General features: G+C 49.2%; 5 protein-coding genes across 11 annotated transcripts; 1 reads left to right on the top strand and 4 right to left on the bottom strand.

Annotated features, from left to right (window-relative positions):
* Window positions 1–1337: 1337 nt before the first annotated feature.
* On the top strand, window positions 1338–26976 carry LOC309829774 (uncharacterized protein; the record flags this gene model as incomplete). The annotated part of the gene is given in 9 exon segments (XM_082665946.1): window positions 1338–1414; window positions 1694–1746; window positions 3264–3314; window positions 4671–5117; window positions 5120–5218; window positions 5221–5387; window positions 5389–5433; window positions 5435–5872; window positions 26218–26976. Coding segments are annotated over 9 exon segments (2136 nt in total).
* A 6267-nt stretch (window positions 26977–33243) lies between these two features.
* Window positions 33244–40593, bottom strand: RABIF (RAB interacting factor; the record flags this gene model as incomplete). The annotated part of the gene is made up of 2 exons (XM_082677455.1): window positions 33244–35760; window positions 40468–40593. 2 exons carry the CDS (start codon window positions 40591–40593, stop codon window positions 35515–35517), a joined length of 372 nt encoding a protein of 123 aa, XP_082533581.1. The 3' UTR covers window positions 33244–35514.
* Window positions 40594–44124: 3531 nt separating this feature from the next.
* Window positions 44125–72225, bottom strand: KLHL12 (kelch like family member 12). 3 transcript variants are annotated; one of them, XM_082669583.1, is made up of 12 exons: window positions 71266–72225; window positions 68904–69143; window positions 62687–62840; window positions 61222–61439; window positions 56843–56992; window positions 54569–54683; window positions 47366–47472; window positions 46376–46571; window positions 45783–45941; window positions 45373–45471; window positions 44488–44674; window positions 44125–44346 (listed from the first exon to the last, which is right to left on the bottom strand). In XM_082669583.1, the coding sequence occupies exons 1-12, from the start codon at window positions 71566–71568 to the stop codon at window positions 44220–44222; spliced, it is 2055 nt and encodes a 684-aa protein (XP_082525709.1). In that variant the 5' UTR covers window positions 71569–72225; the 3' UTR covers window positions 44125–44219. The 3 variants fall into 3 exon arrangements, with proteins under 3 accessions (XP_082525709.1, XP_082525707.1, XP_082525708.1); XM_082669581.1 differs by lacking the exon at window positions 71266–72225 and adding an exon at window positions 70877–70972 and having other exon boundaries at window positions 44488–44704; window positions 68904–69137; XM_082669582.1 differs by lacking the exon at window positions 71266–72225 and adding an exon at window positions 70877–70972 and having other exon boundaries at window positions 68904–69137.
* Window positions 72226–76315: 4090 nt separating this feature from the next.
* Window positions 76316–89549, bottom strand: ADIPOR1 (adiponectin receptor 1). Its single transcript, XM_082664393.1, has 8 exons — window positions 89432–89549; window positions 83592–83826; window positions 81820–81936; window positions 80625–80796; window positions 79992–80178; window positions 78838–79025; window positions 77490–77683; window positions 76316–77143 (listed from the first exon to the last, which is right to left on the bottom strand). The coding sequence occupies exons 2-8, from the start codon at window positions 83730–83732 to the stop codon at window positions 77015–77017; spliced, it is 1128 nt and encodes a 375-aa protein (XP_082520519.1). The 5' UTR covers window positions 83733–83826; window positions 89432–89549; the 3' UTR covers window positions 76316–77014.
* A 2637-nt stretch (window positions 89550–92186) lies between these two features.
* Window positions 92187–98197, bottom strand: CYB5R1 (cytochrome b5 reductase 1). 5 transcript variants are annotated; one of them, XM_082648688.1, is made up of 9 exons: window positions 97242–98187; window positions 96786–96935; window positions 96599–96671; window positions 95973–96079; window positions 95602–95731; window positions 94804–94942; window positions 93844–93895; window positions 93323–93422; window positions 92187–92994 (listed from the first exon to the last, which is right to left on the bottom strand). In XM_082648688.1, exons 1-9 carry the CDS (start codon window positions 97254–97256, stop codon window positions 92822–92824), a joined length of 939 nt encoding a protein of 312 aa, XP_082504814.1. In that variant the 5' UTR covers window positions 97257–98187; the 3' UTR covers window positions 92187–92821. The 5 variants fall into 5 exon arrangements, 4 of the variants coding, with proteins under 4 accessions (XP_082504814.1, XP_082504815.1, XP_082504812.1 ...); XM_082648689.1 differs by lacking the exon at window positions 93844–93895 and adding an exon at window positions 93896–93981 and having other exon boundaries at window positions 94859–94942; window positions 97242–98183; XM_082648686.1 differs by having other exon boundaries at window positions 97179–97321.
* Between the last annotated feature and the right edge of the window lie 15493 nt (window positions 98198–113690).

Raw genomic sequence — 113690 nt, 5'->3', positions numbered from 1 at the left:
AGAGACAGACAGCGACACACACAAGGAGGATAGCTTCTGGTAGCAAGAAATGCTAAGAAAACAGAACGCGTGGTAGCGCAACGGGAGGACGGGAGAGGTGGCGGGAGGCGACTTTAGCCATGATGACTGGAGGCCGGAGAAAGAACGTCTGAGCTCCGATGTGGGTATTGGGAGGGGTCGGCTCTCGGAAAGTCTCCGGAGGAAAGTTCTAAGAAGACCAAATGCAAAGGCCTGAGTTGAGAAACACCTTGGTTTGTCCGAGGGATGCCCCCTCCCCCAAGGGGGAGGAGGGGCGGGGAGTGGGGGAGGACGGGAGATGGAGTCAAAGAGACAGATGGCCAGTCACGCAGGACCCAGGAGGCTGTGGTCTGGAGTTCGCGAAGGGATATCACTCGGTCTACAATGTAAAAGACCTCTTTGCCGTGTGGAGGGAAGGTTGCAGGAGAACACGGGTGGAGAGGAGGGACCAGTTGGGTGGTGGCAGTGGTCCAGGCAGCAGATGATGGTGGTGTGGACTCGGGTTGTAGCAGCAGAGATGGAGAGAAAGGGTCGTATTCCGGATGCATTTTGGAGGAAAAGATAACAGGACTGAGTAGATTGAACGTGGAGTGTTAAGGAGAGAGAGGCATTGAGGATTTTTCCCATGAGCAGCTGGAAAAATGGTGGTGCTATTTACTGAGATGGGGAAAACTTGGGGAGGAAAAGATTTGGGAAATAGGAAGAGTCTATAATTCTATTTGGCTCTGTTAAAATTGAGATACCTGTAACCCAAAAGGAGGTGGTGAAGAGTCAGGTAATTTGGAGCTCAGGACAGAGGCCAAAGCTGGAGGTAAGATCAGCCCTAGGAGTTCTCAGTGTGTGCATGTGTGTGTGTGTGTCTGTGTGTGTGCGCGTGCACGTATATATGAAACGTACATATATATGAAAGGATATATGTAGATATGCACACACCTTATATGTGTATGTATGTACACACGTGTATGCACACGCCTGTAATGTACACAGCACTTAAAGCCACGGGACTGGGTCAGAACCCTGGGACGCTCGACAGCCACTGGCTGGGAAGAGGAAAAGCCAGGGAAAGAACCAGGGAAGGAAGGCCAGGCTGGCGAGCGCTGCGCGGGAAGGGTGTCTCAGGGAGGAAGGGGCTGAGTGAGATGCAGGAGGAAATGGCGGCGAAGACTGATGATGACGACACAGCTTTCCAGGGGTGTTGCTCTTGAGGGCTGCAGAGGGACGGGGCAGGATTTGGAGAGAACATGAATTCAGGGAGGGATTTGCTTTTTGCTTTTTTTACCCACCGGAAGATAGCAGACGTCCTTTTTACAGTGACGGGAATGGTCCAGGAGACCGGGAGAAGTGGCAACGTCGCAGAAGTGAAAAAGGGTAACTGCAGGGGTGACAAAGTCAGAAGGTGAGAGGGAATGAGAGTCGGCAGCCAGCCAACCACCGAGGGCGGGAGGGACGGGGTAGAGGGAGGGCATGCTGGGGGGCAGTTCCGTGCTTCTCAAGTAAGCACCGCCCACAGGTAAGTCCTGGCCGGGTGTAGCCCTGATGATGGGACCGGTGGCAGGACACAGAGCAACGTCACAGAGGAGCTTAGCTCAAGGCTGGAGAGCTGGGGGGAGGGGCCCAGTCGCTGTGCGGGTCCTCAGCACCCCAACTCCTCTTTCTCTCTCTCCTGGTCTCCCAGGAGCCTGTCAAACTCAGGGCTCGGCGAGGGCAGCGCTCCCGCTGGTGTGACAGGTAAACCGCACAGGAGGGGTAGAGGGGACAGGGCTGTTCCCTTGAGGGTGAATTCCTCCGGCTATAGTTGTAGAGCCTTTTATTCAGTCAGTATTTGTATCCATGTATTTATGTTCTAGAAAAAAGAAGCGTATTTCTGTTACATGTAGTGGTTTGTATCTGAATGACCTATCTGACTTAAGGAAACCAGGTAAGGAAAGTTTAAGCCTTCCTACCATATATAAGTACTGTTTTTGTAACTCTTATCAAAAGGCTAAATGGTTAAGGGAGGGAAGCATGGTAACCTCTACCAAAATACTAAACTGGCAGGGAACCATGCAAATGGGGAAATTAGAGAATAGTATAGCCTTGGGGGCATAGAAATTACTACGATTTCTTTCCTTTTGTGTCCTGACTAGGCAGACAAATGACCAAGAGTGGGCGACAAGGTATATCAGAGCCTTTCCTCTGATCATTTAGAAACAATCAGAAAATCACATTCTCTCCGGAGAAAAGACACTAACAGGGAAAAAGCAGCCCACAAGTGCTTTTGAGTCTGAGCCAGCCTGAATTCCAGCAGCCCACCACTCACAAAAGGATTTTTTTTTTTACTCTGAGTTAACAGAATCATGTTCTTTTTTTGTTGCGGAGCATGGGCTCTAGGGCGTGGGCTCAGTAGTTGTGGTGCACAGGCTTAGTTGCTCCGCGGCATGTGGGATCTTCCCGGACCAGGGCTCGAACCTGTGTCCCCTGCATTGGCAGATGGATTCTTAACCACTGCGCCACCAGGGAAGTCCCAGAATCATGTTCTAATCAAGGTCTGTGAATGAGATTAAGGATTGGGATAAATTAAGGACGCCCTTTACAAGAAGTAAGAAAGGCACCAAATTGCTTAGCACTTAGCAACACTTCAAGTTCAGCTATTTTAATAAATTGTTTGACTTTTGTTTAAAAAAGTAGGGGGGGCTTCCCTGGTGGGGCAGTGGTTGAGAGTCCGCCTGCCGATGCAGGGGACGTGGGTTCGTGCCCCGGTCCGGGAGGATCCCACATGCCTCAGAGCGGCTAGGCCCGTGAGCCATGGCCGCTGAGCCTGCACTTCCGGAGCCTGTGCTCCGCAACGAGAGAGGCCACAACAGTGAGAGGCCTGCATACCGCAAAAAAACTAAAACTAAAAAATAAAAAAGTAGGGGTGGGTGGTGACCATCTTTCTAAGATAAAGGGCCCTCATCACTGAAGGCCCAGCAGACTGTTATCATTTGAGCAGGGAGAGCCCTGGGGAAGTGGAATCTCCAGACAAACCTACAAAGAGAAGGCAGCACACGTCCCAGGACAGGTGGCCTCCCCTCTTGAGGGCGGGAAGAAGGCTCAGGTTCCCAGGTCAGGCAGAAAGGCGGGCCTGGGAAGTGAGTTAACCATGGTGAGAGGAAGGCTGGAATAGGGCCGTCGGGAGGGCCAGGCTCCCAGGAGTCAGGGAGGTGGAGGCATGGACCAGGGAGCACCCCCTGCCATCCTGTTGCCCTCCTGCCCTCTTGCTGTAGGAACTGCCATGCAGGCTTCCGTCCGGCGCTGCTGCGTCACCTTGGTGGGCGGTGGGTTCCTGTGACTCTCGTTCACTCTGAAAGTCCCCAGGGAAATTGAAGACGACCAGAACAGGATGGCTATCGAAGCCCAAGTAGCAGCGTTGCTCTCACTGTGGGGATTACGGGTGTGTGGTGGGTGTGGACAGGTAGCGTCTCGGAAATGCCCTGTACCTCTCACCGGAGAGCAGGAGACTCCGAGGGGGTGGGTGTGCAACTGGCCGGACCCACTGGCCCACAGAGAAGCTGCGTTCCCCCCATATCTGTTAAGGCAAGGAAGACAGCAAATACTGCTTGAGCCCTGGGTACTCTGGCCGGTGGTCAGACATCCTGAGAATGTGCTGGGCTTGCCCTGGGGAGACTGACCTGCTATTTCCCTGGAAAGGCTCATGGGAAACCAGTAGAGGTTAAACCCTGTTCTTTTTATGAAAGGAGGACCAGGAGTTGCCTCTGCCCAGGCCGCAGGAGGGCCGTTATAGGAGAAGGAAGGGTCTGGAACCACTAGAAGACTGGCAGAATCTCACCTTCAAATATTTGGAAAAAATCCAGCAGAGAAAGAAGAGTGCGTTCCGAGGAGGGGAGTGGGCTCCCCAGGGGGGAAGAAGCATCAGGAGAAGAAGGGGCTCAGAGGGAAGAAGGGGGGAAGGTGGGGGGCATCGGGCCCGGCAGACAGTCCTCTCCCTGCCAAGGCCTTTGTGTGGAGGGGGAAGGAGGGAAGAGGTAACGCGGCCGCTCCAGGAGGGTGGGATCACGGCGTGAGAGAACCCTGGGGGGCGAGGGGGCCTTCAGGCCACGTGTCCAGTTCACCCAGTGTTAAGCTCAGGGGTACAGGGACCCGCTGGAGGCCACATAGTCAGTGGCTGAGCTGAGACAATAGTCTTGGACTCCTGACTCCCAGGAGAAGGGCTTTTTCTAGTAGATCTTCTTTAAAGGAGAGCTTTGGGAAGATGAGCTGGGTAAAACCAAAAGGAATGATAATGACTATAAAAATTGCTAATATTGGCAGTTCCCTGGCGGTCCAGTGGTTAGGACCCGGCGCGTTCACTGACGAGGGTACAGATTTGGTCCCTGGTGGGGGAACTAAGATTCCACAAGCGGAGTGGCACAGACAAAAATTAAAAAAAAAAAAAAGCTAATATTTATTGAGTACTTAAACCATGTGCCACAAAATTCCAGTTCAAAGAAGCCTCAGAGGCCCGTGAGGACGCAGCACCCCGGCTCAGGCACCTGGCGACCTCGTTAAAATGCAGACTCTGCTTCACTAGATCCTGCACGTCTAATAAGCCTCCAAACGGGGCGATGTTGCTGGACTAACGCCCACGCTTTGCGTAGCGAGGATCTGAACCTGCCCCCTGGGGTGGGAAATAGCCGAGCAGCGAGGGCGGGACGAGCATCTGCGGGAAGAGCATCTGCTGGTGTCGCAGAGCATCCAGCCGGCCTGCCTGCACGCTGACCGCGCAGCTGGCCGCCCCAGCGTGGCTGACGGTCGGCACCTGCTCGAGGCCCCGGTCGGACCGCAGCGGCCTCCCGTACACACTGCTGCCCACCTGGCGGGCGCTGGCCTGGCCTGGCCTGGCTCAGGGAGGCCGGCCTCCGCATTTCCAGCCTCTTCAGCCCACAGGTCTCGGCGGGGCAGCGCCGATTCCCGCCCCGCCAGAGGCCCATCCCTACGAGGGCGGCGTCGGGGCGGGGCCTCTCGCCAGGAGCCCTACTCCCAGCGGACCACGGACCACGCCTTCCTCATGAGCTGCGCCGCGAAGCTCTCGGAGTACTTCCTGCTGCTGGAGGACGGCACCTTGTGCGCCCCCAACTTCATCACCACGTTCAGTGGAAAGCGGACACCCTGGGGTCCCAGCCCTGGGCGCTCCTGGAGTTCTCCAACCTGGGCTTCCAGGGCAGGCTCTTCCGCAGCGGGGACCCCCGGTGCTGGCCCACTTCCTCCTCCTCTTCTACGGGGAGAAGCCCCTCGCCAGGCTCCTCCCTCACTTCCGCACCCTCCTGGCCCAGAAGGAGCCGATCCTCTGCAGACCGTTCCTGTTCTGCCACCGAGTCCCCTGCCATGCGCCGAACGACACAGCCAGAAGGCCTCGGGCACGCAGAAAAAGAGCCCCTAAGCCCCTGGCAACCCACCAGGAGCCGTGTTCACAGACGTGAAGGTTTTTGAGGTCCATTTCCCCTGGCAGGCCTACAGTCTGGACGAGTCCTTCTTTTGGGCCCACAGCGCAGGGAACCACCTGACTGTCATCCTGAACCACCCAGCGGACCTGAGGAGGGTGCAGGTACTGCCGGGCACCATCGTGGATGGCAAGCACGCCCTGGAGAAGGGGCAGGTGGAGCTGGGCTACGAGCCCGAGGGGACACCGCAGCGCTGCACCAGCCTCGCCTTGCTGGGCCACCTCCTGGAAGGGCAGCTGGATCAGGAGGTAGTTCCACAGAGCGTGGGGCACGAGGTGAGCTGCGTGAGGCTGGTGGCGAACGCTAACCAGGTGGGTGGGCTCAGCATCCAGCACATCGACCTCTGGGAGGAACATGCCAGGGACATGGGGGCAGCTCAGGAGGAAGATAACTCAGTAAGGCGAAGAAAACTTAAAGTCTTGCAGCTCTGTCATTCTAGCCTATCTGAGTGACCCGGGGGCGGGGTGGGGATGCCAGGGAATGAGGGGCAGAGAGGGAAGACGTGGTCGTTCTTCTGGTGCCGCCGAGATGTTAGACCTGTTCCTTCCTTTTCCTACCCAAACAAGCGACTCTCATAGGTTGTCCTTTTCTGGGCTAGATATAGCTTAGCCCAGTTTGGGACAAGGCCTTGGTCATTCCCAGAATCTATCCCTGGGGTGCTGAGATCAGCACAAATACAGGGTGTTGGTGTGTGTGTTCGCACATAGTTAGAGGCCAGGGGTGAGGGGTAGCAGGAGGGGAAATCATGGCCAGGCCCTGGAATTTCCATCATAAGAAGCCAAGGAAGGGCCTCTCATCAGAAGTCGAACTCTCTGAGGCTCTGGAATGCAGCAGATGGACGCGTACCAATAAAACTAAGCCCCTGACTCTGTCCTTTTAAGCTGTTCCGTGGCGCCAGTCTAGTTCCCTTCTTCCCTCACAAACGAACTCGGGCACAAACAGCTTGTAACCGAAGCTTCACTTTCTCCTCCGCATTCTGCATTCTGGCTTCTGCATCCCAGCGCTGCTGAAACTCCTATCTGTAAAGACAAAAATAGTCAAAACCTAGTGGCATTTTTGTTTTCAGATCTCATTCTCCTTCACTCGCTGCAGCAGGTACACAGTACAAATCAGTCTTCTTCCTTGACTTCTGGGCTTCATCCATTCATCAGAATGACTGAATCCCCACTGTGTGCCAGGGACAAAAAAGCTCCTCTTGGGGTTAAGAAGTACAGGGTCCTTGGGGGAGTACAGACCTGTGTTGAAACTTTATTGGGAGCTTAGGAAAGGCTTTTTGGAAGACGTGTAAGCCTAGACCTGCCAGATAATTGGGGAAGATAGCCAGGTGATGAGGAAAGAAGGTCAGGGAAATTTTCCAGTAAAAGAAACAGCATGTAGAGAAGTGGGCCAGAGGTGAGAAGAAACCTGGCTCGTTTGGGGAAAAAAATCATTTAGTGGGGCTGGCGATGGAGGGCAAGCTGGAGTAGTGGTGGGACAGAAGATGAGGCCACAGGACTAAGAAAAGACCTGCTTACAAAGGACCATGGACAGTTCAGTGGGGGAAAGAATAGTCTTTTCAACAAGTGGTGGTGGAACAGCTGAATACCCATGTGCAAAGGAAGGAAGTGTGACTCCTACCTCACATTGTATTAAAAGTGAACTCAGAATGGATCACAGACCTAGTTGTAAGAGCTAAAAGCTATAAAACGCTTAGAAGAAAACACAGGTGTAAATCGTTGTGACCTTGGATTAGGCAATAGATTATTAGGTATGACACCAAAAGCACAAGCCATCAAAGAATAGATAAATTGGACTTCATCAAAATTTAAAATTTTTGTGGTTCATAGGACACTATCAATAAAGTGAAAAGACAACCCACAGAATGGAAGAAATTATTTGTAAATCATATGTCTGATGAGAGACTGGTGTCCAGAATATATAAAGCAAGCTTACACACAATAATAAAAAGACAAATAACCCAATTAAAAATGGGCAAAGGATCTGAATAGACATGTCTCCAAAGAAGATACAAAAATGGCCAATAAGCAGGTGAAGAGACACTCATCATTAGTCATTAGGGAAATGCAAATCAAAACCACGGTGAAATAACACTTCACACTCACTAGGACAGCTATTTAAAAAACAGAAAATAAGGGCTTCTTGGGTGGCACAGTGATTAAGAATCCACCTGCCATCGCAGGGGACACGGGTTCAAGCCCTGGTCCAGGAAGATCCCACATGCTGCGGAGCAACTAAGCCCGTGCGCCACAACTACTGAGCCTGCGAGCCACAACTACTGAGACCACGTGCCACAACTATTGAAGCCCGTGCACCTAGAGCCCATGCTCTGCAACAAGAGAAGCCACTGCGATGAGAAACTCGTGCACCGCAGTGAAGAGTAGCCCCTGCTCGCCGCAACTAGAGAAAGCCCGCGCACAGCAACGAAGACCCAATGCAGCCAAAATAAATAAATAAAATAAATAAATAAGTAACAGAAAATAAGTGTTGGCGAGGTGTGGAGAAATTGGAGCCTCATACATGATGGTGGGGTTGTAAAATGGGGCAGCCACTTTGGAAAACCACTGAACAATCCTCAAAATGTTAGATAGAGTTACCATATGATCCAGCAATTCCACTCCTAGGTCTGTAGGAATGAAAATGAATGAAAAAATGAAAACATATATCCACACAAAGACTTACACATGAATGGTCATAGCAGCATTATAATAACCAACATGTGGAAACAATCCACATGTCCAGCAACTGATGGATGAATAAACAAAATGTGGTATATCAGATGATGAAAATGAAATACTACTCAGCTACAAAAAGGAATGGAATACTGATACACGCTACAACACGCACAAACCTTCAAAACACTGGGCTGCGTGAAAGAAATCAGTCACAAAAGGTCACATAGTATATGATTCCACTTGTATGAAATGTTCACAATAAGCAGGTCCAAAGGGACTCATATGGGGGTGATGAAAATGTGCTAAAATTGATTGTGGTAATGGCTGCACTCTGCGAATATACTACAAACTGTTGAATTGTATACTTCAAGAAGAGTGAATTTTAGGGCATGTGAATTATATCTCAATAAGGCAGCTGTTTGTTTAAAAGTTGTAGAAGCAAATGAAAGGGTTTAGAACACCCTGGTGGCAACAGAGAATCACGGAGCAGTTCTGAGCAGGAGAGCGGAGTGGCTGTTCGTGCTTTCGGGGGTCACCCCAGGCATCCCGGTGGGGCAGCCAGGGGGTCAGGATAGGCAGCCGATGAGAACTTGGCTCGGGACAGGCACTCCCTCCCCTTCCTCCTTCCAGCCCTCAGCTTTCTTCTCACCAATCAATCATAAACTAACCTGTTTTTCCACCTACCTCTCTGACTAGTCGTGGTCTCCATCTCCGCCATCCCTAAATGTGGGAAAATTCCGAGGTCTTTCACTCTGTCCGTATCTTCTTTCTTTGATGACTTTCAATCACGGTCAGAGCCTTACCTCAATGAACTTTGAGGCACCACCCACGTCGACATCACCCTCTGGGGTGTCCAATCTGAGCCTCCGAGTCCCGTGTCCAGCTGATGACGACACTCTCCACTTGGGTTTAACTGTCACCTCAGCCCAGCACGTCTGACACCAAATTCTTTAGCTTGTATGTGTTTCTGGCAATGGTTACCTTATATACATAAACTCAAAATCCTAAAACAGTGCTTTGAAAAAATGGTCTATGAACCACTTGCATCAGAATCCCCTGGAATTGCTTATTTAAAATGCTTTTACCCAAGCTTGCTCATTCTCCCATCAAAGTGCTTCAACTGCTGTAAGCTCCTACTTTCCCATCCACCCCAGTCTAGGCCTGCCGCTTAGCCTCATGTCCAAACTTTTCCTGACTGACCACTACATGTCAGGCCCCGGGCACAGGGACAGAGTAAAAGCCTGTGGACTCTGGCCTTGAAGAGCTTCTAGTCCAGAGAGAGAGACAAGTGAAATACTGCATTAAAGGGGCAGAGAAGGGACTTCCCTGGTGGTGCAGTGGTTAAGAATCTGCCTGCCAATGCAGGGGACACAGGTTCGAGCCCTAGTCCGGGAAGATCCCACATGGCGTGGAGCAACTAAGCCCGTGCGCCACAACTACTGAGCCTGCGCTCTAGAGCTTGTGAGCCACAACTACTGAGCCCGCGTGCCACAACTACGGACGTCCTTGCACCTAGAGCCCATGCTCTATAACAAGAGAAGCCAGGACAATGAGAAGCTCGCACACCACAACAAACAGTAGCCCCTGCTCGCCACAGCTAGAGAAAGCCCACGCACAGCAACGAAGACCCAATGCAGCCAAAAATAAATAAATAAATAAATTAATTAATTAATTAAAAGGGGCAGAGGAGAGGGATCAGGGGAGGCTTCCCAGAGGAGGTGACAGCCAACAGGTGCGGTGTCCTCAGACAGGGAAATGGAAGGAAGCATGCAAGCAAGCGGCCTGAGGTCCCACCAGGGCCTCCCCTCCCCGCCGTGTCTCTGGGGCCCAAGGGTCTGCCGCCTTGGCGAGCCCCGTGCAGGACACCACACCAGGGAGAGAGCTCTGTTACAGGGGCAGGGAGGTCGGGAAGGCTGGAGGCCTCTCGCTGGCTGAGCTCCTGCCAGACGGGAAGCTCCCTGGTGGTGCAGTGGTTAAGAATCCACCTGCCAATGCAGGGGACACAGGTTGGAGCCCTGGTCCGGGAAGATCCCACATGCCGTGGAGCAACGAAGCCCGTGCGCCACAGCCAGTGAGCCTGCGCTCTAGAGCCCACGAGCCACAACTACTGAGCCCGCGGGCTGCAACTACTGAAGCCCACATGCCTAGAGCCCGTGCTCCGCTCAGGCTCTCTTCTCCTGGGCTTTGCAATCCCCTGATGGCCTCCTGACTCTCTTTTCATTGAGGCTTCTGCTAATTTTCACAGCAAGCTCCCCGCTTCTTGGGGATCTTGGTCGTTAGGTGGGGCTTCGGTGCGGGTGGGGAGGAATCAAAGTTCCCACCAGCCCCCCACGCCCTCCGAGTGGTCCCTCAGCAGCCTGTCGGGCTCCCCTCAGGTCAGTCCCTGCTGACCTTTTCCCTCCCTCCACGCCTGCCACATCCTCTGCTTTGCGTCCTCATGGATTGCCTCTGTGTCTTGGGAGCTGGGCTCCTGCTCCCAAGTGCTGGCCTGGCAGGACAGGACCTGGCTTCCCGGTGAGACTGGGGAGGCCTGGACACCCATCACCAGGGAGCTGGGGAGAGCCCACTGCCTCCATTCCCCCACGCCGGCCCCAGTCCAGGACCCAGCGGCAACCCTTTGCTTCCAGCTTTTCATTCATCCAAACCTTTACTGAGTACCCAAGGGGTGCCAGGCACCTGTGCAAACTTTCCCTTCTCCTGAAGCCTTGGGCTCTATCCACGGGTTAACCAGCCTCAATGGAAAACCCGGACGGAGGCTTTGTTGTCACCAAACCTGGGTTTTAGCCCCAGCTCCGCTTCCGAGATGAGAGATCTTAAAACGTCGTTAACCCCTCGGAGCCGTCGCCCCACTCTAACCGAGGATTCCACCCGCCACACGGCGTTGGCACGAGGGGTAAAGGGAATCAAACCTGTGAGACAGGTGCCAGACCCCCAGGTGCATCAGCTTGTCTGCCCGTTCAGTCTGGGTGCCAAGACTCAGCATGTAGAGCCCCGAGCCCTCTCCCCACCCCGAGCTCCCCCCACCCCCACAGAGGAGGACCCCAGGCCTCCACTCACTCCCAGGCAGTGTCTGGGGGGCTCCCTGCTGGCGCATCCCGGGGCTCCTACTACAGGTCTGAGCTCCTTCCCTCCCTCCTGGGAGCCTCCGCAGGCCCGGGCAGGTAGGAGTTTCCACTGTGTTGCCTGCCTGACCCCAGGTGGGCGGGGAGGGGCAGACTTCCCACCAAAAGGCCTCAGGGCGCGCACCTCCTCTTTCTGGTTGGGCTGCTTTAGGATCTGGTTGGGTCCCTGGAAGCAGTACCGTCACCCAGAGGGCTGACAGACAGGGCAGCCAGGGCTCCCTGCTCCCCGGGCACTGGGGCAGCTCCCTTGCGGGGCAGGAGCATGGGGTGGGGTCTGGACCTCCGTGATCCCAAGTGGTCTCATCTGTAGGACGAAGACATTCAGGGCTGCGGAGGGAGAAAATGAAGGCGGCACGTGTGAAGGGTCAGTCTCAAGAGACACACCGCGTCAGGTCCCACTGCCAGGTTAGCCCCGTCGGCCAACCTCCAGGCTTTCCCTCCCCTCCCTGCCAACCTAGGAGCAGGGCCTGTCCTGGCTGGAAGTCAGTTTCCGCACCTGAGGAACAGGAATGCCACTTCCCCAAGGAGCTGAAACCTCGAGGGACGCAATCACTGCCTGCGTGTCAGGCCGTCCAGCACCTCGGCAGTGTGTCAGCACGATGGATCCGTTTCCCTTAGAGTCCATCGGCGTCCTCGGGGCTCCTTCCCACCCACACGCTGGCCCTGTCAGGCCAGGGTCGGTTCAGGTGACTCTGATCCTGGCCCACAAGGCGCTGACGCAGTGGGAAGGGCGCGGCCCGGTGCCCACATGGGGCCCCTGCGAGGCCGCGTCCGAGGCAGGGACCCTCTTCTTGGCTTCGAGGAGTGAGCGCCGCCCTCTCTTGGCCTGTAACTGTTGGTGGCTGGGACCGGAGGCAGGTCCAGAGTGTTGGGAGGAGGACACAGGGACTTGCAGGGCAGTCAGGTCTGTAACCTCGGGGAGTCAGGAACACTTGCCACGTGGCTTGCAGGATCTTAGTTCCCCCACCAGGGATCAAACCTGGGCCCTCGGCAGTGAGAGCACCGCGTCCTAACCACCAGACCACCAGGGAACTCCCGGCAACACTTTTCTCTTTGTTTTATTAAAGCTCTGTCTTGCTTGGGCTGTGTGTGTCACTGAGGAAAGTTTTTCTAAAAAGGTGTGCCCTGACCTGGTCCCGTTGCGCAGGCCCCTCGTGGTCTGGGGCCCCGGGAGCAGCGCTTGTCCCCCAGCTCAGCTCTCTCAACACCAGAGCCTGGACACCACGCCAGGCGAGCCCCAGTGACCCTGACGCCAGGCCCTCCAGGCCGCTCCCCGTGTGCTCCTGAGAGAACCTGGCAGAAGGGCAGAGCGTCAGGCCCCCACCTGCTGGGTCGGACAGTTGTTGGCGGTGGGACCAGCAGTCTGTGTGGACAAGCCCTCCAGGAGATTCTGATCCAGGCGAAAGAACCCTCAGGGAGGCACAAAGTTTTAAAGCTGGATAATGAAGAAGCACGTCTTCTCTAGGATGAGAAGGAGGGACGGCTTCCCCACGGCCGCCGGCAAGCCCTCGGGAGGCAGCAGGGGGTCTGCAAACATAGCCACCGCAGTGCCCCAGCCTGGACGCGGAGGGCACCCCTCCCATCAAGCGTGGCCGTCGTTCCCCTTCGGTATTAGCTTGCTGGGCTGTGGTCACGAAGCGCCACAAACCAGTGGCTTACACAACAGAAACTCATTGTCTGACAGTTCTGGGGGCCGGAATTCCAAGGTTGAGGGGTTGTCAGGCCCCCTTCCTAGGATCTGGTAACGGGGGGCGCATAACTCCAATCTTCACGGACCTTCTCCTTTGTACGTGTCTGTGTCCAAACTCCCCCTTACATATGGACACCAGTCAGGTCGGATTCGGGGTCCACCCTCCTCCAGTTACATCCGCAGAGACCCTACTTCCAGTGACGTTCAGGTCCTGAGGAACTGAGGGTTAGGACCTCAGCATGCGGTTTGGCCGCGGGGAGGGGGGATGGTGTTCGGCGTGTAACACGTCCCGCTGAACCTGGGCCTTGGGCCTGGGTCCTTCGAGTCCCCCTGGTTTCCGTGCACCCCCTGGAAGCGGCCGTCCGTGAACAAAGTGTCCCCCTGCTGGAGGGGGGGGGCCCTGGACCCAGAGGCTTGGCAGAGGGAGGGAGGCCCAGGCCACGCCACGGTCCAGCCACCTTAGTGGAGGTGGCCCCGCCCACCCTACCTGGGGGGCAGGGGGGCGGCGGCCACCTCCACAAGCCCTGCCCGCTCACACAGTCCTGAGCGAATACGCGGTGGTGGTTGCCCGGCACCAGATTTGGGGTGGCTTGTCACAAGGCGTGAGACGAGTGCCACGAGCCTCAGGCCCGCAGCCTGGTCACTAACGCGCATTCCTTCTGTCGGAGGCCCCTCTGCCAGGAACCAGCGCCGGCCCATCACTCCGATAAAGTACTCGGGTCTCACTGCTGGCGGAGTGGCTGGGAATGAGGACAGAGCTCTGCCTGTACCTAATGAATGGCCCCTCTGACCTACGTCCAAGCTGCTGGGAGCTCGGGGGCGGGCGGCGTGTCTGGCAGTGAGAGCGCGAGCGGGAGGGGCCGGGAGCCACTTCGTGCCATGAGCCCGGACGCTCGGGGCCAGTCGCGCAGCTCCGGACACTGAGCACGGCTGGCGAGAGGCCTCAGCTGCACAAATCGGGATAATTAACCAGACAGCAAGTGTCTTCAAAAGCGCTTAATTTGGGGGAAAGGAAGAGCTACAGGGCAGCACAAAGAAGGGAGTCCTTCGAATCAGAACAGAGTCTCATCGTGTGCAGAGCACCGATGGAAGGTGACCCCTCAGATCAGTCCCGGGGGTTGGGGGCGGGCTTCTGCTGACGGCCACGCTGACCACAGCCAACACCGGGGACCCTCGAGGTGCCCCAGGTGCTGTTCTAGACATTTAATCCTCCCCACAGCCCTCAGCCACGGGTCCTACTGTTTCGGTCTCAGTTTATAGATGGGAAACTGAGGCCCAGCGACTGGACAGGGGCCACACGCAGTTCTTGAGCAGCAAAGCTGGGACTCACATCTGGCCAGTCCGGCCTCAGAGTGTGTGCTCTCAAGCACGAGTAACACTGCTGGATTCCCACGTGGCCCCTCACACCTCTGCAGAGCCTTAAACGCAACAAGTAGATGTGACTTGTGCTCAGGGCTAATAAAATCCACACCGAGGGGCCCGGCCACCAGGGGTGGGGCCTCTTGCCCCCGAGCTGCTCTCTAGAAGAAGATGGCCAAACGGGCCAGGGTCTGCCGCCTCCCCACCAGCTGCTGCTGCATGAAATCCTGCGCGGGACTCGCCTGCTGCCCTTCCGATGGCAGGAAAGCCGCCCCTCCCGGGAGAGGCCGGCAGTGGCCTGGACTTGCTGGGAAGAACCGCAGACGAGCCCTCCTTCAACTTCTCCCCCGTTGCCTGGGTTCTGCATCCTCGTCCAGAGCGACACAGGGGTGTCCTCAGCTGGAGATCTAGTCCACACCCCTCAGTTTACAGAGAAGGAGAGACCCGAGGAAAGACTTCCTCCTCCCAGCAGCATGCTCACCGGGCTTTCTTCCCGAGGACGGGGGTGCAGAGGGGAGGAAACCCCAGGGGGGCCCACAACGCCCCTCGGCTGGGTCCTGCCGGGTCCTTCTGAGCAGGTTTTAGGTCACCAGCTGCATCTCCCCGGGTGATGAGCTGGCCTCACGGTGAGGTGGGGCTGAGGTGTCAGGGACACAGGGAGGACCAACCTTTATGACCGCCCCTTGAACCTTAACCCCTGCACTCCTGAGGTCTCAGGTGGGGTCACTGCCCTTCTCTGCCCACAGCCGAGCACCACAGCTCCCCCTCACCTTGCCCCGAGACCTTTCACCTGGCTCCGAGCTGGCCACGTGCCTCGTGGGATGCACCCACACAGGGACCCTGGTGGCGCAGTGGTTAAGAATCCGCCTGCCAATGCAGGGGACATGGGTTCGAGCCCTGGTCCGGAGAGATCCCACATGCCGCGGAGCAACTAAGCCCGTGCACCACAATTACTGAGCCTGCGCTCTAGAGCCCGCGAGCCACAGCTACTGAGCCCACAAGCCACAACTACTGAGCCCACGTGCCACAACTACTGAAGCCTGTGCTCCGCAACAAGAGAAGCCACCGCAATGAGAAGCCCGCGCACCGCAAAGAAGAGTAGCCCCCGCTCGCCGCAACTAGGCCCTGCCTCCGGGGCCCTCATTCCTCACCAGGGGGCTCCTGTCTGGGCAGAGGTCCCTCTCCCGTGAACCGCCTGCTCCGTAGTTTTCACCTTTTTTCACCACTCTGCCCTGCTCCTCCAGGGAAAGCTGGGTGTAGTTCTGAGATGTCAGGCTGTGCCTTCTGCCTCATTCCTTCCAATCGGCCTGGTCAACTCCTATGCAGCCTTGAAAACCCATTCAGTCAACCCCACAGGGACTGTCTGCCCAGGTTCACAGTCACATTGTACTGTGGCCTGTTCACAGAGCTTCCTCCCCTGACTTTGTTTCTTCCCTCCTAAGCTTAGACTCCAACGGCAGGTGTCGCAGCCCCTGTGCCAGGGACCCCTTGGTAGTGGCTGTGTTGAGGCCCCAGGGTTCGGGGGGTGGGGCCACGTGGACTGCTTGAGGAGCTGACGTCATGGGCCCTGAGGGTGCTGGGGGGGTCATCTCGCTGCGGGTGTTTCTTCCCCTCCCCCCAGAAGATCAAAAGTCTTGAAGACTGTCTGACTCGTGTCTTGCATTCATGTGGGTAAATAAAATGAATTCTTCTCCCAGCAAGTCCAACTTCCCACCTTCAGACGCACCTGTCCAAGCACCCAGCTGTCACCGCGTCTTTGAGCCTCGTACTCCGCACCAGAACACATCCTGTGCTCTAGCCGTCTGTGGCTCTCCTCTCGTGGCTGGGCGTCTCTCCCGCTATGGACAGCCACACCCCGACTGTCCCCTCTGTCCTTCCACACCCCCTGAAGCCCTGGCCCCAGCACCTCAGAATGGGACTGTTTGGAGACAGGACCTTTAAAGAGGTGATGAGGACAAACTGAGGTCATCGGGTGAGCCCTGTATGACTGGTGTCCTTACAGAAGAGAGAATTAGGACGTAGGCACAGAGGGAAGACGCAGGAGGAAGACGGCTGTCTGTGAAGCGAGGAGAAAGGCCTCAGAAGAATCCAACCCTGCTGACACCTTGATGGTGGACGTCCAGCCCCCAGAACGGTGAGAAAATTAACTTCTGTGGTTGAAGGCTCCCAGCCTGTGGGACTCTGTTATGGCAGCCTCAGGGGAGTCATACAACGTCCAGAGCTGAATCCATCTCCAAATCCAGATGGAACCACATGGCAGGGACAGCATCGCGTGAGGGCCGAGGCAGGAATCTAAAGTCAACCACGCTCCGCTCCACGTGACACGTCATCTGGCCACCAAGTGCCGTGACCCCAGCCCCGCCCTCCCCCACCTCACTGCTCCGAGTGAAGCCTATTCACCACCTTGGTCACTACAGCTGCCTCTGTCCCTTCACCGCCCGTGCGTGGAGACCTGCCCACCCCGAAAGCTCCCCTCCTGCAAACACCAAGCCATCCTTTGAGGCTAGGTCTTCCCAGCTCAGCACTAATGACACCTGGGGGAGGGGTCATTCTTGTGGTGGGGACCTGTCCTGTGCTTTGTAGGGTGTAGAACAGCGCCCCTGGTCTCTACCTACCATCTGCCCCAGTGTGACAACCTAAAACATCTCGCGGCTTCACCGCAGGCTGAGAACCACTGTCCTGAGGACAGGTTCTTCCCAAGTGCGGCACCTGAAGATTTCATACAGGAGGAAGTTAAACTCCTTTGTTCCCCACTGGTTCCCTATAGCGTCTAGAAAAATCCATGGCACGTAGAAATGCTCGATAAATATTTGAGAAAGAAATGCAAAGCCAAGGTCATCCAGCTCTGTAAGCTTTTCTCTAGCTGCCTCTTCCTCCACCTCGAGTTTCAGCTACAAACGACTCAGCATCACCTGAGCATAAGTGTGCCCACATTTCCCGCACCTTTTCCTACACCCGCCTCTGCCACCTTCAGCACCCGGCTCCTGGAAGCCTCCCCTGGGCTGGGCCAGGGCCCCCCGTGCCCTCCAGGCTCATCCACACAGTTCTCATGCAATTCACCGGAGCTCTAAGGATGGACAGAGCCAGCAGGTTCTCACATCGCAGCTGTCCCGGGGGAGGAGGCGGGGAAATGAGACTAGGCAGACTGTTAAAAGCTTCACAAAGGAACAGTTCCACCCGGGAGCCTGTCTTTCACCTTATACGTGCGGAAACCTGTTAACGTGTCCGACAGAAGACACTTACCCCTGAGAGGGGTCGGATCTAAAGGCTGTGGTCTCAGGCACCCGGGCACAGCTCAGGTGCGGAGCCAGCCTGAAACCGGGCACCACAGAGAGGAACCGCCTCCCGCCCCATCCATAGGGTCTCCCAGCGCAGGAATTTTCGCTTTTGCCTGGGCTACGGGCCAGGTGCTCTAGCCTTCCCGCAGGTATGGGGCTAATTCCCTGTCGTCTTCTGCCCTGCGCCATCAGCAGGAGAACCACCAGCTTCCCCCGGGGGCCGGGTCAGGGGAGGTGGTGGTGCCTGCAGGAAGCCTCCTGGGTTCGGACCTCTGCTGTGGCCAGGACCGCGGTCCTAGAGCTCCAACTGCAGCCCAGTAACAGCAGCTTTGAGAAAATCCCAGCCCCGCCGGGGAAGCGGTCACTTCACGCTCACGCGTTAGGCAGAGCACCTACTGGCTTCAGGTATCTCCAGTTCGGGCCACAACTCCGAAGGCAATGCTTTCTCCTTCCATCCTCACCCTGCCAAGGGCTCCCTACTTTGAAAGGAACCCGGGCAAGGCTCTCCCTGGGGACCGAGGGACTTGGCTCCAGCTGGGTCTTGGAGGTGGGGTCCAGTACAGATTTAACAAAGATCCTCCCTGCTTATTTAAAGACTTTGAAAAGGATGGGAGGTGGGAAAAGAGCATGACTCACATCTATTCCAGTTTAGGGCCACGAGAGGAGGAGACGGCAGCTGGGACTTTATCCAGGTGAGTCACGCGGCTTGCTCTGCCCACCAGTGACTGACTCACTATCTGGTACGGGACCGCGGCAGGGGCTGGTGGGGGGGGGGCTCGGTGCAGGGTGACGTGTCTGACCCTCCCTGGCCTTTCCTCCTTCCCGTTGCCTGGGCTCCTGTGTGATGAGGGGTGGTCGCTCTCCTTGGTGCTTTGAACAAACAGAAGGACTGCTAACATTGATGTGTATGAATTCATGTGCCCAGCAAGGGAAAAAGCAGAGAAAGGAAGAGAGGAAAGAGAATGTCGGCTGTTGGTGTCCAGGTAAGATTCCAGCAGAGCAGGCTGGATGGACCCACCCAACATAGACCCAGATCCTTGACGTGTCCCCAGGGAAGGTTTCTCTGACCACCCCCCTTTCCTCTTGTTCCTTAACTGCCCCTCCAATCCCAGCCCCCAGAGTCCTAGAGGAACCAGGAGGTTAAAAGGTTCTTAAGTAGAAAGTTAACAGCTCTAGGGGCTTCCCTGGTGCCACAGTGGTTAAGAATCCGCCTGCCAAGGCAGGGGACAAGGGTTCGAGCCCTGATCCGGGAAGATCCCACATGCTGAGGAGCAACTAAGCCCGTGCGCCACAACTACTGAGCCTGCGCTCTAGAGCCCGCGAGCCACAGCTACCGAGCCCACACGCCACAACTACTGAAGCCCACGCACCTAGAGCACGTGCTCCACAACAAGAGAAGCCACCACAATGAGAAGCCTCTGCACAGCAGAGAAGAGTAGCCCCCGCTCACCACAACAAGAGAAAGCCTGCGCGCAGCAACGAAGACCCATCGCAGCCAAAGATAAAAAAAAAAAAAAAAAAAAGTTAACACCTCTAGCAAGGGAGACTCTGTTCCCTAAAATGGAAGAAAGGGGTGCAGGTAAGGAAGACCCAGGCCAGGGCCAGAGCTGGGCTTTCTAAGATTAAGACAAACCAGTAGAATAGGCTGAGGGCCTGGTCAAGCGGGGACTGTCAGACCTCTGCCCCCAGACCTGTGGGGACAGAGGAAGCTGGGGGGCCAGACCCACAGCCTGGGACTGACAGCCCCCATGACACGCACGTGCGGGCCCCCTGGGGGTCACGGGGTGGGGCTGGGCACCATCCTCTCAGCAAACCCCTCCCAGGGGTCCATCAGGCAGGGCTCACAGACGCTGGGGTCAGTTCCTAGGTTAACGCTAGTATCTCGTCCCCTGAACCCAAGGCAAGGCCTCCAGTGACATTCCTAGGCAGCCCCAGGGCTCACTGGCGCAGACACACATCCTGAGCTATAGGCCAGAAGTGGGTGTCCAAAAATCAGAGCAAGGAGCCCCAGGCCGAGAGCACAGGACCCCGCGCCCCTTGCCGAAGGGGCCTCTCAGGCCGCCTGGACCCCGGGCTGCGCTGGCAGGGCGTCGCCCAGCCCTTGCCTCCTGCCGTGCCCTTGCACTGACAACACACTGATCTCTCGGACCACAGACCCTAGAAAAGTAGTTCCTTTCTCTTTGGGGACCTCGTTGAGAATAAAAGCTATAGACCTCCTCGCGTAAGAGGCTCATGGGCACTTTGTAAATTACTTCAGGGTCTCGTCTTTTGGAATCCTGGTTCTTGGACGCCGTGCCTTAACAAGGTGTCGGGTGGAGCCGTGGTAAGACGCTCGCGGACCGGCCTGCGAGTGCACAGGGGACACTGCCCCACGGGGGTAGTGGCCTCCACTGCCCTCGCGGGGACAATCTCCTGGGCCCAGGGACTGAGACGCTCTCCCTCGGCTCCCGGGCAGGCGCACCCGCAGCAGCTCCAGCCGGAGCCCCTAGGCGGCGCGGCTCACCTTTCCTTGAGGCCGGTCCTAACACCCGTGGGGCTCACCCGGGACCACGGGCGCCGCTGCGGGCGGAGGCCACCCTGCGCTACCTTGGAAGGAGGGCAAGGGCGTTGGAAGGTTGGAGACGGCCCACTGCCCGGCGGAATCCCGCATCACAGTTCCGCCCGCCCGGGGCGTGGGAACAGCGGACGGAGGATGCAGAAGTGCGGAGAGACGGCTTAACATCCGGGTCCTCACTCTCGTCCTCGCCATCCTCCCACCCTGTGCCCCTCTTCACGGTCTTCCAAGGCGGCCAGGTCCTCAGGGGACTCCTGTCCTCCCCCCTGGCACCCACACACTGGGCACCGGGGGGGGGCGTGACTGGGGCCTCAGCCGACCATGCAGACCCCGCCCCACTCCGCTGTCTCCCGGCGCCACCGCGGGGCTGGTGGCTGATGTCGAGCTAAGGAGAACCAGCAAGTAGCACTAGTGCCTGCGTCTGTGTTCCCTGGAAGTTGTCTGTACAAGGGTTCTTATAACTGGGAAGGGCGGTCACCTGCGGTTGGTCTGCCAGCCTGCAAGAAACGGAGGCACAGAGCAACGTGCTGCCCACCACCAGGGAACGGAACTCCAGAACGTGGGGCATTCAAGACGGCGAGACGAGTCCCTTCAAAATCACAGTCCAGAAAAAGGGTGGCTGCTTTATGGCAAAAAATTTAAGACACAAATAAATACAACACTTGGTCCTCGATTATATGCTGACTGAAAAATGACTCAAATTTTGTGGCAACTGGGAAAGTCTGAATACTGATTAGGTATTATTTGGGGAAGTATCATTAGTTTCGTTAGTCACAAAAAAGATTTGTGTGTTATGTAATAGCTATCAGTGAGTTTAAGTGGGTCAGCAGAGCAAAATAAACACAGTAGACTCATATTGAATCCAGGTAGTGGGTATATGGGCATTAATTACACTAGTCTCACCACTTTCCTGTAGTTTAGAAAATTAATAGTTTAAAAAATATAAAACCTTGTGACAATCTCCAATTGGATCTAAACTTAACCTACTTTAAACACTGTTCTGTTCAGAATATATAAATACATTTCTTATTCAGGAAATGTGTTTTAAAAAAGGGCAACTTCGGGCTTCCCTGGTGGCGCAGTGGTTGAGAGTCTGCCTGCCGATGCAGGGGACACGGGTTCGTGCCCCAGTCCGGGAAGATCCCACATGCCGCGGAGTGGCTGTGCCCGTGAGCCATGGCCGCTGAGCCTGCGCGTCCGGAGCCATTGCTCCGCAATGGGAGAGGCCACAACAGTGAGAGGCCCACGTACCGCAAAAAAAAAAAAAAAAAAAAAAAAAAGGGCAACTTCAGGTGGTACATACACACAAGGGAATACTACTCAGCCATAAAAAAGAATGAAATGATGCCATTTGCAGCAACGTGGATGGACCTAGAGATTATCATACTGAGTGAAGCAAGTCAGACAGAGAAAGACAAATACCATATGCTGTCACTTACATGTGAAATCTAAAATACGACACAAATGAACTTATCTGCGAAATGGAAACAGACTCACAGACATAGAAAACAAACTCATGGTTACAAAAGGGGAATGGTGGGGAAGGGATAAATTAGGAGTTTGGGATTAACAGATACACACTACTGTATATAAAACAGATAAACAACAAGGTCCTACTGTATAGCACAGGGAACTACAGTCAACACTCTGTAATGACCTATATGGGAAAAGAATCGGAAAAAGGATAGATATATGTATAATTGAATCATCTTGCTGTACAGCATAAATTAACACAACCTTGTGAATCAACTATACTTCAATAAAAAAAAATTTTTTTTAAAAAAAGGGCATCTTCCCCTCAAAGCCTCTGAGGACGGCAAGGGTGCTACTTCCTGAGGGCAGCTGCTCCGCCCCGAGAAGCCACAGCTTTCTGAACGTGCAGCCTCCCAGACACGCTGCCCTGCTGCCCTCGTGCTGAGCTACAGACACCTCTTCATTGTTACCTTTATGATCAGGAGCCCTGCCTGCCCTCCCTTCATATGCTCACGCGGGCAGCAGGGTAACAGGGTGGCAAAGCTGCCTGTTTCCTAAACGCCACAGCTGCTAGAGTCTCACCCTGGAAGAAAACCCATAAAACTTGCACCAGGTCTTAATGCCAGGTTCCCTCTGGGACTGTGAACTGATGAGAGGGTGGAGGGGAAACCAATTACTCAAAAGGAAGAGACGTGTTCTTAGACCTCTGACCCTGTGTTGTCCGTTATCTGAATGGAGGCCTTTCTGTTACCCCCACGGCCGCCTCACCCCGCCCCAGCCCCTGTGGGAGCCACAGTGAGCGGGTGTGTCCCCGGCATGTGACCGGTGAGGCCCTCGCCCCAGCCTGATTGGCAGGCCCGGGGGTGCCTCTCTGCCAGGCTAACAGGCACGAAACACTTTTCCTTTCACAAAGGCAAACTTTCAGATAGATTCGACCCTGTGGCACAGGCCAAAGACCTGGGTTCCAGACACGGTGGGATCTGTTAAGTGAAAGACAGCCTCTGAAGCTGAATTTGCAGGACTCTCCCATCCCTAGTGTGTTTGTTTTCATGCCTCCAGTTCTCCGGGACCTGCCCCGCTCAGGGGGTCCACAGGCCGCCGCCAATCCCTCCCTTCATTCCCACTTGCCTTGAAAGCCATGGGACACCAGCCCAGCCGGACAGGTGCCTGCCCTTGACCATAGCCACGGCAGCTCCCATCCTGGGCACCGGGTCTCCGCTGTGGATCTGCCATGGCGGGGGCCGCACTCGACCCTCTGGCTGGAGGGTTCAAAGCAGGCACTGGAGATCTCGGACACTGAGAGCTCCTCTGGTCGGCCTCTGCAGCCAAGACAACGGGTGAGTCAGTGACCAGAGGCACCTGGAGCTCCGTGAGGTCCAGGTCAGGCCATCCTCAAAGCAGGGAGGCAGAGATGAGCCAGTTGAGGCTGGTGTAGGTGGGGAACTCGGTGTCCAGGTCGGGGCCTCATGGATGATCTCATTGCCCACCATGAGGACAGAGTCTGGGTGCTCGGGATGGAGCTGGAAGGGTTCTACAACTGCTGTAGACACTTGGGGGCCGGTAAGTAGCAAACTTCAACTTGGACCTCCTGTCCTGTCAGCAGAAAGCCACTGCCACCAGCAGGGACTCGGGGCCTGAGCGCCCCCAGAGCTGTCAGGAAACAGGAAACCCTGAAGCCAGTGCCCCGGTCCATCCAAGGCGGGAGCAACACCGTAAGGATGCAGTCGGCACATCACCTGCCCAGCCCTCTTCTCCAGACAGGGCCCTTTTCTGTCTAGAAAACTGCTGTGACCTAATACAACTGCGTCCACTTCTGTATGTCAAAAACAAGACTTTGAAGCATACTTTACACTTAAGTGCATATGCTTTACTATATGTGCAGTGAGCGATAACGACAAATGTATGGACCTAGAGAACAAGCCAGAGAAGATATAGAAATCCCCATCCCTCTCTCTCACGCTATGCTGCTTCACCTGTTCAGAGGTGACAAGAGAATGCCCACAGGGGCTTGGAGTCCTGGGGAGACATATGACGTGGAAGGCCGTGCCGTGTGTGTGTGTGTGTGTGTGTGTGTGTGTGTGTGTGTGAGTGAGTGATGGGGGAGGTGAGGTAGGGGAAATGAGGGCTGGGGGACAGAGGGCATGTCGTCAGAGCTTGGCCACCCACCCTGCTGCGGTAGAGTGGGGGTGGGGTACCTTGTAGAGCATGCAGATTCCCAGGCCCCGCCTCAGATGGGAACCCAGGAACCTGCAGGTTTAACAAGCGCCCTTGGTGCCCCCTGGACTAGAAAAGCACCAATCTACAGCAGACACACAGTAGTGACAGTATAAAAATTCTCCATTTACTCGCAATACATACACGTACCAAGCAAGTCATTATGTTGTGCACCTGAAACTAATAGAATGTTGCCTATTGTATATCAGTAAAAATAAATTTTAAAAAAGAAAAGGAAAGAAAGAAAAAGCAGGTTTTATGCAAGTTGTTGACTAAAAAAAAGAAAATTCTCCTTTTAAGAAAGATCTAAGCCTAGGGGTGTGTTATGTCCTCAGGTCACCAAGCAGCAGACGGTATCTGGACAACGCCTCTAAAGGTCCGGTACCAACTGCTGGCTCCCAGCCGGCCCCACCCCTGGCTCTCCAGGCCTCAGGCAGGGGATGGGGTGACCTGGAGAATGGGCTAGAAGGTAAGCAGGAGCCCCTCTCACCTGGAAAGCCCTGCTCAGGAGTCTAAGAACAAGCAGAGCATCACGGCCAATTCCTCCCACCTGCTGGGCTAGACACGGACCAGAGTTCAAAGGAGGCTCGGATCAGACAGTCAGACGGCAAAGCCAGGAGCCAGCCGGCATGGCCTGTGTCCACAGTCTCAGGGCAGGGCTGGCAGCTCAGGCTTCTGTCCCTGATCCACACCCGGGACACACAGCAGCCCCAGGGGAAGCCGAGTGGACAGACAGGCCAGAGGAAGCATGTGGATGCCACTGGCACCGGCCACAGCCCACATCCTGTGGTTCCTCTGCTTCCACATGCATCCAGCCTCCTGGGCCAGAGAGGAGGCTCCAGACATGCTGATCTCCTGCAGGTGCCCAGGGCACATGGTCCACTCACCAATGTCCAGTTGGTCCAGCACTGGCTGGAGCATCTCCTTCCCTGTGTGCGGTGGCCTCGGGCAGAGTTGCTGGCTGCATCTTCCTCACAAGATGCCAGCGGCTCAGGGTGGGTGCCTGTAAATGCCAATTTTTACCCCATCCAGAGGCGAAGCGAGGTCCATCCCCCACAAGGACACGGGGCACGAGGACTGTGCGGCTAAGCCCCCAGGTGGAGCCCACCACAGGGCGTGAGGGACCCGAGGCCCACTTCTCAGCCAGTCCTGCCTCCTGCCTGGGCAGGGAGGGGGACTCAGAGGTCCCGTACCAGCCGTCCCTCAGATCACAGACACCTCATCCTGCTTGGTGAGGAATCGGGGTGTTTAGGGAGATCTCACTTGACTTTTTTTTTTTTTTTTACCGTATGCGGGCCTCTCACTGCTGTGGCCTCTCCCGTTGCGGAGCACAGGCTCCGGACGCGCAGGCTCAGCGGCCATGGCTCACGGGCCCAGCCGCTCCGCGGCATGTGGGATCTTCCCGGACCAGGGCACGAACCCGCGTCCCCTGCATCGGCAGGCGGACTCTCAACCACTGCGCCACCAGGGAAGCCCCTCACTTGACTTTTGATTGGGATAAGAACACAGGCTAATGTAGAAAGCCCAGGCCACAGCTTAACACCTACAACATGTCTTTAGAAAGACGGGGAGGGTTTTCCAGGAACAGGAAACTGAGGAGGATCCAGATGCAGAAGGGAGACGGCCAGGACCCCGGGAGCTGGCGGCACATCCTACCAGGGCCGCCTCAGTTCAGGCCGAGCAGGGGCCCCTGGGAATGTTCTCCTTCGGCCACGCTATGCTCAAGAGTCTGAGGGTAGGAGAGAGAGTTTCCAGGCTCCAGGTCCACAGAGGAGGCAGCTTTGTGCGGGGCTGGCCAGGGTGGTGAGGGGCCTCTTAGGTCCCCAGGCCGTGTGCCTGGGCATGGCGCCCTCGGGCTGGCACTGCCCGCCTGGCCCCGCCCCCGGGTGGAGGTAGGGGCGGCGGAATCCGAGCAGGGCGTGGGGAGAGGAGGGGGGCCTGAGATTCTCCAGGAGTCTGACGCCTCTTAGTGCGTTACCTAGTCTGAAACCCAGAGACTGGACTCCCTTTCCAGGCCCCCCTCCCTGCTTTAAGGCCCTCGTTTTCTCTTCATGCGCTCAGGGCTTGAGGTCTCCAGGGGCAGGAACTAAAGAAAACCGACACCAAGCAGCACCCCCTGGCCCCCCTCCCTGTCTGCTGGGTCGGAGCGGCTGGGGAGGCCCAGAGCCCTGCGTGCTTCTAGCCCCGGGTCCCTCGGAGAGGGGTCTCCACGCCGGCACCCTGTGACCCCTACACCCCGAGGGGCAGAGGGTTGAGTTCAGGGCCGTGGGCTAACAGAGGCAGAGGCTCTGGAGTGAAGCCGGTTTGAAAGCTCGCCCACACGGTCCTCTTTTGGGGGCTGTGCCCCTACTCTGGACACCTGTCGCGGTCCCCTGCAGTGCAGAAGAGCTAATCCAGATGAGGACTGCCCGGGGGTCACCGCGGAGGCAGAAGACTCACCCCCCATGTCAGCTCTCCTCACTCCAGCGAGTCCGGAGCCCGGCGGACTCCCGCTTCTGGTCCTGCGCGCAGCCCGCTGGAGCTGGTCGGATCGTCTACACCCGCAGCCGTTCAACCGTTTAGTTAGGAGCTCCCTCAGGACGGCCTCAGGGCCCTGGCAGGGGCTCGGCACGGGGTGGGATCACAGGTTCCCGAGAGGCGCCGGGACCCGGGGAGACACCCGGGCTCTTCGTTCCACGGAGGGACTTCGCGTCCTGGGCACCGACGGCGGAGAGAGGGCCGCCGGGAACACCCTGGTTAGCTGGGCCAAAGGTCGGGCGCCTCTGACCTCGGGCCGCAGTGCAGAAGAGCCGGCTCGGAACTGGACAGCCCGCGGGAGCCCCGCCCACCCGGGGGCGGAGAGGTCCCGCGAACTCCCGCCGCTGCGCTCGGGCTCCTCGGCGCGTGCGTCCCACGCCACACGCCTTTCCGCGCAGCGGGCAGTCGCTGCGGACGCCCGACGGTGCCCAGCCCCGCACCGCGGGCTCCGAGAACCTCAAAGCAGACGCGCTACCCCGAGCGGCGCCCCCAACCCAGGCACCGGCTGCCTAGAAGGGTCTACCTCCCCGCAGCGGCCGCCTTGCCGCCCCTACCCCGCGCTCTCGCGCTGCCCGCCCACACGAGGCCCCCTCGCGCCGCTATTGGGCGGCCGATTATGAAAGAGCCCCGCCCCGCCGGTCACTGGGCAGGTTGTAGCCCAAGGGAGGGAAAGCCGCGAGCGTCGAGTCCCTCTGGCCAGTTCGACCCACTTCCCCGGTGGCCTGTGTGCCGGGCTGAGAGCTTGAAGCGCTGGCCAGAGCCTTCGTTCCGTTTTTATCTTAGGGTAACACCGCAGACCTGTCGGAAAAGTGCGTAACCGGAGGGTGGTGCAGGCTTGAGGTGCGCAACCACCAGAGAGGGAGAGATGCTGTGATGAGAACCAGGTGCGGGGAGGTTCGAAGGCGGGACAGAATGTGGCTGGGGGAGGGGTGGCAGACAGCTGTGGGGAGAGCATCGCAGGTGCTGGTGACTGAAACTTACCTGCCCTTGGGGGCTTCCCTGGTGGCGCAGTGGTTAAGAATAGGCCTGCCAATGCAGGGGACATGAGTTCGAGCCCTGGTCCGGCATGATTCCCACATGCAGCGGAGCAACTAAGCCCGTGTGCCAGAACTACTGAGCCTGCGCTCTAGAGCCCGCGCACCACAACTACTGAGTCCGCGCGCCTAGAGCCCTTCTTGGCAACATGAGAAGCCCCTGCACAGCAACGAAGGGTAGCCCCCGCTCGCCACAGCTAGAGAAAGCCCCTGCGCAGCAACGAGGACCCAACGCAGCCAAAAATCAATTAATTAAAAAAAAAAAAAAAAACCTTACCTGCCCTTTGACTGGGGCCCCTGCTCCAGTTCAGGTGACTTCAGTCCCCCAAAGGGCGAGGGGTCCAGGCTGCCTGAGGCAGATGCAAGAGGACTCGTGGCTGGAGATGGAAAGGGCCTTGGATGCTAGTCGGGAGAGTATGCACATCATTGCACCGGCGATGGGGCGCCATTGAGGTTTTTGGGGTTTTTTTTCTGGCTGCGGCCACGCTGCATGTGGGATCACAGTGCCCTGACCAGGGATCGAACCCTCGCCCTCTGCATTAGAAGCGCGGTGTCTTAACCGCTGGATCGCCAGGGAAGTCCCCAGTGAGGGGTTTTGATCAGAGGAGTGATGTGATCAGAGAAGCATTTTAGACAGTACACAGATGTACTTTTTTTTCCCCCAGTAGTGGTTTCGTATTTTTCCATGATGAAGGGCATACACACGTTTTCCCTCTCCCCAAGCTGTCAACTGAGGGACCTCTGAGATGAAGTTTTACTTCTAAATACCTAAGTGAAACTCGCTGGTCCATCTTGTAGTGTGAGAGGCTGGCTGTCGTCTGTTTTTTTTTTTTTTTTTTTCTGTTTGTTTGTTTGTTTTGCGGTACGCGGGCCTCTCACTGCTGTGGCCTCTCCCGTTGCGGAGCACAGGCTCCGGACGCGCAGGCTCAGCGGCCATGGCTCACGGGCCCAGCCGCTCCGCGGCATGTGGGATCTTCCTGGACCGGGGCACGAACCCGTGTTCCCTGCATCGGCAGGCGGACTCTCAACCACTGCGCCACCAGGGAAGCCCTGTTGTCTGGTTTTAAAAGATGATTGGGGCCCCCGCAATGATACCCTCACCATTGTGCAGCGCCGTCCAAAGGACCTCACGCACCTGTCATCTCCTGTGGACAGGTGACTGCACCCAGTGTATGGGGGTCGGGCTTGGAGGCTTGGATTCTTGCCTTGGAAAACCTGCAGCGGTAATGACTTCCTGCTGGTAGAGCTCAGGAAGACAAAGTTAGGGTCACCCACCAGTGCCCCTGGATTCCTGCACCTGTTTACCCACAAGACACTAGCCATGTCATTTGAAAGTATCCTGAAATATTTTAAAACTAAATGCCCAGGGGGCTTCCCTGGTGGCGCAGTGGTTGAGAGTCCGCCTGCCGATGCAGGGAACACGGGTTCGTGCCCCGGTCCGGGAAGATCCCACACGCCGCGGAGTGGCTAGGCCCGTGAGCCATGGCCACTGAGCCTGCGCGTCCCGAGCCTGTGCTCTGCAACGGGAGAGGCCACAACAGTGAGAGGCCCACGTACCACAAAAAGAATAAAATAAAAATAAAAAAAATAAATGCCCAGGCTTCCCTGGTGATGCAGTGGTTAAGAATCCGCCTGCCAATGCAGGGGACATGGGTTTGAGCCCTGGCCTGGGAAGATCCCACGTGCCACGGAGCAACTAAGCCCGTGTGCCACAACTACTGAGCCTGAGCTCTAGAGCCCTCAAGCCACAACTACTGAGCCCACGTGCCACAACTACTGAAGCCTGCGCGCCCAGAGCCCGTGCTCTGCAACAAGAGAAGCCACCGCAATGAGAAGCCCGCGCACTGCAACGAAGAGTAGCCCCCACTCGCCACAACTAGAGAAAGCCCGCTTGTAGCAACGAAGACCCAATGCAGCCAAAAATAAATAAATTAATTAATTTAAAAAAACCCAAAAAACTAAATGCCCAGGTGTCTCAGGTGGCTTAAGTCCAGGGTGCCCAGCTGAACCTGGAACTCTGAAAAGTGTCATTTGGTCTCAACTGTGGGGTTTTCTGAGGCTGCCAACTCTAAAGTGGATGTTCCGGTCAAGGGATAAGGGGAGAATGTGTGGGTGGACATTCAAGTGAGTGCTTTGAAACCTCATGTGTACAAAGCTCAGATGTAACCTATTGCCTGTCACTGCCTTGAACAAAACAATTTTCACGGGGTGTCCTGCTGAAGGTGGGCACTTCAATGATCAGAGTGAAGCTGCCTGGCCATGAACTCAACACCATCGTCTCTGCCTTTGCCTCTTTGGCATTCATCCCACCCGCTGGCAGAGTCACCCAGTTACAGTCCTTCCATCCCCCAACTGGATAGAGCCCCTCCGACCCAGGGATTATAAATACATTTGAAACAGTGACATCCTCAGTGTTACTTGTGGAAATGACACCGCCTCCTTGACACCATGCTTCTTTACATCACACCAATTAAAATTAGTCCTTTTTACAAGGTATTTGGATTTATTTCTACTATCTAGACTATTTCCAAGTTTAGACTTTTATTTCTGACTTTTCCTCCTCCCTTTCTCTATATCTCCTGTTAACCTGAAAAATAAAAGAGGCAGTTATTTTACCAGCAAAATGGGTTTACTCAGGAATGGCAGAGAATTTAGACTTGGGACAGGCAAGCTGTGGTGAATCGCAGGTAAGCTGGGAGAGCGCGGAGGGACGTGCTTTCACCAGGTTTAGGAGGAGCTTGGGGACATGTGTTCTGAACAGGACACAGGGGAAGAACAGGGGTCCGAGGCTGTGAGGCTTCTCATTGGCTGCCAGGGGTGGTCAGAGTGGGACCACCACTGGGCAGGGAGGGACTTTCCTTCCCTTTTTTTTTAAGCAGGAGATAAACTGCCTATGTGAAAAATGCCCTCCCTTGTACCAGAGGGAAAAAAGCAACATCTTATCTTCCCTCTTCCTGCTGGTGATGCAAGCACAAGCGTGAAAGGCCCCCCTTCCGGCCTCCCCACTCCATGTAAGATGAGGTTCCTTGATTTCTTCTCACACACACCCCCACACACACATTCATCTCAGCTCCAGGAATTTAAAATACTCCCAAGGTTGGAGGGGAAGGCCCACGGTCAACTCTAGTTTTCAAGCCATCTGAAGAATCCTGACAAGTCTGCATCCTTTTCCTCTCGGCACCCCTGCCCCGTGCTCCCCCATCATGTAGCAACAAAATGACATGTAACTGAAATGACAAACACGGTGAGCCTGGGCAGGGGAGGGGCAAAGGAAGAGGGAGAGCCTTTGTGGGAACAAGATTATCCTCTTGGTGAACAATCAGGGTACCAGGGAGACACCAGGGCCATGCCCAGGCTCATCATTCTTGAGCCAGTGACAAGGCTGTGCAGGTGGTTCCTGCTTTCAAATGACTGAATTGCTTACAAAAGTGGGCTCTGTATAGGACCATTAGTTACTTTCTTTTAAAAATCTTTTTATTATGAAAATATAACGTGTTCAGAAAAGCGCACAAAAGATGTACAGCTTAATTTATGACATAACCACTATGCAGATATTTAAAAACTAGAACGTTACCAACCTTGCAGAAGCCCTCCTGACCCTGCCCTTCCAGATCACGACCCCCATCTTTGTTATAAATCAAGTATCCATATGCATGGTGCTGTTTCTGGGAGATTTTGTTTTACCCTTGTGACAAACTGTGGTGTCTCTTCAAAGGAGAAACTCTCCCATCTGGTTGTCTCTCCAAAGGAGAAACTCTCCCGTCTGGTTGTCTCCCCAAAGGAGAAACTCTCCCGTCTGGTTGTCTCTCCAAAGGAGAAACTCTCCCGTCTGGTTGTCTCTCCAAAGGAGAAACTCTCCCGTCTGGTTGTCTCTCCAAAGGAGAAACTCTCCCGTCTGGTTGTCTCTCCAAAGGAGAAACTCTCGCATCTGCTTTTTCTCCTTGACCGTCTTGGCTAGTCTTAGTCCTCTGCACTTACATATAACTTTTATTTTATTTTATTACTTTATTTAAAAAGATATTTATTTATTTGGCTGTGCCAGGTCTTAGTTGCAGCACTCGGGATCTCCATCGCTGAGTGCGGGATCTTTAGTTGTGGCATGCATGTGGGATCTATTTCCCTGACCCGGGATCAAACCTGGGTCCCCTGCATTGGGAGCTTGGGGTCTTAGTCACTGGATCATCAGGGAAGTCCCCTTACATATAACTTTTAGAATCAGTTTGTTGAATTTCACACACACAAAACCTGTTGGGTTTTTGATTGGGGTTTTATTAAATTTATATACATCAGTTTGGGGAAAAGTCAACATCTTTACAATTAGTCACGAGTTGGCAAAATTTTTCTTTAAGGACCAGATAAATATTTTAGGCTTTGTGGGCTAAGAGGCAAAACTGAGAATTTTATGTAGGCAAAAACCATCCTTAATTCACAGGCTCTCGAATCTCAATAAATCAGATGTCAGCTTGAATGGATCTGGGCTGTGGTTTTCTGGCCCTGTGAATTTGCTTGTTTTCCTTCAACTTCTCTGGGTAACGCCGTATGAGGTCTTGCGTTGCGGGCTTGCAAATCTACTGGCAGCTCCCAGTTGCCTAGTTCTCTCTCCAGCTGTGTCTAATCTTCTATTAAAACCTTCCGGTGAATTCTCACTTCTGGTTTTGGATTTTTTTAGATTCTAGAATTCACTTTTTTTTTTTCTCACATGTCTGGTATCTCCTTTGCAGAGTAAGCAGTTACTTTACCGTCTACCTCTGAAAGCTCCTGTTTCCCCAGCCTCAGTGGGCCTGTTCCCATGGCCTTTTGTTTTACTGGTTTTATCATCTTGTCTCATATGCTTGGTTACATTTTATTATATTCAGTATATTGTCTTAGCAAAATTGTTTGCAGAAAGAATTTGAAGTTTAGGATGGTGACATCTTCCTCTAGAGAGGGTTTTTGTTTGCTCATGCCAAAGGCCTGGGGCAACGACCACTTGGGATCACCTTAATCCAATTTCAAGGGCTGAGATTTTGAGGCTGAGCTGCAATCCATCTTAGAAACTTTCTACTCCCCACCCTGCCTTGCCCTGCTTCCGGGGGCAAAGGACCGAGGGCACCAACCCGAAGTGAGGGCAGGCCGCCTGGTCCACACCCTGTGACAGGCCCTGTCCCTGCCTTCTGCAAGGCCGTCAGGACCACCCATCACCCTCTGAACTGCCTCCTCTAAGCTGGGAAACACCCCCAGGAGGAGAGCGTCCATTACGCTAAGCCCACTGCCCGGGGCCTCCATCTTCTCCGTGGTCCAGATCCAGTAATTCTCCAAACTTGTGTTAGCGCCCTGATGCCTCCGGACTTTTAAAGTACGTATCCAGCCTTTCGAGCTGCCCTCACTGGGATGGTCAGTCCACCAGTACTGGGAGCAGAGGTCCTCATAGCCACATGGCGGAGTTCTGAGGAGCCTCATACAGTGCGCTAACAGCAGTAAAGTGTCAGTACACCGCTGTCCACCTTTAATTCTGTGTCGAAACAGGAAGGCCCTGGAAAAATCAACTGCTCCCCCACTGCAGCTGCAGCCTCGATACTCACAGCCTTGTGCCCCGGCGCACACAGCGACCTGACTCACAAGGCTTTCCCCAGAGCCCACCATGTGTGGGGGGCAGGGAGACGACCTTCATTCCACGACAGACACCGAAGGGCTGATTCCTCAGCCGACAGACCCCAGGGTAAATCCTAAGGCGCAGGTTTCAGCCCTCATCTCTGTTTCCAGTTATACATTCTTCCCAAGGACGTGCAAGAATCTAATTGTCACTGTTTAAATGCCTTTATTTCTTTCAAATCAACCTGAAAAGGCAGAATAACAACTTGATATTTTGGCTACTGGAGGAACAAAGTTTGGGAATTCTCAAGAAACGAAACACAAGTGACCAGTAAATATATAAAAATTTCATTAGAAATAAAATAAATGCAAATTAAAACAATGAGACGCTATTTTTCCTACTATTAAAGTATCAACATATTCATTTAAGACAATAAATACCCAGTGTTAGGAACTGCTGGGGAGGAGGGTAAAGCCGCACAGCCGTTCCGAGCTGTGCGCGTCAGTCAGCAGAGCCGTGAAGACGCACACACCCTGCAAGCCCGCTGCTGCTGACGCAGCCGGGGAAACAGTAGAAAAGCCTGGACAGATTCAGCCACAAGGTTGCACCTTATATCACATGGTTTAGGAGAGGCTGGAGACAATCTAACAGTGGACTGTAAAATAAATTACAGTACAGAAATACAACGGCGGAGATGGACGTCACCTACGTGGGAAGTCAGTATTTTGTTAAATGGAAAAAGCAAGTTATGAGAGTACCACATGATCTCATATTTGTTTTAAAAACCCTACGTTTATTTATACAGTACATACTGAAAAACACTGAGAAGAACATAACACCACACTACCGTCGGCAATCTCTGCATGGTGAAAATATGAATGATTAAAAACATTTTTATACCTACTTTTTTTTTTAACATCTTGGTTGGAGTATAATTGCTTTACAATGGTGTGTTAGTTTCTGCCCTACAACACAGTGAATCAGCTATACATATACACATATCCCCGTATATCTACTTTTGTATTTATCTGCTATTTCTGTGATTAAAAAAGGAAAGAAAAGTAAAAGTCTAATTTAAAAAACGCCTTGCCCAGGTTTTGGCTCATGATATGAGGGGCCACATGTCCCCAGAGGCATCTACGTGGTTTTGTTCCTTCTGACCTGAGTGGATATTCTCACAGTTTTTCTGCAAATGCCATAATCATGGACATCTGACCATCCGTCTAGAAAACAGTTCTCTCATTTTCTACCAGAGCTCGTGAGGCTACGGCCGGGGACGGAAGCCACCTTTCTAGGGGAGGAGGTTGGTGGCAAAACTGTGCCCAAGGCCCGCACTTTAGTTGGGGGTCCCTTAGACCAAGTTCTGGGGAGAAGGAGGGAGGAAGCAACTGGAAAACAGGTCCGAAGGAATGCCTGTAAGGTGTCCACTTAGCCCTCATTTGCATTCTAGGTCTCCGGAGCCTTAGAGGCACGGAAGATGGGAGGATGCCTGGAACCTGGTTTCACAGATTCTTTCTGAGATGGTGAGTCGTTTCAGAAGAGAAATGACAGAACTGAGAATTGTACTGAACATCAAACTGTCAGAGCAACCCCACAGCTACAAAGAGAGGCATCTGGATGGAAAGTCTGTATTCTGGGTTAGTCTAGAGATTCCAACTGAATCAGAAATCTGTGAGGACCACGCCCAGCGCATACAGTAATGAGGCCACCATCCACTTAAGAAGTCTGTCCTAGGAGCAGAGAGTTATATGAGTCCACGTAAGACAAACCAATGAAGTCATGTATGATGCGGCAAAGGCCCGCCCCCTATGTCCTGCCCTCTCCGCTGACTCCAGGAGATCTTGGGAACACAGCCAGGGCTCAGTTTTCCTCGGGGTAGCTGACAGATGGGGTTGGAAATCTGACTTTCAGCTTACAGGCTATATATAGCAGTGCGGAGCTAACACAAAGAAAAACTACATCAAGATTTGAAGGGAAGAGTGGCCACACCCACCTTGACAATAAAGTCGCTGTCAGCCTAGAGGAGAGGCCCCTAAACGTGGTCTTAGAGGCATGTCCAAAGGAATGTATTTCTGATTAGTGGTTTAAATACTGCAGTTGGGAAATGTTTTACTTTTAGAAAGAATAAATTACTGTAAATAAAGTTAGCCACACAACAGACGTCCGTGCACTTTCCTGAATGAGAAAAAGGCGGGTTTCAACCGTCAGCACCTCATGAGCACCATCCGTCACGTGTCATCACGGCTAAAAGTTTGCATAACTGCTCGGAGGGTGAGAGCCCCAGGGTACAGGACAGCAGGAGGCCGGGAGGGGAGCAGATCTGTGGAAGCGCCCCGTGTCCTAAACCCGGGGGGAAAGGGGGCTGAGCAAAGGCGGTAACGCCTGTGAACTAAGCAGGAGGCCGGCGCTGAGGCCGTGAGGAAGCACGTGGACGCGTGCTGGACGGGGCGGGCTGACGCCCGTGACTGACGTTAGTGCAGAGAAGGCGACGCGGCCGTCCTTGTGGGGAGTAGCTTTTATAGTGGGGGTGGAGCTGAGTCCCCTCCCCTCAGTCACTCATGGGAAACCCGTTCCAAGGCCACATAGAAACTGTTCTTGTCGTCCAGGCAGTGCCAGCCGATGGGGCCGATCTCGCAGTCTGCGCAGACCAGGAACTTGATGTTGCCCACGTCCTTGGTGAAGCCCACGTTCTCGAAAGTGAACATGTCCTCCACCAGCCAGTGGTCCTGCAGAAGGTCGCCCTCAGGGCTGCCGCCGTCGGCCAGCGCCGGCTTCTTCCTCATGGGCGGGAGGCAGAGCTGCGTGGACAGAACACAGCAGAGCCCTGCTCACTCCGCATGGCCGGCCCCCGAAGCTCCCCCAGCCCAGGCGCCCGGCAGTAAGCCCCAGGCTGCCCCGGTCCTCGCCCGCCTCTCAGGAGAAGGGGGAGAGGCGCTGCCTGGTTGCCGCGGTAACCGGGACGCCCTGGGTCCTCAGGACCAGCCTGTTCCTCCCCGCCCCTGCCCCCGGACCCTCCAGGGCCAGCTCCTCCCGGACACTCGGCTCCCACGTGGCCTCCTCAGGGTCTCCCCCAACCGGACAACCTGCACGAGCTTCCCATGCTGCCCACTGCATGTGTATTCGTTAAAGTGGCTCGGCTGAGGCATAACTGACGCACACTGCACAGATCCAAAGTGGACATCTGACACATTCTGGCACACGTATACCGCACACCAACAAAGCTTTACCACGATCAAGATAACGAGCATATTCGTCACCCCCAAATTTCCTCATGCTGCTCCATTTCCTACTCGTCGTTTCTGAAATCATCTTATCAGTTTACTGGCTCAGTTACTTACCAGGGGGCTCCCTCCACCAGCTCACTTTTCCTGTTCATTACCACATCCCCACTGCCGGGAACAGCAAGCGACACAGAGCAGAACGCAAATATCTGGGACAAGGGTGAACACAGGATGTCCGGCTTCACGCTATTCCACCACTGGTGTTACGAAGATACTGGGTTTATCTTATAAAAGGAACATTAAAAAGGAAAATCTAGTTCTAGAATTGGGAATATTATCTCTAGGACCCTTGCATCTCCCATTCACGAGGAGAAAGCATGCGCACACACACACGCACGCATGCAATCCCTTTGACTTCTTCCACATGGTTAGCGGACGCCTCAGCTGCCCCGCCCACTGCAGGACACGTCAGCCAAGCTCCTTCCCTGCTCCACCCTATGGCTGCCGCCAATGCGCGGAGTATTTCCCACCCCATGATTCACTTCCAACGCACCCCCAAACTCTAATAAAATAGGACGGCCTTTATGTGCTAGCCTGGCATTGGCAATGAGGACAAAAGCAAACAATTTAAAAAGTTTTTTAAAAATTCGACCGACATCAATGCTCTGGTGGGGATGAGAACGTCAGGAGGCCACAAGAGCCGCCAGTGTGTGAAACACCCTGGAGCCCGCACTTCTGAACTCCAGGCCTGCAGACGCTGGTAGGGTATCCCTGGCAGGGAGGAGGGAGCTCTGACCCAGGACATTCCCCCTCCCTGTCCTCCAAGCACTCGGCTTGTTAAAACACATCTGTGCATTTCCCTTTGCTGTGTCACCTGAGGCTTCATCTGAGGACATCATAAAATATGATAGTCCCTCTTCCTGTTATATTGTCATTCCAGCCACTCTTTTTGCCTCATCTGATGGTTAAATGAGTCCCTAATGCTTTGTTTTACCCTGAGTGAAAATGGGAACAGGCAGAGGCAAAGAGAGGTAGGAATCAAAATTCAGGAACCAGAAAACCTGAATTCCTGTCCTTTGAGTAATTTTCTGTGGGCCTAAACGTCCCTAGGTACATTTCCAGCCACCTCCTATACTGTCGGTGTGAAATCACATCTTAACTAAATGCAAGAGGAGTGAAATGTGAGGGGAGAAAATCAAAGACTATATAAGCGTTAGCCCTCAGGACATGTCTAGCAAAGGAGCACGAATCCCCCACACTGTCCCCGTTTGCAGTGCATAAGGCCACTTCTGCTGTCTCCCATTTGATTAGTGACTAAAGGGCAGGACTATTACTAGCCATTCATTCAAGGGGTCAGTCACACTGGGTCCTGTTCCCGCTCTTCCTCAACATGCCCATTTTTACTGAAATCCTGTTAAGTCAGACCCATGTATTTGCACTCGTCTGTGTATCTGTGCCTGGATCTCAACAAAGTAGAGGACAACGCTAGGGTCACGCTGTGGGATGTATCATGTGGGACACAATGAGGCTTTCTGGACAGACTACTGGGGTGGAAATCTAGAAATTAATACCTAATTTGAGGTGGCCAACTCGGCTGTCTGGGAGCCAAAGTCGCCAGACCCCTGACGAGGTGGGTTAGCTGTGCCCCAGGGCCCCGGCCAGCACCCCTGATCCCGGCCAGCTCTCTGAGACGCATCGAACACCACGACGCTGAGATTCTGCTGATGTCTCACTGAAACTTCTTTTGCTTTCTTCAAGAACTATTAACAGTACCCGTTAAAAAATAAAATATTTTCTTTCTCTTTGTAAAAATACATTCTCATTATAGAGAACTTGGCAAACATGCTGTACTATAGATGAGAATAAAAACTGTCACAGTACAAAGTAAACTTCTGTTAACCTTTTTTGTAATTTTTCCCCCTTCAGTGAGTACATGTGGTGGTTTTATTATTTTTTATTATTATTTTTTTAAAAATACTGACATGGGGAAAGAACCCATCTCATATATATATATATATATATATATATATATATATATATATATTTATTTATCACTGCATTGGGTCTTCGTTGCCGCGCGTGGTTTTCTCTAGTTGCAGTGAGTGGGGGCTACTCTTCGTTGGGGTGCGCGGGCTTCTCATTGCAGTGGCTTCTCTTGTTGTGGAGCACGGGCTCTACGCGCACGGGCTTTGGTAGTTGCAGTGTGCGGGCTCAGTACTTGTGGCTCACGGGCTTAGTTGCTCCGCGGCATGTGGGATCTTCCAGGACCAGGGCTCAAACCGTGTCTCCTGCACTGGCAGGCGGATTCTTAACCACTGCGCCACCAGGGAAGTCCTTTGTAGTGGTTTTAAAACCACACAAATGTCCACAAATTCTCTGACAACCTTTCCAAGATGTGGAGACTATGCCTCTCCGCTTGAGCCTGGGCAGGCCAAGGTGGGTGGGACAGGCTAGGTTAGGGAAGGCTGGGCCACTTTCGCAGGTTGCTCTTGGAACAGTTGCTCTGGGAGCCCTGGTGACCCTGGAAGAACCATGGCTACCCTGCGGCCTCCTGGCGGATACCGGGAGGAGCGGCCCATCACAGCCTGTCCCAGGTGCCTGAATCCTCTCAGTCCACAGGCAGACATGGGAGTGGGCAAGCTTCTGAGATGACCCCTCTAACTGCTGCCCCATGAAACACCATGAATGAGAGAACTGCCGAGCTGGGCCCTGCCAACCCCCAAATTTGTGAGCAAAATAAACGTTCATGTTTTAAGTCACTGTCTGGGGTGATTTTGTTATGCAGCAATAACTAGAACAACACTGCCCAACACACCTGAGGCATGTTCCATTTTAATTCCTGATTTTTCACTGTGATAAACTATACATAACATAAACTGTACCATCTAAATAATTTTTAAGTGGGCAGTTTGGTGCCATTAAGTACATTCACATTATTGTGCAACCATCGCAACCATCTCCACCATCCGTCTACCCTTTTATAACCACACTTGCCAACACCCCTGACCCGCCCCCGCTTCCTAAACCCTGGCAATCACTAATCTGTTGACCATTTCTAAAATTCAAAAATGTCATATAAATGGAATGACACAATAGTAATCTTTTGGGACCAGCTTTCTTCACTCAGCATAATTCCCGGGAGATTAATCCTCATCCAAGTTGTGGTGCCCGTGGTGTGGCATCATTCACCAGCAGAATGCCTGCTGGGCTGTTTCTGGTTTTCGGCTCTTAGGAATAAAGGTGCAGTGAACATTTGTGCACAGGTTTGGTGTGAACATGTTTTCATCCCGCCAGGGATAAAGGCCCAGAGAACACTTGCTGGGTCCTATGTTAGGTGCATGCTTAGTTTGAGAATAATGTCTCGGTTTGCTCTCATTCTCACCCAAACAGTGCTCTATCCTTTCTCTCCCACAATCTCATCTTCCACCCCCCTCTCCTGCCCCAACTGCCCTCTCCCTCAAAAGGTAAGAAAGCAACTATTCCCTTCTCTAACTCATCACCCTTTCCCTACATTATCAAGCTCTTTGGTGTTTCTTTCCTCTGTGACTGTAATTTTCTCCTCTGCCCCAGACTGCAGGTGAGATTTCACAAAGGACCGAGTCGGGGGTCTGAACATTTTATAAAGAAACCGTTCACAAGACTTAAAAAAAAAGGACACGTCGGGTGATCGATGGCGCCTGCGACACACGGATTCGCTCCGCCTGCTCTAACCCTTAGTCTCACGGACTGAGAACTTCACTCCCTCATTTACTTAATATTCCAAAGTCTGTGTCCTCCCTCCCGCGCGCGCAGTCTCGGGGCAGCGGGCGCGGGACACGGGGTCTGGGCAGCGGTGTGAACGACACTCCTAGTGATTCACGACGTCGACGGGGATCACAGACCCGGGAGCGAGCGAGCGCTCTGAGGGTTCGGGCCTCGCCCCCAGGACGGCCCCCGCGTCCCGTCCCTCCCCACCCCGTGCCCACCCGCCCAGTCCCTGCGAACCGCCCCCCAGTTTCCCCGCCCACTCCCCCCCCCGGGACTCCGCGCCCACTCCCGGGGCGGGGCGTGGCGGCGCAGTGGGAAGGAGGCTGCGGAACGTGACAGCTGGACGAAGGGCACCGACACCTGAGCCTGAGGAAGTAACACTCAGGCTCCCTAGAAGGTCGGTCTGCAGAGGCCCGGCGTCGGGACCCCGCGGTCGGCAGGCGCGGCCCCGGGGCGCCAGTGTCCGGTCGTGTGTCCGGGTCCAAGCCGAACTGGACCCGGTGTCGCCGCCCCTCCCCCCCCCCCGCGTCCCCTCACCTGCCGGCGGGAGAAGAGCGCCGTGCCCGGCTGCAGCACGCGGGAGCCACAGCGCTGGCACAGCACTGCCTTCCGGTTCCGGCCCTCCGCCGACACCAGGTCGCTCGGCGGCGCCGCGGGCTCCATGGCCTCTACCCGGGCCCTTGGCGGCGACGCGCACGCGCGGTCTCAGGGCGACTTCTTCGTACCGCGCAGGCGCGGTCGCGGCGGCGCTCCTTCAGCGCAGGCGCCGCTTCCCGGCCCTGGACGCCAGTGCGCAGGCGCGGCCGTTCGCCGCCGCCCAGGCGGCCGGCGTGGTTTCGTGACAGATGCCTCCTGGGATGTGAGAGCTTCTGCCCAGGCTCACCTGGGCGTTGGGCTTCCCTTACACTGAGTGAAACCTGAGCCAGTCCAGGTGTGCGTTTAGTCCCGTGAACGACGGGGACGTCCTGGGGTCAGACCCCCATCAGCAAATCTCAGCCGCAGTGGCTCACACGGGACGCGACCTACAGGGACACCTGCCTTGTGGGCGGAGGCAGGCGCCTGGAAGCTTCAGTTGCTGCTCTCTGTTCTCATCATACGGACCACTAACTACGTGGCAAGACGTGGTGTTGACGCGCTTCCAGAAACGTCTCGAGTCCCAGTTTCCCTATGGGTCGGTCGTAGCGCAGTGAAGCGGTAGAAGTCGGAAAGGCTGCCTTCCAGGGCCCACGGGTCCAGGCATGGCCCTAGAGCCACTGCTGGGTCGTTACGCTGTGTCTCACGCTCTCCGGTTCGTCTTCGGATGTCTAGCTTACTAGTTGTAGAGCGGCAGGCGTGGCCTTCCTGAGATGGCAGGGGAGGCAGATAGAAGGGGAGCCAAGCCACCTGAGAAACGTCTCATCTACCCAGCACCCCCTGTCGGCGGCACGTTTTTCTTCTTCCTCTTTGTCCTTCATCAATTCAACATTGGCTGAGCAATTACAGAACATGCTACACCCTGAGGATACTACGACGATAGGCACTTTGTACTGGAGAACACAGTTTAAACAGGAAGACAGACCCAAACCCAAGGACATGTGATAAAGACGATCCAGGGAACAAAGTAAATGGAAGCACAGATCAGGGGTAATTCCACATGGGGAGTCAGAAAAGGCTTTACCTAGGTGACACTTGCATTGGGCATTAAAAGGTGACTAGGATTTTGCCGGGACAGCAAGATTATTTCAGATAGAAGGAACGGTGTAATATATCCACGAGGGTGAGAACAGATTTAGGAATGGTTAAGACCACTGTGGATGAAGCACGTGATACCTGGGGGGAGTGAGGGTGGTAGAGGAGGCGAGTTCAGAAAGGTGCCGTGAGTCCAGATCACCATGGGTCTAATGTCATGCTAAGGAATTCAAACCTTATAACATGGACAACGGGAATCTATGGACTTTTAGGCCAGAAATATCTGTTTGGTATTTACTGAAAATGTGCTGTATGTTTCGTATTGTAATGGCCCTGTCCGTGCTTTAGCAAGATAACTGATGACAAAATGGAGGGGCTAGACTGGAAAGCAAGAGAAGAGTAGAGGTAAGGGTATCAGGAGACGGTGCTCCATGAGTCTGGGCAAAAGATAGGGGAAAAAAACACAGGAATGGATTTGGAAAAATTAAACTCATGTACAACCTAAAAACTAATCGGATGTCTGTATTGTGGGGGAGGTGACAGGTGACACAAGATGAAGGTAGCTTTAGCTTTCAGAGGTTGCATAACTTAGTGGCTGCCTGCCAGTTAACGGGAGCTAGAAAAACAGGAGGAACCACCAAATAAGGGGTAGCTGTGTGTAGGTCCATGAGCAGGGGAAAGCACAGAAGATTGGGGAAAGAGTGGAAAGGGATGGAGGGGGCTATTCAGCTGTGGCTGCCATCGAAGAACTATTTGGGAATTTGGTCTGAAACTCTGAAGTCAGCCGTGAAGACAGCCCAGAGCCCAGAGCCATGGGTTCTTCACCCCCTCCCCTCCTCTGCCTCCCCTGGTCTCTTCCTGAGAGAACAAGTCACATGTCTCACAGTTCGATTTAATCGGCAGGCACAATCCCTCTGCTAGAGAAAGGCCGGCCGGCCTCTTTGCTGAACCTCTCTGGCTCCCCCTTCCCTTTGCTCTGGGAGTATCAAGATTTTTGCATTTCTGCAAGCCTTCCGCATAGCTGTTTGCATGACAAACAGCTGTTTGTGGCACAAATCGAGGCAAACGGAAAAAGGACTGGGGCGACTAAAACCCTAAAATTCAAGTGGTTACAAAACGAGCCCAAGATTGCCTCTTCTTTATCCCCTGTGGTTTCTAAGTAAAGTCCAACTGTGAGAGTCCGTGAATATGCAATTCAGTTAACCTTGTATTGATGGGAGTCTCCAGAGATCTCTTACCTGTCTAACAGAGACACAGCAGAGCTAGTTGGCAAACACACAGGTGAACGGGCTGAAGAGACAGGACCTGCAGCTGATCCCTATACCTGGTCCCCCAAAATGTCTGCAAGACAGGCACTTGAGACCACTGATTTTCAATATTTTCTTAAAAAAAATACAAACAAATGAACTTGAGGTCAGTACAACTCAGGGAAAGAGGAAAAAAAGGAATTTCAGAGCAAAGGGAAAATGCATCCTTCCTTAGGTGATCACGTCCCCACACTCCCAATACCCACAGAGCAGGAATGTCACTGCACAGCACAGGGGAGCCTTGGAGGGACAGTGGGTACCGAAACTAACAAAAGGAGTTTAGTTGTTGTTGATTATTCTGTCCTGGGATGAATAAAATCCACTTTAAAGACAGGGAAGGGGGATTCTAATAGCAAAGAACTACATGTACAAAACACAGCAGTAAAAACCACACCTTAGCAGAAGTATGTCCTTAAAAGAATGAGGGAGTAATGAGGCAGCTGAACTTCTAGGCAGCTGCCCCCCCGCCCCTCCCCCACCCCCTCTAAACAGTATGGACGCATAACAGTGGAGTGAGTAGCATTTGCTTCAACAGAGGAAGACCTTCCCCGTATAGATGAGTCACGGCAGGGAGGACTACTGTGAAATCACAGGAACTTCTGGTTTATCCCTGGCCCACTGAAGGCCCATTCTCCTCCACCTCTGCTCACCCAACATGTGCTGGCTCTGTCACTCTCTCAGTCCCCAGGGCCCAGGGGACCACGGAAAGACCCTCAAATAACACTCCCTCCTCAGCCTTCCGGCTGTCGCAGGTTCACTCCCATCCCACCACGTCCAGCTCCCTTCCCACACTCTACACCCAGCTCTGACGCCAACCCTGTCCCCCTGTCCCCAGGCCCCCAAAGTTTTGACAGGGCTCTTTCCTCTGTTTCCCTCCAGATCGGAACTGTGTTGCCCCTGCTACCTGTAGACTAGGAAAGATATTTATTATTGTGAAACAAGACTTGGTACCCTTCCAATGATCGAGGCTGGATACCGCCCACACCCCGGCGCTGCGCTCATACCTTAATTCTCTGCAACACGCGAGGCACAACTTAAATGTATGTTCTCCCAAGCGCACGCTGAGTCAGAAACGAGGGAAGAGTGCCCCCGCGGCCGGGAGGAGAGGTGGTCTGGCCTCCCACACCCACTCAGTGTGCAGCCTCCTCCCCTGAGGGTCTGCAGCCCACCCTCCTCAGGGAAAACCACCAGTGCGAGGGGCGTCAAATAAGCACAATCATCGCGGCACTGGTGCCTGTAATCACCCTGTGCACACAGTGAGAAGCAGACATTCTGGAAAGGATCCTTGGTTCCCTGCCAACTGTGTCGGACCGGTCACTTCTCGCGGAGAACACAAACGCCAGCGTCGCAGCGCTGGGTTCCCATGGAGGTCACGACCTCCCAGCTGTCGATGATGGGGTCGTAGCACTCGATGCTGCTCAGCAGGGAGTTCCCGTCGTAGCTGAGGGGGAAGAGGCGGGACTGAGCTCTGCAGCCGCATGGCCCCCTCCCGCACAAGGCGTCTCCCTCCCGGACCAAACCCCATCTCCACCCCCGATGCGGCTCGGATCACACCACTCTAGATGCCTGGTTTAACCCTCACCCTGCAATTGCATAAAGTCTCCCCCGAAGCACCGTGGCCCCGACGTAGCATCGCGGGGTGGTCATGCTAGTGACCGTTGTCCAGGAATCGGTGCGAATGTTGTACGCTTCGACAGAAGAAAGGTGGGCTGTACCATCGAATCCCCCAACCACATAAATATGGTCATTCAGCAGGGCTACTCCCGCACCTGGGGAAGAAAAGGTACAGCAAATGAATACTGCTAAGCTCAGGATCTGAATTCTAGAAACAAAACACTGTCACTGACGGCTAGCTGAATTCCAGAATGGCCGAGGGATGGGGACGGGGCCAGACAGGCCTGGAAGAATCTAGTCCTGCACAGGTTACCCGCCTGTAAACCCTCTTGAACTGGCTGTCATCTTCACCTTCGTTAATTCACAGCCCAACCCTTATCAGCAGAAAAGAAGGAAGTGGAAAAAAGAAGGCAATAAAGGGAGGAAAGGAGTTGTGACTGGCTCTGGAGCACATCTTGCCCAGAGGAAGGGTGCTCTCCTTACCTTACCCCAGCCTGGGGGCTCAGGAAGCCCCTTCGCTGCACACGCACATTCCCTCAGGCAGTGTGCACCACATGCACAGAGCTGGACTGGCTGCTAGGATGCAGGGAGGGGCCCAGATGCAAAAAACGAGTAAGACAGGAAGCCTTCGCCCTCAAACTGTACCCTAGTCAAAGTTTAGGCTGCCTTTAGTCTCACTGTATTTAGAGACAACAGGCTGGAGGAGAATGGACCTGACTCATGTTCCCCTCTGTCTCCAGTGAAGACGGGGCTGCAGCCCTGGTCCGATGCCTGGCCTGTGGCTGCACCCTCACTGCACATACAAGGTTTGGACAGCTCCGTCTGTTGCCCCCCAAGATCTGACTGGTCTTACCAGAGCGCTTGGTGGCCATCGGTGTGACATTAGTCCAGTGTCCTGTATGGGGATCATATTTCTCAACTGAATTTAAGATATTCAAGCCATCATATCCTCCTGAAAGACAAAGCAGACCCCACTCCAGAAAGAATGGTAAGTCCTGATGCCCATTCCCATTCTGCCTTTCTCGAGTGTTTCAACTAAGTCTTTTAGTTCCAGTTCTCCCTCAAGGGTTCCAATAATCCAAAAAGAAATCTGGCAGTACCCTGTTTTCTGCTTCCATGAAAAGGAGAATCCCAGTTAATGAAAAATATACTGTGGCAGACCAGGGTTTTAGTGGAAGGAAGTCTACGAACTTCATTCTGGTAAAAAGGATCCCACCCCGAGGCTGCCGCCCATCAGTTCTCCCCGCGTCCCAGCCCGCACACCTAGGCAGTAGATGACCCCGCTGGCCACCACGAGGCCTGCGCCTTCCCGGGCCGTCTGCATGTCTCCCAGCATGCTCCACTGGTCGATGTTTGGGTCATACCGCTCCATACTGGTGTGACGCCTGCTTCCGTCAAAGCCCCCAGAGACATAGATCATATCTGCTCAGAATGAACAAGTCACAGCTATTAGAGAACGAGAGCCTTCTAGTAACTCTTTTCTCTACAAATCTCCCACAACTCTTTCCAATGTTTGGGGGCAAAAACAAGTGTTTTTTTAAGGGATAAGTCAATTAAGTCCTTTTTAAAGAGGACAGCACAATCGAGACATGTAATAAGAATGGGGTAAGATGGAATCTTCAGAAACATTCCAAGACTAGATGGGAATTTGCAAAAATACAACTAGTGCCAATTCCCCACTCAGCACAGTGGAACTTGATTTACCAACTCTGTTGTCAGCGTTGAAACACCCATGGGTATTTCTGAAAGCAGAAAGGCGTATCTGATCTTACCAGTAGCCTCCACATTTCATAGAGAGGTATGAACCCCGATCCAGCCACCCCAAAATGCAAACACTGCCCTGTGCACCAGCCTACCTCCTAAGGTGGTGGCTCCGGCCAGGCCTCGTCGGACATTCATAGGGGCCACAGAATACCAGACCCCATCTTCGTCTGCTGTGTAGTCTAGACACTCCACTGAGCTGAGGCGGGAACGGCCATCATAGCCGCCAATCACGTAGATCCGGTCGTGGAGGGACACTGAGGCTACGTAGCGTCTCTTCCGAGTGATGCTCTAGGATTCAGGAGGGAAGAGGTGCCTCTGTCATTTCAGTCATGCCAGTCTTAGGCCTCACCTTTTGTTGTCCTTCCTGTTTTTATCTGCGCACCTCTGCTTCTTCACCTGCCACTGTGAAGCCTTCTGAGCAGAGGTTCATCTGCTGTCTGGATGAAAACCTCTTGCTTGTTGTGATGCTCTTACAGATTAAAGCCTTCTGTACATTTGCCTCCTTCCAAGGCTTCCAAAGGACCTAATGTCCTTCTGTTATCCAGTATCCGATTCCTCTCTATTCCATAAGGCACTGGGCTAAAGACCGGTATCCTTCCATAAAGTAGAAAGCTATTACCACAGTGCTATCTAAGGGCCAGGACCTGAAGACCCGAAAAGTTACGAGAAATGATCAAAAGATTTCCAAGTTTTCTCAGAATTACTATTGTTCATTCAGCACTGAAACAGAGACACACCAAAGGAGAGAGATACAAACTTCCAAGTTCCACTGGATGCCAGTTCAGCTTAGCACAGTTTAACACAGTGTTCAGGTTAACAGGGCACGAGGGTAGCACCCTGCGAGTTGCACAGGCAGCTTGGGAAGGCGTGGGAATGGTGGCGGCCAGCTGAGTGTAACTTGGCACAGGGTCATTAATATTTCTTATGTCTAATTAGTCAATAACTAACTACTGAAACTAACTGCTGTAAGGAACACGATGCTGTTACCAGGCTTTTCTACTCTAAGGGCTGGATTCGTTATGATCTGGAGCCAGGGACTGCATTGAAGCTCTTTCCCCAGGCTTGGTTCCACCACTACTTACTGGCAAAAAGCTCCACTCCTGAGTCTTGGGGTCATACTTCTCTACCACGTCGATGGGAGACTGCTGGCTTCCGAAGCCCCCGACCACCAGCAGCACTTCGTTGGCTCCTGAGGACAAGGGAGAAGGAGAGAGGTCACTTCCCCATCGCTGCTGGGTAACTCCTCACAGGGAAGGAGAAGGAGAAACAGGGCTAGGATACCTTGTTCTCTGCAGCCCAGAGAAGCCATCTGAAATAGGAGATTCATCATAAGGCTGCCTAATAGGAAATTATTTCTTCCTGAGAACCTGAATCTCTGAAATTTAAATTTCTGGACAACATTAAAACTCCGGAAGGCAAGCGTGAACACACCCTGCACCATTTCAACCCATCTAGACAACTCTGGCTGATTTCACAACAGGCTCCAAGTGCAGGCTGGAGGCTGGAGGAGCTCTCTCTGCCCTTCTCACCCCGTAAAACTCAAAAGGGGAGATTTTTTGCCATGGCAAAGAATGCTCTCCTAACCTTGTCCCCAAAAAGTTGAGCGTTGTGGCTTAGGAACCAAATGATAGATTAAAAAAATCTTTTCCATGACTTTTATTTTTCCAAATTAGCCAACTATACGACCACATTCCCTCCTAATTCGTCAAAACTGCCAGGTAATCATAAGACTAGGCTTTTAAAGGGAGTCTTGTTCTCTACTATTTTCCCAAACAAGGCATTTTGATAGCTTTTGTATCGTCCCCTTTCCCCTAAGGACTTATTTGGATAATCTTATTCTGATAATATTTCTTTTGAGGAAATCCCCCGTGTATTGTGCTACTGGAGAGAACACTTATCTGGAGCATTTAGGGAAATTCAGTCCCCAGGAGGGCATTTTGTTGACCTGGACTTGAAAGAGCAAATGCAGTACCTTTAAACTGACAAGGAATACAGACCAGCCCCTAATGAAGTCACGGCTGTGACAGTCATCCACAGCGGCTATGACCGTCAGGGGAAAGCTCACATACCGCTTCAGAACACTCAGCAGGAAGCACGCCACCATCACTTATGAAGTATTCTCGCAGAAAAATTGAGGCTGAATCTTGAATCTTATCAAGCGTCTAGTCTAACCACCAGTTTACAGGAAATATAGGGGACAGAAGAATGTGTTAAATGAGACTACTTGGATGCAGTAACAAAATCTAGACTGTGGGAAATTCTACAGGTTTCTTTAACAGATAAATTGCAAAGGGAAACCAAAGCAGGAGGGAAAAAACTATGGATTAAAAGAGACTAAAGAGGACTTCCCTGGTGGCACAGAGGTTAAGAATCTGCCTACCAATGCAGGGGACACGGGTTCAAACCCTGGTCCAGGAAGATCCCACATGCCACGGAGCAACTAAGCCCGCGCGCCACAACTACTGAGCCTGCGCTCTAGAGACTGCGAGCCACAACTACTGAGCCCACGTGCCACAACTACTGAAGCCTGTGCGCCTAGAGCACGGGCTCCGCAACAAGAGAAGCCATCGCAATGAGAAGCCCACGCACCGCAACGAGAAGCCCACGCACCACAACGAAGACTAGCCCCAGCTCGCTGCAACCAGAGAAAGCTCACGTGCAGCAACGAAGACCCAACGCAGCCAAAAATAAATAAATAAAGCCCAACAAAAAATATGTGGAAAAAAATAGTTTCAAAATAAAATAAAAGAGACAAAAGAGTGCTATGAACTCAGTGCAACGTGTGGGCCTTGTCTGGATCCTGATTGGAGCAACTGAAGTATAAAAAACAAAGAAAAATCAATTACGGGAAAACTGAGGAAGTGTGTATGTGTACTTGATATCTGATGAAGATAAATACTTGGCTGTGTGTTTCTTATCTTTTAGAGATACACACAAAAGCATAATATATATGGATGGAAGTTTATCCTGTCTGGGATTTGCTTCAAAATACATAGGCTATGAGTTGATAATTGTTGAAACTGGACAATAGGTATGGGGGAAATCCTTATATTATTCTGTTTTTATACATGTTTGAAATTTTTCTTAAACCCACACATAAAGCACGGACTTTAACCTCCCCCTCTGAGAGGGCACCTGTCTGTGAACTTGCCAAATAAAGTATGTGGCCCCTTCTCCAACGTGAGCAGCCATCTTCTTTTAGAAAACAAAGCATTTGAACAAAGGGCCCTTTTGTATGATGCAGATTTTATTTCTGAAATCCCTCCAAGCTGGGGCAGGCCAGGGCCTGCGTTGGCAGCACTTCCCCGCCATCTGCCCCTTTCTCCCCCTCTGACTTGAGCAGAGGAGGTGAGACAGTGATGAGTCCCGAAAGCACCCACAACAACCGAGGGGATTTTCTATGCTTCGCACATTAAAAAAAATACCATTGATTTTCAGCTTTAATTTCAAACTCTGGAGGACCAATAGTGCTCCCGTGGCTCCAGGCTTCTCAGTAAACGTCTTGGTAACCTGCATCCACAGAGGAACGTGGGCAGGGTGTCAGCGTAAGTCGCTCAGCGACTTACGGCTCTGAACCCTGGGGCTCCTAGACCACTAGAAGCTGGGGTGTCCAAACCTCTCTGCAAGGAAGGCCTATTTTCATTACTTTCCCTGAAAGATCCTGTGTTTTGAAAGACTGCCTGCCACGTGAGTTTAACTTCCCCACTGCGGCCGGAGTTCATGTCAGTGCCGACAGAGCTTTTGATAAGGACAAGAGGGCCAGTGTTTTAACACTGAAAACGTGTCATTTTAGTCAGTTCTGATGTCTGTTTAGCCTGTGTAGCTTTTTCTAACACAAAAATGATTTTCTTTTAAAAAGTTTAAAAAATAACTCAAGGGCTAGTATGACTGTCATCCTCACTCACATGTTACCCACCCTTTGGTTCAAAAGATTTAAGAATATTATGTCTTGTGATTATAAAACATATAATATATAAAATACATTTTCACTGTTAAAAAGCTTAAAAAGAAAGTGTTATGAAAAAATTTAGCTATAATTCCACAATACAAAGACACAGCAAAACATAAGATTATTTCCTTCCAGCTTTGTTTCTAAATATTTATAAAACATAAATGGGACCATACTGTAGTGCGTCCTGTTTTTATTTCATTTTCTCAAAATATTAACAAAATCCTTTAATATATGATTTTAATATTCTTAGGTATTTCAGGAGTTCATGATTTGGGGTTATAAATAATCACATATAATCCTATGATAAACATCCTTGAATATGAAACTTTTCCCAGTCATTTTCTTAACACAGTAATGGGAGGGCTGCCTAGTGAAGAACATGAACCTTAAAGAAGTCTTTGGATGTATATTATAAGATACTGAGGTTGAAACAAATTCCATACCCACCAACACTCTAAAGGCGCCAATCCATTCTACTCTCTGTAGCACTGGTATTGTCTTTTTATTCTTTGATACTTTGGTAGGCAAAAAATTGTATTTATTGTTTTAACTCTTGCCTTAGCACTGCTAAGACTTTATAACTACTTCGGCTGAATCTCGCCCCTTTTATTTAGCAGGACTCCGCTTCTATGAGCCGCACACTCAAGTCTCTAGTGTTTCTTTCTTGTGTGCATTTTTATGAGCTGTTTGCATGCAAGTGACTTTAACCTTTTGCTGTGGCTGCAGCAGATTTATTTTCCTGATTTGTCTTACAATGTTGTACATGATTTTTATTTAGTCAGGTACACTGGCCTTTTCTTTTGCAACTTCTTCTATTGCTTTGTGCCTAGAAAGTCTTCCTCCCTCAGAGGAACTCCTAGGGTTTCACTGTCTTTGGACCCTCCGCTCGGACCACTACTCCAGCAGACTTACTAATGTGAGAAAGAGCCAGGGGAAGGGCTGACCAGAAGGAAGCCTGTTTGTTCTCTGCCAAGGAATGGGGCACTTGCCAAGTTAGATTTTTATCTTTATGATGAGGAAAATGTGTCTAAAACACCTGGTAAGAGCAGTGTGAAAAGGCACATTACTCACACCCAGGCCTCCCGACAGTGCCAGTCACTGTTTTTTATTGGGGGGGGAGGGGAACGTGTGTGCGCTGGGGTGTTCTGTTGGAGGAAAGTGCAGACAGGCTGCAGGACTGCTAAGAACAGGTTCAGGGACCGACATTTCCACGTGCTCAGAAAAGAAGCCAGTGACAAAGTAGGAACTACAATTTCTATTACATCTTTTATGAGAGAGTAATGGGTAAGATTAACAATTAAAACAAAATCCCCACACATTATCTGGCATGCTATTTTTCCTCAGCTGTGTATATTTAATTTCCTTATGCTGTACGCAAAGAGCCATCATCCTGGTAACTGACTTAGCAACCTCTACGAATAGAGACGGGCAGAGGACAGGATGGCTGGAACAATTTACTTCTCAGGTACTAACGTGGAGATGCTAAATTAAGAATCTCATAGGGAACAGTTTCATTATTTCCTTCCTAGAACTTTTGAGAAAATGACCTCGAAACTATGAGGGCGTGTAGAGTCATATTCTAATCCCTCAAGGTCAGGACAATAAGCAAGTTCTCCGAGCAAGTAGGAGCTTTCTCCTGCCTGTTCAAAGAAAAGCAGGAAATGCACTCTAAAGGACCTTCTGGGTTTGGTGGTTCACACAAATTTTTATTGGACTTAGTTCGATTTAACAAGCGATTATGTACTGGTTGGGACACTTCTGGCTCTACAAGAAAGAAACACATCTTCTGTATTGGAAAGAACTCTAGTGGCTGAATTTAACTCCTTTCATATGCCGAAGAAGAAATGGTAATCCAGAGAAGCTGAAGGACTTGTCCAAGTTCAAACAGCACGTTAGCAGACTAACAGAACCGGGAGGAAAACATCAAAGTGAGCGAAATGTCTTACCTCCTAGTGCCAGATTCTTTCCTCTACATCACCGGCTCACCTGCTACTTACAGAATATATATCTGTTATCTTCTCTGTCAGCTTATGGTAATAACACGGAGGTATAGAAACAAAACACTAGTAGTTAATATTCCCCCGCAATCTCACTTTATTAAAGGTTTAGTGTTTATCCTGTATACATATCGTTTGTTTACGCTCAGGCAAACACACATATGTAGCAGGTTTTGCTTCCTTCTTTTCCCCCACTCAGCGTGCACAATTAATCTTACGTGTATCTGACTCAATGCTTTTAACAGTTTCGTGACATTCCATGGTACAGCTGTGCTATAATTCAGTCAAGCATTAATGCCCCTTTACCTGGCGTTCAGGCTGTATTCATTCTTTTCTGTACATTAGCAATTTACAGTAAACGTCCTTATGCACATGTCTCTCCTCATATGTGCTTATTTCTGTACTGACACGCTGTTTCTACAGTACAGATTCCCGGAGGTGGGACACACAGGGTGTGCTCATTTTAAACTCCAGTGACTACCTTGTTCTGATCTGTGGTTCCAGACCTCCTAGTGGAGCATCTTTTAAGTGCACGGTGTTCCCTCACGCGTCCTCCTCTGTGTGCTACCTGTGCACCTCCCGTGCCGCCTTCTGTGGGGTCACTGCTCTTTTTCTTGTTGATACATATGGGTTCTTTTTACAGTAGAAATGTTAACCTTTTGTCATACATATTGAGTATATTTTCTCCCAGTCCCCGTCTCTTGACTTTACGTCTTTTGCCATCAATTTTAAAAAAACAAAAACCCCCAAAAAACTGATGCAGTCAAGTAACCTTGAAGAGTTCTAGGTTTCTCTGTTTTAGTTAAAAAACAGGAGTAGAGAGAAGGGAGGTTGCTCTCTCATGGACACAGAATCTCAGTTTTGTAAGATGAGAAGAGTTCTGGATACGGGTTGTACAACCGTGTGAATGTATTTAACACCGCTGATCTGTACACTTAAAACGGAGAAGATGGTAAATTTTATGTTATGTATATTTTACCACAGTTAAAAATAGAAAAAAAAGGCTCCCACCCAGAAGTTAATCAAATAATTTTCGTATAATTTCTTCTAATATTTTCATGATTTTTCACTTAGCCCTTCAATCTTTTAAAAAAAATTTCCTTTTGTATTTTTTCCATTTATCTTGTGTTGATTACATATCTCTGTATATAACAAGCGATACAGATCACATTTTGTCATCTCCCAGGAATTAACAGAACAGTATCCCTTTAAAAACAACAATAACAAAAAGTAGTATCTCTGGGTGGTGCAATTATGGATGACTCATTTATTTATTTTTTGCTTCTCTGTATTTCTAAAACTTCTACAGATATGTACTACTTATGCGATTAAAAAATGAGATAAATCATCATTCTACTTAAATCTATCAATGAAAGGCTTAATTATCAATTAACACCTTAGCACACATGAGTCCACAGTCAGATAAGAGCAAAAATAGGAAGTGATAAAAACAAGATACCACCCCATATACACAGAGTAATTTATAACCTATGAAATGCTATTACATACAGTATCTAGGATCCTGGGACAGTGAAATGGAAATGACGTAACATTTGAGCACAGATTACATGCCAGCTGCAATGTCAGGCATCTTACATGCGTGATGTCATTGGGCCTCCACAATAACCAGTGTGATAAGACATTAGCGTCCTCATTTCAGAGGCGGAAGCATCGGCTCAGACAAGTGGACACCCTGCCCAGGCTCACAACCAGCCAGTCACTGGCTGGGCTGGGATCTGAACCCAGGTCTGTCTGCTAACATGACAGCCTCCGTGCACAGCACTCACGTGTGCCGAGAGCCGTTCTGAGCCTTTCACTTGCTCTTCACGACAACCTTCAAGGGAGGAGCTATGATGGCCCCCATTTTACAGATGAGGCAACTGACACAGAGAGGCTGAGTTTCCTGCCGAACACCTGGCAAGTGGTAAATGGGGACCTGCACCCAACCCACAGTCTGGCTTGAGTCCAGGCCCTTGACCACTGCATGCCATTGCCTCTGACCACCCTGGACTCCTCTGCAGTTCACCACGCTGCTGCTTCCCCTTCCTCTTCACGTGGAGAAGGGCAGAGGTGGGGGAAGCAGACCACTTACTCACTACATGGCATTTGAGATATTTCTAATTCACAGGCTCCAAATATACTGAAATAACAATGGTAACTTATGTCGCATAATACTTGACAATTTATGAAGTGCTTTCACACACTTTATCTCATGTAATCCTCCAAAGAGTTATGTGAAATAGAAGGGAAGATATCCTTGGTTTATAGGAAAGAAAGCTCCGGGTGGTAAAGGGACTTGTACAAATTGACACAATTAATACAAGATGCCAGCTTACCTAGACGCGCCCTTGTCCTGGGTCCCTGCATCTGACTGCGCAGCTCAGGCCTCAGATGAAACTTCTTTGCTTCATCAACGAGGTCCCTGCACTGTAAACTACAGCGGATGAAAGGCTGAAATACAGCAGGTAGGAGAGTGAGCTGCAGGACCACCTCTAATAAAAGCATAAATGGCACATATAAAGAATTAAATTCTTAACACAGAAAACCAGTTTCCAAAGCCCTGTGGTTCCAGGAGGGCTGCTGGTAATAATTATGCTATGGGCTTCCGGAATGATTAAAAAAAGATTTTTTGAATAGACGTTACGTGATTCAAAGGTATGTGTGGGGTATGTGAGTGGACTATTAAGGAAGAAATTACAAACAGGAGGCAAAGAATTTGAGATGTGACACTAAGCACAGGCATCTTTTCTAATGCAAACGACTGCAAAGCTGTGTCTATAATTAACTTCCAAAGAGACCAGGGTTGGGCCAGAAGCAGGCACCTGTCTGGGCCTCACCTACACATTACAAATCAGCGGCCCCCAGGGTAGCGTCCAGGTAATGTGCATGGTGAAGGTCAGAAAACGCACCACCGAGATCTCAGGCTGGAGAAACACTTATAAACAAACACGATATGATCCAAGTTGATATTATTGGGTTGACCAAAAAGTTCGTTCGGTTTTCTCCTAAGCTGGCTCTAGTAGCACTTAGCTGACTTTAACTTCATTTGAAACAGTATTTTTAGATTGTACTGTGACAGCTGTCATAGCGTGCATTAAAAAACACTTATCACAATTGGTGAATTTTTCTGTAGCCATTTTAATACTGAAGATGGAAGAAAAAAAGCAACGTTCTTGGCATATCATGCTTTATTATTTCAAGAAAGGTTAAAAACGCAACTGAAACGCAGAAAAAGATTTGTGTAGTGTATGGAGAAGGTGCTGTCACTAATCAAATGTGTCAAAAGTGGCTTGCGAAGTTTCGTGCTGGAGATTTCTCACTGGACGATGCTCCACAGTCTGGGAGACCAGTTGATAGTGATCAAATCGAGACATTCATTGAGAAAATCAACGTTATACCACGCGGGAGGTAGCCGACGTACTGAAAATATCCAAGTCAAGCATTGAAAATCATTTGCACCAGCCTGGTTACGTGAATTGCTTTGATGTCTGGGCTCAGTATTAAGTGGAAAAAAACCTTCTTGACCGTATTACCGCAAGCGATTCTCTACTGAAAGGTAACAAAAATGTTCCGTTTTTAAATTGTGACGGATGATGAAAAGTGGATAGTGTACAACAATGTGGAACGGAAGAGATCGTGGGGCAAGCGAAATGAAGCACCAGCCAACCACACCAAAGGCCGGTCTTCATCCAAAGAAGGTGATGTTGTGTATATGGTGGGATTGGAAGGGAGTCCTCTATGATGAGCTCCTTCCGGAAAACGAAATTAATTTCAACAAGTACTGCTCCCAATTAGACCAACTGAAAGCAGCACTCGACGAAAAGCATCCAGAATTAGTCAACAGAAAACACATAATCTTCCATCAGGATAACGCAAGACTGCATGTTTCTTTGATGACCAGGCAAAAACTGTTACAGTTTGGCTGGGAAGTTCTGATTCACCTGCCAGACATTGTACCTTCGGATCTCCACTTATTTTGGTCTTTACAAAATTCTCTTAATGGAAAAAATTCCAATTCCCTGGAATACTGTAAAATGCATCTGGAACAGTTCTTTGCTCAAAAATATAAAAAGTTTTGGGAAGATGGAATTATGAAGTTGCCTGAAAAACGGCAGAAGGTAGTGGAACAAAACGGTGAATATGTCTTTCAATAAAGTTCTTGGTGAAAATGAAAAATGTGTCTTTTATTTTTACTTAAAAACTGAAGGAACCTTTTGGCCAACCCAATAAATGCATCAAACTCCTTTCATGCTGGCCTCACCAGAAGTCAAAAATAGAGACTAGGTGAGCAAAGCATCTTTTCCAAGGCAATTTGGAAAAATTTCTGTTTAACAGAGAAGGGGACAAAATTTATCATCTGATGTTGCTTATGCAAAACACTGAGGAGCACGTAAAATGAAAAGACAACAAAGCACAAAATTAAATTAAGCCATAGACTTTCATTTCTGCCAGGAGACTGACCGGCCAAGTGACCGCCTGCAGACTCCCCGCCCCAGGCCCCCCAGGACATGCTTCCCAGGATGCTCGTGCCTCCTCTGAGGTGACCAGTTCTGAGTTCACGACATGAAGCTACAAGAGACGCCCACCGCCCTGGGTCCTGTGTGGCTCACCTCGGCATCTATGACATCCGTGATGTACCTGGGCGTCAGCAGGGGCATACGGACGTACTGCAGCAGGTCCGGCAGAGACTCTTCCCGCCCCTCCCTGGCGTGCTTCACCCAGTTGATGACGGCCTCGAAGACCGGCTCTTCAGAATCCACCTGCGAGTGCGTGACCACATGGTGGGGCTGCTCTGTAACCTCGCTTCCCTTTCCTTCCCGCCCCATTCCCGCCACCGTTATTTCCCATCTCCCAGAAATAAGTAGGCTCTTGGGAAAACAATCATTTCAGACACAACTTGCTGATATCATGAAGAGAGTTATAGTCAGATTCGGTGGAAAAAACCTAAGAGAGAGAGTACCTAATAGACCATCAGTCACAAATCGGCTTTTAATTCAGAATTTTCCCCATTCCTGAATTTTTTTCTTGTCATTTCTGAAACTTCAGCAGGGGAAGGGGGAATCTGCTGCCCTACTTGAAACTGGCTCTTTGTTTTAAAAAGAAAATTTTATTTTTATTTTTGGCTGTGTTGGGTCTTTGTTGCTGCACGCAGGCTTTCTCTAGTTGTGGCGAGCGGGGGGCTAGGTTTCGTTGCGGTGCGTGGGCTTCTCATCGCAGTGGCTTCTCTTGTTGTGGAGCATGGGCTCTAGGCACACGGGCTTCAGTTGTTGTGGCACGCGGGCTCAGTAGTTGTGGCTCGCGGCATCTAGAGCGCAGGCTCAGTAGTGGCACACGGGCTTAGTTGCTCCGCGGCATGTGGGATCTTCCCGGACCAGGGCTCGAACCTGTGCCCCCTGCATTGGCAGGCAGATTCTTAACCACTGCGCCACCAGGGAAGCCCCCGAGACTGGCTCCTAAAATAACTTATATTCATAGGTGTTGTCTAAGGACCTCCGTGCTCACTCTCAGACCCTTCAGCCAAGGCTGTGAGCAGGAACTTCCCTTACGGCATCGTAAAGAGTGCAGGGTCTGCAAAACACTGTCAATTAGTATTTGAGCAACTACTCTGTATTAGTCACCATGCTATTTGAGATGACACATATAATTAATCATTTGGGGAACTTAGGTCTAAGCTACATAGGACAGACTGGATAAGACACACCCTAGAAAACATACATTACGTCCCTGGACAAGCACAAGGTACAGTAACACCTAGTACCTCCCCGAGACTGACACCTGAGGACTAGGCCTGTGTCCCTCCATCAGCCCCTGGAGTGTGTCTGTTCTGAGATAACTTTCAGAGTGTGACAGTGCCCAGACAAAGACATCACTCTGTGGACTTCTCTCAAGAGCTGAAAATACAGAAAATGTTTCAGAATGTTCATTCATTTGATGGATTTACCAAACACCTACTAGTGCCAGGAATTGTGGAGGGTAATTATACAATGGTGAACAAATCAGACATGAACCTTCCTCTTAAGTGGGGAGACAATTGTTAAATCAGAAAAACGAACAATCCCATTCTGTCATTATGTACCACATAGGAAAAGTACAGGGGCTATGAGACAGAATAACATGAGATTTCTTCATTTAGGCTGATGGGACAGGGAATGCCTCCCTGCAGGAGCAATAGGTTTAAACCTGATGGAAGAGTAGCAGTTAGCCTCGGGGCAGACAGAAAGCACTTGGAAAAGCCCTACAACTGCACCGTCCAACACAGTAGCCATGAGCCACATGTGCTATTTACATCTACATTAATTAAAATGAAGTTAAATTAAAAATTCAGCTTCGGGAATTCCCTGGCGGTCCAGTGGTTAGGACTCTACGCTTCCATTGCAGGGAGCACAGGTTCGATCCCTGGCCGGGCAACTACGATCCCGAAAGCCGTGTGGTGTGGCTAAAAAACCCCCCCAAAACCCCCAAAGTCTGTCCTTAATAGCAATGAACGTGGCAAAAAAAAAAAAATTCAGCTTCTTAGTCACACTGGCCACATTTCAAGCTAGTGGCCAGTGAACTGGACAGCACAGACACAGGTCCTTTCCACCTTCACAGAACTTTCTATTGGACAGCTTGGGAAACGACAGAGGCTGGTGTGGCAGAATGAATGAGGGAGGGGACGAAAAACGTCAAGCTGGAGAAGTAAACAGAGCATCAGGAGACGGGATTTCACTCTAAACCGTTAACAGGCTTCAAGTAGGCCAGTGTTGGGCCACACTGATGTCTGGTAAAGATTACTCCGAGAGCCACGGGAGGGCGGTTTAGAAGGGCTAAGAGCTGGGAGGCCAGTTAGAGGCTACTCTGGTCCATCAGGCAAAAGGTGATGATGCTTAGACTACGACAGTGATGACAGAATCTGTGTAAGCAAATTTATGGGAGGTCAAACTAACCCAGCCTACTCACGGTTTACATGCAGGTGAGGGTGCAGAAGGGTGGTCATGATTTTTTAGATAAACTTTGGTTAAAGGCAAGGATGACAGGCTAATAGTTCTGAACAGCTGCATGCTAGACTCTGACACATTCTAGGCTTAAATTAGATATATCCATTTAAAATGGGTTTTTCAATCATGAGTAGAGATCCTTGATCTTACTGAGGACAGAATAAACTAGAATTGCAGAGAAACAGCTAAACTGGGAAGAAAAAACCCCCAATACTAATGCTTCACTATGGAGAAAATAGTCTCCGTAATAAATTTTCCCAGAGACTTCGTTTATGTATCAGGCACTGACATTCTTATTTAACGCTCAGAACAGCCCTACGTAGTAAGTACGACTGTTATCTACATTTTATGGGAGAGGGATCTGAAGGTCAGCGGTTAGGGGACACGCGTCACACAGCCAAGCCCAAACCCCAGCGTGACCCTGAAGCCCGTGCTGTTTTAAACAACGTGACATGCTGCCTCCATTGTTTCAAGTACTATTGTTTTACATGGTCCAGAGGAAGCGTTAGCCCCAGGGCCAGACATCTGGTTCCTGCTTCTGGCTGGTATATGAAAGAGAAAAAATGTCATTTGCTGAAAAAAAGCAAAGGCCAGTCTCGCTGGACACTTAAGGAAGACCGTACAAAAGAGCTCATCCCGGCTTCTGCAGAGGTCAGTTGTTTGCCCTCCCTGTTCCATCCGGTTTTATCCCCCAGTCTCCACTGTTCTAAAATAAATGGTTGCTGTGACTACTTCCAGATCTGGTCAAATAGAAACACAGCTCACAGCTCCGTGGTGAAGAGAACAGACTGTGGATGCAGATGGGCGGCACAAGTCCTGCCCCTCCCAGCTGTGTGAGGGTGGTGACTAATCACAGCGCCAGTTTCCTCCTCTGAAAAATGGACCCAGTTCTGAGAATTGAACAAGATTTACAAATGCCGGACTTCCCCGGCAGTCCAGCGGTTAAGATTCTGTGCTCCCAACGTAGGGGCCCGGGTTCGATCCCTGGTCAGGGAACTAGATAGAGCCTGCATGCCGCAACTAAGCCCCGGCGCAGCCAAATAAATAAATAAATAAGTAAACGTTTAAAGTCGTTTCTCATTATTATCTCAGAATGAGAGAGGAAAAAAAAAAAAAATAACTCTTCGCCTCCTTAGAGAATCGAATGTCTCCTCACTGGGGAAAACAAACCCAACAGGTGGACTCCTCCCCAGCACTTGGCTCTGCTAGGTGTCTTCCAGAAGCTCCTAACCAGAGGGCTGGAGCCCTGGAGAGGAATGCCTGGCTGCCGCGACACGCACAGCCCCCGCTGCACTCACTGCAGCTCCCAGCCTAACGACAGATCCACACGCAGCACCCCACCCCCCACCCCCGCTCTGCTCAGCGGAGGACGAAGGCTCGCTCCCTGCTGGGCCGCGTCCCTGGGCGCTTCGCACACGGAGGCGGGACCCTATCGCTTCAACGCCCGGTCTGCAGGGCCCTCTCCTCCCACGGGCGCTGATGAGCTGCCTCTGGCTCACCATCTCCAACCTGCTGCCCCGTCCTTTCTGACCCGCTCCCTTTACGATCCCGTTTCAATCCAGAAGGTTTTCTTCTTTCCTCTATGGAATTTCCTCGCCTTGAACAGGCTCATTATTCTCCTGACACTCAGTCATCATTTTTGTCTTCCTGTTTGTCGCCACTACTACACTGTGAATTCTCTGGAAACAAGACTGTCTCTTACGCACTCTTGGCTCCCCAGCACCTGGCATGGCGACGGCTATACAGGAAGATATTCTTGGTAAATGTTTTAAAATGCTTATTCCATACTGTTTAATAGTGATTCTTAACCGCTGGGATCACAAATTTCATTGAGGGAGGTAGCGAACTCCCTTCCGTAAATAGGCAAATACGTTTGGCATGCAATTTCAGGGACATTTAATGAAACCTCAGAGCTTAATATGGGCCCTGCTACAGAAGTACAACAACTCCGCCTTGCTTTCTGGTCTTCTGGCCCAGTCCTGACAAGAGCTAATGCCAAGCCAAGTCTGTACCTGGATCTCATCACACTTGATGAGCTTTTCCACCTCTCCTTGACTGAGAAGAATGAATTCTTCATGCTGCACCACTTCAGGAAAATGCTTCTGGCTAAAAACCTCAGCTGCTTGCATCAGATCAACACAGTTGTGAGTTTCCGCAAAGTCCCTGATACCCAGGCAGTTAGAAGGGTCCAGCTGGCTTTCCAAGAACTCACAGCAGGCTTGCTTCACGCCTAGAACAGACAAAAACAGTGAGTCCTTGAGGACACTCGGCCAGGTGGATGGGCCTATATTCTTGGATCACAACATCACGTTGTATCAGAGGAACCCTGGCTCAACACCTAAGAATCAGGTTAGAAATTTTATGCTTTGGAAATTCAAATCCTATTTTTGTCTTATGTGCTGTGTGGCCTTCTGCAAGGACTTTACAAATGTCTGCTGCTGCATTAGAACAAGTACGGCAAGACGAATTGCTTCTGTGGACACCGCCACAATTAAACAAACATGCCTACAAAACTCCTGGGAATCAAGCTATAAAATCAGCTTAATTTAGCACAGTGTACCTAATTTCTACTCCACATGAAAACTTACTAAAAGACTCCGGTGAAGGAAAAATAGGAGATACGGATAACAATCTCACATTTGTCTAACTGAAAAGCTCAGAGTATAAAATTAATGTTGGAGCTGTGCACTAATGCAAAAACTTCACACTGTTTCAATCATGTATCAAAAACTGAAAATAACAGAAACAGAACTGGAGGTTAGGACAGACAGGTTGGGAACTGGAAGGGGGATCATCTCTAATCCTGTGAAAACTTTACACTTTCATTTTTGTGTGTCAATTTAATTTTTTTTTTTTTTTTTTGCTGTACGCGGGCCTCTTACTGTTGTGGCCTCTCCCGTTGTGGAGCACAGGCTCCGGACGCACAGGCTCAGCGGCCATGGCTCATGGGCCCAGCCGCTCTGCGGCATGTGGGATCTTCCCGGACCGGGGCACGAACCCGTGTCCCCTGCATCGGCAGGCGGACTCTCAACCACTGCACCACCAGGGAAGCCCCAATTTAAATTTTTAATAGATAATTTAAATGATTCAACAAACTAAAGGTACAGAAGGGTTTATATGAATAGTCCCCCTAGCCTCCCTACCCACCTGGCCATCTAGTTCCCTTCCACGGAGGCAACGACGCGTATCAGTTTTCTGTGTTTCCCTGCAGGACTGTTGTGCACATACATGGAAGGAAAGGCATCTATTATCCCCTCCTCCCCTTTTTTAAAAACAAAAAGTAAATGCTCTCTCCCAAAGAGCCAAAGACTCACATTTGGAGGCTACTCTATACCGCAATTGAAATCTCAACTTCTGTGCCATGGGCAGTAAACATGAGGCCCACAGTCTGTCTCCTTAATTTTCACGATTAAGTTTACATCACGAATTTTAAACATCTCCAGGGTCACTGTGGCACGAACAACTTAGCATCTGTACCTTTCAGCTGAAGCAGGCAGGCTGCAGGGAGCAGTTCCTGGACATTCTCCACCGTCACGTGCACGGTCTCTGTGTACACAAAGTCCAACAGGATTTCCATGGTCGAGGCAGTTAAACCCTGGATATCTACATACGGCTTCCCCTTCTCTGAAAGCTGAAAGTTCAAAGGGTATGAAATCATGGTGGTTATAATTCCACAAGATTAAGGCAGAGTCTCATATACAAAAGCTGGAAGGGACATTAACAATATTAACTGAATATAAGGAGGAACCCTGGCTCAACGCCTAAGAATCAGATTAGAAATTTTATGCTTTGGGAATTCAAATCCTATTTTTGTCTACGTGCTGAAAGATCTAAAAAAAAAGATCGACTATTTTGTTTGATTTGTACAAAGCAAACACGGCATATATTTGTAGCTTTTCAAATGGGGGGGAGCTATGTGTAACCCAAGAAGATACAGAGATGACACCTTCCTGGAATATTAATTTTACTTGTGAATAATTTTAAATGCTGCTTTCATATTAAAACAAATACAGACGTAACACCAGATAGAACCAAAAGTTGCCATGAGCATGCCACTAGTGTCCATTAGCTTCTGAGATGAAATACAAACTTCGCTGAGATTTCATGCTTGTAGATACCCCAGGAGTTGCAGCTCCAGACCCTCCAGGATGAGCCAGCACTGTCCTATCTGTCCCTAGACAACACGCAGGTCATCTTGAGAGGGCTTCTGCTGTGCCACTGAAGACAACAGGATTGTTTGATACTTTTTCAAATACTGGGTTGACTCTCTTTTGGGATTACCGAATTACTGGTGGTACATTTAGTCTAGACTATATCCTTGGAGTTATGAGTATAGTTGAGGCCAGATAATCATAGAAAATGGTTTAGCTAAGGGTAGAAATCTTCAGTTTTACAGGATAGTAAACTATCTGAAAACTGATTACCTTACAAAAATTTTATTAGATTGTAATCTTAGTTTAGAGATTCCAATTACTTACAAAATTCCAGGGCATGTCCATTATGAACTAAATGTCTTTATCATCAGCCCAGAATAATAATCAGAAAGTATTCCCTACCAAAGCCAAGAACAAAATAAATCCCTAACAATACAAAAAGTCACCAGTACATTATTTTGGAAAAACATTTTACTAACATTTAACACAGTATTTACAAACAGAAACATGAGTACATTTATGTCAGGAATTTCTTAGTCAATAAACTATATTCCCATTAGCCAAATAGCTTAACTATATAAATGAGATCACTATGTAATAACTTAGAGTAACTGTAGTATTTCGCATTAATATTTGCTTTACAACTTTTCAGGGTGCCTCTCATTTACTATTATTTCATCTGATTCTCACAGCAACCTGGTAAGGCAGTTAGGTCCGATATTACTGCCCTTTAAGACATAAAGGATCTAAGGTTCAGAGAAGTTATGTGACTTAACCAAGGCCTCAACTAATAAGCGACAGATCAGAGCCAGGCCTCCTGCCTCACCCTGTGCTCTTTCAGTTGCACCACATTTAAGGAACAATTTAGGGATGGAAGAGAACGAAGAAGCCATCAAGTTCAATCACCCTGTTCTACAGACAACCCAGTGAGGTTAGATGGTCACCAGGGTTCACACAGAATTACTAAGAGAACTGAACCTAAAATCCAGGTCTCTCCCACCTCCTAGAGAAATGAAAATAAAAACAAAAATAAACAAATGGAACCTAATGAAACTTAAAAGCTTTTGCACAGCAAAGGAAACTACAAACAAGACAAAAAGACAACCCTCAGAATGGGAGAAAATATTTGCAAATGAAGCAACTGACAGAGGATTAACCTCCAAAATTTACAAGCAGCTCATGCAGCTCAATATCAAAAAAGCAAACAACCCAATCCACAAATGGGCAGAAGACCTAAATAGACATTTCTCCAAAGAAGATATACAGATTGCCAACAAACACATGAAAGGATGCTCAACAACACTAATCATTAGAGAAATGCAAATCAAAACTACAATGAGGTATTACCTCACACCTGTCAGAATGGCCATCATCAAAAAATCTACAAACAGTAAATGCTGGAGAGGGTGTGGAGAAAAGGGAGCCCTCTGGCACTGTTGGTGGGAATGTAAATTGATACAGCCACTATGGAGAACAGTATGGAGGTTCTTTAAAAAACTAAAAATAGAACTACCATACAACCCAGCAATCCCACTACTGGGCATATACCCTGAGAAAACCATAATTCCAAAAGAGTCACGTACCACAATGTTCATTGCAGCTCTATTTACAATAGCCAGGAGATGGAAACAACCTAAGTGTCCATCAACAGATGAATGGATAAAGAAGATGTGGCACATATATACAATGGAATATTACTCAGTCATAAAAAGAAACGAAATTGAGTTACTTGTAGTGAGGTGGATGGCCCTAGAGTCTGTCATACAGAGTGAAGTAAGTCAGAAAGATGAAAACAAATACTGTATGTTAACACATATATATGGAATCTAAAAAAAAAAAAAGATTCTGAAGAACCTAGGGGCAGGATAGGAAGAAAGACTCAGACGTAGAGAATGGACTTGAGGACACGGGGAGGGGGAAGGGGAAGCTGGGATGAAGTGAGAGAGTGGCATGGACATATATACACTACCAAAGGTAAAACAGATAGCTAGTGGGAAGCAGCTGCATAGCACAGGGAGATCAGCTCTGTGCTCTGTGACCTCCTAGAGGGGTGGGAGGGAGGGGATATGGGGATATATGTATATGTATAGCTGTTATTCAGCTATACATACGTATAGCTGTGATTCACTTTGTTATACAGCAGAAACTAACACACCACTGTAAAGCAATTATACTCCAATAAAGATGTTAAAGAAAAAAATCCAGGTCTCTGGAACCAGTCCTTTAAACAACTTAAATGCAAGGGTATGCAGAACAGTATGGAGGTTCTTAAAAAACTAAACATAGAGTTATTGCACTCCTGGGCATGTAACCGGAAAAGATGGAAACTTTAATTTGAAAAGACACATGCACCCCAATGTTCATAGCAGCACTATTTACAATAACCAAGACATGTAAGAAACCTAAGTGTCCATCAACAGATGAAAGGATAAAGAAGATGTGGTGTGTATACATATATTGTGTGTGTGTATATATGTATACACACACACACACAATGGAATATTACTCAGCCATAAAACAGTAATAAAAACAATTGTGCCATTTGCAGCAACATGGATGGGCCTAAAGATTATCATAGTAAGTGAGGTAAATCGGACAGAGAAAGACAAATACCATATGACATTACTTCTGTATGGAGTCTTAAAAAGTGATACAAATGAACTTATTTACAAAACAGAAATAGACTCACAGACACAGGAAACAAATTTATGGTTACCAAAGTTGGGGGGAGGGAAAATTAGCAGTTTGGGATTAACAGATACACACTACTATATATAAAATAGGTAAACAACAAGGACCTACTCTATAGCACAGGGAACTATATTCAATATCTTGCAATAACTATAATGCAATAGAATCTGAAAAAGAATATACAACACACATGTATAATTGAATTACTTTGCCGTACACGTGAAACTAACACAATGTTGTAAATCAACTATACTTCAATTAAAAAAAAAACAAACCTCAAGGGGATAGGAGGATGAGTGAAACAGATGAGGGAGATTAAGAGGTACAAACTTCCAATTACAAAATAAATGAGTCACAGAGATGACACGTACAGCATGAGGAATAAAGTGAATAATACTTCAAACCCTGGATATCTACATACGGCTTCCCCTTCTGTCACCTTTGAACAGTGACAGATGGTAACTAGATTTGTTGCGGTGATCATTTTATATTGTATAGAAATAATGAATTACTATGTTGTGCACCTCAAACATAGTGTTGTAGGTTAATTATACTTCAGTTGAAAAAGACAAGACCATTTGACACTTTCTTGCCTGATGTCAGTTTTTAAAGAAAGACTATAAAATAATCACTGGTGAGAAAAAAAAATAAAAGAGAGTTCTTTTACAGAACTCCACACTAATTCCTGAATGTGCAGAGAAAGAGTGAAGACAGGATGCACAACATGTAGTGAGCAGCCAGCAGTCCGAGTCCTCAGTGCTTCCTGCTGGCAGCCATGACATTTGCCCAGTTAAATAAATATCACCACTTCTGGTGCTCCTTGGGGTACCGTACAGGACAGGGTCTGTAATGTCGCCCTGCACAGGGTCACTTTAAAATTAGCCTGGGGCCTCCCTGGTGGCGCAGTGGTTAAGAATCCGCCTGCCAATGCAGGGGACACGGGTTCGAACCCTGGTCCGGGAAGATCCCACATGCCGCGGAGCAACTAAGTCCGTGCGCCACAGCTACTGAGCCTGTGCTCTAGAGCCCACGAGCCACAACTACTGAGTCTGCGCTCTAGAGCCCGCAAGCCACAACTATTGAGCCCAAGTGCTGCAACTACTGAAGCTCACGCACCTAGAGCCCGTGCTCCGTGACAAGAGAAGTCACTGCAATGAGAAGCCCGCACACCGCAATGAAGAGTAGCCCCTGCTCGCTGCAACTAGAGAAAGCCCACGTGCAGCAACTAAGACCCAACTCAGCCAAAAATAAATAAATAAATAAATATTAAAAGAAAAAAATTAGCCTGGGTCTGCTGGGGCGACGTGTCAGGCTTCCGCATTCTCCCTACCAGCCATGTGACTGAGCGCTGGTTCAGCAGCACACACGACTCTGGCTTTACAACTAGAACAGCAAAATCAGAATCAAGCTAAGTTAATTTAGGATTAAATCCCCTCTACCATTTACAAGCTATAAGGCATTTAGCACCTGAGACCTTATTTCTTCATTTGCAAAATGAGATGGTAACAACCACCCCTGGGGTGAGTGGGAGGCGACAATCACCTAACACAGCATCTGCCCGTAAAAGGCAGTTACTGACATTCTCGTGACACGATCTCTCCCACTCAGGTCAGCAGCAACATCTGCACTGATAAAACCCTGGTGGTTGAGAGGATTTTTTAAAAAGTGTTACTGTAATGAAATATGTCAGCCATACATATAAGTAGAGATAAATGATATAATCAAGTGGTGTACTCACCATTCAAGCTTAAAAAGAAATGAAGACAATTTATTTAAAATTAAAAAATCAGACTTGAGATATTGGGAGCTGAGGTCTGCAGTGGTCCCCTCTGCTCAGCTGAGTCCCTCACGATTCACCAAGCAGCCTCCTTCACATCTTAGCTGTCTGGCCAGGCAATTACTAAGGCAGTCTTTTTCCTAGTACTCTGAGAGCACTACCTCTTTTCTTGCCAAGCCAACCTGTTTCTAATTCCCTTGTTAAAGGCTTGTGCTCCAGAGCCAGCATATTTTTCTAGGTGATACTTCAAACACCCACAGAGTCAGGCACTAAGCCCTCTCCCTCTCATTTGCAATTACTCTAAAGCCTTCACTGGTAGAATGAAGACTGATTTTCTCCACATATTGTTAGAAGGAATGGGATGAGGACTGAGGCTCACTCCTCTTTCCTTCCCCCCTCCCTCTTCCCCAGTATTCACTTTAAAATATTAAACTTTAGAAGAAGGAAAACAAATTTAAAAAACAGTAAGTAGCGCTTCCCTGGTGGCGCAGTGGTTGAGAATCTGCCTGCCGATGCAGGGGACGCGGGTTCGAGCCCTGGTCTGGGAGGATCCCACATGCCGCGGAGCAACTAGGCCCGTGAGCCACAACTACTGAGCCTGCGCATCTGGAACCTGTGCTCCGCAACAAGAGAGGCCGCGATAGTGAGAGGCCCGCACACCGCGATGAAGAGTGGCCCCCGCTTACCACAACTGGAGAGAGCCCTCGCACAGAAACGAAGACCCAACACAGCCAAAAATAAATAAATAAATAAATTTAAATTAAAAAGGCAGTAAGTAAAATCCAATAGTTGGTATTTGTTTTACTACATGCTAGACATTGTTCTAAGCACGTCATATGTAATTTTCTCAAGTAACTGTAACAGTAACCGTATGCTATTGTGTATTACTATTATCCCTCATTCAGAGATGAGAAAACTAAGTGGCAGATCTTATCCAGAGTTGGCCCATTTAACACCATACTATAGAAATTCACTATTACATCAGACTTCTACTATTTTATTCAGTGAAATGAGACAACTGTGAAGTGACATGTGTGAGGTTCCACTTGTGAGGAGATGACTCACCACTTACCTCACTGGTGAACATGGCACAGAAGTAATCGCTGCAGGCAGCCAACACAATCCGATGGGCAGGGAAGTCTTTCTGTTCCACTCTCAGTGTCACATCACAGAGGGTATTGCTCTTCCTGAGGGAGTTCATGGAATTGAGGATGGATTTAGCATGAGTATTTGTCATTATGTCTTTGGGGGCCATAATGCCTCCCATCAGGCAATATGGAGAGAGAATGAAAGGGATCCTTGGATTCTGCAGGTACAAGAGAGAAAAAAAAAAACAAAAAACAATGAGCATATTTGAAGGACTGGAGAAACTAAATATATTCAATTAGCTTTACAAATTAAGGAGGCTCCATCAGACTCAAACATCCACAAGTAGGAAGCACTCCTATTCCTGGTATTACCAACACAATCTAGCCACTAATTACCCCGAGTAAAAATGATCTCTTCTTCCTCTGAATTCCATTATCATCGAGTGTCCAAACCACTTGACATTTATTGTAATCAGTATGCAACTGTACTGTAAGTAGAAAGAGACTATACATTTCCTGCCTATCTTCACAAGGCTGCTGTCTCACATGATAAAGTGAGAAGATAAAATTTCTTAACAGTGTGACATCGCTATTTTTAATATAACCCTAACCCTTAAGTAGATTAAGTAGGTAAATATTTAGAGGGTGGGGACCCTGTTTTATATATTTTTTTCTCTCCTAGCAAGTGTATAATAAATGGTTAGTAATAGAACACAAGAAAAGAAAAACTGCATATTCAACCTAGGGCAATAAAGGCCAGTATCAGTAAAAATAAACTTTTTTCTAAAGAAGCACACAAATAATTATTTATGATGACTTCCAACTATATCTGGATTTCTTCTTAAAGTGAAACTTCAGATGAGGACCCAATACCTATACTGAATAATGGAAACCATGCAAGCTTATTTATGAACTTTCTCTTAAGCTACTGAAGCTCTTCTATAGAAGGGTCTCCCTACTCTATTTGTAAACATCAATCAGCATTAACAAATCAATATTTGCAGTAATTCTTCTATACTGAGAGAGAGAGACTTACTAGGATAGAAACCTATCAAAATTCTACTACTAATTTTACGGCCATAGCCAGTCACTTGTAAAGTTCACCTGTATGCATCAATTAAATGAACTCAGTAATATCAACAGGTTACATATAAAAAAGAATCAATGTAAGAAGTACTTTCGTGGTTGTTGACAGGCTTTAGTCACACTATTTTTTTGTTGTTGTTGTTTATTTGCTTCCAGGACAATTTCTGGGGAATGAAATGGGGTGGTTATTAAGAGAGTCTGTCTTATGTGGAATCCAAAACTTTCTGAAAGGATCCAAGAAAATAAAATCAATCTATGGTTTTCAAGAGTCCACAACTCACAACCATAATTTCATATGAATAGGAAAAACGAGATCCTAAATTCTCATCTACTCCTGTTTATACTTAGCGTATTATTCTTCTATGAGCGCTCCAACCACTCCGCAAGACCCATTTTACAGAAAAGGTGATTCATCAAAGCATAAGATGATTTTCAAAAAGATTTTCCTTAAGTCAACTTAGTTTCAACTCTGGAGATGTGAGAAAGGTCTGCACAGACCCCCCCCTCCCCCCTTTACGGTGAAGACCTTCTCGGGGGGTTACGACCTGGCTCGGCCTGTCAAACCAACGCTACCCCAACGCGGCTTGGTCTCCCTCCCGGGGTTCTCGACCTCCGCCCTCCGCCCAGAGGTGACCTGGCCCAGGGCTCCCGCCAGCCTCCCGGTGGAGCGGCTGCGCCGCGAAAGCCTTGGGCGGCGTCGAATTGCGGAGGGGCCGCCTTCCCGGCGGGCGAGGAGCGATGCCGTCCTACCCGACAGCCTGCAGGCGGAGGTCGGGGCGCTGCACGCCAGTAGACTCCTCCTCGCCCGGAGGGGACGACGGTGGGAGGGGCGGGAGGGAAGGGCCTCGGCCACCGCCCCCGGGCCACTCACCTGCGCTCCGGCCCGTGGGCTGGGCGCGGGGCGAGCGGGCGGCCCGGGAAGAACCCAAGCGCCGCCGCCCCGACCCGGAGGCTCCGGCGCGGTCCCGGCGGCCGCGCGCGGTGATGACGTCACGCCCGTCCTGTCACGTGAGTGGCCACGTCACGTGACCCGCGGGTGTGCATTGCCGGCTTCTGCGAGTCTGGAGAAAGCAGCGAGGAGGGTTTGGGTGACTGGGGGCGGGGAACTGGGGGCGGAGGGGGGTTCGGGCGCGAGGGCCTGGGTGCAGCCCCAGCCAGGTGACCGGCTGAGACGATGTTCCCCAGGGCCGCGAGGCGCGGCGGACTGAGAGGATTCCAGAGCTTTCTAAGCTAAGGGGCTGACTGCAGGGCGTGTTTTACCTGACAGGTATTCAGGAGCCCTCTTACATCGAGAAAACCCACGGAGGCTTCCAATTTCTTCACTTCCATTGTCCACAATGGCCTTTTCGGGCCGACCATCGCTGTGGTGAAAATCCTCTGAGTCCTTCGACCATGGACTTCAGCGTTCTCTGCATCCCAGTCGGGCCTGTCATCACCACTGGGTGGTTCTCCTCTGCTTCTGCACTCCGAGACAGTTAAGTGGAAGGAACTGGCGGTCTCTAGAAGCTGCACACTGCGAGGGAGATTGCGAAGGATCTTCTTAGAAGTCCCGGGAGTCCTCATCTCCCTATTCCGCTTCTGCTGCCTTTCACAGCTCTTGGATGCGGAGCTTCTGATTGATTTCGGCGCACTTATCTCAGTAGCTCAGAAGGGAATGAGGTTCCTTGATTCAGTTCATGTGAAGGTCCAAACCAGTTGTGTTTGTACTGTTTTCCTCTGTGGGGCCTTTGATTCTTTAGGGATAATAAAACTATAGCCAAGTGGGTAGCAGTCTAATTTTACGTAGTGTTTCCATCTCTCATATCGTATCTCTGATCTAAAATTCTCTGATTTACATATTGTGAGTGCAGGATTGGTACAAGTTTTATGGGGGGCATTTTGGAAAAGTTCACCAAAATGTGATGAATGCAGATATCCTTTAACAGCGATTTTAATAAATCTATCCTGTGTATACATTCACACACATGTAAAATGATGTGTGTGCAAGGTTGTTTGTAGATTGTATTGAAAACAAGTTTAACGCCCATCAGTAGGGGACTGGTTCAGTAACGTATAGTACATCCATACAGTTCAGTACCATGAAGTTGAGAAAAGTGTGCATACTTTGCTATTAGTTGTGTAAAAGGGTTGGGGAAATATAAATAGTCATACTTGCCTGTATATGTATAAAAATTGCATTTGGAATAATACAAAATAGAGTAGTAACATTAGTTTCTTTGGAGAGAGGAACTGGTTGGTTGGGAGACAGGGCGGGAGGGAGATTTTTTCCTCTGTATATTTTTATGCCTTTTGAATTTTGCATCACGTGAATTAAAAATATGTATAATTTAAATAAAAATAATACCTTGTTTTCTGGTTGCAGAATAGCACCCAGATGCTTTAATGATATTGCCTAATTCCTGGCTGCTAAACTGAATTTTTCCAAATATGAGAGGGAACTTAATAAAAGAGGCTTTGTTTAGAATATGCGCACTCCTTTTCCTGAGAGTAAAAGATGGAGAAACTGCTAGCAAGAAAGCCAGCACACTGTGGGAACTAGTTCAGGCTTCTGTTTTCTTCAAGGGTACAGCCCTAGCATGTTCTGAGTGCTTAAGTTGTGGGAACACAGTCCTCAAGTGAGAATATTTCGAGTCGTTTGGACATCTGACTCAGTACGCTACAGCCCAGAGTGATTCTGAGTTTCTTAAGTCCGTTGTTGGAGGGCTGTGTCTGCATGAGGTGAGTCAAATCACCCAGGTTCCACACATTGCCCTGCCTTTTTGTTTGGACTCCAGGGATGACTCTGGGTGTTTACAGCTACTGAAGGGTTTCAGTAAGGGAAAACGGGGATGTGCTGTGGAACTCTAGATCAGGTACGTAGAATATAGGTCAAATCTCTAAACCAGCTAGGCAGAGTGCATTGCATTTTTGTGCCACCAGAGTATGGCAGAAATGAGAATGTGCCTCTTAATTACTGAATGTAATCACAGCAGGGGCCCAGCTGCTGCTTTGAAATTCATCATGAATTTGCACCCAGGCCTACCTCATGCCTCCCAAGGGCTGGTTCCTGCCCCTGACCAGTGATAACACAGATACTAAGGAAGGCACTTTCTGGGGGAGATGGGACTCCTCTGTGAACCGCTTTTACATCAAGGACTTCTCCCAAACTTCTCCAAAGGTGCTGAACCTTTTTTAGATTGCAAGACAATAGATGTTCTATAGCTACAGATTAGTCTCTTCCCTAATTGTTTACTTATTGATAGGAAGAGGACAGAGTCAGATTCTTAGCTTTTATTCTTGGCCTCTCTTTAATCAAAACTTATCAATGTTTCTGTCATCACTTACTTTTCTCCTATATTGCCTGGCACACCGCAGGTCCTCAACAAGTATTTAGGAAGTGAATGAACCATAGCATGCAGTTAGAGAAAGAAGGTAATATTCACCTGCTGCTAGTTAGCAGTTTTGGTAAAGGTAAGGGATAGTGAAATCAGGATTTTTAAATGATCTGAGGCTTTAGAACCTGGGGTTTAAGTCAGAATGATCTGGATTCAGATACTGCAATCCTGTCATCTTGTGAAAAAGTTTTGGCCTTTGGGGGCCTTAATTTCTTCATCTGTGGAATGGGATAATACCACCTACTTAACAGGGTTAAAAATAAAGACAAAATAACATGAAAAGTACAAAGAAGATGCTCAAGACATCAAAGAAGATGTCTCGCTCAGACTGTTTCCCTGGTCCTGTCTACTGGAAGATGATGGAGCACATACACATGGGGTCTCACCAATTGCTGGGGGTCTCATATTTCCTCAAGCACAACATGGATGGAGTTGGACCAGATGTGGTCTGTTTCCTTCCAGTTCTTTCTATACTAGTGGTTGCAAACTCAGATGCCTCCGGGGGCCAAGCAGGTGACCACACTGCTGGGTAGGGCCGAGGATGAACCTGAGAGTGCAGCCCTCTGTAAAGACACAGCCGCTACTGGGCCGAGGTTGACTGTTTCCAAACAGGTCACGTTTGTGAATGTTTGCGGCCTGCAGGTCAGCAGTTTGAGACTTCTGCTATCAGCTCCCTAAGTACTTTTTTAAATTTAAAAATGTTTTGTATTAAACAGATATACTTATTATATATGCAAGAAAAAGTGATGACAGTATAAAGAATACCCAGGTATGCACCTCCAATTTAATAAATATAAGCTTTACTTTAGAAATATCCAGTATGTTACCCTGTCCTTTCCCCTTCAGAGGTAACCATTTTTCTGAATTAACATTTCCTTTTTTAAAGTATTTACCGTTTATACCCTTAAGCTATCATTAACTTTGCACATTTCTGAACAGTACATCAGTGCAATCACACCAGATATATTACTCCAAGCAGCCCCACTCCCTCCTCTGAATCTTGAGATTCAACCATGTTGTCATCACTGTAACTAGCTCTCACTGCTAAATAGTGTTTCATCATAAGAATAAACCAAGATTTATTTTTCCACTCAAAGTTCTGGATGGTTGGCTTGTCTGCAGTATGTTGCTACTAGGCAAAGCTACAATGAATCTGTTAGTACAAGCTGAGTTTCTCAAGGGTAATGTTTTTCAGAATGTGAGTTGTGACCCATTGGTGAGTTATGAAACTTAGTGGGTCAGAACCAGCATTTAAAAAAAAATTTATTTTTGGCTGTGTCACTGTGCGCGGGCTTTCTTCAGTTGCGGCGAGCAGTGGGTCAGTCTTCATTGTGGTACACGGGCTTCTCACTGCGGTGGCCTCTCGTTGCGGAGCACGGGCTCTAGGTGCGCGGGCTTCAGTAGCTGTGGCTTGCGGGCTCTAGAGCGCAGGCTCGGTAGTTGTGGCACACAGGCTTAGTTGCTCTGCGGCACGTGGGATCTTCCCAGACCAGGGCTCGAACCCGTGTACCCTGCGTTGGCAGGCGGATTCTCAACCACTGTGCCACCAGGGAAACCCCAGAACCAGCATTTTTTAAATGAAGTAACCTAGGATAGATATCAGATGCATCTCACATTGTATTGTTTCATGTAATGTTTGAATGTTGTAACATGTATACTCCACCATGTCCAAAGTGGTCCTATGGTTCCACCAGCAGCATCTGGTCTGCTTCACATCCATACCAACACTCAGTCTTAGGACTTTTAATTTGTGCCAATCTGGTAGGAGTAAAATGGTTTATCAGTTTGGTTTTAATTTACACTTCCCTGATTACCACTGGAGGTAGAGATTTGTTGGCCTAGTTGGATTAGTTTTAAAAGGATCACTTGTTCTCCTAGTTGTACAAACTTGACCCTTAAAGTGAACCCAACTCTGCAACTCAATAAGATTCCCATGTGGGGACTTCCCTGGTGGTCCAGTGGGTAAGACTGCACGCTCTCAGTGCAAGGGGCCCGGGTTCGATCCCTAGTCAGGGAACTAGATCCCGCATACATGCTGCAACTGAGTCCACATGCTGCAACTAAGAAGTCTGCATGCTGCAACGAAGATCCCTCGTGCTGCAACTAAGACCGGCGTAGCCAGAAATTAAATTAAAAAAAAAAAAAGATTCCCGTCCAATGCCTACACTAGCTCAGAAGTGACTACTGCAGGCCTTTTGCATCCAATGAACAGAACTCGTTGTCAGGCTGGGGAAAATTTGCAAAGGCACAAAAAGGCATGGAATAACCTCTTGAAGAGACCTTAATCAGGGCAGTTTTAAAAGAACTAAAGTCTAGAGTATTAATATCATGTAGTAGACCTTTGATGCTCACAAGGCAGGTATCTTCTTTTTTTTTTAAATTTTATTTATTTATTTATGGCTGTGTTGGGTCTTTGTTTCTGTGCGAGGGCTTTCTCTAGTTGTGGCGAGCGGGGGCCACTCTTCATGGCAGTGCGCGGCCTCTCACTATCGCGGCCTCTCTTGTTGTGGAGCATAGGCTCCAGACGCGCAGGCTCAGTAGTTGTGGCTCACGGGCCTAGTTGCTCCACAGCATGTGGGATCTTCCCAGACCAGGGCTCGAACCTGTGTCCCCTGCATTAGCAGGCAGATTCTCAACCACTGCGCCACCAGGGAAGCCCGGTATCTTCTAATTACTGAACTCTACTGCAGCACGACACCAGCTTCTCCAGGAAATGTCTGTGCGCTAAGTGGAGACACGTAAAGCGGCCTGGAGCAGCACGTGCTAGGAGTTCAGTTAGGCTCATTCGCTGGCCCGCACACGCCAGCCTGTCAATACCTATGATTCAGATTTGTGCCTCAGCAGAATCCGCAATGATTTTACTGGTTTTAATCCTTTGGACTTAATCCTTTGCAAATAGCTGAGACCACACATGTTAAATCTTTGAATGCCAAGTGTCTTCTGTACTCTTTTATTATCATCATAGTCCTTGCATCAAGATACATAGCAATGATAGCAGGTTTCTTTTTAAAGCTTAGTATTAAATATTAAATATCTTTCCCCACTTTAATTTTACATTACTCTGCCAAGAAAACATTAAAACTCAAGTTATTTGAAGCCTGGACACACTTCCATGATTAGCCAGCTGTGTAAAAGTTGGTGGCTTTGCTCTTCCTGCTGTGTGAGCAAGTCCAGGCCCTAGAAAGATGGACGAGGTTGTAACTGTTTCTCAAAAGTGTGCTACAAAAACGGATGGCCTGTTATAAGCCAGGTTACAAAGTCAAGACAGGGGTGAGGGAGGGACAGTTTCTTCCAGAAACAGAATTTCTGAAGAGTCCCAGTCCATCATTTTTCCCCAGAACGGTTGGAGGAGGGGTAAACTCTCAACATGAGCTTCAAAGCCCCGTCTCTGTGAGGGGACAGTAGTCGCCTTACCGAGGGGCGTGCGGCCACGTCTGCCCATCCCCACTGCTCTCAGCGAGGGAATGGAGAGTTTATTGCCCGGTGAGTGTGAAGTGGGCTGAAGCTCTGTTGGTTCTGAATTCTCTAAGAGGTTTCTTCTAGAAACAAGACAACTCAGACTCTTCCTCTCACTTCAGCAAAGAAGTTATTTTAAAAGCACTTGGGAAGTTCCTGCTGTGCCCTTGCGGGGCGGCTCAGAGGAGGGAGTCGTCAGTACAGCCCCCTTCCAGGCCGTATCGGAACTCCTGAAGGTTGGAGACCCCGTAGAAGTGGACGAAGGCGGCTGCCACCACCAGGACGTGGAAGATCTGATGAGACTGGAACTGCAGGAACACAAGAGAGGGGCCTCAGGGTGATGGCACGGAAGGCTGGAGGCAGTGGAGAAGGCACTCGCCTCTCCTCGTTCCTCCCTAAAGTTTTTTACATCATAAAAGTGATAGATTTGTTGGAGAAAAAAAATTTTTAAGCCCTGTCAGGGATACGCCAAAATGTTACTATCGGTCACTCCCCTCCCCGCCATTCTCCCACCTACATGCATGGACATGCATGTAGGAACTCGTGTGCACCCCCAGACACTACCTGACCCATGTCTCTCACTGCCTCTGACTCCGAGCTCTACCTGTGGGCCGGTCTCACCACCACAGGCCCCACTGAAGTGTCGTTTCTTACCCATATGTCGAATTTTCCAGGGAAGAAGCGCTCAGGAATCCGCGCGGCATAAAGGCCGGCTCCGGTGATGTACATCACAGCCATGAGGAAGAACCAGCCCATCTGGCCCACCGTGGTGGCCTTGACAAAGCCCTCCGCGATTGTAAAGTGCATGGTGGGCACGACGCCGCTCAAGCCAAGCCCCAGGAACACCCCTGAACAAAGCAGACACAAGAGCGTCAGGCATGGAAACAGTACCGCTCGGAAGGCACTGCTGTCTCACTCTGATGAGCTACTTTCTGGTGAACAGTACATGTTTATTGGAAATTTAGCGCAAGATGGAGAACACTCAGCAGACACTTCTTTAACATTCAGAATGGGAAGAAGGCTGTGTAGATGCTGATATAGCTATTCCCTCCTAAGGAGCGCCAAGAACAAACGTCTCACATTCTTCACTATCCGTGAAGCAGCCGAGGCGACCATGTAGGTCAGAACTTCCTGATGGCTGCCTTGGGTACAGAACCGACATGGTGAGGCCTCAGGTAGTTTGCCAGCCAGGGAGGAGCAAGACAGGTTTCCCATTAAGGTCAGGACCCTGACCTCCTGAGGAGACAGAGAGACCCAGACTGGAAGTCGTCAGTGGCCACTGGACACAAAGTAAGTAAACGGACGGACAGAATGGGTGCCGGCTCAACACCACGGCCGTACACGCAACCGCAGGGCAGGGACTGCCTCTCCGTTTCTGCAGACGGCCTTGGTAAAGCATCAGTCTGGCACATGGTCGGCACTTGATGAATACTTAATTATTTTAAATGAAGGTTAAAACACAGCAGATGTTAAGTCTAAAGGGACCGAAGACTAGTGCTAATCGATGTGTTGCTGCGAGTAATAAAGCTTGAGTCTGGATGAGACAACAGGAAGATGTTTATGCTCACAGCCATCATGTTACTTGGTAACAGTGTTTATGCCCAAGGTATTTTACTTACCAAGCCAAGCCTTCCATTCCTTAGTAAAATAACTTTGGGTGGTTTAATTTTAGCCCCTTGGTTTGAGCTCAGCGACCCTCAGGTTACTAAAATGACTGCTTTGTACATTTTTTAACTTCCTCAAACCAAATATAAGAGCAGTCATTTCTATACTTGTAGCTCATTGACCAGGTTGGTAATTATCTGTCCTATTAACATTTTACTGAAATAGTATGAAACCTGGGGGAGAACTGAGCTTTGAAAATGCACGCTGTTTTGAAAGTTCTAAACACAGATCAGTTCTAAACACAGGTCAGTTCTAAACACAGGTCAGGGCCCAGGGTTGACCCCTTGGACTCAAGGTCCAAATACCTATGAGGTTTCCGCTCTGTCTTCCGACCCACCTGCTCTTGTCTGCCGGTGCTTAGGAGTGGCAAACCGGTCCCACTGGGCCACAATGATGGCAGAGATGCCCAGGACACAGACGCTGGAGAGGTAGATGAGCCGTGGCTGCGGGGAGCAGTAGAAGGAGTAATAGAGCCAGGGCACGAAGCTCCCCATGATGAGCAGGGCGATCCCTGAGTAGTCCAGCCTGAAAAAAGCCACAGAATGAGCGGAGCGGTGGGAGAAGTGAAGAGCTCCTAGGGCTTTCTGTTCTCCAGCGGCTCTCAGACGTGACCGCCCCCAGCCCCTCACTTCCCATACGATCTGTCCTATATCCTGAATCAAAACCCCATGAGGTCAAGCACTTCTATTTTGCAGTGGAAAAGTCTGAACTGTATCCCTTTCCCCTGGCTGTGAACAGCTACATCCCCCTCATGGATACTTAAATTCAGGAATTCCACCATATTCCAGCCAGTCTCCAGCTTCCACGCAGGAAGGGCTCTGAGTATTCCCCAGTTCGGATAGGTTGAGTTCTAAAAACAAAACCCTTAAATTGGGAGTATTATTAAGGTGTACTGTTCTGTTTTAGTCGACTTCTTAAAGATAAAAATGTATTCTTGTTACTGGTGTTACTGAGAAAAACAAAATAACTCACCATCACCTCCAAAACCACCACCACCACCAACAAAAAAAGCAAACAAACAGAACTCCAGGCTCAGAACTGGGGAATAAGGAGAGCCTTAGAGGATGGACATCTGGGGCTTCCAGCAATAGGCGGGCAGCAAAGATAAGCTTCACTGGACCGGTGGGTCGGAGCTCCAGCAGGACGGAGCACAGAAACTTTGCCACGCCCTGAACGGCTTGGGCCACCAGGAAGGTAGGACAGGACTGGGTACTCGGTCCGAGAGAGCAGCCCACTGGTACTCCAAGTTTCACAAAGGGCAGCACTGCACAGGGAGAAAATATACCCACAACTGGGCTCCATCTGTTAAGGAGGCTGCAGTGAAACTTCTCATGAAGGACTTAAGAGAAAAGTTTCCTGATCCTCTTATACCAGCAAAACAGAAAGCCCTTCCTCTGGCACATCAGGGAATCTTTAGGAGTTGCTGGAGTTTCCAGGACGCTGCCAGGACCTGGATCACAAGGTGTCCCTACCGACGTTCTTCTCACTCACTTGGAAAAGGTCCGAGAGACCTTCTCTGAGTGACAATAGACGGTGTGAAAGAGCCAGGAGAAGCTGAGGCAGAGCACTGCGCCCAGGAAGAACATCCCGAACACCACCTTCTCCTGAAGGGGGGCCATGAAGTACATGTTTGGTCTCAGCATGGTCAGGATTCCCAGAAAGAGAAACAGCACAAAACCTACAGGACGGAGAGAAAAGAGGCCTGAGGAAAAAGGGAACGTGTGATGATTTAAGCCAGCATTAAAGCTACAGGCTGAGCTGTGGGCACCGCAGTCGACAACTTCCGGAGAAAACGGCACCCGTCACACAAACCCAGACAGAAAGAGCATCCTCTGAAATGCTGGCGTTTTGTTTCTACCGCGGGGACTGTGAAGTGGGAGGAGCTGCCTGCACCGGGGATGGTTCTGACCACAGAGGACGTCATCTCCTCCGCTTCTAGGCCCCCCCACCCCCGCCTTACAGACCAGCGACGAAGGGCCCAGCAAGCTCACTGGTAGTTTAAAGGCACGATGCCAGCTGTCAAACTGTCACAACAACGTTGCTTTTCTTTCCCATGGACAAAGGCTGTACAAGTGCTGGCGTTTAAGGAGACAGAAAGTCCAATCCTCCACCCATACCACTCACCAAGCAGGTGGGTCCAGATGTTGCCGGTCTCCGTGTGGATGCGGAAGATGCTCTGGAAGCAGGCGCGGAAGGAGGGCATGGGCGGCCTGTGGCCGTGCAACAGGTAGTCGTTGTCCTGCAGCCAGTCGGGGAGCACATCGTATGGGATGACCCTCCAGCGCCCCTCCCAGACCTGCAACCACACACTCTCTGAGCGGGGCCCCGAGGACGCGAGCCGCCCCAAGGACAAGGGGTGAAGGAGAGCGTCAGGCTGGCTCCAGAGGGGCCCAGGGAACGGTGGGGCCAGCCTGAGGCCAGAGAAGCCAAGACACAGCACGAGCGAGGTCGCCCCAGGACCGACGACTTGTGAATGGCTTTGTTCTGTGTCATGATAGTTCACCTGGATACGCTTAGGTAAGTAGATAAGTGTTTCTCAGTCTTTAAAGAGAATATGGCAGGACCTCCCTTCAGCTACTTGAGTTTTAAAATTCAGTAGATGTAGTGAATGAAAACAAGGAAATAGAAATTATATATATGGTTTTAAAAATATACATTTACCCCTCTGCCCTCTGCCCCCGGAGGCTCTGGTGGCCGCCTGTCCATCCTTTCCCCCCTTTAGATACTACGTTCTCACTGGGTTGAGCCTATGACTTTTCAAAGCAGGGCTTCTTAACCTGGGACGTATGGACAATGGACTGTGTTGGAAATTTGGATGGAAAAAAATTTTTATTTTCAATCACTTCTAACTAAATTTAACATTTCCCCCAGTTGTAAGTGTGAGCAAGTCTAGTATTAGAATTTGTGACCCTGTCACCAATAGAAATCACAGATATTTTCATACACTAGTTTTGCAGATATCAAAATATTATTTCTACTGATTACCACTTAGAAATGATAAATTCTAATAAAATACATTATAGCTTGTCATGCATAGCTAACGTATTAATAAAGGTGCCGTGTTACTATATCACATTCTAACATTTTGATGACTGCCAAAGGGACTAATAGCAAAAACAGGTAAGAACTCCTGTTTTAGAATATATTCTGAGCAACGCCAACACAGTAGGCAGTAAAAATTTAGCCAGATTCCCCTTGATTTACTTCACCGTAAAGGAAAGCAAGCCCACGCACAGGAGCGAAAGCTCTTCCCCCCAGGGCGTGCCCGCCAGGTGCGGGGAGCCCAGGTGAGCCTGCCCTCCCCATTCCAGGACAGGACCTTGTACACAAACTCCTCCATCTTCTCCATGGCATGGTGGGCTTGCAGGGGCAGCGTCAGCACCCGCACCTCCTCCTCCTCTTCCTGAGGCACTGCGCGTGCCCGCTCTTCTTCGGCCTGCAGGAACGAAGGAAACACACACACACCCCAGGAGTTCCCTAGTCCAGAGTGAGCGATCCAGAGAAACCCCAACTCACTGCTCTCTGCCCAGCGTCTCTCCCACACACTGGCCTTGTGGCCTTTTCTCCTACGGCATGACAGTGCACGAGTTTACAACTCCGTAAATGCTGGAGCGAAAGCCCAACGCAGCACATGGGGGACAGACGGATGGAGACTGGCACCCGAGGCACATGGGACTAGCGCACCAGGCCTACATGCTCTGCAAGTCCCAAAAGCCCACCCTTATCGCTAACACAGCGGTTCTGAACTTGCTCCATTTTCCCGAATATTTCTCTCTTCCAGATCACTGAATGCTCAAAAGAATGAAAAAGACGGAGTTTCAGAGATTCCCCTAACAATTTAAATCTGTGCAGTTCTCTGTTCACTGGCTCTGGGGGTGCCACGGCGACTGAAACTCTGCATCCACAGCAGCTCCCAGGAGGAGCAGGGCCTCAGAACTGGTTCCGGAAAGAAGCTGCAGGCCCTCCTGAGCTGCACAGAAGCCTGACACACAGCATGCAGTCCGACAGCCCTCGCCTCCCAAGGAGAGGCTCCGGGCCGTGTGCGGACAGCGGCTCCTCCTCCCGGCTGTTCTTTCCCCTGTGATGCGTCCTCTTAGATTTCGCGACACAGACTGATGCAGACCCGTCTCCCCCTCCGTAACGGAGTCCTTGGTTTCACTCAGGGTGGCAATGCTACTGCAACTTTGCTCAGGCAAAATGAAAAGACCACACCGATGTGCATGAAGCGCTGCCAGGTGCTTTCAGGAAGGGTGGGCCCTGCTCCCCCAGCCCCGCCCCTCGGTGACACAGTAAGAATGAGATGGAAGAGCAGGACAGGTGCCTCCCGGGTGCAGCGTCCATACCAGCCTGTGGCGGCTACTTCCAAGACTCTCTCTCTATGAGAGAGACTTCCACCTTGTCAAAGCTACACGTTGGCTTTTTTTAAACATCTTTATTGGAGTATAACTGCTTTACACTGTTGTGTTAGCTTCTGCTGTATAACAAAGTGAATCAGCTATACATATATATACATCCCCATATCTCCTCCCTCTTGCATCTCCCTCCCACCCTCCCTATCCCACCTCTTTAGGTGGTCACAAAGCACCGAGCTGATCTCCCCGTGCTATGCGGCTGCTTCCCACTAGCTATCTGTTTTACATTTGGTAGTGTATATATGTCCATGCCACTCTCTCACTTCGTCCCAGCTTCCCCTTCCCCCTCTCCGTGTCCTCAAGTCCATTCTCTACGTCTGCGTCTTTATTCCTGTCCTGCCCCTAGGTTCTTCAGAACCATTTTTTTTAGGTTCTATATATATGTGTTAGCATACAGTATTTGTTTTTCTCTTTCTGGCTTACTTCACTCGCTACCGGGGTTTTTGTTTGTTCATTATACGAAGCCTAATCTTGCCTGACTGCTTCCTTGCTTCAACCACAGACAGGCACTGGCCACTTGCAGGATTTCAGGTCTTGTGCTAAGCACTGGGGTATAAGCAACCGCTTAGTGGGAAAAACAGATAAAAAGAGCTACACTACAGCGTGATGAGGACTGGGGTAGGGAGAGTCCCTTTGGGAGACCAACAGGGGAGAGGCGGGCCCTGGGGGGACAACTTACTTTGGTTGGGCTGGCGACGCCCCGCTTGCCCTGCTCCTCTAGCAGGGGGCCCAGCTCAGCCAGCTCCACTGTGTCCGCCTCCCTGTTCCCGGCAGGAGCCCCACTGCCCTGGGCCACCACAGGTCCTTTGTGAGAAGACATCTGGCTGGTACCTCAATGCTCTGCGGCTTCAGCTTGGGGAAAGGGTGGGGTCTCTCGGCCCCAGGGGGCAGAGAGTTCCTTGTGATGGAAGACACTGAAAGCAAACACAAACACCAAACACAATACACAGGGACTAAGACACAGCCCCTGGACTCACAGCCCCTCCAGTCCTAGAGGCCAGTTAAGTGCTTTTGTTCTCCTCTTAACTATCACCCTTTACTTGGAACCTCACTAATCTTAAAGATAAGGCTGAAAACCTAGTTGCTTGCCTCCAAAGGATTTGTTTTTTGCACCAAACGGTCACCACAGAAGAGCAGCTACCCACCCGCAAGTCCCTCCCACGCGCACGGAGCGGAGTTTAGCCCACCAGCCCCAGAGCTAGTCTGCCCTGCAAAGTCCTGGCCCTGAGACTCAGGAGGCAGACGAGGAGGCCGACACCTGCTGTGACCGCTGCGAGGCCCCCGGCTTAGACGTGAGCTAACTGCCGACTGAACTCGGTGGGCCTTACCTACAAATGCTGACACGTGTGCCTCGCACACAAAAGGAACTCGGCTGTGGGCTAGGTGCCCAGTGGTTAGTTTCTCTGCCAGGTCTACTACTTCTCTTATAGGATCACAGCCCGGGTTCGACACCTGGACAGCAAGCTTTCCACACAGCCGCCCCTCACAGCAGCAATAACTTGCCTGGATGTGGGAGGCTGAAGGCAGGAGGCAGCCCAGCCTTGCCCTCTGCCACCAAACAACCGGCTCAGCGAGTTGTCCCAGTAGCCATAGCTGATGACCTACGCCCCATTCAGACGAGTTTTTCAGAGACCTGAGACAGGCACATAGATCCTGTAAGGAAGTAGTCTTTAATCAGGTCCCAGGGAGATGAAGGCGTATGGAAAGGAGGGGAAAAGTGCCCCAAGATTTCCAGCCCCGCAACAAAGGCGTTTCCTGCTCGCAGCAGGAGGAGCCAGAATATCCACATTTTCTTGTACTGGGGTCACCTGAGCCCCGAAAAGCACAGGGCAGTGCAAAGAGAGCCAGGCAACACCTGCACTCGGGGCGAGCTGCATGACGGGGAGGAAACGGAAGCTCGGGCAACCCACACCTTTCCTATGGGCAGTCAGCACAGCCCTGCGCACCGTGTCCTTCCCCGGTGGCTGTTCACAGACATCCACCTTTGGCATCTTGTACCAGTTCTTTGTTTACCCAACAGTGATCTCAATTCCTTCTCAGGGATTATCATGCGATATATGCAGTCAGGTGAGGGCAATCCTCAAGTTTGAAAACAGTCATGCTACGCTCAACACACCAAGCACAGCTGAAAGCTACTGGCAGAGCTGGTTCAAGAGAACAGACGCCCATAACTCAGTGCACGCAGACCTGTCTTCGGTGTCAACACACAGGCAGTTCCTCTTCCTCCAAATGTGCAAGACTCTGACAAGAGAGACGCCAGCCCATAGTCATAGCCAACAACTGAGCCCAAGGAGAACAGGAAATTGGAGGCCTCTGAAACCTCAAGAGATAGGCAACCCACGTAAGCAGAAACATTGGGAAATCTTTCTCAATAAGCTGACCACAAAACATATTTCCTCAAAGTGAAGTACTACTGAATAAACAGCTTAAATAAGAAATAATTTATACTGGGGCAAAAACATAAATAGCTTTGGGCATCTTGGAGAAGTCTGAAAAGGGGAATATACTCAGCTATTCTAGAATACTGCTGCCAGTATTTGAGGGGTGGCCATTAAGGCTTAAGCCAGATATATAGATACAGATATTCTCGGGTTCTGGGATACAACACTACATGGATCACAAATTTATACATATCCCTGATTTTGGTCAGAACACGTATTTCAAAATGAATGAATGAATGAATGAGGCAGCATTCCAGGCAAGAAGCATACGACCTATTAGCTTCTGTTGCTAGCTAAGGGTTTATGGACTTGTGCTTGTAGGGCTTCCTCCTGTCCCTCTCCCCAGAGTAAGCCAACACATTCACTGAATACTTAACAAATGTATTTAGGGCCAGCACCCTAAGGCACTTTAAGGTACTGTGCAAAATACAAAGTTGAACAAGTTAAGTCATTGTCTTGGAAGAGCCTGTAATCAGATGGCATAAGGTAATCTGTGATATGTACAAAACCAGTGATACAACTGCACTGCTCCAGGAGGACAGTGGACGGAGAACCCCTAAACTAGGATGGCCACACACTAAGTTCAGTTACTTTGAGTGCTGTCATGTCACCACAGTGAGCAAAGTCCACTGTCCAGCTGGGTCTTCTAAACTGTAACAACACAGGGACAGGAAAGGGAGAGAGAGGGGTCGGAGGTGTGGCAAGAAAGAAAAGCCAATGATGAATGCTAGGACCTGAAAATATCACTTGACAGAGTGGGCCACTCACAAACAGCTGGGAATTACTGCAAGCAAGCGTTTCAGTTTCTACTATATACCACCAGCCTCCGCCCCTAAAGTGTTAAGACTGACTCTGGGAACCTCAGGAGAGCGGAAGGTACTTCAGCTTTCTACTAGCTTTCCTATCCTTACCTATTTTAGAGGAAACACATTTTCCCTCAAACTCGCCACACCCAATATAGCAATTATAATTGGGCCAGACTGCACTGAGTGCATTTTTGATGGGATTTCTTCAACTCACGCTGATAAATCTTTACCACTAAGCTTTCCAGCTGGATAACCCTATGACACTAGAGAATAAAGCTGTGGAGGCGGGGAGGCGCTTGTGCTCCTATAACTAAGATCATCTGGTGCCAAACTAGGGAAAGGACTGATTCTTAACTGCCAGCATTTACTGGTGAGTTTATTTAGCTCACACTTTTGGAGACATTTATTTTGTGAACCAGTTCCCAAGTTTTCCAGGCTACAGCACACTCCTTCCCTGGAGTCAAAGGCACAAAACTTCTTCTAGGAGTTTTTAATCTGGGGTCTCTGGGCGCTCAGAGGTTCCATGGGTAAGCTCCATCTTAGGCCTACATGACTCACATTGTTCTAAAGCAAGGCTAGCCTAGCAGTAAAGACAAAGAACACAGCCATCTTCTCCTCTATCTGCTCTCTTTCTTAGGGAAGGTGCTTTCATAGCACTGCTGGGGGGTAAATGAGTCAAGGCAAAGACTTATGTTTGAAAACTATCAAATTGCAGTAAGGGAGCCTCAGCTTTCCTATTTGATCACAGTGTCACTGACTTAGAGTCTGCAGCGAAAAATCACAACGTAGCTTTCTTTGTAGCTCTTCTCCAGATAAAGCTATCCCAACAGAAGGGGTCTGTTTTTTTTGATCCCAGAGACAGGTAAGCTTTTCAAATGCCATGACAAAAAGAAAAAAAGTAAAGTATACAGGAATATGAAGGCGTTTCGTACCAGTCCTTGTTTTTAATACCTGGCTTTTAAGTAAATTACACATATATGGCCACTATAGTTACACATTATAGTGATAACTTTATACTGTGAAAGCCCCGATGAAACAAAAGCAAACTAGGTGCACGTCTAAAAGCCAATCACTTGGAATCAGTTTGCCTAGAGGGCACTTTCAAGGATCTCTTCAATCCAAGATAGCTAAAACTTTATGAACATTAATCACGTCCCCAACATTTCTGAGCGGGAAAAGGGAATCAACTTTGAGTTCAGTGAGAGGAACAAAGTCCAGCGGGTGCCATGAGGGACAAATGGACATTAAGGACAAAATGTAACAACTTTGATGAGTACCAGCACCAGAAAATACCCCACTAGTGTTAATAAAGCTTCTGGATTTAAAGATGACTGTTTAGTTCACCAGCATGATCACAAGTAGATGGGACAGGAGACTGTAGCAAGCGTGTTAAAGACTTTCCGTGTGGCTTTATAGTAAAGGAGTCAAGGAGATTTCTTAGGGAAAAATAAAGAAAAAACTTTCGGGCCGAGAACGAAGTTCAAATGTCTTTTATCCACCTGCGAATACTATTGATTATACACAACACACGTGGCACTGTCCGGCTACAGAGAAGGCAAAGAGACCAGTTAGTGGCTTCGCATGGCTGCTGGCCTCTATTTTAAGAGGAGGCAGTAACTTCTGTTTTCTACTAAAACCACTACAAGGCTAAATGCCATAAAGTGCTGGAGGAATTCAGAAGAAAAGCTCAATTTTAGTTGGAATAATCAGGAAAGGTATGGTGGAAGATTTTAAGAAAGGATCTTGATAAGTAAAGATGCGATCCAGGCATTCCAGAAGGGTAGTGCTATGAACCTAGGCAGGCTTGAAAGAACAAAGTCCCCAGGGCAGTGAATAATCCACCTTCCATAAGGAAGTCTTGGAAAGGTAAAATGAGGCCAGACTTAAGAAACTGGAGACAGCCTAAAAGCCCACCTACGGTGGTGCACTTTATCCATTAGCAATGGGGAGCCTACCGGGTTAAGGCTGCGCCCTTGTCTGAGTTTCCTTCCTAGTTGCAGGCAAAGTGTTTGCTTACAATTTGTTTATCCCCTGGGGATCATGTAATTTCTTGGCCACTGAGCATGGAATGCTTTCAGATTCTACTCAGAAGTTAGGTATAGTTTTGTGGAGGTCTAACCCTAAGACGTTGCTCACAGGGAACAAGATTGATTCCCCAAGTATCAACCACTATAAGGTAACACAGAAGTTACTCCTGGGATAAAGAAACTTAGTGGCTGCAAATTGCGAACTATTACCCTGACGCTGCAACCTGTCTGACACCACCCTGCCTAAGTTCCTAGTACTGTATGGATGCTGAAAAACCTAAGGAACAACAGTTGCTCCATCACCGGTGCCGCAACCCCTATTAAGAGAGAAAAGCTGGAGACAGATCCCAAGATCACTTCGTTTCAGAAAAGAACCAGCCATTATAGCGTTCGCTTGAGTTAAGTCAGTGGCCTATATAGTCCCTGCTGTGTTTTCTAGCCTTTCTTCTACATACTGGGGGGAAACTGGTTAATCCAGCTAAGTACTTAGTAAGCCTCCTGTTGCTCCTCTGACACCTGAAACTATGTAAATGAAATTCGCCTTGTCAGTTTCCCTTTCGCCAATGTAGCACCAGAAACCGAGGAGAAACATACCTATTTTCTTCAAACTCGAAGGCTTGACCAAAAATCTCAAACATAGGATGGCATCAATGAGAGATTTCTGAGAGAATGAAATTCCGTTTTTCCCTAACGTACTTTAGGTTTTGCTCACATTGCAGCTTTTGGGACTACCTTAAACAAAGGCAAATTGTCCACCAACATCCCCTTCTCCCCCATCAAGGTGGGCGCACACTCACGGTCTAGGAACCTTGGAGCTCCTCAGGCCACCACAGGCGGGTACTCCCAGCCGAGAGGCGGTTCCGCGACCCAGGCCTGCAGCCCCTCCGCGCTGGCCTCGCGCGGCGTTGGGACCAGGCTCAGCTCCGGCCTGGCGGGCCCGAGTCGGAGCCCAAATCCGGACGTCTCACCCCGACGACTGGGAGGCACGGCAGCCACCGCGGCTGTTGGCAGCGGGGGACGCGGCGCGCACGGGAGGGACCACGAACGTGGACACCCGACGCGGAGTGGCCGGAGGCGCGGCCGGCTTCGGGCGGGGGTCTCGGGGCCCTCGGAGCCCTCGGGACGCCCGGGCAGGCCGGCTCCACGGCTGCCGCCTCAGGCCCACGCCGAGGCTCCCGGGGGTCCTCGCGCTCCGGTCGACCCCCGCCCTCCCACCCGCTCGCCGCGGAGCCCCGGGAAACTTACGGCGGGCGGCGGGCTCTGCTCGGGGCCGCGGACCCCGCGCTACATCCCGCGGCGCTAGAGACGGCCTGTGGCCGAGCGGCCCGAATCTTCTGCGCCCTCCCCGCGCCGGAAGGGGCGCGCAACCGCACGGCGTCACCTCCGCGGGAGCGTCACGTCCTCACGGGCGCTCCGCCCCCTTGGCCTCAGCGAGGCCCAGTCACAGGCCGGCTTCTCAGCCCCGCCCCGAGCGGGACCCGCCCCTCCATCTAGCCCCACTCCCTCCAGCCCGACAATCTTTCCTCAGTCCCAATCACAGGCCCGCTCCCTCGGCCCCGCCTCCCCATCGCGGGTCCCCGCCCCTCCTGACGGCCCCCGCCCCCTCCGCGGCTCGGCGGTGCCTCAAGTCCCAATCGCAGGTCCTCTCCCCTCGGCCCCGCCTCCTGCGCCCGGGCCCCGCCCCCTCGCTCTGCTCCAATCGTAAAACCCCCCTCTCAAGGCCTTGCGGGGACCACGCCCCCAAGTTGCAAACTAGGGCGCGTGATGGGGATGGAATTTCAGGGAATTAGACCGAACCCTACGAAGGAATGCCGAATTTCCTACCCTGCACCTTGTCCTCTAGGCTGGGCACTTCTTAATCTCTCTTTTTCAACCTCATGGCTCCTCCCTCCCTTCCGTAAATATTTACTGAGCGCCAGTCGTGTGCGAGGCACGAGGCAGGCAGGCTCCTGGTTAGAAACAGCGCGGCGGCGCTGACTGGTCTTCCTCGGGGACTCCCTGCTCCGCCCCGGGCTCCCGCTGCGGCCAGAGGGCGACCGCGGGGTGCTGCAGCCCTCGCCTAGGCGACTGACACTTCTCACTTCTCCCAAGGCTGGTACGTGACCAGTCTATTCTAGATGCAGAGAGAAGGTACTTTAGTATGATCCTGTATGGCTGCTTCAGGGCAGTGGGATTAATTCTGGTGCTGGTTAAAAGCGTATCAGGCTCTGGAGTCACATAGACCCAGGCTTCTGTCCCTGGCCAGGCTCTCACCTTGAGCACGTTACCGAACGCTCCACATCATAAGTACCTCGTCTGAAAAACAGGAATAAAATAGTGCTGTTTCACGGGCTCTTTGTCAGGATTGAGATAATTTATGCAGGCTCTTAGTTTGATGCTTGGCAAATCGTAAATTCTTCACAAACCTTAGCTATTATGTGCTGCCCGCTGTATAAAACCCTCAGAAACGTGTGCTGTCCACAGGACTGAGTGTGTTTCTCAGCATGGCGTTACCAGGCTCTTACCTGCTCCCAGGCCTCGTCTTCCTCCACTTTCCCTCTGGCATTTGGGCCTCAATGAACTTGCCTGGTTCTCCAAATGTGAACTTCTCTTCTGCTCCTCAGGCTTTTGCACATGCTGGTCTTTCTGTTGGATTGCTCATGCCCCCATTCTCTGCCAAAGGATCCAAGCAACTTACAATTCCCAGTTCTAGGTTTGGCTTTGGATTGAGACCATCCTAGCTTCATATTCAGGCTCTGCCAGCCACTGACCAGCTGTATGACCTTCTGCATATCCTTAATCTCAGACTCACAGGATTATAATAAGGATTCAATTACACAATCATTTAGCACAGCGCCTGCTACGAGGCTGTTAACTAAAAAACTTTTTTTCTTCTCTTCCTCCTTCTCAGAATCTTTTCCAAACCCTTCCCATCTGCACCTTGTATTAACCACACTGTGTTGTAATTATTTATCGCTGTCTTACTCTAGACGATGAGTTGTTTGGGGTCTAAGAACAGTCTTGGTCATGGTTGAATCCTCAGGACCTAGCACAGTGCTTGGCATGTGGCAGGTCCTTAATGTTTGTATATTGAGTGGATAAGGCAGGAACCCGTGCGAGACAAGGAATGAGCTTCTGTGTGGGAAATTCTCTTTGCTGGGCTGCTTCACTGTGTGAGCCCAACAACCCTAGGCAAGATTTTCCTTTTTGGAGGTGAGGTAGCCGAGTGTGTCTCACAGAGCCCAGTACACACACACACCAGCTGATCAAGACATGTCTGATGGAATACCAGTAACACAATTTAGTGATGGTTCTACCCTGGGGAGCGTCCATAAGCCTTTCTTCCAGGGGCCCCAGGGGAAGCAGTACACAGTTCCATGCAGAAAAACAATGCCGACATTCCTCCTGACCTGATGCATTGTTCTGTTCCAGTGTGACTAAGAGAAGATCTGAAGAGGTGGCTCTGGTGTGACGCTGGGAGGGAGTGGACTGGGCCAGGTTGTTGGAGCAGGAGAAGGGCGGTCAGGACAGATGTACCTGGGGGCCAACTCTGTCCAGGCACCAACCAGTCTGGCTAGGGCTGGTGGTGTCAGGTTACTTTTTAAAGGACAAGGCTTCTCTTCCAAATAGAAAGACAATACCTTGACTTATTTGCCAGGTACCCTGAAGGATAAATGCAGTGAAGAAAGGGCCAAGAGAAGGAAGGAGGGAAGGAGTGGCCAAACCAAGGACGACTGTGAGGGGTCTTCACAGCACCTGGGCTCCAAAAGCTTCCCTCTCACTTGTATTCTCCTTCCTCCACCTTAGAAGTTCTCCAGGGAGAAGCTGAGCTTCTGGCTCTGCAGAGACAGCTGCTAAGATGAGTGTGGAGTTTGGTGGCGGCTCACATTTCAGCACAGGGTACAACCGCTCAAAGGTTCTTTGGAAGACCCGGGGGAAATTCTGTGCTGGGAAACCCTTCCTCCCAAGATTCTCAGGCGTGAATAGCCTTGGAAAAAAGGACCCCAGACACAACCACCGCTTCGGTAGAACACAAGGGCCTTAGCCCCATTTATTTGCATAAGCCAGAGGTTTCTGCCACAGTAACAGTCTTAGATCGTGGGGAGCCCTTTCCCTCCAGCCTCGGCAGGGGCAGAGGGAGACAGACACACAAACACATCTTTCAGATCCCTTTCTCTGAGGTCTGAAGAGACCATCTCCTCCTCTCCTGTTGCCTCTAAAAGATTAGCTTTCTAAGTCTGCACCCCCCACCGCACACACAGTCTGCTATGGGTTAAGCACCAAATGTTCAATCAAACCCATTAAACAGGTTGCTCTAACCACAGACACAAAGAAGAGTGTGATGCCACGAAGGAACTAGCCAGTCTGGGAACAAATGTACATGCTCCCTTCTTTCTGACCCATGGAAGAGTCTGCTCCTTGAGCCTGACCTGGATGTTTCATCACAGGGAGACTGGGGAGCCTTCCAGGAGATGACTCGGCTTTGGCCCTCTTCCACGGCTATAAGGATGTTGTTCCCGCAGGGACCATCCAGATTCCAGCTCCGGAGAAAGACAAAAAGGCTGACACTGTCGGGAAGGGCATCTAGGGCTTATAGCATTTGAGGGCTGACTGGGGGCAAGTGCCGGCAGTGGGACCAGGGAAGTGAGGGGATGCTCAGTAGGTAAACCGCATCCTTTGCGAGTAGCCCAGTTTGTCCAAGTTGGGGTGGCAGGCCAGCTGCACCATCGCGGGTGGCCCACAGAGCAGCAGCAGCACATCCTCCCCTGGGGCGGGCAGGTGCTCCTGGATCATGTCGGCAGACACAAAGCCCTTGCTGTAGGCCCAATCTGCATGGGGAGAGGAGAGAATGACACTCCAGATCCATGCTGGCAGTGGGGTGCAGTGCGGGGCCGGGGTGGGGTGGTGGCAGTCCAGAAAGGCTCCTGAGAGGGTACAGAGCTGTAGCGGCAGCTGGACGGGTCTACTCAGCCAGCTTCAGCGGCACGGCCAGCCCTGCACCCACCGGTAAACAGGAACCGCGGGGAAGAGTCCAGGAGACCACTGTGTCCATGAGCTCAGAGTTTGGCAGTGTCGGGCAGGGTCGGTTTCACTGAAACCAGAACCCACAGATGGGCGAGGCCCTGATTTGGGGATGTCCAGAAATGGGGAGGGTACCTTCTGGGGGGTGATCCAGAGTGAACCAGAGCGTAAAGTGGTCGGGGTGTCGGGCCTGCAGCTCCTCTAAGTCCTCCCGTAAGATTATGTCCTTTTCAGTCTGAAATGAAGAGGAGAAGCAAAGTCTTTAGGAACCTTCTCAGGTTCCTAAGCACAACAACATAAAGTTCTCTGCTGTAACAACTTTCCAACCAGGAAAGAAAAAGAAAATTGAAGTTCTAGGGAATAAGCAAGGGTTTTAGGGAGCTAGGATGAGGGGAGGGAGAGGGGAACAGCCTTTATTTACACAGTATGAAGGAATAAAGACAGAATATTTAACAAAGGAGACTCAAGGAGCAAGTTTCTATACTCAGGACTAGACTCCTTAAATGTTTTCTTTTTTTCTTTCCTTGCGGGCCAGGGAGGGAATGTGGCTCAGTGCTCTGTCCTCCTTATTGTGGAAGAGGACCCTCTACCCGCAGGGAGGCCTTGGCCAGAGGCTGAGCCAGGCACTGGGCTCGTTTTGCCCGTTGGTACCATACCTCTCCCCACACAGTAACTCTGAAGTCCCAGGACTGAGAAAAGCAACGCAACCTGGTTGGCAAAAAGCAGAAAGCACTGGGTTGGATCTTCTGGGTCTTTCAGGATGGCCTGGATCAGCTGCAGCATTGGGGTGATTCCTGCACACAGATGCCCCACGGTGAGATGCGGTGGCCACCCTCCCCATCCCTGCTCCTTAGCTGCCCAACCCTTTCATCTTAATTCTACTCACTCACCCCTTCACTCTGTTTTCCTTTGTGTCCTAATTCTCTACACTCCCCGTGTCTTCACAGCACCTACGTTTCTGGACAGATAGGCCCTTTACCCCAAACTCACTAAAATTCATATCTTGTAGGTGAATTGTGGTCACGTGCTCAAAATTCACATAAATTCATATTGCTGAAATCCTTCTAAGGAACCAATCCAAGACTCTCTGGAAGTCCCTTGGAGGCTAAGGCTCCAGTATCACAGATGACTGCAAGTACCTACTGATTCAATGCTGAGATGCCTGGAGCCCTGGACATGCAGGTTAAGTGCACGTGCTTTGGAACTGAGCAGAGCTGCACACTAACCCTGCCTCTACCCATGTGGAAATGATTCAACCTCTCTGAACCTCTGTGTTCCCATCCGTAAAATGGGAAGGCTTGTACCTATGTCATAGACACATACAGAGTCCAGCAGAGTGTCTAACATAGGGAAATGTCCAATGTTAATTTTCTGTCTTCTCCACTGTCCTATTCTTAGCTGCTTCTCTGTTCTCACCTAAAATTTATTAGATTCATTCCATCTGAGGTCTCCGGAGAGCCCACATGATTTGTTTCTCTCATTCTGTCAGTTAAAATAGATTTTGGGGGGTTTCTACCTCATTATGATTTTGTTTTGCAGCAACTGGGGAGCTCTAGGCATTGCTGGGAATGCCCTGATTAAGTCTGGCCATGATTACCAAACCTTCTGAGGGTCACCTGGAAGCTGCCACGGCAACAGTCACAATGGTGGGAGGGAGCAGGGGACAAGAACCTGTGCCGCCGGCAATCATTCCCAGTTTCCTGGCCACTCGCGGTTCTGGTGGAGACTTTTTGTTGGGCTGAATGCTAAACATCCCTGAGAAGTCGAGTGGAGAGAGGGGTGAAAGAACAGTCAATTCAGGAAACTAAGTAAACAAATGCAAAATCGAAAATACGTCCCAGGCCAGTTCTGCAGCTGCTGTGGAATCTGATCCTGGAGCTTAGGTGTTGAGCCAGCCCTGACAACAAGACACTTCAGGGGCAATGGGGCCAGGACTGTCTGTCCCATATTATGAGCTGCGAGTCAGTTTAGGAACACACAGTGAGTCATAAGCTAACTCCCACAGAGGGTCACTCCCTGCTCAGGGCGACAGGCATGAGGCCAGGTGTGAATCTATTTTCCCAAGTGGCACAGAGCAGCTCCCAGGCTTGCTAATGCACCCAGCTGTTCCCACTGGAAGGGCTGAACGTAATCTCTGGCTCTCTGCATAGCTCGGCCTGAGGGGCAGAGAGAAAGAGAGGCCCGCGTTTGCATTAGTCATCTCCAGGGCTGTCACAGTGGGTGAATTCATGTGGATGGAGAACAGATCCCTGTGTCAAGAGGGGCTGAGGAACACGCCTTTCTATAACGTCAGGGCTGTGTTTACAGGAGGGGCAGCTGGCCTTTACCCACGTGCACACACACACATGGACACACAGAACCACACCGTGTGGAGAGGACGCCGGGCACCGGAGACGTGGGAGCTAGGCCGTTACCTTTCCCAGCGTAAGTGAGCAACCCACTTGGCCCCCGAAACTCCACCATGTCCCCAGTCTTCAGGCTATCCAGGTACTGAGACATCTTTCCCCCCTCAGGAAATTTGGGGTGCACACCCTTCAGGTAGACCTGATAAGACAGAATGGAAAGTACTTTGTTTGGAATGTCCCTGGTTTCTGAGCCCCCTGTTGACTGAACCTGCCTGAAGCAGGGCAGGGATGACACACATGCTCTCTCTTCCCATTCCACATACTTCCTTCATGTCCACAAAGGACACGCATCTCCTCCTATCAAACACATCTTGGAAGTTTCTACAGGTCCCAGAGGGAGGAGGATAAGGGGCTCCTGGGGCTCCTTCCAACCTTCTTACCTTGATGACAAGATCCACATAGCCTTGGTCCTCATCGCTGGTGATGGGAGTGTACGGCCTGATGACCAGGCTGCCATCGATCCGGGCAGAGAGGTAGACATGTTGGCCTGGGGACCACGTGCAGAGCTACATAAGGACTCCTGTGGAGGTGCTGCATTCCTGTTACCTTTCAAAATAATCTGGGAGGTTTGAGAGGACAGAAGCGTCTTGCTCCGTGCTGGGGTCCCAGTGAGCAACCAAGCAGGGAGGATTCACCCCTTTGAGCCCCCAGCTGGATCCCTCATAAACTCCCCTCTGCTGAGATTCTTATCAATGACTGCCCAGGACCTTAGCAGTGAGTTGAGGGTCTGGGCAATGGGGGAAAGATTAGTGCTTGCTCAGCGGGGATATAAGCAAATCCTGCAGGAAGGAGGGAGGACTGCTGAGAGTTGAAGATGTCTGGGGGCACAGAAGCCACACCCTAGAGTGGCCCAGGGCACCTCACAGCCTGGAGGATACGCAGCCTGGTGTGGAAAGGGTGATGGGGTGGGGAGGCACAAGACTGAAGCAGCGCGTTTCAGGAGACCCCAGAAGGGGGCTCACCCTATTAGAATACCAGGGAAAGGAGCCCACGCCGCAGTTCTTACCCACAGGCAGCCCCAGAACGTGGTGGGCGGTGGGCAGGGCAAAGCGGAACCTCTTGGTGTTGTGGTTCACGGTCTGGAGGATGGATGACAAGCGTCTCACCAGGCAGGTCTGGTGTCGCCAACTCCCCGGGGCATCCCAACCACAGCCGAGCGGAACTCAGGTCCCCTCCGCTACTCCACAACTCACTGTCTTGTCTAGCAGTCGCAGCAGGTACTTCTCATTGGGGTCCAGGAGCGTGATCCGCGGCCGGCGGGACCTCCGCACCAGGTAGGAGCCCAGAGCCAGGCCGAGCAGAGTCAGCAGCCCCACCCCCAGGGAGGCCAGCAGGACTGGGCTCTGCGGGCAGAGGGGGCAGCGTGACCGTCGCGCCGGGGAAGAGCCCAGGGCGTGGGCGGTGACGGGCCCCTACGACCTGCACCCCGGGTGGCGACCCCGAACTCCAGCGCAGGAGCAAGCCGAGCTCAGGGGGCAGCCTGGGTGGGGTCCCCAGCCCGAGCGTGCGGTACCGAGACCCCGGCATCCAGGGCGGGTGTAAAGCCCTGCGGGGCGGGGTCGGCGGTGAGAGCCCCTGGTCCGGACCTGAGTGCCGGGAACCAGAAGGGGCGGAGTCCCCTGGTGCGGGATACGGAGCGAGGGTCTCACCGTCTGCAACCCCATCTTCAAGAGCCGCGTCCTCCACCTCGCAGCCAGCGCCCAGATCCCACAATGCGCCGCGGGGCGGGCAGGAGGCGGGGCATGGAGGGGCGGGGCATGGCTGGGCGGGGCCCGGTAGGGGCGGGGTCACTCCGCGCCCCACCTCTTTCCTCCGGACTCGGCTGCCAGGTACTCCTACAAGGAGGGGCTGCAGCTCCAGACCCTCCTCCCCAGCCTTCTGTTCCTGCTACTAAGACCACTTAGCGTCGAACAGGGAGGGAGTCCTGTCAAACGTAGAACCACACCAAGCTGGAACTGGAAATCTCCAAGTCTGCAAATTGCTTAGCAGGGAGGAATCTGGCGTTCAGAGAGAGACAAGCTCAAAGTAGAGCAGGAGGGCCTGAAACTGATCATTGTGTTGTCACGTTAGTTCTTCAAAGGGCAGACTTTCAACCAGAGGATTCACAGGCTGGCCAAGTCTCCTCGGGAATGACAGTGGCATCTTCATTTCCTGCTTCCGTGACTGGTTTTGCTCACATGGCCAGGCCCTCATGCCATCAGGCTCATTCAGGAGCTCCTTTTGGGTCCAGATCAAGCTTCTCATCTGGATCTGGGTTCTCCAGCCCCCGGGGCCAAAGACCTGGCTTTGGGGGCAGACTGGACTGAATCAGAACCTGGACGACTTCCTCAACTTCTTTCTGATTCCTGTCTACCGATAGATAAGTGCTATGAGGCATGTAATGTGCTTAACATGTGGCCTGTCATAGAACAAAACACTCAACAGATGTCAGCTGCTACAATGACTCTCTGCAGACAGTGATGATGCCCGGCTAGAGATTCGAGCTGAGCCCTGCTGGCAGCAGAGGCGGGGGACAGGAGGAGACGGTAACAGATGCTGAGGGCCAGGAGCCACACATCGGCCGAGATGCCCATTCCCTCTCATACCCAGTTCCCAGCCTGGTTGACGTTTGCTCTTTTTTTTTTTTTTTTTTGCGGTACGCGGGCCCCTCACTGTTGTGGCCTCTCCCGTTGCAGAGCACAGGCTCCGGATGCGCAGGCTCAGCGGCCATGGCTCACGGGCCCAGCCGCTCCGCGGCATGTGGGATCTTCCCGGACCGGGGCACGAATCTGTGTCTCCTGCATCGGCAGGCGGACTCTCTACCACTGCGCCACCAGGGAAACCCTGACGTTTGCTCTTGATTTCTCCTGAGGCCTCTCTCCCTAGCCTGTAGATAACCGTCTTCTTCTCACTGTGCGTTCACATGGTCTTCGCTCTGTGTGTGTCTGAGTTGGCAACCTTTTTCTGTTTGGGTCAGATGGTAAATATTTTGGTGGCATACGGCCTGTGTAACAATTATTCTGCTTTGCTGTTGTAGCATGAAAGCAGCCATAGATAATACGTAAATGAATAAAAGTTACTACGTTCTAATAAAATTTTACTTACAAAAACAGGTAGTAGATCCTCATCCAGGATTGCCAAAATCCCTCAAATAAGCTGATACGCAACCCCTTACAGACCCACAGAAAAGTACTCAGAGACTGTTCTGGGAGGCCGTCCAGACTCTCCAGTCTGGATTTGGACACAGAGAGACACCCCCAAGTGACCCAAAGGACACTGCTTAGGTGACGAGCACTGACCTCCAGCCTACCCACCAGAGAAGTCACCTGATTCCTGCCCAGGCCTGCACGTGGCCCCATCCGCCACCATCCAGCCATGTTCCAGGCCAGCTCAGAATGGTCTTCACCAGACTGGACAATGCGTGGTGAAGCTCCAGGCTCAGAAGAGCCCCCTAATTCCAGCCTCCTGAGACAACCACCCTTCTCAGTCATGTATACGTCTAAGAAAGGTAAAAATTCCCATGTTCCATGCATTTTGTGTTGACCAGTAAAATGAAAGCAAAGTCTTAGGGTGAGGTTTCCGTTTAAAAATTCCAATAAGGGCTTTTTCAGCTGACAAAAACCTTTTTTGCATTGGCCTGGTAATTCTTCTTTACCTTGTTATTTTGCCATGGCTCTCAATCAGACGCTATGTATATATTTGTTCAGCTGTTCTAGTTGTCTTCACTGAGAAGTTTCAAATTACCTAGATTGCTATTCTAAAAAAACTTTTATGTACGACTTGAAGAGATCTTCAAGACACAACCGTTAAATGCAAACACTCAGGCTTCAATACAGTAGATTCATTACAAAATTATTAATTAATGCAAAAAAAATCTACACATTTCTGTTCAGTGTAATTACAAATAAAGAAACTACAGAAGATTCTGTTACTGGTGGTTTGTCTGACTATGAACCCTATAAAAACTCTCCTGATTAAAACAACTATATATGTGACTCTGAAGGACATTGATTGTCTCTGTGTCCCACTGATTTTTCTCTTAGGTGACTTTCTTCTTGGCTTCTCCTTTGAGCAAAGTGACTGTAGGGAGAAACTTCCACAGTAGGTAAGACTTGGGTTTTGGCCTCAAATAATGTGGAGGTGACTCTTAGTTTTGCCTCTTTTAGGAATTTATATAAATGGGATCGTACAGTATGTGGTCTTTTGTATCTAGCTTCTTTTTTGTGTTATGTTTGTGAGATTTATCCGTATTGTTGTGAGAGTAGTTTATTCATTTTCATTGCTGAGTAGTGTTCCGTTGTATGATTAGATCAAATTTATTTACCCGGTGTACTACTGACGTTCATTTGGGTTGCCTCCAATTTGTGACCATTACAAATAATGCTCCTGTATACGCTGTCGTACATGTCTCCTGGGGCACAGGTACTTGAATGAGTGTTTACCTAGGAATGGGATTGCCCCATCGTCAGGTGCACGATATTTGATGCAGTGGATTCTGCAAAGTTTCCTAAAGTGATTGGGCCGGTTTGCACTTCCACCAGTAGTGATGAGAAGTCTTGCTTTTCCACATCAGAAGTTGACAAATATTTCTGTAAAGGGCCAGACAGTAAATAGTCTAGATTTTGTGAACTATACAGCCTCTGTGGCTGCTATTCAACTCTGGCCTTGCAGCATGAAAGCGGTCCTAGACAATGTATAGACAGTTGATCATGGCCGTGCTCCGATACAGCTGTGTTTGCAAAGCAGTTGGTGGACTGTGTTTGGTCCATGGGCCATAGTTTACCAATCCTTGTTCTCTGATACATCCTTTCCAACATGTGGCACTTCAGTCTTTTTAGTTTTAGCCATTTAAATTTTTATTTGCTGTTCCCTGAGGAGAAATGAGATGAGCTCCTTTTGAAACGCTTCTTCTTTTGCAAAGTTCCTTGTTGAAGTTTTTGGCCCACTGGGTTGCCTGCCTTTTTCTCATTCATCTGTACTAGTTCTTTATACATTTCTGGGTGGACGTTCCTTGTTCTATGTACTACAATACTCCTCCCACTGCGTGGCTTGCCATTTCTTTCTCTTCATTATGTTTCTTCATATGCCATTAAATTCAGCCTATATTGAAGATTTCTTTCCTTATATTTTCATTGCTTTTTGTTTCTTCTAGTTTACTAAATTCTTATGATGGATGCTTACCTTTTTAATTTTTAGTCTTCTTTATTTTATAATTTATAGTCTCACTTATTTTCACTTAAGCCTATAAATTTCCTTCAAGAACAGGATTAACCGCATGACCCAACGTTTCCTATTAGTAATTCCATTATGGTTCAGTTCTAAATATTTTCTAACTTCCATTACTATTTTTCTTTAGCTTATGAATTATTTAGAAATATGTGTGTATGTTAAAATATATGGGTTTAAAAATCTTTCTTTTCATCATTAATTTAGAAAACAGGTAGGTTAGAAGCTAATTGTATTGTTGTCAGTGAACTTGGGGTGTCGCTTCAATTCTTTGGGACTTGTTGAGATGCTTCCCAGTCAATTTTCATGTATGTTCCATGTATGCCTTTAAAAAAATTATAAAGGATGCAATGTTCTATATGTGCCCATTGGATCAAGCTGGTTGATTGTATTCCAACCTTACTAATTTTGTTTTTTGGCTGGGGAGAGCATTGTAGATCTATCAGTTACTGAGATATGTTAGAATCTCCCACTACGATGGTGAATTTAGCAATTTCTCCTTGGGTGTTTTGTTAATAATAATTTTGTCTCCTTGAGGTAAAGTCTACAGTTAAATACATTGTTTTAGCTCCCTAATAAGGTTCATCTTTCATCAAACAACCCCTAAGATATGTCTCGATCTTCTTTATCTCTGGTGATGCCTCTTTTTTTCTCCCCCTTAATGTCTGTCTTGTCGGATATCATTTATTTTAGTTGTATTAGCCAGGTATATCTTTTTTCCATGCTGTTTCTTCCAGCTTTTCTGTTATTAGGTTATCTCTTTTCTGTTATTAGGTTATCTCTCTATTAGGTTTTCTGTTATCTCTTATAAATAGGAAAAGCTGTATATTTTTTTAAATTAAGACAATCTTTTTTAGCTAATGAGTTTGGTTCATTTTCATCTATCAGGTAATATTTATATTTATGAATTTATGCTATTACATCAAGTATCTTCTACTTTTCTTTTTTCTCTCTCTCTTTTTGCCTTTCAGGAGACCTGGTTGAATTTTTCTTTTCTTTCTCATTACTTTTTTTTTTTTCTCTCCCTCTCTCTGGTTTTGGCAGTAAACACTCTTTCTAGCCTTTGGAGTTATCCTAGAAATTTAACGTGAATATTTTAACCTAATATTTGAAGTTAATACAATAATGATTTTTTTTCTTCTGGTTCTCACTATGGTGTCTTATTTCCTTGTGTGTTTTGCGATTTTTTTTTTTTTTTTTACTATGAGCTTCTATTCTTCAGAACTTTGTGAGGATTCTTTGAGTCCTAAATGCTTCAAAAGATTTGTATTTGCCTTTTCCGGGCATCTTGGTGGAAATTACCAACTTGAGTGGTGGCCAATTGAAAATATTATCTTGGCTGGAGATTTCTGAGATCACCTCGTAGTGTTGATTCAGGTGGCTGCAAATCTACACAAGGGACAGCTTGTATTTGGGAATATCAGGGGAGGTATTTTCCCCTCTAGTAGATTTTGTTTCTGTCCCGTTCAGTGGTGTGTATTTTTCCCTAGTTCTCTCTGTTGAATGTGCAGCCCTTGCTGTTGCGTCTTTACGTGGTTGTCTCCCGTATCTTGAAATCCTAGGTTATCCTGACCTTTTCCCGTCCCTTGCACCCTGCTCAGCCCAGTGTCACAGGCACTTGACTAATTCCCTCAGGACAAAAGCCAGCTTCAGGCCTTATTTACCTATCTGGAGTCCTAGTTTTGTTTAATTTTTTGGTCTCTGAGAATTTCTCATATTGTTTTCATTCCAGTGATCCACATAACAATGGCTTTTAAGTGTTATGTGTAGCATATTTAGTTGTTTTAATCAGGAGAGTTTTTATAGGGTTCATAGTCAGACAAACCACCAGTAACAGAATCTTCTGTAGTTTCTTTATTTGTAATTACACTGAACAGAAATGTGCATTAATTAATAATTTTGTAATGAATCTACTGTATTGAAGCCTGAGTGTTTGCATTTAACGGTTGTGTCTTGAAGATCTCTTCAAGTCGTACATAAAAGTTTTTTTAGAATAGCAATCTAGGTAATTTGAAACTTCTCAGTGAAGACAACTAGAACAGCTGAACAAATATATACATAGCGTCTGATTGAGAGCCATGGCAAAATAACAAGGTAAAGAATTACCAGGCCAATGCAAAAAAGGTTTTTGTCAGCTGAAAAAGCCCTTATTGGAATTTTTAAATGGAAACCTCACCCTAAGACTTTGCTTTCATTTTACTGGTCAACACAAAATGCATGGAACATGGGAATTTTTATCTCTCTTAGATGTATACATGGTATCCCATGATGTTATTCTGTTTCTAATGAATTGGGAGAATAAATATCCCAGTGAGAGACAATTAGTTATATTCAAAGATTTCTTTCATAAGTTTAAATTTAGGAAATATTTCAAAACCAAAAAAAGACTACAGGGCTTCCCTGGTGGCGCAGTGGTTAAGAATCTGCCTGCCAATGCAGGGGACACAGGTTCGAGCCCTGGTCTGGGAAGATCCCACATGCTGCGGAGCAACTAAGATCTAGAGCCCGCGAGCCACAACTACTGAGCCCACGCACCACAACTACTGAAGCCCGCGCACCTAGTGCCCTGCTCTGCAACAAGAGAAGCCACCGCAATGAGACTCCCGCGCACCGCAGTGAAGAGTAGTCCCCGCTCTCTGCAACTAGAGAAAGCCTGTGCAGAAACAAAGACCCAACACAGCCAAAGATAAATAAATAAAATAAATTAAAACAAAAAAGAATATATTAAAAAAAAAGACTACAAATCTCCTCATTTATGTTGTTTTTTTTTTTTTAAATATTTATTTATTTGGTTGCACCAGGTCTTAGTTGTAGCAGGCAGGCTCCTTAGTTGCGGCATGCATGTGGGATCTACTTCCCTGATCAGGGATCGAACCTGGGCCCCCTGCATTGGGAGCGCGGAGCCTTATCCACTATGCCACCAGGGAAGTCCCTTCATTTATGGTTTTTTTTTTTTTTTTTTTCGTACGCGGGCCTCTCGCTGTTGTGGCCTCTCCCGTTGCAGAGCACAGGCTCGGGACGCGCAGGCCCAGCGGCCATGGCTCACGGGCCCAGCCGCTCTGCGGCATGTGGGATCTTCCCGGACCGGGGCATGAACCCGCGTCCCCTGCATAGGCAGGCGGACCCCGAACCACTGCGCCACCAGGGAAGCCCCTATCTATTTCTTTATCACATTTTCTTTATCCATAATAGTGTTGTTTTGACAAGGCCATCTATCTAAAAACTGTAGCCTTCTAACAGGGCATAACTTTTTGAACTAAAAACTTTTCTCCTCCCCACTTTGAATCTTCTCCCAATTTTTGCTCTCTTTTCCCTCCCTCTTTCTCCTCTGGGAACCAAAAAACAAAAAAGCAAACAAACAAAAACTATTAAAAGTTTTGTATTGAAGTTAGGATGGTTAGAGAAGATCTAGAACATTTTTTTGAATTAACAGTTATGTGTAACCTTGATGTACAATTTATTACTTTTTCCTTTTATGGTCAGTGATTTTTAAAACCCTGTTTAAGAAATATTGTATACTACAGGGTTGCAAAGATATTCTCTTATGTTTCTTTCTAGAAGCTTTACAATTTTTGTTTCTCCCCTCAGCTTTATTGAGGTACAGCTGACAAATAAAAATTATATATGTTTTAAGGGTACAACTTGATATTTTGATACACACTTACATTGTGAAATAATCACCACAATCTAAATAACATACCCATCACCTCTCATGGTTACCATTTCCTTCTTTCCTTCCTTCTCTCTCTTCTCTTCTCTTCTTTTGTTTTCTTTCTTTTGTTATTAATCTTAAGGCCCTTAAGACCTACCCTCTTAGCAAATTTCATGTATAAAATACAGCATTGTTAACTATAGTCACATTGCTGTGCATTAGATCCCCAAATCTTATGAATCTTCACATCCTTTGATAAGATCTCCGCACTTCTCCCTTCCCCCGGCCCCTGGCAATCAACATTCTACTCTGCTTCTCTGAGTTTCATTATTTTAGATTTTACACATAAATGAGATCATGCAATGTTTGTCTTTCTGTGTCTGGCTTATTTCACCTAGCATAATGTCCTCCCAGTTCATCCATGTTGTCACAAATGGCAGGATTTCCACCTCTTTAAAGGCTGCACAATACTTCACTGTATACCTTTATATCTTCTACATCTTCTTTATCCATTCCTCTGTCAATGGACATTTAGGTTGTTTCCTGCCTTGGCATTGTGAAGAGTGCTGCTGTGAACATGGGAGCGCAGACGTATTTTGGATAACCTGATTCCAATTCCTTTGGATATATAAGTACCAAGAAGTGGGATTGCTGGATCAGAAGTTAGTTCTATTTTTAATTTTTTGAGGAACTCCCATAATGGCTGTGCTAATTTATGTTCCCACCAACCGTGTACAAGCGTTCACTCTTCCCCACATCCTCACCAACGCTTACCTTAAAAAAAAAATTTAGTGAAAGCAATTCTAACAGAAGTGAGGTGATATCTCATAGTGGTTTTGGTTTGATTTTCCCTGATGATTAGTGACATTGAGTATCTTTTCATGTACCTGTTGGTCACTTGTATGTCTTCTTTTGAGAAATGTCTATAAAGGTCCTTTGTCCACTTTTAATTGGGCTAGTTTTTTCTGCTATGGGGTTCAGTGAGTCCCTTATATATTTTGGATATTAACCCCTTATCAGATAAATATCTTGCAAATAAACATTTTCTATTCAGTAGGCTGCCTTTTCATTTTGTTGATGTTTCCTTCACTGTGCAGAATATAGTGTTAGTTTTTACCTTTAGGTCTGCGTTCATCTCAAATTCATATTTGCATATGGAGTGAGGTAGGGGTTGAGGTTCATTTTTTTTGCACTGATATCCAGTTGTTTCGGCACCATTTTTGGAAAACAGCTTCCCTTGCCTTCTGAATTACCTTGGCATCTTGTCAAAATCCAGTAACTGTGTAAGCCTGAGGCTAGTTTTACTCTATGTAGTTCCACTGACCTATCTTTACTACGCTGCGAATAGTATCACATCGTCTCCCCTCCCCCCAGCTCTGAGGTCATAATGATGGTCTCCTGTGTGTTCTTCTTGGAGAAGAACACACAGGAGGATGGAGTTTTGCAGGATGGAGTTTTCAGTAGGAACGTGTGTTAGGGTTTCAGTCATCCTAGCTTCTCATGTGGATGACTACGCATCCTCGTGCTGTTTGCTCTCCCCAGGCATTTGCAGCACCATCTCTATGATAAATTAGGTTTCTCTACATCTGTATTTCTCAGGGATGGTTTTCTAAACTTGTGCCTAAACCATGGCATTTTGAAGAGAATAATTTATTATTATTTTTTTAGTTTTAAAGTCAGCTTTATTGACATATAACTTACAAACCATTTTTAGCATACAGTTCATTGAATTTTAACAAATGTTTGCAGTTATAGAACCACCGTTACCATCCTCAGGATATAGAACAGTCCTGTCCCCCTAGAAAGCTGCTTTGTGGTCCTTTACAGTCAATCTCTGTCCTCCCCTGGCCCCCCCAATCCCCAGTCCCAGAAAACCACTGATACGGTTTATATCAGTATAGTTTGCCTTGTCTACAATTTATTTATGTTAATCTCTTTATGACTTCTGATGAACATTTGAGTTGTTTCAGCTTTTGGCTACAATGAATAAAGCTACTCTAAAAATTCATGGGCAAGTTTTTGGGTAAGTAAGAGTGGGACGGCTGGTTTGTGTGGTAGGTACAGATTTACTTTTGTAAGAAACGGCCAGGCTGTTTTGCAGACTGGCTGCACCACTTTGCATTCCCACCAGCAACGCTCATCCACATCTTTGGCAACACCTGGTATTTCAGTCCTTCGGTTTTAACCATTCTAGCAGATGTGTGCTGGTATCTCACTGTGGATTTTTCCCTTTTGTAAATTAAGATATAATTTACACATGGTAAAATCACCTTTAGAGTTCTGTAACTTTTAAAAAAATTAAATTAAATTTTATTTATTTTTGTATACAGCAGGTTCTTATTAGTCATCAGTTTTATACACATCAGCGTGTACATGTCAATCCCAATCGCCCAATTCAGCACCCCCCCCGCCCCCACGGCTTTCCCCCCTTGGTGTCCATACGTTTGTTCTCTACATCTGTGTCTCAATTTCTGCCCTGCAAACCGGTTCATCTGAACCATTTTTCTAGGTTCCTCATATATGCGTTAATATACGATATTTGTTTTTCTCTTTCTGACTTACTTCACTCTGTATGACAGTCTCTAGATCCATCCACGTCTCAACAAGTGACCCAGATTTGTTCCTTTTTATGGCTGAGTAATATTCCATTGTATATATATACCACATCTTCTTTATCCATTCGTCTGTCGATGGGCATTTACGTTGCTTCCAGGACCTGGCTATTGTAAATAGTGCTGCAAGGAACATTGGGGTGCATGTGTCTTTTTGAATTATGGTTTTCTCTGGGTATATGCCCAGTAGTGGGATTGCTGGATCATATGTAATTTTATTTTTAGTTTTTTAAGGAACCTCCATACTGTTCTCCATAGTGGCTGTATCAATTTACATTCCCACAACAGTGCAAGAGGGTTCCCTTTTCTCCACACCCTCTCCAGCATTTGTTGTTTGTAGATTTTCTGATGATGCCCATTCTAACTGGTGTGAGGTGATACCTCATTGTAGTTTTGATTTGCATTTCTCTAATAATTAGTGATGTTGAGCAGCTTTTCATGTGCTTCTTGGCCATCTGTATGTCTTCTTTGGAGAAATGTCTATTTAGGTCTTCTGGCCATTTTTTGGATTGGGTTGTTTGTTTTTTTAATATTGAGCTGCATGAGCTCTTTATATATTTTGGAGATTAATCCTTTGTCCATTGATTCGTTTGCAAATATTTTCTCCCATTCTGAAGGTTGTCTTTTTGTCTTGTTTATGGTTTCCTTTGCTGTGCAAAAGCTTTGAAGTTTCATTAGGTCCCATTTGTTTCTTTTTGTTTTTATTTCCATTACTCAAGGAGGTGGGTCAAAAAAAGATCTTGCTGTGATTTATGTCAAAGAGTGTTCTTCCTATGTTTTCCTCTAAGAGTTTTATAGTGTCTGGTCTTACATTTAGGTCTCTAATCCATTTTGAGTTTATTTTTATGTATGGTGTTAGGGAGTGTTCTAATTTCATTCTTTTGCATGTAGTTGTCCAGTTTTCCCAGCACTACTTATTGAAGAGACTGTCTTTCTCCATTGTATGTCCTTGCCTCCTTTGTCATAGATTAGTTGACCATAGGTGTGTGGGTTTATCTCTGGTCTTTGCATCTTGTTCCATTGATCTATGTTTCTATTTTTGTGCCAGTAACCTATTGTCTTGATTACTGTAGCTTTGTAGTATAGTCTGAAGTCAAAGAGTCTGATTTCTCCAGCTCCATTTTTTTCCCGCAAGAGTGCTTTGGCTATTTGGGGTCTTTTGTGTCTCCATACCAATTTAAAATGCCATTGATAATTTGATAGGGATTGCATTGAATCTGTAGATTGCTTTGGGTAGTATAGTCATTTTCACAATATTGATTCTTCCAATCCAAGAACATGGCATATCTCTCCATCTGTTGGTATCATCTTTAATTTCTTTCATCAGTGTCTTACAGTTTTCTGCATACAGGTCTTTTTTCTCCCTAGGTAGGTTTATTCCTAGGTATTTTATTCTTTTTGTTGCAATGGTAAATGGGAGTGTTTCCTTAATTTCTCTTTCATATTTTTCATCATTAGTATATAGGAATGCAAGAGATTTCTGTGCATTAATTTTGTACCCTGCAACTTTACCAAATTCATTGATTAGATCTAGTAATTTTCTGGTGGCATCTTTAGGATTCTCTATGTATAGTACCATGTCATCTGCAAAGAGTGACAGTTTTTCTTCTTCTTTTCCAATTTGTATTCCTTTTATTTCTTTTTCTTCTCTGATTGCCGTGGCTAGCACTTCCAAAACGATGCTGAATAATAGTGGTGAGAGTGGGCATCCTTGTCTCGTTCCTGATCTTAGAGGAAATGCTTTCAGTTTTTCACCATTGAGAATGATGTTTGCTGTGGGTTTGTCGTATATAGCCTTTATTATGTTGAGGTAGGTTGCCTCTATGCCCACTTTCTGGAGAGTTTTTATAATACATGAGTGTTGAATTTTGTCAAAAGCTTTTTCTGCATCTATTGAGATGATCATATGGTTTTTCCTCTTCAGTTTGTTAATATGGTGTATCACATTGATTGATTTGCGTATACTGAAGAATCCTTGCATCCTTGGGATAAATCCCACTTGATCATGTTGTATGATCCTTTTAATGTGTTGTTGGATTCTGTTTCCTAGTATTTTGTTGAGGATTTTTGCATCTATATTCATCAGTGATATTGGTCTGTAATTTTCTTCTTTTGTAGTACCTTTGTCTGGTTTTAGTATCAGGGTGATGGTGACCTCACAGAATGAGTTTGGGAGTGTTCATTCCTCTGCAATTTTTTTGGAAGAGTTTGAGAAGGATGGGTGTTAGCTCTTCTCTAAATATTTGACAGAATTCACCTGTGAAGCCATCTGGTCCTGGACTTTTGTTTGTTGGAAGATTTTTCATCACAGTTTCAATTTCATTACTTGTGATTGGTCTGTTCATATTTTCTGTTTCTTCCTGGTTCAGTCTTGGAAGGTTATACCTTTCTAAGAATTTGTCCATTTCTTCCAGATTGTCCATTTTATTGGCATAGAGTTGCTTGTAGTAGTCTCTTAGGATGCTTTGTATTTCTGTGGTGTCTGTTGTAACTTCTCCTTTTTCATTTCTAATTTTATTGATTTGAGTCCTCTCCTTCTTTTTCTTGATGAGTCTGGCTAATGGTTTATCAATTTTGTTTATCTTCTCAAAGAACAAGCTTTTAGTTTTATTGATCTTTCCTGTTTTTTTAATTTCTATTTCATTTATTTCTGCTCTGATCTGTATGATTTCTTTTCTTCTGCTAACTTTGGGTTTTGTTTGTTCTTCTTTCTCTAGTTCTTTAGGTGTAAGTTTAGATTGTTTATTTGAGATTTTTCTTGTTCCTTGAGGTAGGCTTGTATTGCTATAAACTCCCCTCTTAGAACTGCTTTTGCTGCATCCCATAGGTTTTGGATAGTCGTGTTTTCATTGTCATTTGTCTCTAAGTAGTTTTTGATTTCCTCTTTGATTTCTTCAGTGATCTCTTGGTAGTTTAGTAACGTATTGTTTAGTCTCCATGTATTTGTGTTTTTTACTTTTTTTCCCTGTAATTGATTTCTAATCTCATAGCGTTGTGGTTGGAAAAGATGCTTGATATGATTTCAATTTTTTAAAATTTACTGAGGTTTGATTTGTGACCCAAAATGTGATCTATCCTGGAGAATATTCCGTGCACACTTGAGAAGAAAGTGTAACCTGCTCTTTTTGGACTGAATGTCCTATAAATATCAATTAAGTCTATCTGGTCTATTGTGTCATTTGAAGCTTGTGTTTCCTTACTAATTTTCTGTTTGGATGATCTGTCCATTGGTGTAAGTGAGGTGTTGAACTCCCCCATTATTACTGTGTTTACTGTCGATTTCCTCTTTTATAGCTGTTAGCAGTTGCCTTATGTATTGCGGTTCTCCTATGTTGGGTGCATATACATTTATAATTGTTATATCTTCTTGTTGGATTGACCCCTTGATCATTATGTAGTGTCCTTCCTTGTCTCTTGTAGCATTCTTTATTTTAAAGTCTATTTTATCTGATATGAGTATTGCTATTCCAGCTTTCTTTTGATATCCATTTGCATGGAATATCTTTTTCCATCCTCTCACTTTCAGTCTATGTGTCCCTAGGTCTGAAGTGGGTCTCTTGTAGACAGCATATATATGGGTCTTATTTTTGTATCTATTCAGCCACTCTGTGTCTTTTGGTTGGAGCATTTAATCCATTTACATTCAAGATGATTATCAATATGTATGTTCCTATTACCATTTTTTTAAATTGATTTGGGTTTGTTTTTGTGGGTGTTTTTCTTCTCTTGTGTTTCTTGCCTAGAAAGGTTCCTTTAGCATTTGTTGTAAACCTGGTTTGGTGGTGCTGAATTCTCTTAGCTTTTGCTTGTCTGTAAAGCTTTTGATATCTCCATCTGAATCCAATCTGAATGAGATTCTTGCTGGGTAGAGTAATCTTGGTTGTAGGTTCTTCCCTTTCATCACTTTAAGTATATCATGCCACTCCCTTCTGGCTTGTAGAGTTTCTGCTGAGAAATCAGCTGTTAACCTTATGGGAGTTCCCTTGTATATTATTTGTCATTTTTCCCTTGCTGCTTTCAATAATTTTTCTTTGCCTTTAATTTTTGTCAGTTTGATTACTATGTGTCTTGGCATGTTTCTCCTTCGGTTTATCCTGCCTGGGACTCTATGTGCTTTCTGGACTTGGGTGTCTATTTCCTTTCCCATGTTAGGGAGGATTTTGACTCTAATCTCTTCAAATATTTTCTCGGGTCCTTTTTCTCTCTCTTCTACTTCTGGGACCCCTATATGAGAATGAGAATGTTGTTGCATTTAAGGTTGTCCCAGAGGTCTCTTAGGCTGTGTTCATTTCTTTTCATTCTTTTTTCTTTATTCTGTTCCTCAGCAGTGAATTCCACCATTCTGTCTTCCAGGTCACTTAGCTGTTCTTCTGCCTCAGTTATTCTGCTATTGATTCCTTCTAGAGTATTTTTCATTTCAGTTATTGTATTGTTCATCTCTGTTTGTTCTGTAATTCTTCTAGGTCTTTGTTAAACATTTCTTGCATCTTCTCGATCTTTGCCTCCATTGTTTTTCCAAGGTCCTGGATCATTTTCACTATCATTATTCTGAATTCTTTTTCTGGAAGGTTGCCTATCTCCACTTCATTTAGTTGTTTTTCTGGGGTTTTATCTTGTTCCTTCATCTGGTACATAGCCCTCTGCCTTTTCATCTTGTCTGTCTTTCTGTGAATGTGGTTTTTGTTCCACAGGCTTCAGGATTGTAGTTCTTCTTGCTTCTGCTGTCTGCCCTCTGGTGGATGAGGCTGTCTAAGAGGCTTGTGCAGGTTTCCTGATGGGAGGAACTGGTGGTGGGTATAGCTGGGTGTTGCTCTGGTGGGCAGAGCTCAGTAAAACTTTAATCTGCTTGACTGCTGATGGGTGGGTCTGGGTTCCCTCCCTGTTGGTTGTTTGGCCTGAGGCAACCCAACAGTGGAGCCTACCTGGGCTCTTTGGTAGGGCTAATGGCAGACTCTGGGAGGGCTCACTCCAAGGATTACTTCCCAGAACTTCTGCTTTCAGTGTCCTTGTCCCCACGGTGAGCCACAGCACCCTCCCCCCACCTCTGCAGGAGACCCTCCAACACTAGCAGGCAGGTCTGGTTCAGTTCCCCCTGGGGTCACTGCTCCTTCCCCTGGGTCCCGATGTGCACACTACTTTGTATGTGCCCTCCAAGAGTGGAGTCTCTGTTTCCCCCAGTCCTGTCGAAGTCTTGCAATCAAATCCCACTAGCCTTAAAAGTCTGATTCTCTAGGAATCTCCTCCCGTTGCTGGACCCCCAGATTGGGAAGCCTGACATGGGGCTCAGAACCTTAACTCCAGTGGGTGGACTTCTGTGGTATAAGTGTTCTCCAGTCTGTGAGTCACCCACCCAGCAGTTATGGGATTTGATTTTGCTGTGATTGCACCCCTCTTACCGTCTCATTTTGGCTTCTCCTTTGTCTTTAGATGTGGGGTATCTTTTTTTGGTGAGTTCCAGTGTCTTCCTGTCGATGTTTGTCCAGCAGCTCGTTGTGATTCTGGTGTTCTCGCAAGAGGGAGTGAGAGCACGTCCTTCTGCTCTGCCATCTTGGTTCAGGCTCCTCTTTGTCCAGCTGATGGATTTAAAGTCGGGTCATGTGATTTAAAAACCAGTGGCAGGGGACTTCCCTAGTAGCATAGTGGTTAAGAATCTGCCTGCCAATGCAGGGGACACGGGTTCAAGCCCTGGTCGGGGAAGATCCCACATGCTGCAGAGCAGCTAAACCCATGCACCACAACTACTGAAGCCTGCGCTCTAGAGCCCGCGAGCCACAACTACTGAGCCCGCATGCCTAGAGCTGTGCTCCTCAACAAGAGAAGCCACTGCAATGAGAAGCCCGCGCACCACAATGAAGAGTAGCCCCCGCTCACCACAACTGGAGAAAGCCCGCATGCAGCAACGAAGACCCAACACAGCCAGAAAAAAAAAAAAAAAGTGGCAGCTGATTGATTTAAATCCCGGTCATATGACATGAGGCAGGGTGCTAAGAACTTCTTTTTCATCTCTGGCGCGGAATATCATATTTATAACTTGGTTATTCTTATGACTTAGAAAATGAGCTGTCTCTCCTTGGAACCATCAGGAGAAAAATACAATATTTCTGGTTCATTCTTGAAACCAACTTCTCACGGTTAAGGTGTATTGACTAAAAGATCTTCCTTCTCCAAGAGATTCTAAACCTCTGTAGGACACTTCATTGCAATTAGAGGAAGAAGAGGAATGAAATCAGGCCAGCAGCTGCAAGAAGCCACGCAGCCCCCAGGACTAGGGAAGGAGCGGGGAGGAGAGGCTGAGAGTTGCCATTAGAGCAGACAGCCCCCAGAGGGCACAGAAGCGCTGGCAGAGCCCACCTGCGGCTCCCACTTTGGCACCCCAGGATCAGAGTTGGGTTTGGAGATGGGGTTGATGTAACCCAAGGAGGTGAGCAGAGAGGAGGAGTTGATTACCGGTCTCCTCTGACCTTCTGGCCCAAAATGCCTGGCTTCACAGGGGGGACAGAGTTTTGCTTTCAGCATCCGATGGGGCACTTCCAGGCTGGTCGGTTTGCCCAGTGGTCCGGCAGCCTGACAGGCTGTCTGCGTTGTGACCACCCTTTGTTTCTCCAGAAGCTGTACATCAGAGGGTGCGC

Source organism: Grampus griseus, assembly GCF_964374135.1.
Source record: "Grampus griseus genome assembly, chromosome: 1".
NCBI lineage: Eukaryota > Metazoa > Chordata > Mammalia > Artiodactyla > Delphinidae > Grampus > Grampus griseus.
This window is presented reverse-complemented; position numbering and strand designations above follow the sequence as displayed.

Excerpts from the sequence above, each read along its gene's own strand:
- ADIPOR1 (XM_082664393.1), bottom strand. The coding sequence starts at position 83,732 with ATGTCTTCTCACAAAGGACCTGTGGTGGCCCAGGGCAGTGGGGCTCCT. Across the intron at positions 80,179-80,624 it reads CATCTGGACCCACCTGCTTG|GTTTTGTGCTGTTTCTCTTT; the intron begins GTGAGTGGTATG and ends TCCGTCCTGTAG. Across the intron at positions 77,684-78,837 it reads GCACCGGCAGACAAGAGCAG|GGGTGTTCCTGGGGCTTGGC; the intron begins GTGGGTCGGAAG and ends TGCTTTGTTCAG.
- KLHL12 (XM_082669583.1), bottom strand. The coding sequence starts at position 71,568 with ATGAGGACTCCCGGGACTTCTAAGAAGATCCTTCGCAATCTCCCTCGC. Across the intron at positions 69,144-71,265 it reads GGCTCCTGAATACCTGTCAG|CTGCAGAATCCAAGGATCCC; the intron begins GTAAAACACGCC and ends TCTCTCTTGTAC. Across the intron at positions 47,473-54,568 it reads CAGGACAAGGGCGCGTCTAG|GAGCCAACGAAGTGCTGCTG; the intron begins GTAAGCTGGCAT and ends CCTTGTCCTCAG.
- CYB5R1 (XM_082648686.1), bottom strand. The coding sequence starts at position 97,256 with ATGGGGTTGCAGACGGTGAGACCCTCGCTCCGTATCCCGCACCAGGGG. Across the intron at positions 96,936-97,178 it reads TTCTGGTTCCCGGCACTCAG|AGCCCAGTCCTGCTGGCCTC; the intron begins GTCCGGACCAGG and ends CTCTGCCCGCAG. Across the intron at positions 96,672-96,785 it reads TGCGACTGCTAGACAAGACA|ACCGTGAACCACAACACCAA; the intron begins GTGAGTTGTGGA and ends TCCATCCTCCAG.